Source organism: Leucoraja erinacea, chromosome 1, assembly GCF_028641065.1.
Source record: "Leucoraja erinacea ecotype New England chromosome 1, Leri_hhj_1, whole genome shotgun sequence".
NCBI classification, from domain to species: Eukaryota; Metazoa; Chordata; class Chondrichthyes; order Rajiformes; family Rajidae; genus Leucoraja; species Leucoraja erinaceus.
The window spans coordinates 122,591,912-122,736,090 of NC_073377.1; the positions used below are offsets into that span (position 1 = coordinate 122,591,912).

Genomic DNA, 144,179 nt, shown 5'->3' on the forward strand with positions numbered 1-144,179 from the left:
ATTATGTAGAGAGTCTCAGAACATTAATAGAGATTCCATTCCGTTTACATTGAGCTTTGTGCAGGGATCAAATCTTAGATCAAAGTATACATTAGGCTGCGAGGATTCATTTCAAAACTTCAAATTATTTCAAATAGTGTTTTATCCGATCAGGGCAGATGCCGGCCCCTTTAAACATCACGGACAGCTCAGTGTGAAGTGGTGCTGGAATTATATATGTGAAATAGTCTTGGGAATTTTATTATCGATCCTAAATGCTCTATTTAAATTAGAGTTGTTTAGTTTGTTGTGAAGTGGCGCCGGATTTAACACCTCAGTCTATTAAAATTGAAATATCTCACTGAACGAAAACATGCAATATGTTTCCAGGCAAATATCCAGTGGTTGAGAATTAAAGAGCAGTCATTTTAAACGGGCGATTGTAGTCCATAATACGGTAACCGAATGATATTTATTCATTGCTAGAGAGAACGATGTAAACATTGTGAGGTTAGTGAGCAGCCTCTAACATTAACCGCTCCTTGTACTGTTCTGTTGTGTAGGAAGGAATGCAGATTCTGGTTTACCTCGACGGTAGACAACAAAAGCTGGAGTAACTCAGAGGGTCAGACAACATCTCTGGAGAGAAGGAATGGGTGACGTTTCGCACCGCGACTCTCCCGGTTACTACCTGGACTTACATGATCTCCCAGTTGCCAAACACTTCCCATTCCCACACTGACCTTTCTGTCGGAGGTCTCCTCCCAGGGCCTGTCTTTCGCTCTCTCCCTCCTTCTCTCTCTCTCACACGCTCTCTCTCTCCCGCTCCCCATCTCATTACTCTCTAGCTAACTCGGCATTGCCGGAATCATTGACGTTTTGCGGTAGACAAAAATGTTGGAGAAACTCAGCGGGTGAGGCAGCATCTATGGAGCGAAGGAAATATGCAAACCCTTCTTCAGACCCGACCCGAAACGTTGGCTGTTTCCTTCGCTCCATAGCCCTGTCCCATTGTGCGAGTTCACCCAAGAGCTCTCCCAAGTTTAAAATCTCCGTGTAGCATCTCTGTCCCAATCTTCAAATTCCAACTGTGAAATAAAATACAACTTTCGACTTAAACATTTCGCAGCAAGATCGTGATTAGTCGATTCCCACGCATTTTGAATCATTGTTCGATTTAGTTTAATTTTCACACCTGGTTGATGTCATTTTTTTGGAAAGATACAGTATGTAAAGGGACTTAGTCTGACGCACTGTAACCTATACTAGAGCCTTTATTATAGTACTTGGCACACACGTCCCAGCACTGGCTGCATCCAGCCTTCAGGCGTACCAGGACAAAATGGGAGGAAGGAAGGGGAGGAGATCATAGTTATACTGATATGAGAGGGCGTGTTAATGGTGATGAGGTAGCTACATTATAGGTTGCATGCATAAACCATCTACACAGTACATTACAATAAATAGTTTCAAGCATACCCGGTACTAAACGCACGAACATTAAGGTGGTTACTGATGTTACAAACGGTTATAAATGAATATTATGGTTATAATATGATTTTTAACGCAAAATAGGAGATTTCCGTGGAAAGAATATTTAACCAGAATATAAGGTGAGGTCGCTGTAAAATGCTCACTTAAAACAATACGCCGTCAACTCAGTCTTGTTTCTTAGCCCTCTGACAGGGTGTTTCAATCTAACCTCGTAGCTCGCTGTTAATCGATTCATAGCTACTAATTTTCATTCCTGGTCCGTATCAAAATTCGCCAAATGCAAACGCTTCAAGTTACGCTTCTCGTGTGGTGGTAAAGGGGGGGATGCTAGATGAAATGATAAATGCTAAATGTTAAAATACCATATATTTGCATTTATATAGCGATCCTGCTGCAAAATTTTTAAGTCGACAGTTGTATTTTATTTCAAAGTGGGAATTTGAAGATAGGGACAAAGATGCTACACAGAGACTTTGATAGAAAGGAAACGTTACAGCAGCTGAGTAAAAGATTGGTCAAATGGTAGGTTCAATGAAGATCGGGCGAGGGGAATTGGGGGTGGGGGAAAAGTATCTATAGCTTGGGATTTGCATATATGCGTACTGAGATGGATTATCATTCCACACCAAATTTCTTAGACAATAATACCCTTTATGCAATTATTACAACATTTTGTTGGATATGGTTCAACGGACTATGTATGGTACATGCTTGTAAATGAGTAAAACCAATGTTCTTCTTTAAGTACTGTTGTTTCTGGGATGGGGTGACTGATTACAAATAACCTACATTCTATATTTTGTCACAATGTGGCTGAAACAATGGCATATTTTGTGATATTTACAAGATGCAAGATACAAGATATATTTATTTGGCACATGTGCCAGCTGGCACAGTGAAATGAGATTACCATACAGCCATACAATAAAAATAAAAAACACAACACACGATAGAATTCAACATAAAAACATCCCCACACAGCAGAATCAAAGTTTCCCACTGTGAGGGAAGGCACCAAAGTCAGTCTCTTCCTCCAATGTTCCCCAATGTTCACCCGTGGTCGGGGCCTCCCCGAGCCCTCCGCAGTCGCCGCTACAGGCGGCTCGATGTTCAGGCTCGCTCACCGGGGTAATGTAAGTCCGACGTCGGGGCTGGGGGACGTCCTCAGCAGCCTGGACAACAGAGTCGGCCACCTCCTACCGGAGTCCGCGGCTCAGAAAGTCCGCAGGCCGCGCCGGGCGGAGACTGATGCTGGCGGCCCTCTGCAAGGAGCCCCAGGACTCCGCGATGACGGTCAGCGCCGCCTGAGTTGGGAGCTCTCTCAAACCGCATCTCCACGATGTTGGAGCAACAGCCCAATGCTCCGAAGCTCCAAACGGCGATCCCGGTAGGCATCGCTCAGCAGTGAATTCAGCGCTGCGCCGCCGCTGTTGCAGCTCTGGTCCGGTTCCCGGTCTCCAGCAGGAAAGGCCGCTCTGATCCAGCTGGTAGACCACGAGGAGGGGGGCAAGGACGCGACTCGGAGAAATAGTCGTGTCCCCGCCAGGAAGCGACTGGGAAACAGTTTCCCCCTACCCCCCCCCCCCCCCCCCCCCCCCCCCCCCACCCCCCCCCTGCCCCCCCCCCCCCCCCCCCCCCCCCCCTTCCCCACATAGAAAAGTTAAAATTTCCCCCCAAAACAGACATTAAACTAACTGAAAATTTAAAAAAAGATTGAAAAGACGATTTATTTATTTATTGAGATAGAAAGATACAACTGAGTTTGGGCAAAATATTATCTTGCAACATTCTGTATGTCTGATAGATATCGTGAAAAGGAACTCAGAAATTATGGGAGGATTACATAAAACTACAATTCAAAGGTAATGAATATACTGAGTATTCTTATTTCCATCATGAACATACAATAGTGATATAGGACACCAGGTCCTACTACGGTAAACTCGCGAGGTACTACGGTATGACTACGTTAAAAAGTATCAAATTTTTACATCCCGAGCATATTTTACTCTTCGATATTTTTCAACGTTGAAAAATCTTCACAAGTTACCACATTTCCCGAGTACCTGGCGGGCGATGGTAAGTCCCACAGCCATTTAAGTCCGCGCCGGGCGATGTACGGCCCCGCTCCGGCTCGTTCCAACCCCGCGACACGGGCTGGAGAAATTGCGTTGCGGGAGCTCCGGAAAGCGGTCTCCACCAGGCACCCGCGAGCTCCCGATATCACAGTTCACCAGCCTGCAGCTGTAGCTCCGGGGTCGGGCCGCAGTAGCGAGCCACCACCGCTCCCCACGCTCCGAGGCCGGTCAGCCCACGATGATGAGTAGTCCACAGCTCCGCTCCGCAGGCTCCCCGACTGGAGCCCCCAGGTCGTCCCGGTTGGAGGCCGCTCCACTGTGCTAGGCCCCAACGACAATGGAGACCCGACAGGGAAAAGGTCAGGTCTCTCGTGCAGGGGAGAGATTTTTTTAAGTTTCCCCCTCCCCCGCCCCCACATATACACAGTTAAAAACAGAATGAAAAAAAAAACAAGACAACTACATTTAACTAGACAAAAAATAAAAAAAAGACCGACAGGCTGTAGGGGCCGCTGCAACGTGAGTCGTGCCGCCACCGTCACAATGGTCAATTTTGTAATTAGTTTCAATTAGGTAATTAACTAATTATATGCTTTAATTTCAGGTCATTCAAGTAAGATGTATATTAGTTTCAGAATGCTTCAATCGATAATAACTGAAAATTTCATTCAGTTCTCTTAATTTTTAAGAAAGTTACGGGCTTTTGACTGTCCTCAATCACACCATTTTCATACTCTGAAATTAGCATCTTAACTAATTGCTAATTTCCGAGTATGAAAATGACCATAATGTTTTAGTAATGAAGATATGAAAGTGAATTAGGTGTCAAATTAAACTTATTTTTATGCTTTATCTGATGGGGGAAATTAAAGACTTGATTTTAAAAATCTCAAAATTTTGTAACATTGCTAAAAGAATGGAATGTTTTGCCAGAGGGAATAGTTCAGGCTGGTTGTTTATTTGAATGGGAAATAAAATGTAATAATATTTAAAGAGAAGTAGTTTATAATGCTATCGTGAGAAAGTAGAAGGATTATTGATGGGTTACTCTAGCATTCATGGGTCAGTGATAGTCAAGATGGGCTGAATAATCTCCCTTTGCACTTCAATGTTCATGGTTTTATGAGGTGGAAACACATTTTTGGGGGATTTGTAATTTAAACAGTTACTGCACCTAACATTCTTTCAGTTGAAGGAATAGGACTTACAGTAAATGCGCACAGAGCAATCTAAATAGAACTTAGAACATAGAACAGTGCAGTCCAGGAACAGGCCCTTCGGCCCACAGTGAATTTTGTAGCATTGCTAGAAAATGTACCTGCATCTTGGAGGCCGAAGGTTAGATTGTTAGCCAAGAAAAATAGACTTTGTTATCCCTCAGTACAGCAACATCAAGAATGATGTTGTGTACTGAGGTATAGCCAAGTCTATCCCTCATTGCCAGCAGCTGATGGGAAGCGGCTGTAAAGTGGGAGGTGGCAGTAAAAGAACAGCGCTGGTTGGGGGGGGGGGGGGGTCCCTTGATCCCTTGTTCGCGCTGAAACACGAGTAAGCTCCACCGCCCACTGTGATGTTATCCATCACCCGCTGACTCACTCCGCTCTATGATCTTTGCTCTTGAGCTGGTCCCCTCACTGTTCAGATGGAAAGTACTGCCAGAGGTGAGCGGGCCAGCAGATGGCGCTGAGATGGCAGTCGGGCCCGCTGTTCGGTGATGGCAGCCACTCAAAGCCATGCGAGCTGCTTGCCTCCCCGGCCACAGCGGTGAGTGAGTGTTACTGGCATGAACCCTGACCCTCTCCTTCTCAACGCTCCTGCCCTCCCCGTAACTTTATCCCTGGCTAGACTCCCCACACGCTGTGAAAGGAACTCTCCCACCAATTGGTCCCTTGAACTAATTTTGTCATTCAATAAGATGACAACTGATTCATGTTGTTCCGTCGTGCTCCCATTTTTCCCACCATCTTTCCACCTGCCGTCACCCTCCACCCCCCACCCATTCAGTAATTCAAAAAGAAGGAGATTTGGAAGCCTTGGGCAAATTGAATTGTTACTTTATTTATTTTTACGGAGAGAACAATCTGCGCATGAACGGTTTAAGATTTTTTTTAAAGTCGACTGACTGTCATATTACTCACGACGCGCGACTCATTTATAATTATTTATTTATATTTCTATGAAAATTGTTCCCAATTGGGCCCCGCACATCCTAAGGCCGGCCCTGTCTCCTCCAGTCAGAGTGAGGCTAAATGCAAATTGGAGGAGCAGCATTTCATATTTCGCTTGGGCAGCTTAGTCCAGTGGTATGAATATTGATTTCCCTCATTTCAAGTAACCTCGGCATTCCCTCTCTGTCTATCCCTCCTCCACCCACGTCGCACCAGCTGCTCGTTTTCACCCAACGAACAGCGAACAATGGTCTGTTTCCTTTATCATTGTATTTTTGCATTCATTGTTCTTTATCTCTCTACAATACATCATCATCTATATCTTTCATTTCCCTTACCAGTCTGTCGAAGAGTCTCGACCCGAAACATCACCCATTTCTTCTCTCCAGAGACGCTGCCTGTCCCGCTGAGTTACTCCAGCTTTTTGCGTCTATCGTCGCCCTTCTTGGTGTATTGACTGAAAACGAACGATGTGACAGTACCGGCGACTTAATGAATGAAATGGAGACACGCGGAATTAAATGAACTTGCATTAACTGGGGAGGTGGGGTTTTATCGAAAAGTGACTGCGTGAAATCGGTGGAAGGAAACGGGCAGGCGAGGTTTCGGGTCAGGCACCTTCTTCAGACTCCATGACCTGCTGAGTTCTTCCAGCTGTCAAATGGAGACATGGGGGACCACAGATGCTGGCATGTTGAGCGAAACACAAAGTGTTGGAGCAACTCGATGGGCCGAATGGCCTAATTCTGCTCCTATGACATGAACTCACGAAGTGTCGAAGTAAGCCAGCGGTTCAGGCAGCATCTGTGGAGGGAATGGATAGGCAACGTTTCGGATCGGTTCCCTTCTTTTCGAGCCAAATCAACATCTGTCCATTCCCTCTGCTGATGCTGCCTGTCCCGCTGAGTTACTCCAGCGCTGTGTGAGTTCCTCCAACACTTTGTGTGTGTTTTATGATCATGATTCCAGCATCTGCAGTTTCTTGTCTCTACATAAACTAGGCCTCAGCAACACTGAGTGTACTAACCGGGAGATTATGTTGCTGCTGCCAAAACAACAGTTGGCAATGTATGCACGGTAGATGTCACATTGCGTGGGAAACGAGGTCTCCAGGGAGACAGACGCAAAGTGCTGGAGTAACTCCGCGGGACAGGCAGCATCTCTGGACATTTATAAAGCATTACATTTTGGAACACAAGGAACTACAGAAGCTGGTTTATGAAAAAAAACAAAGTGCTGGAGTAACTCAAACGTGTCAGGCAGTATCTGTGGAGAACATGGACAAGTGACGTTTCGGGTGAAAGAAGGGTCTAAAGTTTGAAGAAGGGTCCCGACCCGAAACGTCACCTATCCAAGTTCTCCGGAGATGACTAATCTTCAACATTTCACTTCTGGCACTCGGGCCAAACCCACGGTGGACTCACGAGTCACTACGGTAAACTTACGGGTCACTACGGTAAACTCACGGGCTACTACGTTCTTACAACGAGTTTAAAAGTTTAAAATTTTCACTTCAAGAGTAAATTTGACTCGTGGAAATCTTTCATCATGTTGAAAGATTTTCACGAGTTAACAAGTTTCCCATGTACCTGCCGTTAGCGTTACGAGTCGCTAAGTTACGTCCACGAGTTCCGACGTTCCCGCTACGTTAATTCTACGTGATTACCACGAGTGATTTGTTTTAAACTCGGGATCACTCGTGGGTGGACTCGCACCGTGAGACAGGGGTTTTACTGCAGCTTTTTGTGTCTACCTCATGGAGACCTGTGAACTATCTTTAATAGGACTTTATTGGACTTTATCTTGCACTAAATTATATACTTTACCTGTATCTGTACTCGGTGGACGCTTGATTGTAATCATTTATATTATTTTCGTTAACTATATAGCATGCTACAAAAAAAACTTTTCACTGTACCTTGGTACATGTGACAATAATAAACTAAACTAAACTAAGGTTCAGTAGACTTATCAGTCAGAGTATTGAGTGTAGAAGTTGGAAGGTCACGTTACAGTTGTATAAGACATTGGAAGGGCTGCATTTAGAGTATTGCGTTCAGTTCTGGGAACCATGTTATAGAAAAGATGTTGTCAAGCTGGAAAGGGTACAACGAGGATGTTGCCAGGGCTAGAGGGTCTGAGCTATAGAGAGAGCTTGAGTAGAGTGTAGACGCTATTCCTTGGAGCGCAGGAGGATGAGGGGTGATTTTATTTAGGTGTATAAAATCATGAGAGGAATAGATCGGATAGATGCTCAATCTCTGTGCCCAGAGTAGGTGAATCAAGGACCAGAGGACATAGGTTTAGAAACATAGAAACATAGAAAACAGGTGCAGGATTAGGCCATTTGGCCCTTCGAGCCAGCACCGCCATTCATTGTTATCATGGCTGATCATCCATGATCAGTAACCTGTGCCTGCCTTCGCCCCAAGATCTCTATCTAACTCTATTTTAAATTCATCCAGTGAATTGGCCTCTACTACCTCCTGTGGCAGAGAATGCCACACATTCACACCTCTCTGGGTGAAAACGTTTTTTCTCATCTCAGTTTTAAATGTCCTCCCATTTATTCTTAGACTGTGGCCCCTGGTTCTGGACTCCCCCAACATTGGGAGCATTTTTCCTGCATCAAGCTTGTCCAGTCTTTTTATAATTTTATATGTTTCTATAAGATATCCTCTCATCCTTCTAAGTTCCAGTGAATACAAGCCCAGTCTTTCCAATCTTTACTCATATGACAGTCTCGCCATCCTGGGGATTAACCTCGCAAACCTACACTGCACTGCCTCAATAATAAGGATTTCCTTCCTCAAGTTAGGAGACCAAAGCTGCACACAATATTCCAGATGTGGTCTCACCAGGGCCCTAGACAACAGCAGATGACCTCTTTACTCCTATACTGAAGTCCTCTCAGTATGAAGGCCAACATGCCATTAGCTTTAGTCTGAAGAAGGGTTTCGGCCCGAAACGTTGCCTATTTCCTTCGCTCCATAGATGCTGCTGCACCCGCTGAGTTTCTCCAGCTTTTTTGTGTACCTGCCATTAGCTTTCTTCACTTAAGGTGAAGGGGAACGGGAAAAGATTTAATAGGAATCTGAGTGGTAACTTTTTCACACAAACGGTCGTGGGTGTATGGAACAAGCTGCTGGAGGAGGTAGTTGAGGCAGGGACTATCTCAACATTTAAGATACAGTTAGACAGGTACATGGATAGGACACGTTTGTTGGGACCAAATCCTGGCAGGTGAGACATGTAGCTGGGACATGTTGGCCTGAGTGAGCAATTTGGATTGAAGGGCCTGTTTCCACACTGTATCATTCTCGGCTCTAAGACAAATACTAGGAAGGGGCAGATTGTATTATTAGGAAAGGCTGGACAGGCTGTGTGTGTATCTACTAGGGTTTAGAAGAATGGGAGGTGATTGAAAGAAACGTATATGATCCTGAAGTCGTGACAGGGTAGATGTGAAGGATTGGTCCTCTTTTGGAACAATCTAGAATTAAGTGTCACTGTTTAAAAATAAGTGTCACCCATTTATAATAGACACAAGATAGAACATAGAACAGTACAGCACAGGAATCCAGCTAGACACAAATAGCTGGAGTAACTCAGTGGGTCAGGCAGCATCTCTGGAGAAAAGGAATTTAGGATGAGAGGATATATTCTAGAAACATATAAAATTCTTAAAGGATTGAACAGGCTAGATGCAGGAAAAATGTTTCCGACGTTGGGGGAGTCCAGAACCAGGGGTCACAGTTTCAGAATAAGGGGTAGGCCATTTAAGATTGAGATGAGGAGAAACTTCTTCACCCAGAGAGTTGTGAATCTGTGGAATTCTCTGCTACAGAAGGCAGTGGGGGCCAATTCACAGACTGTTTACAAGAGTTAGATTTAGTTCTTAGGGGTATGGAATCAAGAGATATGGGGAAAAAGCAGGAACGGGTTATTGATTTTAGATGATCAGCCATCATATTGAATGGCGGTGCTGACTTGAAGGGCCGAATGGTCAACTTCTGCACCGATGTTTCTATGTTTTGGGCCAAAACACTTCTTCAAACTGAAAATTGGGGAGAGGGAAAAGAGAAATAAGAAAAGGAACATAGAACAAATTCATGCAATGCATGTAAAAGGCCAAATCAAAGCCAAATAAAGAAAAGGCAGAGCCCACAATGGTCCATTGTTGGCTGTGGAGCAGGTGATAACGTGTGATACACTCAGTGAAATGCAGCACTAGGCAGTGAAACTAGCAAGACAACTAGGATGGAGGAGGGGCAGAGAGAGAGGGGATGCCAGGATTACTTGAAGTTAGAGAAATCAATATTCATGCAGCAGGGTTGTAAGCTGTTCCTCCAAACACAAATTGGAGCAACAGCAGCTCATATTTTGCCTTTGTTGCCCTATGGCAAAGCTTTGTAAGAAAACCACAGGACTCACTGAAGCTTTTTAGGGCGCTGCTGTGGGTTCAAGAAAATTGAACTGATGTGCGAGGGTTAAAAATATTCCTCCTCCACCATCAAAAAGATGACCCTGCTCTCCCCATTCCAAATCTGATCAATCTAGAGCAATATAAAGGGAGATTCTTGGTTTCCTCGCTAGCTATGTTTTTCCCCTTACAACCAGGGAACTGTCGGCACATCACAGCTAGTGGAGGGAACAACAGCTGTGTCATTGTGTCCAGTTTTGGGCTGATTATTTTAGGAAGGAAGCTAATGCCATAAATAGAAGATTGAAGAGATTTTCTAAATCTATCCCACGGATAAAAGTGTTGTAGGAGAAAGCCCCCCCAGGCCCCCCTTTCAACATATGAGATAAGTGGAATATTAACTCCTCCCTCACCGACACCAGCACCCACCCATGTAAAATATTAACTCCACCCTCACCCCACCCCATAGTCCATGAAGCCTTGTCTGAAGAAGGGTCCCGACCCAAAACATCATCGATCCATGTTCCCCAGAGATGCTGCCTGACCTGCTGAGTTACTCCAGCACTTTGTGTCCTTTTTGTGTAAACAAGCATCTGCAGTTCCTTGCTTCTACATGAATCCTTGGCTGCAGATGCTTAATGATCCCTATTTCGCATGACACATGATAGACACAGCCTCCCCTAGATGTGCACAGTCCTGTGTTTTCTTCAGTTGCGTGCAATGCAAATGCTGGTTATTTGCCAAGCCCAAACTCTTTTGAAGGAATGAGAAGGCTACCAGTGTGCTCTTTGGAAATAAATCACGTTGCTTGAGTGTACTTGCTCTGATTGCCTTTCAGTTAATAATCTTCCTTCCCCCGCTTCACTCTGTGCCAAGAGGTTGGACATTCCATCGCAGTTCAGTCTGCTTGTCTGAACATCGAATAGGCCGTTCAAACATGCAGTCATTATTGCTGGAGCAATGCTTCTGGTCAAACAGAAGAGATTCCAGTATTAGTCGTACCAAAACACTCCCTGTCAGCTTACAGCAATTCTGCTATCCGTTTAGCTAATGTAAGAAACTGCAGATGCTGGTTTCTAGCAAAGATAGACACAAAATGCAAGAGTAACTCAGCGGGTCAGGCAGCATCTGTGGAAGAAAAGGATGAGTGACGTTTTGGGTAGTGACTGTCTGAAGAAGGGCCCTGACCTATAATGTCATCCATCCTTTTTCTTCAGAGATACAGCCTGACCCACTGAGTTACTCCAGTATTTTGTGTCTACCTTATGGAGACCTTTGAACTATCTCTAATCAGGCTTTCTGTCTATCATCACTTTAATTTAGAGATACAGCATGGAAACAGGCCCTTCGGCCCACCGAGTCCAAACCGACCAATATCACCCATACATTAGTTCTATCCTACACTCGATGGGCAATTACAGAAGCCAATTAACCTGCAAACCTACAGGTCTTTCGAATGTGGGAGGAAATCGGAGCACCCAGAGAAAACCCATGCAGTCACAGGAAGAACCTGCTAACTCCATACAGACAGCACCCGTAGTCAGGATTGAATCTGGTGCTGTAAGGCAGCATCTCTACCACTGCATCACTGTGCGGCCCGAAGTTGTCCCCCATTATTCTCTTAATGTTCATCAAATCATGGGTTCATTGGCAATGCGTTAAGTTAGGAATCATAAACTGATGAGTTTAAACAATGTGGAATAAAAATAGATATCATCAGTAAAGATGGCCATTACATCACCAGTTCGTACCACCTGACACACTAAGAAAGGACATTTGTCATCTTTACCTGGTTTGGCATGTAAGCGACTCTGAAACCATGTCATAGTGATGCCCATTTGAAATGATCCAGCAAGAATCTTAGTTAAAGGAGTGGGTGCTAACTGTGAATTTGCCACGACAGTCACATCCCGTGAATGAATTATAAAATTAAAGAGCAAAATAATGCAGGTAGTGCTTCTGAGGGCATAAGGGTAACACTATGTCCTTGTGGGCAGTTTTAGAGATGTGCGTACCATTTCAACAATACCCATGGCAGCAGTCCAACATGACAGTCAATGGGCCTCACCCACTTTCAAATTCAGGCTACATTTTTTGCTGAACTGTAAAGTTAAAAGTTGCATAGACAGTAAACCCTCGCAACAACGGTCCTCGAAACAACGGATTTTAGTTATAGCGGAAATCCTTTGCGGAAATCCTCCCCATTTCTGCTAGTTACTTAATGAGCTGACACGACATGACAAACTTCCGGATGTGGGAGCGGGGAGAGTGAGCAACATGAAAGTGGTGTGGTTACCGGACCCGTCCCTGGAGCACCGCATGTGGGGTCGGGGGCTCTGCGGTACCCCAGCCTGCAAATTCCCACTTATTTAACCCCCCCTCACCCCCAACATGGAGTTTCTTCCCACCTGGCCTTGGGTTAAACTTTACCCCCTCTCACTCAGTTATTGCAGGCAACCAGCCACCCCTCCATGGTCTGTTATTGAGAGGGTTTACTATACATTAGTTCAGGTCTTCTTTTGTAACTTTCACCTAAGTGCCAGCGGGATAGTATTTAGGGAATTGGTATGCTCCTCCTGCTGGCATGTAATGTCAGGAAAACTTCCAGTGACCTGTGGACCACACCTGTGGAAAATGCCCTCATCTGCAGCTCCTGATGGATCGCCTCAGGAGCATTTGGGAAATGGGCGGCTTCACAGATAGTAGTTATAATGAGGTGGTCGCACGTAAGGTGGAGGCAGAAAGTAGATGGGTGATCACCAGGAAAAGGAAAGGGAGTAGGCAGAGAGTGCAGGAATGTTCTATGGCCATTCCCCTCAAGAACGAATGTACTCTTTTGGATACAATTGGGGTGACCATTCAGAGGCCATTAGCAGCAGCAATCAGGTCTATGGCACCAGGCTAACTTTGAGGTACAGCAGAGAAGGGCCCCGGTGATAGGAGACTCAATAGGTAGGGGGGGGGGGGGGGGGGGGGGGGGGTGCAGACAGGAGATTCTGTGGCTGCAAACACTACTCCTGGGTGATGTGTTGACACCTTGGTGACAGGATGGCTCTGAACGGTTGCAGAGGATGAGGGTGAGCAGCCAGATGTCATTGTCCACATTAGCACAAATGACACAGGTAAGAAAAGGGATGAGGTCCTGCAGAGGGAATGTACGGCGTTAGGTAAAAGGTTAAAAAGCAGGACCTCAAGGGTGGTAATCTCAGGATTACTCCCAGAGCCAAGTGGTAGCACTAGGGGGATAGGACAGATGCATTTGTGGCTGACTAGTTGGTACAGGATGCAAAGAGTCAGATTTTTGGACCACTGTTATTTCTTCAGGTGACATGTACAAGATGGAAGGGTTGCACCTGAACTGGAGGGGACCAATGTCCCAACAGGCAGATTTGCAAGTGCTACTCAGCAGGATTTAAACTGAATCCAATGCAGTAGTGAGGCAGGTGAGAGATTGGAAGTTAATACAGCAGGTAATGACAACAAGCTCTGTAGGCCAGGCAGTGCAGGCAGGACTTAGACAGGGTGGAATATGTCAAGTGTATTCAAGAAAGTTGCCTTAGGCAATACGCAGAGGATCCTACAAGGGAGAGGCCAAAGCATGACCTCATCTTAGGGAATTGGATAGAGCAAGTGACTGAAGCATCAGTAGATGAACACTTTAGGACTAGAAACCACAATTATAGAGTCAGTGTGAAAGCAGGCCCAACGGCCCAACTTGCACACGCTGACCAACATGCCCATTATACACCAGTCCTACCTGGCTGCATTTTGTCCAGATCCCTCTAAACCTATCCTATCTATATGTACCTGTCTAAATGTTTCTTAAACATTATTTAGTACCTGACTCATCTACCTCCTCCAGCAACTCATTCCATAACCTACCACCCTTGGTGTAAAAAGGTTGCCCTTCAGGTTCCCATTAAATCGTTCCCCTCTCACCTTAAACCTATGTCCTCTGGTTCTCGATTCCCCTTGTCTGGGTGAAACACTTTGTGCATCTACCCTATCAATTCCTTTCCTGATCTTCTACATCTCTATGACTATTTGCTTTTAAATAGTTATGGATAGGGATGGGGCTGGTCCACAAGTAAAAATTCTAAAAAGGAGCAAGGCCAACTTTGATGGTATGAGACATGAATTTTCAAAAGTTGATTGTTTGTGGCAAAAGGAACATCCGGAAAGTGGAATGCTTTTAAAATTCTGATAGTGAGATTTCAAGGTATGCATTTTTGTGTTGGAGTGAAGGGCGAGGCATGTAAGAGTAAGGAACTCTGAATGACATAGCAAAAGGATTTGAGTATAGGAGCAGGGAGGTTCTACTGCAGTTGTACAGGGTCTTGGTGAGACCACACCTGGAATATTGCGTACAATTTTGGTCTCCTAATCTGAGGAAAGACATTCTTGCCATAAAGGGAGTACAGAGAAGGTTCACCAGACTGATTCCTGGGATGTCAGGACTTTCATATGAAGAAAGACTGGATAGACTCGGCTTGTACTCGCTAGAATTTAGAAGATTGAGGGGGAATCTTATAGAAACTTACAAAATTCTTAAGGGGTTGGACAGGCTAGATGCAGGAAGATTGTTCCCGATGTTGGGGAAGTCCAGAACAAGGAGTCACAGTTTAAGGATAAGGGGGAAATCTTTTAGATGAGACCATTGATGAGAAAAACATTTTTCACACAGAGAGTGGTGAATCTGTGGAATTCTCTGCCACAGAAGATAGTTGAGGCCAGTTCATTGGCCATATTTAAGAGGGAGTTAGATGTGGCCCTTGTGGCTAAAGGGATCAGGGGGTATGGAGAAAAGGCAGGTACAGGATACTGAGTTGGATGATCAGCCATGATCATATTGAATGGCGGTGCAGGCTCGAAGGGCCGAATGGCCTACTCCTGCACCTATTTCCTATGGTTCTATGAGAGAAATTGAAGCTCCAGTCAGAAAAAAAACATGATTTATAGGAACCCGAGGGGCAACATTTGACAGAAAGGGTGGTGGGTATATGGAACAAACTGCCACAGGTAGTTATTGAGACCGCTACAATAACAATATTTAAAATACAATTTGACAGGTGAATGGATAGGAACGACAAGCAAATAGGACTCGTTTTATTAAGGCATATTGGTCGGCAAGACTTAGGATGACTTAGGCCGAAGGGACTGTTTCCATTCTGCATGAGTCTATATTTCTATCCCATTGAACTTGTTTCATCTCCCAAAATCCTATGGTAATTTCATACAGTGACCAGTAACCAGGATCTGTTTGGGGGGGGGGGGGGGGGGGGGGGGGTGGGCAAGGGAAGGGGGGGGGGGTGAGAGGTATAATGGGCAAGGGGGAGGGGGGGGGGGGGGGGGGGGTGAGGTAGAGTGGCAGAAAATTCCAAGTGTGTGTGAGAGCAGACCAGAAAATGGATGAAAACCTTTAGTGGACCCATCCCATTCAGTTCTCTGAAACCTACAAAAAGAACCCTACTTACTGGGAGAAGTTTCCAGCACCTCCGTTAATAACCATACGTTAGGTCTCCAAACTAGCATGTCCCAACAGAAAGCGACAAGTAAAGGGCCTTGAAATGAACACATAAACAAGTTAATAGGGAAGTTAAAAATATGCCTTCCCAGAGGAATAAAGTAGAGGAGTTATACAAAAGTTGTACTGAACTTTGGTTAGACCACATGGACTAATGTTGTTAATAATTCCATTCATCATGTGTTAAAAGGCATAGAGAGTCATGGAGTCAAAAGTATGGAAACAGACCCTTCGGCCCAACTTGCCCATGTCGACCAAGAAGCCCCATCTATACTAGTCCCACCTGCCCACATTTGGCCCATATACCTCTAAGCCTTTCCTATCCATGTACCTGTCCAGATGTCTTTAAAATGTTGTTATAGTATCTGCCTCAACTACCTCCTCTGGCAACTCATTCCATATACCACCACCCTGGTGAAAAAACTGCCCCAAGGGGTACCTATTAAATATTTCTCCTCTCACCTTTGACCTACGTCTTCTGATTCTTGATTCCCCCATTCTGGGTTTTAAAAAATTCAATGTATCTATCCTTTCTATTCCCCTCATGATCTTATACACCTCTATAGGATCGCCCTTCATCCTCCTGCACTCCAAGGAATAAAGTCCCAGCTTGCTCAACCTCTCCTTGTAGATCAGGTCCTCAAGTCCTGGCAGCATCCTCATGAATCTTCTCTGCACTCTTTCCAGCTGAACAACATATTTTCTATATCAGGGTGACCAAAACAACACAATACTACAAATGTGTCCTCAGCAAATGTGCTGGAGTAACGCAGCGGGTCAGGCAGCGTCTCTGGAGAAAAAGGACGTAGGGTCGGAACCGCTTTGGGTTTGAAGAAGGATTCCGACCCGTCCTTTATCCCCAGAGATGCTGCCTGACCCGCTGCGTTACTCCAGTACTTTGTGTCTAAATTGCAATTTAGCATTTGTGAGATGCTCTCAATTGTATTTTGATTTGGTTCATCTTGTATTAAACACAGTTTAGACTGCATGGGAGTTCAGTTATTTATAATTTGGCTTCCAGTGCATGTTCAGTTTTTATGAACAATTTATTTTTTGTGACGTAGTTTATTTTGATATATCTTGTGTTAGCATGAGTTGAGATTTGTGATTTATCTCCTAGTCTCTGCGAATTGTTTTGTTTCTGTTAGTTCTGGTTCAGCTTCATTTAGCTTGTGCTAGCGTGAGAAGGTTAACTTTTTTTTTTAGTGGGGACTTTAGTTTGAGATGGTTATGTTGGGTGGAGCCTGCGTTGCTGTATAAGGGGGCGCGGGTCTCACAGACTCAAGTTATTCGCGATGCTTCGTGCGATGATGGGCGTCCAGTTACTGGGTGGGTTTCTCCTGCTGTGCCTCTCGGCCAGCGCCGAGCAGAAGGCGGGTTCGGCTCAGTGTCCTCCCTGCGTGTTGTCCGAATGCCCGGCTCTGCCGCCCGGGGGCTGCCCGCTGGGTGAAGCGCCCAGTCAGTGCCGCTGCTGCACCGTGTGCGCCGCCGGCCAGGGAGAGCGTTGCGGCGGCCGCGACTTCCAGTACGGCCGCTGCGCCCAGGGCTACGAGTGCGAGCGCTCAGGCGGCAAGCGGAGGGGCCGGGGGCGATGCGTCTGCAAATCCCCCGAGCAGGTGTGCGGCAGCGACGGCATCACCTACAGCAACGGCTGCGAGCTGAAAGCCGCGGCTCGGCGAGCGGAGGAGCAGGGAGGCAGCCCGCTGACCAGGGGCCACAAAGGAGCTTGCCAGAGAGGTGAGGGGGCGCGGTACTAGGGTGGAATGGGACAGGGAGGGAGGGAAGGAATGACAGTGGGAGGGAAGGAGGGGATGGGAGAGGGAAGGAATGGGAGAGGGGATGGGGAGAGGATGTGGGATGGAGGAGGGAATGGATAGGAGAGGGAAATTCTATGCATCTACCATTTCTATTCCCCTCGATCGTATCCACCTCTATAAGATCACCCTTCGTCCTCCTTTCACTCCAAGGAATAAAGTCCCAGCTTGCTCAACCTCTGCTTTTAGATCGGGTCCTCAAGTCCTGGCAGCATCTTCGTAAATCTTCTCTGCACTCTTTCCAGCTGAACATCTTTTCTATATCAGGGTGACCAAAACTGAACCGGGTTGGATGATAAGCCATGATCATATTGAATGACGGTGCAGGCTCGAAGGGCCGAATGGCCTACTCCTGCACCTATTTTCTATGTTTCTAACACAATACTCAAATGTGTCCTCACCAATGTTTTGAACAGCTGTCAACTTGTAGACTCGATATCCTGACTGATGAAGGCCAATGTGCCGAAAGCCTTATTGACCACCCAATCTACATGTGATGACACTCCAAGGAATAATGTACATGCACTCCTAATCCACCTGCTCTGCAACTCTCTATACTTATTCTGATGAACTAAGGATTAGTACTTGTTATTGAAATTTCACTTTACCTCTGGTTACGAGTTCAGTTTTACCATTACCAGAGTGAGTTCAATTTACATGTATTAATTCTAGTTCAAATTGTCAAAATTGCCATATGTGTAGGAAGGAACTGCAGATGTTGGGATAGGATAGAGAGGGAATGGAAGTAGGGGAGGGAAATGGGGGAGAAAGGGAATGAGGGAAAAAGGGAATGGGAGATGGAGAAAAAGAATAGGTGACATTTCGGGTTGGAACCTTCAGAACCGAAACATCACCTATTCCTTTTCAACAGAAACGCTACCTGACCCGTTGAGTTACCCTCGCATTTTGTGTCTGTCTTTGGTCTAAACCAACATCTGCAGTTCTTTCCAACATCCATTGATTCCTTCTTATCTACCCTGCAACCTGAAATGCTGTGGTATGTGAAATTGTGTATTTTAAGTGCCTGTCCCACTTTGCAATTTTTTTGGCGACTGAGGAGTGTCAGTGACTGACGCCCGTAAAACCGTCAAGTTGCACAACATACACGCTGACTTCTGCTGCTCTGCCGGTGACGCCCAGTTGGGGATTTGTTAAGGTTAGGGTTAGGGTTAGGGTTACGGCTGGGGTTAGGGTTACGGCTAGGGTTAGGGTTAGGAACCACAGATGGGCTGTAAAATATTCTTCCTTCAATGCATAGATTTTCAATGTTAATATATTAAAATTAATACAATAAAAAAAATTGTGCAAGTAAAAAGATGTCTGAGATGTTCAGGTTTATTCACAGATGTATTGGTCCGCTTCCAGATCCAATCACCGTCTCTAACTTTTCACAGGGATGGATTCAGTAGGGGTAGACTGAACTCCCCTCTCTCCTCACCTTCTCTCCCCCCCCCCCCCCCCCCCCCCATCCCTCCTTCTCCACCCTCCCTTACCCTTCACCCCTCCCCTTCTTCCCTCCCCCTCTTTCACTTCTCCCCGCTCCACTCTTCTCCTCCTTCTCCACTCTCTCCCCCCCTCACATCCCCCCTCTCCCTTCTCCCATTCTCCAACCCCCCCCCCCCCCCCCCCACTTTCCCCATTTGTGGACCCAGCCTGTGACCTGCGATCCCCCCGCACACTATCCCACACACGCTAGGTGCAGACTCGGTGGGCCAAAGGGCACTGTATCTCTGAACTAAATGTGACACGGGCCCCAGGGCTTGGACTTGAACCCCGATGTTTTGCATGGAAACTAAACTGTTGGCCACGAATTGTCCCAGAGGCAGATCTCTCTTTCCAATGGCCTCTACAAACCCTCAGAGGCAGCGGGCTTTTCAACTGGGTACAGGCAATGTTGTCAATGTACCAGTGCCACCCACCTGCTCCGGCCACTGAGTCTAAATACCCACCACCCATTTTGAAGCAGGGGGGGGCGAAGGGGGGAGGAGGTGGGGGGGTTGTTCCCAAAGTCAGCATTTATCCCATACTAAATGTTGCTAAAACAGATGATGTGACCTTTGGGCACATTATGGGAGAAGGGAGGAAGAAGGGGGAAGGGGCAGGGGGAGAGGGGTAGGGAGAAGGGTAGGGTAGAGAAGGAGGGATGGGGGTGGGAGGGAGGGGGGGGGGATGGATTCACTCACTGAATCCATCCCTGTTAAAAGTTAGAGATGGTGATTGGATCTGGAAGTGGACCAATACATCTGTAAATAAAACTGAACGACTCAGACATCTTTTCATTTGCACAATTGATTTTATTGTATTAATTTCAATATATTAATGTTTGAAAACCATGCATTGAAGGAAGAATATTTTACAGCCATCTGTGGTCCCTAACCCTAACTGGGGGTCAGCGTGTGACAGGGCGCACAACATGATGAGACACCCACATGTTGCCCCAGGATTCTGAACATTCCAAAATCCTGGGGTGGCAGGGAGACACCGTGCGTCACCCATGAGTCACTACATGCGTCGTCACGACCCGACCACGACGCGACAACCTCTTTTCAGGCTGTTGCCTAAAATGTCGCCCAAGTGTGACAGGCCCTTTAGTGCATAGAATAATTACTCCCTAAATTAAAGTATTTCCAGTGAGATGGACTAACAGAGGGACGTAAGAAAGCAAACTCAAGTTCATTGTTATAAGCATAGTGAGCTGTAGAATAAGGCAGTGTCATTTTATTTATTGAAGCATTTAATATAAAATCACCAAATTATTGTTATATTTACAGAAGACAAATAGAATCAGAATTTTTGTAATATTAGGCATACATTTTCAAAAAGATATTTAAACTTAGGAAACAGAACAAATATTTACTGGAATTATATCAGGTTTGACAGACATAGTTGTGCATGAAAATCAGTGATTGTAGTTTCAGCCTTCATTATAGAGATGCCAATAATAAACAGATATCAATGCTCAGTCATGGTAAATGGAAGAGACATCATAAACTGTTGAGGATAAAGTTCCCAAAGTATAATTTGAGGAACTGAAAATCATCTTATTTAACATTCTTTTTTCAGCTAAAATAAATTGTTAGTCCATCATTCATCCCACACATTGCCTACTAGTTGTGTTCATCTACATAATCACGACATCACTTACAAAGTAATCTATTATGGTAGAACAGTGGCACGGAGCTGCTGCCTCACAGTGCCAGGTACCCAGGTTTCCGACGTCCGATTTAGTTGAATTTATTTAGTTTAGAGAGACAGCATGGAAACGGGCCCTTTGGCCCACCGTGTCTGTGCCAACCAAAGATCACCCAAACACTAGTTCTATCCTATACACTAGGGACAATTTACAGAAGCCAATTGACCCACCAACCTGTGTGTCTTTGGAATATGGGAGGAAAGCGATGCACCCAGAGAAAACCCACACGGTCACAGGGAGAATGTACAAACTCCATTCAGACGGCACCCGTTCACCCAGGCCCGCAGCAGGGTCTCTGGTGTTGTAGGGCAGCAACTCTACTTCTGAACCACTATGCTGCCAGGTTGTCTGTGTGTAGTTTGCAAAAGCCTCTCTGTGACCATTTGAGTTTCCTCCTGGCACTCCCGTTTCCTCCTACAGATGTGGCTTAGAACAAGAAGGTTTTCGGCCAGAAACGTTGCCTATTTCCTTCGCTCCATAGATGCTGCTGCACCTGCTGAGTTTCTCCAGCATTTTTGTGTACCATGACTTAGAACACTATTTGGCCACCCTAAACTGCCCCTAGTTTGTGGATGAGAGGTAGAATCTGTATGGCAGTGAAGCGAATAGAGGGAGAAATTGGGATTACTAGCATTAATATAAATGGATGTTTGATGGTTGGCATGGAGTCGATGGGTCAAAGCGCCTGTTTACGTGCCAAATGGCTCCAGATGTAAAGCCTTTCAAAGTTGTGATAATTGGCTTGGTTATGTGCATTTGTTTGTTTTTACAGTTAATTTAAAAAAAATGTTTTTAATGGCTGTAAACCAGTAATTGTAATTTGTGAAAGACTGTTTCCATTGAAAGGATAAATTGTTGACAAAAGGGAAGTTATTCAGTATTATCTCCAAATGATTGAAGCCTGAGATTAGGGCCGTTTGCTCACATAAAGAGAATAGTTTTTTTCCCCCACACAGGTGGCTTTCAAAACAGAGGTTGTTTAAAAGGGATTCAATAGAATATTTTAAAAGGAAGAAGATGAAATTGTATGGTAACAAGATAATGGCAATGGATGGATAACTTTAAAGTGCAAGTACTAACTCGGGACAATGGGCAACATTTCTCTGTTGAATTTTGTGCTATGAATTCTACATCTGCTAGAATAACAGCTGAGGCACATTGTGCACGTAAAGAACTTTTCCACATACTTGACATAATTCAGTTAGTTTGTACATGTTCAGAACAGTATATGCAGGATCTATTTTTGAATGTCATACATTGCATCCAAATGAATTATGGTCAGTGCATCAATCATCTGATTTCCATAAATTGTGGATCTTTTGGAAAGGGATTTATAAATCCAAAAGAAGAAATATATTGGTAATCATTGATTACACAACTCACTTTACCACTGGTATATTGACAGAAAAATGTAACAATCCTGGCCAAAGTAGTACCGATGTTGATGGCACCACAAAGAACATTGCTCATAATGAAACTGAATGAAATCTTTCATTCTTTATTTTCTGCTCCACATCTCTCAGCCCATGTTTAATTTAAATGATACTGTAATGGTTCTTAGCACTAACATGGTATCTTCCAGACTGTGCAAGAGTTTTACAGCTCGATGTAGAACTCTTGGGATGAGATTTTCATCAGCTCAAACTTATATTCCAAACCTTGGAATGTGTTAAATCTCTAGAATTCTACCCCAGAGGCCGTGCAGGCTTGATCGATGGAGGTATTTAATGAGCTTGATACATTTTTGAAAGGAATTTTGTAGCATTGAGTGCAATAGGGAACTAGCACAGAACATTAAAGAATGAAGTGCTGGAGGAACTCTCACAGTGAACGCTCAGTCTATTTCCCCGCGTAGAGGATTCAAAAACTAAATGGCATATGTGAGAGGTAAGATATCAAAGAGGGACCCCGGGGGCAACATTTTCACATGGAGGGTAATTCCTATCTGAATTAGATGCCAGAGGAAACAAAGAAAAAGAAAATTTAGAAGGAGTAAGCCGTTTGGTCCTTAGGCCATTCAATGCATCTAAAAGGAGTAATCCCCGTGAAAACATTGGTCCCTGGCAGATAACCATATAACCATAACAATTACCTTTTAGGTCCGCACGGAAACCAGCACTGCCATAGTCCCATATCCTGCGCTCAGACCATAATCATGGCCTTGATCATAACTATCCAAATCATGTACCTGCCTCCACCATTCTCATTGCTTTTTTGTTCCCATAGTCCCCTTGATGTCCCCTGTTGAAACCCTAAAAAGCTCCAAATCTGTTATCCCTCTCTCATTTAAAAACCTCTACACATCCAGCGAACTTGGCCTGAACCCAGGCACATTCTAGTAAATCCTTCTGTACTCTCTCTATTTTGGCAGAGAATTCCACAGATTCACAACTCTCTGAGTGAAAAAATGTTTCCTCATCCTAAATGGCCTACCCCTTATTGTAAAACTGACCCCTGGTTCTGGACTCCCCCAACAGCGGGAACATTTTTTCTGCATCTAGCCAATCCTCTAAGAATTTTATGTTTCTATCAGATCCCTCTCATCCTTCTAAATTCCAGTGAATACAAGCCCAGTTGACCCATCCTTTCATCACATGTCAGCCTCATCATTCCGGGGTATAGCAATAATGTCCTTCCTCAAATTAAGAGACCAAAATCACCACTCTCATTAAATGTCACATCTCCAAGTTTGTAAATGACACAAAGCTGTGTGGCATTCTGAGCTGCGATGAGGATGCAATGAGGCTGCAGGGTGACTTGGCTAGGTCGGGTGAGTGGGCAGATGCAAGGCAGATGCAGTATAATGTGGATAAATATGAGGTTATCCATTTTGGTGGCAAGAACAGGAAGGCAGATTATTGTCTGAATGGTGTCAGATGAGGAAAAGGTGCGGGGCAAAGAGACCTGGCTGTGCTTGTACGTCAGTCACTGAAAGTAAGCATACAGGTACAGCAGGCAGTGAAGAAAGCAAATGGCATGTTGGCCTTCATTTCAATTGGATTTGAGTTTAGGAGCAAGGAGGTCCTACTGCAGTTGTACAGGGCCCTGGTGAGAGTGCACCTGGAGTATTGTATGCAATTTTGGTTTCCTGATTTGAAGAAGGACATTATTGCTATTGAGGGAGTGCAGTGTAGATTCCCGGGATGGCGGGCTGACATACGATGAAAGAATGGGTCATCTGGGCTTGTACTCACTGGAATTTAGAAGGATGCGAGCGGATCTTATAGAGCGGATCTTATAGAAACGTATAAAATTCTTAACGATTGGACAGGCTAGATGCAGGAAAAATGTTCCTGATGTTGGGGAGTCCAGAACCAGGGGTTACAGTTTAAGAATAAGGGGTAGGCCATTTAGGACTGAGATGAGGAAAAACCTCTTCATCCAGAGAGGTGCGAATCTGTGGAATTCTCTGCCACAGAAGGCAGTGGAGGCAAATTCGCTGGATGTTTTCAAGAGAAAGTTAGATTTATCTCTTGGGGATAAAGGAATCGAGGGATAGGGGGGGAAAAGCAGGAACGGGGTACTGATTTTAGATGATCAGCCATGATCATATTGAATGGCGGTGCCAGCTCAAAGGGCCGAATGGCCTTCTAATCCTGCACCTATTTTTCTATGTTTTTGTGTTTCAGGTTGAGACCCTTCTTTAGACTGGCTCCTATTGACATTGATTGAAGGACAAATATTGATTAGTCCACATCGAGGACTCAATTTTTTCTCTTTGTCAAGTGCGCTACCCTTGAAATGGACGAAAAGGCCTGAGTTTCATAACTTGTGCAATGGACAGTATCCCCTGGGAGTGCAAAGCACCTTCAGCAAAACACAAAATTAGTTTAGTGAACCCAAGAAAGAAAATATTCTGAAGAAGGGTCTCGACCCAAAACGTCATCCATTCCTTCTCTCCAGAGATGCAGCCTGTCCTGAGTTACTCCATCATTTTGTGTCTATTTCTGGTTTAAGCCAGCATCTGCAGTTCCTTCCTACCCAAAATTAGTTTAGTTTATTGTCACATGTACTGAAGTACAATGAAAAGCTTTTTGTTGCGTCAGCGGAAAGACTATACATGGTTACAATCAAGACATCCACAGTGTACAGAAACAGGATAAAGGGAATAACATTTATTGTTCGATAAAGTCCAATTAAAGATAGTCAGAGGATCTCCAATGAGGTAGATAGTAACTAAAGGGCCGCTCTCTGGTTGGTGATAGGATGGCTCAGTTGCCTAATAACAGCTGGGAAGAAACTATCCATGAATCTGGAAATATTAGCTAATCAATGAAAGGGGACATGAAGCAACAACTTTGGTCTTAGAGCCCCAAGCATGACACCTGCAAGTATTTTTATGGACTGGGCTCCAACTGAGCAGGAGAATCAATTTCACAATCTAAAACTTGTGACCTCCCATAGAGATGATGGGTGGATAATATTCCTTACCTAGGGGCTAATGGAGGAGAGATGCTATCTTTTTAATGCCAATAGATCAATTTTGATTGCAGGCAACTGTTCCAAAGTGATTCTTGATTGATTTTCATTCTAAGGGTAGGTCATTTGATCGCCATCAAATGGAAATTTTGCAATTTGCAAACATGTTGTGTCTGTGCCATTATTTTACCTTGTGAATTTTAAAGTTTTGCTGAGATCCCCAAGCAAACCAGGTGACATTTCATTCACAGTCACTATTTCTACACGAGCCCAAGGGATGGAAAATCTGTAGCATTCCATTCTCCTTCAGTCATTAATGTGACAGCAAGACAGCGCTTGTGAATTATGTCGAGGGAGCTTCTGTGGGGCATTGTGAAGTGCAGAGCAGAGATGCCCCACATGATAGGGAGAGTAGCAAGGGTATTAGACCTCTCTATCAAGAGGAACTAAATATGCCAGCATATCTTCACAGCAAAAGAGGAGCCTTGATGACAGTCTGAAAATTTGAGTAAATTAGAAATGATTTTCAATCCCATGATTGAACTGTACAGGGGTAGTTATGGATCTTTGGCATTGAAGGAGGTGACTTGGGTTAACCCCTGATATGTGGTGGGAAGACGACTATATTGCAATGCAAGCAAAGGCAGCTGGTGTTTTTGAATCTTTTGCTTTAACAAAAAATGTACATAAACAGTTAATGGAAGATTTTTGTTGGACTAAACAATTCAGGTCTGTTCTTGTTTGCAATAAGATTAACATTCCAAATTCAAGCACATTTTGTCCCATCATAGATGAAGAAAAGCTTAGATATACGTTGTTTTTCATAGCCAGTGAAGTAAGTTAAAGGGCAGCCACTGTTGCAAGAAGTGCATCAATGAACTTGTGCTCAACAAGTTCTCAGACTGCGAGAAATAATAGTTCAGTGATGTTGAATCGGGAATAAATGTTGGTTTATTCTGCTTTAATGCTTCAAGTTAGTTCTGCTGTTCTTCAAGTTAGTGCAACTCGAGGAGAAAATTTTGGGAGCAGATTAATATCTCAACAAAAGTTGGTACTTCTTAAAATGCAGCATGCTCTTGTACTGTGCTGGAGTGCCAGATTAAACTGTGTTCACGTCTCTGGAGTGGAATTTGAACTCACAATTTTCTGATTTGAGAAAAAAGAATGCTGAGATGTAGCTAATCCAAATTTAAACTCACTCCTGTTACTAATCTGCATGTCCAATTATGCAGTAAAGAAAGGCTTTGTTTATTTTTAAGTATTTTCCTTTACGTAGTCTAACATTCAGAAATTAAGTACCACAGACTTTAGAATTCCTGAAACACGTACCAAATACTGAAAATACTCAGCTGGTGTAGAGAGAGAAAAAATATGGGTACCCTTTCCAATTAAGAACATTTTATGTTTTCAGAATATAGAAAGAAGGGTCTTGACCCGAAATGTCGCCTATTCCTTCGCTCCATGGATGCTGCCTCACCTGCTGTGATTCTCCAGCATTTTTGTCTACCTTAGAATAGGAAAAGGTCCCTTGGCTTCTCATGTCTCTGTCATTAATTGAGATCGTGTTGATCTGTGACTTGCGTACCTGTTATATCTTTGGTAAGCTAAAATCAGTCTCAGATTTAACATTTACACTTGCCTTAGAATCATTTGGCATGCATGGGTAGGAGTGCTTCTGCATGCTCTGCATTTTGAAGCACTGTCCAGCTTCACTCTTGAAAGATCTGGTCTTAACGCATAAGTTACGCACCGTGGTATCAAGAGTTTCCAGCTAATGCATGTTTTTCACTGCCATGAATGTAATTTCATCTGCTCTCACTGGAGTGTTGCTAAGGACAGGACATTGCTTTTTAAGACAATGCCTAAGAAACTAGAGTTGTGTAGTGAAACCTAAGAGATTTAATAAAATTGGAAAAACACTCAGTAGTTTCATAAATTTATGTTATAGGAGTAGAATGAAACCATTCAGCCCATGAAGTTTACTCCACCATTCAATCATTTTGATCGATCTTTTTCTCCCATCCCCATTCTCCTGCCTTCTCCTCATAACCCCCGACACCTGTATTAATAAAGAATCTGTCATTCTCCGCCGTAAAAATATCCATTGACTTGGTTTCCACGGCTGCCTGTGGCAATGAATTCCACAGATTCACCACCCTCTGACTAAAGAAATTCCTCCTCATCTCCTTTCTAACGATACGTCATTTTATTCTGAGGCTATGGCCTCTGGTGTCAGACTCTCCCACTAGTGGAAACATCACTCTGCAGTTCATAATGGTCAGGCAGCATCTGTAGAAATAGACCATTTCAAATGGACCCACTACCACCATCTCGGGACATCCATGAGTAATCATTAAAATCCCTCCATAGCTAAAGAACGAATAAGTTGAGGATAGGGTTGCCAACTGTCCCGTATTAGCCGGGACATCCCGTACATTGGGCTAAATTGGTTTGTCCCATATGGGGCCGTATTTGACCGCTACTACTCGGATTAAGGGGACTGTTGGGTCAGAGCGCCGTGTCAGGCCCCGCCTCACCCGTCCCGACATAGTGCAGCCCATGGAGTGCAGCAGCAGCGCCTCGACAGTTGGTCGACAGCCCAGCCAGCTGTCCGACCTTCGGACCTTCACTTACCGCCAACACCATCACCCCCTCCTTCTCATGGCCAATCATCGGTTCATGAGTTGGATGGGGTGCTGGACTTTGGCAGCCGTCAGGGCCAAAACTCCTCAGCTGGCCCTTTGTGTGCATTGTGTGTAGTCCAACACCCGGGCCAATTCATCATTCACCCAGCCACGGCCGAGTCTGTCAACGAATTGCCGTCGGGAATTTGTCCCTTATTTTGACCTTTTGTCCCTTATTTGAGAGTGAGAAAGTTGGTAACCCGAGCCACAACCAACTCTCTCATGAATACATCCAACAAATTGGCCACCACTGCCTTCATACTTCAGACTGAGAATGTACAAACTCCACACAGACAGCATCCATACTCAGGATCGAACCTGGGTCTCTGGCATTTGAAGGCAGCAGCTCTACTGCTGCGCCACTATGCTGCCCTGCTCTGGTCTCGACTTTGATCTCTGATCACACATGACAAACAGGAGAGCCCAACAGTCGGCACCAGCAGCCATATATGGCTTGTGTAAACAATTATTTTACATTAGATGTTTAAGCCAGAGAACTGTATTAGCTGTTGTAGAAGATCACTACAATAGCAACCTCTTGTTTATGAGTTATTAAATGGTCTGAAGTTACATGCTCCTAATGGCCCAGTTGTATGTTGGAAAAGGTTCTATTTCCCAATGAGTATTAACAGTCTGTGTGGACACGGTTCAGAGTTGTTCATAGCCAATGTTTAGAGACAGGCCAATTGTCCCACCAAGTACATGCTGACTGTTGATCACCCGTTCACATTAGTTCTATGTTAATCTACTTTCTCATCCACTCCTAACATATTAGAGGCAATTTACAGAGGCCAGTTAACATACTAACCTGCACTACTTTGGGATGTGGGGGAAAAACGGGGCACCTAGAGTAATATAGCACGGAAACAGACCCTTATTGCCCACTTGCCCATGCCAACCATACACTAGTCCCACCTACCCCTGTGTGGCTCATATCCATCTAAACTTTTCCTATCCATATGCCTGTTCAAATGTCTTTTAAATGTTATTAGAGTACGTGCCTCTGTCAACTCGTACCTATCCCAACTACATCCTCAGATAACTTGTTCCATATACCCACCCATATATTGTGTGAAAATGTTGCTCCTCGGGTTCCTATTAAATCTTTCCCCTCTCACCTTAAACCCATGTCTTTTGGTTCTTGATTCCCCTACTCTAGGTTAAAATACTCTGTGCATTCACCCTATCTATTCCCCTCATGATTTTATACACTTGGAGGAAGTCCAAACAGTCTTAGTAAGAATTTATAATCTCCACACAGACAGCACCCCAGTTCAGGATTGAATCTGGGTCTCTGGCATTGTGAGGTAGCTGCTCTACCAGCTGCGCCACTGTGCTGCCCAAATGCTGTTCCAAGATGGGGAACCTGGGTCTTGGAATGAACGTTTGTTTGTGGGTTCCAGTTATGGTCAACTTCTCGCAGCTCACTAAAGCCAAGCGAGAAATCATGATGAACAACATCAACTTGGTGACCAGACCAACTTCTAGTCAGCGATCCACTATTTCCCATTCCAGACAACAATGGCATGAACTACCAAGTATTGGCCACTTGTAAGATCGGAGAGAATGGGAGAGATGGTAAAATACCCCCTCTGTGGAAAAGGGCAGGAAATGGCATGAATATGTTTTAAAATACTCCCCAATAGCATTCATATTTCATGTGGTGAATCTGTGGCAAAATTTGTTATTTAATGAAAAGCAGGAAACATTCCTAGTCACAACATCATTGTGCCCCTAGCAAATGTTTGCTTAACCAATGTAGCTTGTTTAGCCGATCGACTTGACAAAATAATTATTTTAATTTAAAATTTCATAAGTACGATCATGCACTTACATGTGCAGAATGTACTATGGCAGGATTCCTGAGTTGAATTCCAGACATGAAGTGACACTAACTGCTGTTCACGTCAAAGCACGGTTCAACTGAGTGGGGAGCTGCGGTAAAATTGGAAATAAATGTAGAATAAGGAGAACATTTTGATTGCATTTTTTCACATGAGCTGCCAGAGGAAGTAGTTGAGGCAAGTACAATAACAATATTTAAAATAGAAGGATATGGGCCAAATACTGGTAAATGGGACTAGCTTAGATAGGGCATCATGGTCAGCATGGATGAGTTGGGCCAAAGGGCCTATTTCCATACTCTCTTGATTCTATGCAAGAATATGGTTGTGATTGGTGAAGTGTAATCCACCTGCAGTCCAGGATGTAGGCGCACAAGTTCTAAAACCAGTATCCCAGCCATAATCAGCTACTCATCAGAAGGTAAGATTCAGAGCTCTTTGCTGGCATTGTTGTTTGCAATTCCTTGGATAAAGCAGCAGTCGGTGCCTGAACACAGAACTTCAGCATCCAGGTTTGGGTTAATGTGGCAGGAAACATCTATGCCACAAAAGTACTTGAAAATTACATTAAAAAGGAGATGAGGAGGAATTTATTTGGTCGGAACGTGGTGAATTTGTGAAATTCATCGCCGCAGAAGGTTGTGGAGGCCATGTCGATTAATATTTTTAAGGCTGAGTGATAGATTCTTGATTGGTACGGGTGTTGGGGATTATGTCGGGGAAGGCAGGAGAATCGATTTGAGACAGAAAGATAGATCAGCCATGATTGAATGGCAGATTAGACTTGATAGGCCAAATGCCCTAATTCTGCTAAATTATAAAACTTATGAACCCTCCATTGTTAATGCCTTGAAGGCCAACAGTGATCATAGAATCAGTCACATTAAATACTGTCGGAATGAGAGCAAATCATAGAACAAAGTAGTTCACCTCCTTACACTCAAATTTCCAGAGTCCACTTGAGTAACAGCCCACCCACGACCCTTGATCAGTCAGAGGATAGCAGGCACAATGTAACATCACCTAATGCAAATACCTCCCTCCCCTCCCCAACTCCCAATGTCACATATTATCTTAATGTCAACGCATATTCCTTCGTTATTGCTGTATTGAAATCAGACAACTCATCATAAACTAGCAATATTGTGGAAGGGTCTAGATGAAGTAAAATTGTTCAGTGAAGTAACATTGTTCAAGAAGAAGTAACATGAAGTTAATATGAAGTAACTGTTCAAGAAGATGGTCTACCGTCTACTTTTGAAGAGAGTCGACTCCTCGAAAAAAAAATTACAATTTTTTTTGCTGGCAATTCTGATATTTGAACTTCCACGGTAAAGATTATTGGTCTTATAATTGCATGGTCACTTTCATTAAATGTTATAAATTCTACCAAAGTGGTTTATAATTAAAACATGAACATAATACTGGTCACTTTTAAATAGAATCCACGTGAGAAATTACTGCTCAAAGAGCAGTGTGTTCATAAGCTAATGTTAACTGTATGTTGGATCACTCAATTTGTTTTTAAATCACCTTAAAACTATGCAGCAGCATGTCTCATCTTATTAAAAGTCCACGTGCAGTGACATGTCAGGCTAGTTTTGTTCAATGGTTGAACTCTATTAATTTTTTGCTGAGCCTGATCTATCAGCAGAAGCAGCCGTTAACCATTGGTTCTTGTATAGTACGGTTAAGCACTGGATTAATTATAGCACAGCCGAGTGAACGGATTACCCTCCTGAAAGGTTTTGCTGCTTTTGTTGAACTGTCCCATAGTCGGCATTCTGCTCCATTATGAATAAGTGTTTTCACAGTGGCTGGGATTTTTCTAACTCTCGTGCATAGTTTTCGCACTGTTGACTCCAGTTGCTGGGTTGCATACATTGAAAGTAATGGACCAACAGATTGAGAAAAAGGCCATGCTTAGCACCATTGCTGCTCTCTGGATAAATCCCAAATTCCAAGGGCCAGAACATTTATAGTATGTCACTTTAAAATGTATACTTAGCGCCTAAAGCTCTCATATTTTACATGCATGTATCCTGTGACAGGAACAGGCTTCTATGAACCTACCTGGTGAGATTAAAGAGTACATGTAGTCTGAGCCTTTGACAGGAACTTTTAGCTATAAATTACTGATGGGTGGCACAGCTGGATCCAGCATCAGCGCCAGACATCTTGGTTCAAAACTGACCTCCTTTGCTGTCTGTGGAGTTTGCAAATTCTCCATTCAATGGCATAAATATCCCGAGTGCTCTATTCCCTCCCACATCCCAAAGATGTAGGTTGACAGGGTAATTATCCATTGTAAATTTCTCCCAGTGTATAGATGAGTAGTTAAAACAATGAGGTTGAAAGGAACATGGGGAAAGCAATTGGAGAACAATTAGTGAAGGAATGGGATCGCTCTGTGAATTGGCATGGTTCCTTTCAAGTCATTAGAAAACATGGCAGTACAAAGATTATCGAGATCCAATTCCTATTATTAATTAAACTTTAACTCCCCCTCCTATTCCCACACTGACCTTTCTGTCCTGGGCCTCCTCCATTGTCAGAGTGAGGCCCAGCGCAAATTGGAGGAACAGCACCTCCTATTTCACTCGGGTAGCTTACACCCCAACGGTATGAACATTGACTTCTCTAAGTTCAAGTAGCCCTTGCTTTCCCTCTTTCTCCATCATCTCCCCTCCCCTGTTCTCCCACCAGTCTTACTGTCTCTGACTAGATTTCATCTCTATACTGCACTCCTGGCATCAATGTGAAGATGGGTCTCGACCCGAAACGTCATCTATTCCTTCTCTCCAGAGATGCTGCCTGTCCTGCTGAGTTACTCCAGCATTTTTTTGTCTATCTTCGAATTAAACTTTGGCTACGGATTCTTTAACAGGCTTTTAATCTCTCAACACATATTTAGTCAAGAGTCTAGTGTTTTATTGTCACGTGTCCTTGATAGAACAATGAAGGACACATGACTACCTCCCCCAGGTCTCTACTTTTGGCATCCTCTTTGAAATGTCATAATGAGGCCAGTTCATTTGCAGATTCCATTTGTTCATCTCCATAACTTCTTCAACCCTTATGACTTTTCCACAATCTGGCTATCTGAAATATTCAAAATTCCAATTATTTAACATCTGACCCGTAAGATGATGTTTTCCATGCTCCCTTGAAACACACTGGGGCCCCATTTTCCACAATTTCCTGCTGAGTTACTCCAGCACTTTGTGTCTATCTTTGGTCTGAAACAACAAGTGTTCTTCTTATGCTCCCACCTGCCTGCATGTTAAAATATTCAAATATACTGGTCAAATTACATGCGGCTCTCTAATTGTAACTTCCACATGAGTGTTTCATCTATAGCGGAGTTAACCTAAGAAAACTACCAGATCTCATGAGGAGAAGCTGGTAATGCACTGTAGACACGCTTTGTTCTAAATGCGACAATTGTGCATCCTACTGCTCTGTTGCATTTCTATCTCGGTCTCCTCTTTTCTACCAGCATCCCAAAACTTTCAGGTTGAGGAATTCCATTTGAGACCTTTTTAGAAGCAAGTGCCAGCCTTCTGAAAGATTGCAACAGTTTCCCTCTTTAATCCACAACCCCAATGTAGAGTTCTCAACTTGGCCATACAGGCTTGGTATCCTGGACGTTGTTGCAGCAAATGTGGTGTCCTCCACCGCCACTCCATCGCCAATGGGAAATGATCTTCATTTAGCAGCATCTTGTTACGCGTTTGTATTTGTGGAGAGTTGTGTTGTATAGCAAGGCAGGTGACCTATGTTGATTGCTCTTTAGGCAAGGCCATGTGCTTTGCATGCCCAACCACAGAATCCTGGAATAGTCTGTCTCCGGGAACAGTCACCGTGTTCTGAACTCTGACATGGGTGTTGTAACTCGACTACTGAGGTTTGGTTGACCTTGGTCCTGGGGTGCAATTGGCGTGGGTCCAAGAGCTTCCATTAGTCCTGAAGGTCTGGGATGTTTGTGAGAAGTGAGTCGCAGCATAATGACGAGAAAGATTGGAAAAAAGTGTCAGACAGAGACACAAGAAACTGCAGATACTGGAATCTTGAGCAAAACACATCTCCAGTAGAGGGAACGGGCTTGTGATGTTTTGAGTCAGGACCCTTATTCAGGGCAAGAATACAGTTTTGCTTGGCGTTGGTTTTCACTATGATAGGTTCTGTTGGGGACTTTACGTTACTTTAGACTTTAGAGACAGTTTGGAAATAGGCCCTTTGACCCACTAAGTCCACGGCAACCAGCCAACCAGTAAACTAGCACTATCCTACACACTGGGGGCAATTTCCAATTTTACCAAAGCCAATTAACCTACAATTCTGTACATCTTTAGTGTGTGGGAGGAAACTTGAGCACCCAGAGAAAACCCACGTGGTCACAGGGAGAACGTGTAAACTCCGTACAGACAGCACCTGTAGCCAGGATCGAACACTGGTCTCTGGTGCTGTCAGGCAGCAACTCTACTGCTGCACCACTGTGCTGATCCTTTGATAAGGATCATGGGCTGGATACCATCATCAGAGCAATGCTACTCCTTTTGAATAGATGACATCAACATAGGATTCAAATAGAAATTATTTTTCTTTAACAGCTCCAGTTATTGTGACACAACCTCAGGAGATTTGGAATGTCAGTGGATCACAAGTTTACCTCAGCTGTGAAGTTATCGGAGTACCCACCCCCGTACTCACCTGGAACAAGGTTAGCAAATATCAAAGTTCACAAAGTTCATTAACTTACATTAAGTTTCTCATTGTTTCAGAATTGCATTGAGCATTTTGATGATATTAATTGAATTTCATAATTTCTTCATGATTGAATGAATCATTTTATAAATTAGAATCTATATATATTAATACTTAACATGTTAAAATAAAATACGACCTTCAGTTGTCTGTGCTTCAATTTAGAGCTGTGGCATGTCAGTAACAACATCAATTCAGTACAGTCATGAGACTATCTACGCATGGATCATACAGTAGGACTATTCATCCCACTATATCTGTGTCATAGAGTCATACAGCATGGAAACAAGCCCTTTGGCCCAACACATCCATGCCAACAAGATGTCTTGTCTAAGCTAGTCCCATTTTGCCTGTGTTTATCCCATGGAACTCTTAAAACTTTCCTATCCATATACATTTCCAAATGTTTTTAAAATCTTTTTATTGAACCTATCGCGACAACTTCCTCTGGCAGCTTGTTCCATATACCCGCCACCATCTGCATGAAAAAGTCGCCCTTCAGGTTCCTATTAAATTTTTCCCCTCTCACCATAGCTCCTAATTCCCCTATCCTGGGTAAAAGACCCATTCAAAATTATTGTAAGTTGAAAGATTTTCCCTCACTTCCTCAACTGAACAAATATTATGTACTGGTTTTACCAAAAAACCTTCAGAATTCAAATCAAAATATTCTGCCAGACATTTCTGCTTCAATAGAAACATGGAAACAGGAAGAGGTTATTCAGTCATTTAAGCCTATTTCATCATTTATTTTTACTGCATGACTAGTCTGTACATGAACTGCAGTTAACCTTTTTCCCCTTTAATACCCTATGCTAACATATATATATATTGTTGGCAGTCACCGTTAATCTAGCATCTACTACGCAGTGAAAGGTTATTTTATGATCTCACCTGGAACTGAGTATAGGAGCAGGGAGGTTCTTGCAGTTGTACAGGGTCTTGGTGAGACCACACCTGAGTATTGCGTACAGTTTTGGTCTCCAAATCTGAGGAAGGACATTCTTGCCATAGAAGGAGTGCAGAGGCGATTCACCAGACTGATTCCTGGGATGTCAGACTGTCTTATGAAAAAAGATGGATAGACTTGGTTTATACCCTTGATTGAGAGGGGATCTTATAGAAACTCACAAAATTCTTAAGGGGTTGGACAGGCTAGATGCAGGAAGATTGTTCCCGATGTTGGGGAAGTCCAGGACAAGGGGTCACAGCTTAAGGCTAAATCCTTTAAAACCGAGATGAGAAGAACTTTTTTCACACAGAGAGTGGTGAATCTCTGGAACTCCCTGCCACTAGTCGAGGCCAGTTCATTGGCTATATTTAAGAGGGAGTTAGATGTGGCCCTTGTGGCTAAGGGGATCAGAGGGTATGGAGAGAAGGCAGGTACGGGATACTGAGTTGGAGATCAGCCATTCATATGAAGCTCTCATCTAATTTCTACATGCCCTAGTCTTACTTTCAGACTATATGCACCCTTGTTGGAGAAAATCAGAAAAAAAGTAGGCTAATCATGCTAATGTCTGCTTCATTATTCAACAGTTATAGCTCATCATTCACTTCAATTCCCTGTTCCCAACATCTCCCCATATCACTGCATACACAAGCCATTGAGAAATAGATTCACCTCTTTCTTCCATTTAATGACTTGGCCTCTACTGCCGTCTGTGGTGGAGAATTGAACAGGTTCCACCAAGCTGTGGGTGAATAACTTTCTCCTCGCCGATGTAAACGAGGTCACTTAGGGAGCACTGAATGCAATGCATGAGGTCGGAAGAAGTGCATGTAAGTCCTGGTTCGGGAGTCTCCAGCTGTTGGGAACATCTTGCCTATATATAGTCTGTCCAGGAACTGCAGATGTTGGTTTACACTAAAGATAGACCCAAAATACTGGAGTAACTCAATGGGACAGGCAGCATCTCTGAAGAGAAGGATTGGGTGATATTTTGGGTCGAGACCCTTTAGCTTAGTTTAGTTTAAAGATACAGCATGGAAACAGATCCTTTGGCCCACCGAGTCCCAACCAACCAGTGATCCCTGCACATTCACACTATCTATGCACACTAGGGACAATTTTCACATAGCAAGTAGCCAATCAACCTCACAAACCTATACGTCTTTGGAATGTGGGAGGAAACCGAAGATAGAAACATAGAAAATTGGTGCAGGAGTAGGCCATTCGGCCCTTCGAGCCTGCACCGCCATTCAATATGATCATGGCTGATCATCCAAATCAGTATCCTGTACCTGCCTTTTCTCCATACCCTCTGATCCCTTTAGCCACAAGGGCCACATCTAACTCCCTCTTAAATATAGCCAATGAACTGGCCTCAACTACCTTCTGTAGCAGAGAATTCCCCAGATTCACCACTCTTTGTGTGAAAAATGTTTTTCTCATCTCGGTCCTAAAAGATTTCCCCCTTATCCTTAAACTGTGACTCCTTGTTCTGGACTTCCCCAACATCGGGAACAATCTTCCTGCATCTAGCCTGTCCAACCCATTAAGAATTTTGTAAGTTTCTATAAGATCCCCCCTCAATCTTCTAAATTCTAGCGAGTACAATCCGAGTCTATCCAGTCTTTCTTCATATGAAAGTCCTGACATCCCAGGAATCAGTCTGGTGAACCTTCTCTGTACTCCCTTTATGGCAAGAATGTCTTTCCTCAGATTAGGAGACCAAAACTGTATGCAATACTCCAGGTGTGGTCTCATCAAGACCCTGTACAACTGCAGTAGAACCTCCCTGCTCTTACACTCAAATCCTTTTGCTATGAATGCTAACATGCCATTTGCTTTCTTCACTGTCTGCTGCACCTGCATTCCTACTTTCAATGACTGGTGTACCATGACACCCAGGTCTCGTTGCATCTCCCCTTTTCCTAATCGGCCACCATTCAGACAAATAAAGATTGTGGAGAAAAATCACGTAATCGCGGGGAGAACGTACAAACTCCATACAGACAGCGCCCGGAGACTGGATCGAACCCACAGCTCTGGCGCTGCAATCGCTGTAAGGCTAACTCTACTGCGCCACCCTTCTTCAGATCTCTCCAAAGATGCTGCCTGTCCTGCTGAATTATTCCAATATTTTGTGTCTATCTATAGTCAGTTTAGTTTTCATAGAATTTTGTGGATTTTTATGAGATTTCCTTTTATTTTTCTTTACAACAGTGAATAACCAACCACACAAACCCAGTTTTTCCTCAAATGCATGCCACGCCATTTCAGGAATCAGTCTAGAAATATTTTTTGCACTCCCTCTATGTCAAGGACATTCCACTCTGATGTAGATATCAAAACTGCTCACATAACTATCACCAAAGCCTTGGACAACTGCAGCAAGATACTTTTGCTCCTATAGTCTAATCCTCTTTCTAACGTACCATTTGCCTTTCTGCTTATTGCTGCAACTACGCTTTATTTGTGTGCAAGGCCACCCAGCTCTTGTTACACATTTACTTTTACTAATATCTTGCCGTTCAGATAATGGCATGTCTTTCTGGGTTCTTATAAACCAAAGCTTTGTATATTTACATTTAGAGGAAGCAACTTCCCTGTACTAACTTTATCAAAGCTTTTTATCAGACCTGGTTCTCAGAGCTACTGTAGCAACCGGAACCAATCTATTTTATTATTGTTTAAATGTTGATTAGATACGCACCTCCCTTCACCCAACAACCTTTTGAACTCAATGGAATGTAAGCCAAGTTTATTTAGTCTAACTTTGTCATTCTCTGAGCCTTGGGAACATTGTGATGACCTTGGGAATAATCTGGTGAAATATTGAAATATCTACTTGAAGGTCAATATCTCTCTTCTGAGCTCTAGTGGCCAAAACTGTACGTGCTACTTCATCGGGATCTGCAAAACCCCCCAAACAAATGAAACTTCATTTCCTTGATTTTGTATTTCCGATTCCTTGAGAGGAAAATCAAGTCCTTTTCAATTACGTTGTATGAATCTTTGACTATATGATCTCAGAATATTCCATATCCACAGAGCCTTCTCCCAAGAATATGCTCTAGGTTGTGCAGTCCATGCATCTAAAATCCTATTTTTCTATCAGGATAAATGATTTGCCTATTTTGCTGGATTTCAAACGATAGGTAATGAAAACCAAGACTGGTGTGGAAAAGGTCGAGTTATTGCCTGGTGACCGTGACAACCTTGCCATCCAGACTCGAGGTGGGCCTGAGAAGCACGAGGTGACAGGATGGGTGTTGGTAAGCTTTCAATCCAGTTGTGAGATTTTTAGTGTAAGTTATATAAATAAGCTTTATAAAAATAAGTGTTAAAACATTTATTTTGCATTTTAGTGGATCTTGTACACTAACCAATCTTCAACCTGTCCGGTCTACCACAGGATATATCCTTTCAAACTATTTATTTGGGCTATCCTAAGGTTGGGATCAGTGTTCAATACAGTATGTTCTTCCTTTATTTACCACCAGGGGCACTGCACGAATGGCAGCCCTGCCAACAGTCTGTCATTTTAAAAATGTTTTAGTGTGTATTAAAAGTTTGTGTAAATGTTCTCCGGTTTGTTTTATGTGGGGGGAGGGGGGAGGGGGAAACTTTTTTTCAGTTTCTTACCTTGCCGGAGATTCGATTGTTTTCTGGGTTGCATCTCCGGTCGCTCTGCGGCTTACTATCGATGGAGCTGGAGGCCTCCTCAGCCTGACTTGAGCCCCACCACGGGGCATGGACGTAAGCTGATCCGTTGCCTAGGATTGCTCCAACGCGGTCTGCGGACTTACCATCAAGAGCTCGCAGTCTTGAGAGAGGCCCAGTCGGGAAGCTCCAATGACGCAGTGGCTCGGCCAGCCCCGACCCGAGGGAGCTGACATCCCCCCGATGCAGGAGCTGATCGCCCTGATGCGGTGCCCAAATGCTGCCGGTTACAGGAGTCAAGATCGTCCTGTCAACTGAGGGCTCGAGTGCACCCGACCGTGGGAGAGCATAGAAAGGAAGATATTCGCGTTTCATCACAGTGAGGAATGTGGAGGGGTCACTGTGGTGGATGTTTTTGTTAAAATGTATTTTAAGTGTTCCATTGCTTTTTGTTTGTATGGCTGACTTGGCAAATGGAATTCATTGTATGTTGCAAAACATACTTAGCTAATAAAGTATTATTGTGATTGTGATTGATTTAATAACATGGATACCAATGAAGTAAAACTTTTTCAGCTCCATTGATCATCCAAGTCCAGAATTTGTGTGTAATGAAAATACAAATTTCTAAAGAACAAATTAACCAAAATGGAATTTAAGTGTATACCGCATCACCACAGTAGCATTTGCTTTCCCCACACTAACTTGTGACAGATTCTCCAATTGTGGCTGCGCATTTTGTGTCTTACCGTGGGGTTAGCTTTGTGCTTAATTCTGTCTTCGAAACGGTGAAAAAGCAGGGTTGAAAAAACCCCATGCAGTCTTCTCTAAAGAGACTTTAATGTTACTACTTCAGTTCGCATTTAGCTTGCAGCAGACAGTGGCTTTTACATATCTGTTTAAAAAAAAAACACAATAGAATCCTCTATTCTAGGAAAAAGCTAAAGTTTCTTCTTCATATCTATTCAGCAAATGTAATTTTCTCTTAACTTTATTTGTTAATTTTATCTAAGAGTGTAAATAAAGTTGAACTGCAACATGTTGCTGCCTTGTTACAAATTTGTAACTTGTATATCATAAAATGCAACTAAAATATTTGAACAAAGGATTAAAAAATGCAAAATATTCTAGATTAAATCACCCAAACCTAAGTACTAAAACCCCTGTCCCACGGTACGAGTTCATTCCAAGAGCTCTCCCGAGTTTGCCCCGATTCAAACTCGGAGATTTACATTAATGTCCACACATCGGTACTCGGGGATCTCGTGGACATTTTTCAACATGTTGAAAAATCTTCACGAGTCTTCCCCTGCTAAACTGCAGTTAGCGAGTCTTCCCGAGTACCTGCAGTTAGCGTTACGAGCCGCTAAGAGACGTCCCTGAGCTCCGACGTACCCGCTACATTCATTCTCCGTGCTTACCACGAGTTTGATTTTTTTTAAACCCGGGAGAGCTCTTGGAATGAACTCGTAACATGGGACAGGGCTTTAACGGTATTAAATTTGCAAACCCTCTGAGGCAGATTTGTATCTTGGTTCAGTGATTTAATTGTTAGGTTCATTAATTTCCAATTTCCATTTTTTAATAAGTCAATAGTTCATAAGTCACAGCAGTATTAGGCTATTCAGCCCATCAAGTCTACTCCACCATTCAATCATGACTGGTTTATCTTTCCCTCTCAACCTGATTCTCCTGCCCTTTCCCCCCATAACCCTTGACTAACCAAGAATCTGTTAATCTCCACCTTAAAAATACCTAATTACTTGGCCTCCACATACATCTGTGACAATGAATTCCACTAATTCACCACCCTCTGACTAAATAAATTCCTCATCTTCTTTCATTCTAAGGCTGTGTCTCTTGTCCTAGACTTGCCCACTATGGAAACGTCTATGGTTTTTACACATATAGACCATACAAATGACACACATCTTTAAGGTATCATGGTCTTCTTCCTCTTTATTTTTTATTTATTTAGATATCTCCACTCACTCAAGGGGATGCAGGAGAGTATGAATGTCATGCATCAAACACCAAGGGAGAAGCTGCAGCTACTGGAAATATACATGTGGTTGATAAACTAAAAAGTAAGTGCAGCGATTTGTATAAGGAACATATATCACATGTTACTAGATGCTTTCAAGATAACAGTATAACAGTACTCTGGTGGTTTTTGATAGTTGTACTTATTCTTTTTTTTAAATTCATTGTTCATAGATATGCTAGACAGTCCTTTTTTCCAGGTCAGAAATCTCAAATACTAGCGGGCGCAGCTTTAAGGTGAGTGGGGCAACGTTTAAAGATGTGCAGGGCATTTTTTTTTATACAGAGGGTGGTGAGTGCCTGGAATGCACTGCTGGGGATGGTGTTGAAGGCAGATACAATTGTGGCATTTAAGAGACTTTGGATAGGCCTAGGGATCTACAGGGAATAGGGGGAGGGATATGGATTATGTGCAGGCAGAGATAGGGTGGTCTTGGCATCATGTTCAGTACATTGTGGACAGGGGAGGCTGTTCCTGTGCTGCACTGTTCCTTGTTCTATGTTTATGCATAAGATCTAGAAAATGAAGAGAATTACATTTTTTCATATTTGATTTTAAATGTATTACACAGGCTTTTATTGCTGAAAACTTGGGAAAACAAATTACATAGTAGGGCTGTCGTTCCCATGCTTTACCCATTACTGAATGAACAAGTTATTTGTCCTCTGGGGGGGTTTGAGTACTGAAGTTGGGGAAGGGAGATGATAAAGGAAATTAGCAGAATGACTCATTAAAGAAAGTATTTGGAGAAAATACACAATCGGACAAAAAAGGTCAAAGAAAATCTTGATCAAATGGCATTTGAAAAGACAGCTGAAGTGGAGGGCAACTATGACAAGTAAAATAATGATTGTATGAAGTTAATCAGAGACCAGATTGTGTTGGATTACACTGTAGGATTAGATGTTAGAGATTGAGTGAGAAGGGGGATTGCCAGGCTGTATTACATGATTTTATCATGAGAATCTTCAATAGGCATCAATAGTTTGAGGACAATGCCGGACAGTTAGATATGATGGGTGCAAGATAGGATGGGAGAGAGGTTTAACATGCAATGAGATTTCCAGAATGGAAGTTAGCCTGAAGGGAGAGATAAAACACCTCATTGAATGGTGCCAAAACAAACTCTTGCTCGTGTCAACAAGACCAAGAAAGTAATGTGCATATGAGAACAAACTCGATTTGAGTTCGATATTTCACCTTTTCAAGACTGTAATGACAGCTTAGCTACGTCTGGAGAACAAGTCCATACTCTTTTGTTGTATTTAAGGCTTGCAACCAAAGTGGCTGATGATTGGTCTCTGTGGCAATGGGGACCTCGGCAGGAAGCTCCAATGAATCACACACTTGGTACTTCTGGCTGAACTTGGTTGCAAATGCTTCACTTTAGTCTTCAGCATTTACATGCTGGGTTCATCCACTGATGATATTTGTATTTTTCTATTGTTTTTATGGGTACATGATAGCCCAGTATATGAATATAGTACATGAATCATGCGAGGGCAGGACAAGCTGGAAAGCAAAACGTATTGGCCAAAACTGAGTTAATGACTGCTGCGATCAAAGAAAACCTACAATGACAGCAGGATTTCAAAATGACCAACATCGCAAGATGGGGATGGGTTTGGGTGGTTGGTAGAGTCAGAGAACTAGTATGGGGTAGGGATGAAGAGAAAGGGAAAGCAAGGGTTATTTGAAGTTAGTGAAGTTAATATTCAAACTGCTGGTTTGTAAGATGCCCAAGCAACATATGAGGTGCTGTTACTCCAATTTGCGTTGGGCCTAACTCTGACAGTGGAGGTGGTCCAGGGCAGAAAGGTGAGTATGGGATTGGGAGGAGGAGTTAAAGTATTTAGCAACCGGGAGATCACATAGGTCTAGGCAGACTGAGCAGAGGTGTTATTATTTTTTTTCACCAGGTTATGCACCAACATGATATCATAGTTTCTTCAACATCGCTAGGTTCAAAGCTTTAAACTCCACTGCCAATAGCATTTTGAACTATTGTGGTTTGCTTTCAAGGGTAATTAAATTCTAGTGATCATTGCAGCTCAAATCCCATCAATACATAACACTAAAGATAGATAACCCAGGATTGCGGTGAGGTGGGTGGCCTTGGAACTGGTGTATAAAGTCTGGTATTATTTGGAAATGTAGATTTTATAGAATAGTTCTTCCAAATGTTTTTTCTTGTAGGCTAGTGATACTCATTCATTGTTGTGCTTGCTCCCTTTCCTGGCTCTTTGTTTCAAATTGAATTTAAAGTTGCATTAAGTCAGCAACAGCCTTGCCATTACATGTCAGATAAGCCAGCACCGTGTGATTCCTGAGGAAGCATTATGCTTATAACAAAGACTGCACATTGTTGCGGGAATTATATTCTGATACAGCAGATGCTAACTAATGGTTATTCGAATGATCCACTGAAAAAAATCTACAATAGAGAATGGACTCAATTATGTGGAAATTATTTTGTCCTTTAACTCTCATGTTTTGTTTTGCAGAGAAACCGTGAGTTAAAATGAAGAATTAACAACAGACTGAACCATGAGCACAACTACCTGCAGGGAATTCTGTGAATGTGCAGAATCTGGTGGTGTTTCTTTTCAATATATTACAAATTAAGTGTTACTGGGATCTTTCTCTTTCTTGTACTGTATTAATTCAGTGATTTGTAGTCTTATGTATCTTTTATATTTACTCTGCTTGCAATTAAATACTATAAATCAATAAGAGGAACAGAGCGTTGTGTAATCAAAATGCAAAGATATGAAATAAAGTTTATAAATAGCTTAAAATACAACATTTTATTTGTTTTCACAACAAAACCAACTTACAACATTGGCAAAAAATAAATTTACCATTGAGAACATACAAATAAAAGGCACAGAGCAAGTATGGTTGAAATTCCAGACCGTAAGTAATACCCTTTCAGTACCGTCTGGTGCACCCTGTCCTGCAGATCATTTTGCCAATCACATTTTACTTCAGCATTTTGTCACAGTTCGACTGTGTGAAGATCATATTTAGTTTATGAAATCATCATTCGTGGTGCAATACTCATTGACATCAACTCCTGGAAGAGAAGTTTGCAGGCATAGGGCATCCGTACCAACGAAATCTGCAAATCAAATACCAAGACAAAACAAAAAATCAAAATCAAGGAACTGCAGATGCTGGTCTACCAAGGAAAGACACAAAATGCTAGAGTAACTCAGTGGGTCAAGCAGAATACCTGGAGAACATGGATGGATAATGTTTCAGGTCAGGATCCTTAACCATTAACATTACTGACATTCCTAACTGTCTATCTGCCTATCATTTAAAATCATATTTGTGAATGAATTCTTTCTCAACGTATTTGGTCACTTTTGAGAAGACGGAGCCACGTTCTTCACCCAAACCTAGTCTATAAACTACAACTATATTGTAATCTTTATGAAGGGATACATAATTAAGGTGGATGAATTCCAATCTAGCAGGCTGTTTTGCCCCAAACAATGTTAAACTTCTGCAGTGATGTTGGAGCTGCACTCATCCATGCAAGTCAAGAGTTTTCATCCACCTTTGTGATGTGCCATGCAGGTGATGGGAAGTTTTTGAATGTCAGGAGATTAATTACTTGCCCGCAGAAATCCAGTTTCTGACTTGTGGTTGTAGTCACAGTATTCATGTGGCCAGTGCAGCTGAATTTCTGATCAATGGTGACCTCTCCCATCCAGAATGTTGATGGGACCATAATAATGCCATAGAGTGCAAAGGATACCCTTTCTTTAATTGAACTTTATCTTTCTTTATCTGATTTAGATGTTATATCTGTGTATTAAATGTTGCACCCTTTGTCCTTTATCTGTGCACGTCTTGATTATATTCATGTAAAGTCTTCTTTGTCTGAATAGTACGCATGCAAAAGCTTTTCACTGTATCCCAGTACAATTGACATTAATAAACTATACTAAAATAGTTAGGTGGTCTTTTATTGGAGATGGATATTACAATTGTAATCAAACAAAAAATCTAGACATGCTGGAAATCAAATAATAACAGGAAATGTAAGAAACATTCCACTGGTCAAGCAGCATCTGTGGAATGTCAACCAGTTAAAAAAGGTCAATTAACTGTAGTTTAGTCAGATCTCTCCAGAAACTAAAGTGGGAGAATTTAAACAGCTTTTGGAATGGAGATTTCCACCAGCTTTCCTCTACTGAATGTAAAAGTTTGAAATGGGAGGTTATTCATGCATTCTGTATTAGATTATTGCTTTTCTTTGTGCATGATCTGTCTTTTATACAGGGGGAAATACTTCAACTAGGATCTGAATGTGCTGTATGTCCACATAGCATACTCACTCATTCCACAAATCAAAAGATATTTCACTTCAACCAACACAACTTAAGAGAGTACAAGTGGTTAAACTGCAACATATTTGTCCGATCTGCAGAAAAATCACTAAGTAGAGTTTGACACACACCTGAGTTTTGTTACGGCATCCTCTGCATTCGTAAGTGTGTGTTCTAGTATTGGCAATTGCCATGAGTCCGCATAGGTTGCATACATGCACCTGATATGGATCAGAAACCTCAAACAGCCTCTCTTTCAAAAACTGGGCTGCACCGTGAGCAATCTGACAATCTCGTTCCATCTCCCCAAAACGTAGACCACCGTCGCTGAAAGGAAAATCAAATCAAACATCAAACTTTACTGCTGGGAGTCAAAGGCTTGAAAAAAGGTTTGTAAATGAAAGTAATTTGTCTTTCTGAAAGTTTTCCCAAATCCTGCTTGAAATCCTCATCCAGATACCTGCCCCATCCCAACACACTTATGTACAATGGTCTTAGGTGATAGAAATGGAGCCATGCCTGGACTTATAACCATATAACATATAACCATATAACAATTACAGCACGGAAACAGGCCATCTCGACCCTTCTAGTCCGTGCCTAACACATAATCTCCCCTAGTCCCATATACCTGCGCTCAGACCATAACCCTCCATTCCCTTCCCATCCATATAACTATCCAATTTATTTTTAAATGATAAAAATGAACCTGCCTCCACCACCTTCACTGGAAGCTCATTCCACACAGCTACCACTCTCTGAGTAAAGAAGTTCCCCCTCATGTTACCCCTAAACTTCAGTCCCTTAATTCTCATGTCATGTCCCCTTGTTTGAATCTTCCCTACTCTCAGTGGGAAAAGCTTTTCCACGTCAACTCTGTCTATCCCTCTCATCATTTAAAAAACCTCTATCGAGTCCCCCCCTTAACCTTCTGCGCTCCAAAGAATAAAGCCCTAACTTGTTCAACCTTTCTCTGTAACTTAGTTGCTGAAACCCAGGCAACATTCTAGTAAATATGATTATGATTCAACATGATTATCACTCTTTCAGGACATTAAGCATTTATTCCATCCACTCTTAATACATGAAAACATTATTTTCATTTTTTTTTAATTCACAATTATGAACATGAAGCATTAACCATCTACAAGATCATTGACCATGGGTATTTTGAAGTTATCTCTCAAACTCTTATTCTTTCTCATCCAGGATAATGTCTGCAAAGCATGGAATAACTATGACCTAAGCCACACCATGCAACAAGTAAATATATTTGTTTATCCATTATTTATGGGAAAAAAATACTGGAATTACCCAACAGAATTTTGTGAATACTTATACCACAGAAACTTGATCGGTTCATGGTATTTAAGCGTTAAAAATGAAAACATATTCAATTGTACTGGACACAAAGTGCTGGAGTAACTTAGTAGGTCAGGTAGCATCTCTGGAAAAAAAGGATAGGTGCCGTTTCGGTTTGGGTCCTTTCTTCCGACCTTCATATCTGAAGCAGGATCCTGACCCAAAATGTCATCTATCCATGTTTTCCAGAGATGCTGTCTAACCCACTGAGTTGCTCCAGCACTTTTACTATTATTATTAGCCAGCATCTGCAATTCCATGTATCTTCAATAATACTCGGCCAGTTACATCTTCACCATTACTGCGGAAATTGTCTCAAGAATTTGCAGATAAATTTAAGAATTTAAAACAATTTAAATTGAAAAAGGTTTTGATATCAAAAAGATCATGTAGCAAGGAATTCATATAAGATCAAAAATAGCAGATGGTCCATGTGATATTACACTGGAGTATTACTCAAAACGGATACAACTTCAAAAACAAGTGAAATACATGCCTAGTTTCAGCTTACCGAGATCTACCCTCCATAGGTTGTCTATTAAGGATCTGAACAGGTCCTCGTGCACGGGAATGAATTTTGTCATCCACCATATGTTTCAGACGTTGGTAGTAAGTGGGACCAATAAAGATCTGTGATGTGAGTTTACGCCCTGTAAATCCATTGTATAAAACCTAAAATGAGAGGGAATACGTTAATAAATGTAAACATTTTGCTTTAGTGCAAACAAAGGCAGCTGGGCACTCTCGTTTCCTCCCAAGTCCCAATGATGTGTGGGTTTGTAGATTAATTGGCCTCTTTAAATTGCCCCAAGTCTGTCAGCAGTGGATGGAGAAAGTGGGATAACATAGAACTATGTGTGAACAGGTAATCGATTGTCGGTGTGGACTCGGTGGGCTGAAGCGCCTGATCCATGCCGTATCTCTAAACTAAACTAAAGATGTTGAACATGCTACCTAGAATATGGAGGATTATCAAATAGCTTTCAAAAGATCTTTCTACTGGGAATATCACCTAATTTGTGTGCCCCATGTGACTAAAATATTGATGAATCCATTCCCAAAGCAAGTCTTTTGCATTAAAAAAATCTAGTATGGCATATTTAAATGTTTTTAATGAAAGTACTCAATCGTAATTTATTTCATATTAAGGACAAGAAAGAGTTGATTAATTTGATTAATCATAGATATCCTAACGGGAAGTTGGCGTTGGAAATTAGCGATTAGATTTAAATGGAATCTTTAATTCAGTCTGAAAGGCTGAATTAAGGATTAACTTCTGTCCATAAATTTGCAGTTGAAACGCAGTCAGTGAGGAAATTAGGTGGGGGTCTTTGACAAATATTAGGATACCAATCTTATTTTTGTGTTATACATATTCAGAAAGTGATGCTGCAGCATGCCTAGAACATCAAGCCACAGAGCTTAGAGCTACATTTGTAGCCGAGTGCATCTTGGACTGATTTATCCAAGAGACCTGTTAAAAAAAGAGCACAGTCAAAAATCTCAGATTTGTGTGGTGCTGCAAGAGCTGCATGTCTTTTGTTCTGTGACCACTTAAGAAAACTTCTACTTGGTACTGTTGATTTGTTTTGGACTGCACTGGACTGATCAAAAATATCTTCATTCAAATTTTGACCAAAACCTGTCATGGAAACTTCATCAACTGCCAACAATAGCCAAAAGAGACGGCGTAAATGTTGATTTAGAGGATGTCAAGTTTCAAATAAAAACACTCTTTTCCTAGAGGCCTCTTGTCGGGCTGTTTTAGTCTGTGCTCAGAAGCTGACAGAAGAAAGGCAAATTCATCTCACAATACTCAAATTGTGTGACCAGAGGGTTCTGACAATGTTTGTATTATTATACAGCTATCATTAAAAACTTGTGCCAGGTTGTACAAATTATTTTCCGTGTGGATATATACACAAAGAGACAATTACCTCATTGCCTCGGAGGTGGTACCCATAGTCTGATAATAGGTTAGAAATCTTCTGCACATTAACAGCATCATTGAAAGGTGTTGCATCACCAATTTCACCCTTATTTGCTGATACCTAAAAGCATATCAAATGAATGAGTGTAAACAATTGTATTTTTATTAAAACAGTTAATTTCTGATCGACTTTAAACATACCTTCCCTTGCAGACACTCAATCAAGTGACCAATTGTCATTCGAGAAGGAATGGCATGTGGATTGATTATAATATCTGGGGTGATACCTTCGCAGGTGAATGGCATATCCTAAAATGAAACAATAACTGAAGCATTAGTAACTTATTGATGGGGAGGAATGAATGAAAGCATTGCAGGCACAAGAGACAGCAGATGCTGGAACCTTGAGCAAAACCAAGTGCAGAAGGAATTCAGCACACAAGGATGCATCTGGGGAGGGAAACGGACAGACAACAGTTCATTTCAGGGACCTTTCTTCAGACGGATTCAAAGGAGCATTGGTCTGAAGAAGGGTCCCAATCCGAAATGCAACTGTCCACTTCTCTCCACAGATGCTGTTTGACCTACTGAGTTCAACACCTATTCTTTAAAATAAATGGTATACAGCAGAGTGTTACAAGATGCTTCATAAGAAAGATATCAACCAAAATCTGACATAATACTACAGGATATATTAAGGCAAAAGTCTTAAACGTAAAAAGGTACAACCTACATTCTAGTTGCAATGGAAGTAAAGTATATGTCAAGCTTCATGATTGCTGCCCACTCTAGCTCCACAGTTCCCATAAGTTTCTATAACTGCTTGGCTCCCAACGCATTGTAAGTAAGCCACTGCTACCCTTCTGTAAGACACTTGGTCAAAGTTGCCAGGAGATTAAGCCCAACCCATAAACCAGCTTAAAGGTCTTTTGACGGTGTTATATTCCGGACGGCAGAATGAATAACAACTTACACGCAGTTGCCTGGATCACGAGAGAGAGAGATTTATTACCCAACATTCCCAGCTTATATTTAACACCAACTCATTAACATATACATGAATATGTATGAATACATTACACTGCTCTCCTTTTTTTAAGTATTAAATCTAAGTACTCAGTTACAATTTAGTTGTTGTGATACTTGATTTAAACCAGTATTTATGAAATCTTAAATGATAAACACAATATATTTATTTTACATATCTACACATTTACGTTTTACTTATACAGTGAGTTACTTAATTTACAAACCTAATCTGACTACTGGTTTATGGATCGTGCCTGATCGTCTAACAGTAACAGTAAGTGTTGACTCAACTGTAGGCTAGTTTGGCTCTACTTTAGTACCCTGACTTTGAACAGAGGAATCTGTTTCTTTGTCTGTACTAACTGAGCTTTGTGTTTCAATCACAGTGGTCTCTTCCAACTCACTTTCAGATAAATACTCAGGGATTAGGACTACATGCTCAGTTTTTGGTTCATCTTTGGCTGGAATCATTTGATCAACATGAACACTTTTGATCCTATCTCCAACTTCACCTATGTATCTTTTTGTTCCACACACTTCCACTATTTTCCCAACATCCCATTTCTCGACTGGGCGTTGGGAGGACTGAGAACACGAACCTGCTCATCTGGCTTGAAGTACCTCTCCTTTTTGTGGGAGTCAAAATGGCATTTTTGACAACTGTTTTTTGCTCAGCTCTCAAGGCCAGATTGGGTTGAACTAGACTTAGGCATATTCTTAGCATTCTCTTCATCAACAGTTCTGCAGGTGAGTAACCTGTTGTTGTGTGTTGTGTGGTTCTGTACTTCAGCAAGAAACTAGCAAAATGATGTTTCATGAGAGCATCTTTGACAATTCTAAGGCCTTTCCGCCGCCCCGTTGGAGGCTGGATGGTATGGGGGAACATGTGTGTGTTTTACACCATTCCGACCTTTCTGAACGAAACTGATGCAAAAATTGATATCAACTCATCTATGGTACACTCAGTGGTAGTGCTTGACCCCATATGTTTAATTTCAATCCATTTGGAATGACTATCTACTAGCACCAGAAAATGATCATTACCCTTTCCACAAAAATCTACATGAACTCTCTGAAAAGGTCTACTTGGCCATGACCAGGGTTGCAGTGGTGTTTTTGGTGGTTTACTCCAGCCATTTTGGCAGACACTACATTTGCTCATCAGTGACTCGATGTCACTGTCAATACCAGGCCAATACACAAAACATCTGGCAATTGACTTCATGTTTACTATGCCAGGATGTTCGGCATGAAGTTCATTCATAATTTTGTTTCTCAAAGACTCTGGTACAACCACAACCACTTAATGCATCCCTGCTCACATGATATTTCTTGGCATTGATTATGGAAAGGCTTCAGCTCAGAGTTCAGACCTGAGTTCAATCCACTATCGATTTCAGTCCAACCACTATCGATTTCAGTCCAATGTTTGTTCATAGACCCTCTTCAGCGGTGTCTTTCTCTGTTTCTGCTGCAATTTCTGTTGCAGTCACTGGTAAATCTTCACCTGCAACTTGCAGTGTGTAGATTGAGTTCTCACTTCCCACCTCAGAGTTCTCATGGGGCAACCGGGACAACGCATCTTCAACTGCGTTGCACTTGGAGCTTCTGTACTCAACCTTGTAGTCATACTGGGACAACAAAATTGCGCAGCGCTGCATCCTTGATGCCCCCATGGAAGGTATAGCTGACTTGGGACCAAGAATCACTAGTAGTGGTTTGTGATCAGGCACTAAGGTGAATGGTCTTTCGAGAAGAAACTGATGGAATTTCTTGATTCCGATCACGATGCTGAGTGCTTCCTATCCTACCTGTGTGTAATTACACTCACTCGGTGATAGGGTGCAGGATGCAAAAGCAATAGGCTTTTGCTGTCCGTCATTCATTACGTGGGAGATCACTGCACCTACACCTTAACTTGAAGCATCACAAGCAAGTTTCACCTCGCGTGTCATATCACAGTGAACAAGGAGTCTGTCACTTGTCAAGTTTTCCTTGCAGATGTCATATGCGCATTGCTGTTCTTTTCCCCCATGTCCATTTCACATCTTTTTGCAGCAGATGATGTAGTGGCTTTAGCACAGTTGCTAAATCTTGAAGGAATCGTGCATAGAACTGCACCATCCCAAGAAATGATCGTAGCTCTGACACATTGTTGGGTTTTGGAGCATTCACTTTTGCTTCCACTTTCGCCTTCACATGGCGAAGTCCGTTGCAATCTACTTTGAGTCCAAGGTAGACCACCTCTGACTGCGCAAATGCACATTTACTTTGTCGCAGTTTGACATTGTGGCAGTTCAGTCGCGTGAACTGCTTGCTCAACAATTTCCAGATGTTCTACCATGCTCTGTGTGAATATCAGTAGATGATCCTGGTTGCACACACAGTGCGGAATGCCTTGTAACATTTTGTCCATGAAGGACTGGAACATTTTCGGGGAGGATTTCACACCATAGGGCAGCTTTGTATATGAATACAAGCACTTACGTGTGTTGATAATCAAGTACTGTTGACTTTCTTTGTCGACATTGAGTTCGGCATAGGCGCGAGATTAATCCAGTTTAGTGAAGACTCGTGCTCCGCTAAGTACTGCGTACAGACCTTGTGAGGTTGGTAACGGATATGGTTCGTCATCAACGGCGTGGTTGATTGTGACTTTGTAGTCACTGTATAGTCGAACAGTTTTGTCGGCCTTGGGTACGGCCATAATTGCCGTTGCCCTGTTACTCTGGTCTGTCTTTACGAGTACGCCATTCCGCTCTAACCTGTCGAGTTCTTCCTCCACTTGTTGCTTTGGTGCATATGGTACAGGTCTTGGTCGACAATACGCAGGTTTCACATCTTGCTTAAGTTGAATGTGTGCAGAGTACCCCGTTATTCAAGTGTAACTGTCAGCAGAAATGTTTGCATGTTTGCTTATGATGTTTTCAAGAAGTGATTTGGACAAATTGACGCTGAAAATGTTCTTCCAGTCAAATTCTATTCTACTCAGCCAATCCTTTCCAAGGAGGGTTGGTTTATTTCTGTAGCTGGCTACTATGATGGGCAGTGTTACTGACTGAGCATTATACTGAACTTTACAGTTAATTTGTCCACATGTCTCCAAAACTTCGCCCGAGTAGGTTCTCAGCTTGACCTTACTCTCAAACCATGGCATCTGTGGGAACTTTGTTTCGTACAGGTCTCTGCTCATGACCGAACAATCTGCTGCCGTGTCAATGCACATATCGATTAACTGTTCATTTATCATTACTTTAGTTCAAAAGTCCTTGCCTTGACTGGTTGTAGGCTTATCGATGTTGGTTGCATAAATGGTGTACAACCTAAGTTCATTTCCATCTGGGTTCATCAAGTTATGAACTCCTTTTTGGTGTTGTCACTTGTTTCCTGCAGATTGTTGATTTCCTGTTTTAAGCTTGGCCCTACATGCTGAGGCGATATGGCCTTTCTTCTGGCAGTTATAGCACTTGGCCATTTTGAACTGGCAAAATTGGGATGAGTGATTACCATTGCAATGATAACAACTGGCTGAACTCAACTCCCCGCCATACTTTTGGTTTTGGTTTAGTGCCTCTTGGTTTGGCCATAGGCGCTGCCTTCTGATTGTAAACGGCCACTGCAGTCCTTGGTGGACAAAACTTTCAAGCATTCTTTGATGCCATCTCCATTGTGGTAGCAATCTTGCATGCTTTCTCGAATGTAAGATCTGGAGTGTTCATGAGTCTGGACTGAATTCGTTCATCCACTAGACCACAAACAAATCTGTTGCGTAGTGACAGGTTCCAAAGTTACAGTGCAAAGTTAAGTGTTTCAAGGCAACAATGTACTCATTGATTGTCTCATTCTGCTTCTGGTTTCTAGTACCAAATTTATAACTTTCTGCAATTTCCAGAGGCTTTGGGTTGAAGTGGTCCTCCAACTTCTTCATGTCATTGAATGGCATCAATTCATGAGTGTGTCGTACACTTCAGGACCGATCTCCGTGAGCACAATCGCTTTCATGCGTTCGCAAACTACTTTATTTGTTTCAGTCACTATCTCTCCTTCACCACTAATCTCCATTATGTTGTTTGCCGTGAAAAACATGTTTGCCCTCTCCATATAGCTGAATGGCTCTCTCCTCGTCAAAAGTGCCAAGGTTTCCGATGTAGCCCGTGGACGCTGCCATCATGTTGTTCTCTTTTTTTTTAAATGTCCGTTCAAAACCCCGATTTCCTGTCTGTTCTGGTGTAACAATTCACCTAAAACATAGCTGTACAAACGCTATTCAGCTTGAAGAACTCGACAAAAACAATCTTATACAATCCCAAGGATGTTGTGACAAACTCTCGACGATTTGTCCAGCTGCCGTTTTAAACTACAGTCCCCTGCATAGAAGGATCTGCGGCCTATTGTGTCCGTCTCGCAAACAACTGCGACACAACTCCGTATTTACTGTTTAAAATGTTAAACAATACTGCATGTTGCCAAACATTCCTGCACTGTATTTAAAGGATGAGTTTACAAACTCTATCCCATCCTTGTCGCCAATTTTGTTACCTTCTGGACGGCAGAATGAATAACAACTTACAGGAGGTTGCCTGGATCACGAGAGATTTATTACCCAACATTCCTTGCTTATATTGAACACACAAACTCTGAATATGTATGAATACATTACAGACGGTTTGTATCATTGGAAGGTACTTTCATTATTTTGCATCTGCAGACAGTTTAATTTTTTCAATAAATTAATTAAAATATTATAACCATAATGAAATCACACAAGAGCTATTGATTAATAATGCACACATTGAAATAAGGAAAATAAATCAAAGGGTGGCATTGTGGCGCAACGGTAGAATTGCTGCCTTTGAGCGCCAGAGACCCGGGTTCAATCCTGACTACGGGTTCCATCTACAGAGTTTGTACTTTACCCATGACCTGCGTTGGGTATCTCAGAGATCTTCGGTTTCCTCCCACACTCCAAAGGCGTACAAGTTTGTAGGTTAATTGGCTTGGTTTAATTGTAAATTGTCCTTTGTGTGTGTAGGATAGTGTTAATGTGCAGGGATTGCTGGTCAGGGTGAACTCTGGGGCCCAAGGGCCTGTTTCCACTCTGTATCTCTTAACTTATATACACCTACCTTTTGATAGTCAGTAACCCATTAAAAATGCATAGCTATGACTGCTGTGGTCGGGTAGCCTGATACAAAGTGCATCAGGCCCCCTCAGTTCAGCAATTTACCAACTTTTCCCAGACCCAGTCATGAGTTTAACTCCAGGGCAAAAGGTTAGTCAGCATATTTAGACTTCCATGTTGCACTGTTCTGAGATGGAAACCTAAATGGAACACGCTGATGAGGATACTGTGGCAAGCCATCAGCACCCTCCTGTTCAAAAATATTGCCAAAGTACAATTAAGCAAATGAACTATAGGTAATAAAATCACGTGCTCACTGGTCAAAGGTAGAAGACAATCTAATTAAACATTTCTATTAATAGTGAAACAAAACACTTGATTCTAAAACAGATGATCAGAGAATATATTTCTTTAATTACTGCCTGGCTTGCAGAACAGTTCCAACAATTCCACTTTTATTTTAATAATCCCAGAGTCTGTTGTTCAAATTTTGGCAGTCAACTATATGCCCAACATTTCTGATCCATTTTCTGAACCCATACCATATGAATACCTCACCTCTTGTCTGTACTGGATACCACATGTACCCTTCTGGCCATGGCGACTGGCAAATTTATCTCCAATTTGTGGAATTCGGACTGACCGCACCTGCACACAAAGAGCATGGGGATTATGCATGACTAATAAAGTGAGAAGTGATATAATTGTCTTTTCAATTTTTTCTGCTTGTACCTTAGTGGAAAGGGCAAAATAGTGTAATATCTGCCAAAATTATATCAATGGTTATACAAACCAAAATTACACTGATTGATCCAATTTCAGTTTTCCAAGTCCTTTCTCAAGTACCCAAATATATATTTTACTCCCCTAAATTTAAAAGCACCTTTTCATATTTTATAACATTAAGAAACTGTTTAATTTAGTGAGAATGTGGCATGTTTTAGACACATTGAGATGGTGAAAACAGCCATTCCATTTGAACCACATCAGTTTACATAAAGAAGGTACTCAAACAATACCTCTAGACTGGATATTCCATCATTTTGACTTATCAGTGAAATAGTGGCACTAAATATCGCAGCCGGAATGGAGTACCACTTGCTGCAGTATATTCTATACCCAATACACATTGCAGCTACTGTATGGCAATGTATATTTAAAATGGTGGAAAGGATGCTGGCTGGCATACATTTTCTTTATTTTTTTGAAGATCTATTAATACAGCAATTGGAGATATTTTATTATCAATTCCTTCCACCATCAGTGGTCAAAGTATGTGACAATTCAAATGCATAGTTATCAAGATGTTGATGCTTGAGAGTTACAATGTAAGCAATTATCAAGAGGGGACTAAACTCAGTCTTGATGGAGATGATCAGTGCCTTGCAGCTGTCTGATGCAATGTAACTTGCAATTTACTAGTGTGAACCTATGTAGGGCATGAAAATAGGGAATTATAAAAATGAGCCAACTGCAAAATGTGCAATCAACTGTGAATAGTTAATACTCTGACCATACGATGGATGGAAGAACACAAATGAAATATCCAAGGACATTTGGGTCTAAGACTTAGGGAACTGAAGGAACTGCAAACATGTCCTCGGTTGAAATAACTGGTCCCCTGTTCCCCTTCACCAGGGGCTTAAATAAAAAACCAAGAATGCTGGAAATAGCATCTTTAGAAAGAGAAACATAACTGACATCACATGTCAAAGACTCTATGATCTGAAACATTAATTGTTTCTCGTTCCACAGATGCTGCCCGACAAGTTGAGTGTTTGAAGCATTTTGTTTTTGTTTCAGATTTCCAATACCTGCAATATATTAATTTTCATTCACTATTGATTTAAGGGCTCCAGGGTGACATTTTTACTGAAATATGATTTGATGTCACAGGTGGTCATCTTCCCCTTTGGAATTTTGTTTCTAACCATGTTTGGTCCAGAGTTGTAATGGATTTAGTGGACCTGTCCGAATCAGGTATCAGCGAACAGCTATGTGCTGACGGGCAACCATTACTTCTCTAATTGGGAATAGATCGATATGGCTGTTTACATAGATTTCATTCCTCTTGCTATTTGTAAGAAAGTCATAGGATGTCAATTTCCTACACAGATAGGAGAATGATCATATTCATGTCAAATTCATTACGCCGTATCATATCTTTTTTTTTAGGTTGAAGTTCAACATATTTAACCAATTTTTAAGCACCGATCAGTACAAATGTTTTCTAAAAATCTCATTAAAACCCAAAACAATTTTGCCTTGAGTAAAAACCCCATTAAAACATGTGCTGACATCGTTCTCTGTATGTCAGAAACAAGTTGCAACAGTGTTACAGGTAGTGCCAAGACACATTCTTATTTCATTTTGTAAGCTGTTGTGAAGAGATGATACTGCTGATTTTGAGAAACCTTCAATTTTCCCTATTACTTCATATTTGATTTATATAAATTTGTGGTGAGAAATTCAAAGTCAGCACAAATCTTTTCAAAGGCAAGTTGCTGACAAAATCAAAACTTTGCCAAGATCTAATAATGTGTAAAGATTCAAATCGTCCTCCATGAGGGTTCATAATTCAATCTCACAATGAACACCCCATCAAAAGTGCTCAACTCAGAAATCCTATTGGATCATAGGCTCCATTACTCAGTCTAATTGTGGGGTTGTCATAACAGCTTGGATATTATTGCTTGGTTCTTTATTGCATATTATCAGGATGAGAACACACTTTGAGTTACATTAAGTGAATGTTCATCCATGTTTAAACTTTGCTGCAATTTGTAGAACTTGTTGGGAATGTTTCACATTCTTTCACATTATGCAATTTTTTCTTGTTTAAATATTATGTCCTCAAATTTCTAGAGTTGATCATGGCCTTCAATTTGAGAACCAAGTATGCTACTACAAAATCAATTACATTATATTTGACATCTTTAAAAATAAAATCTTTGGTAGATCTTTTGCAAGCTTTAGAAGTTGAAAACTTCACTTTTTTTCTCTTTAAAAACAAACTGGGCTTCTTCACCATCCTCAACACAGATCTGAAAAGCCTCTTGAACTGGGCCAAACATATCAAAGAAATTGATGTTCGCTAATTAGAATCTCAGGTGCAACACTGATAGATAACGACACCAGAGAAAGGCAGACCATTAGAAATACAAATTTAGCCTGGGGAACACTTTAGAAGACATCTGTGCACCACCATTATTCCACACTTCACAAAATACTTAAAAAAAAGAAATAAAAGCAGATGTATTATGATTCATTACCCTAATTTTGCAAAATTTGTATCCCTCCTGGTTTAACGTCACCATGACCTGGTCCACAATGCCAGTCTCACTTGTCCGCAAGAAGGTGCTGCAGTCTCGTTTTGTGTACCGCCGGTTTGTGCTGTCAAGCTCATCTTCATTTTCCGGCAATGTTACAGTTTTACCAATGATCACATCGTCGCCCGACACCCTTACACCAGGTGCTATTAATCCATCTTCATCCAGTTTCTCATAAATAGCATGCCTCATACCTATAACGATAAAGGATACATCACAACAAGAGTAATAACTAACTTTTTAGCTAAACTTGACTGGCCAAACACATCAGGAATATATTAAAAACTCACTTGTATAACATCCAACTTCATTTTCCACAGCAGTTTTAGTAATGAAAGTTATAAAGTAAGCCAAACCTATTTCTAAAGATATCAACGGATATATTTGTGATAAAAAATGATCAAAGTTTTGTTCATTCAGAAGCACCATACAATATGCTAGTTTTATCTTACGTAGGATCTGATTGTTAAGTGGAATTAACTTTTGAAAAATCTACCCTTCAAGGAATGGATGCAGAACAATTAAAAACTTTCAATCATCTCAATAATAGTTTTTTTTTTTAATTAAGAACAGTCCAAACAAATACTGCTCATTTGCAGACTAGTTCTTGTTGATCTCTGCAAAATTTTGATCGAAGCAATGACAAGATAAACAGTTGAAAAAGTATGGGTGCATCCTTTGTTCGATTGGTACAGAATGAGATAAATCTAACTGTTACAAATAGGGGGAAAAAATGAAACATACTCAAACAATTTTTCATTTGTTCACTGCATATTTTTTTAAGCAGATTTTCTAATAACTAGCTATCTCTGCTAGCATAGCATGCACGTGTACATTTAGGTTAGGACAGAAACAGACTGAAATGCCGCACTTTTGTGTTTCATTGCTCACACGTGCATGAGAGGCTTAGGGATGTCACCAGTAGTGACAAGATTTGTACTCCAAAAAGACGTGAATGCCATAAGAGTAAGGGCCTGTCCCACTTTCACGACATTTTTTACTCGTGCACATTTTTCAACGCCCCAACCTACTTGATGCCACGAGTGCCTACGACTAGCACCACGACCTACCTACGACCTCCTACGACCATGCTGCGAGTACGAGTCAAGGGAAAACTCGGCAAAGGTTGTAAATTAGGTCATGAAAGTGGGACAGGCCCTTAAAGAAGAGATTTTTAAGTAAACTAGTATAACCCCCAGACTTAGAGAAAAGGGTCTTATAGAAATAAAAATGTCACAATATCTTAATGAAGTTGTTAATCAAATCTGCACAACAATCCCAAACATTAAAATGTGAATAGACAACATTTTACAATTCAGATCTAGATTGACAATTAAAATTAATTCTGGCTCACCCTGGCAAGTTTCTCGTGTAGGCCTCTCAAATACCTCCTCCTGATCAAAACCTTTTTTGGATTCTTGCTCTTTATATGAACGGTAGAATACAGACCTAACAGGACACAAATGTACTTATTCAGAAAACAAAAAACATAGGAAAAAATGGTTTAAATAGTCTAAAAATTAAAGGCTTACACACAAATGTCCAACACACCTGAAATAGCCTCTGTCCACTGCAGACCGATTCATGATGACAGAATCTTCTTGATTATAACCAGTGTACGAAGCAATTGCTACTATAGAGTTTATACCTGAAATACACAGAATATGAAAGTTTCCCCAAGATTCAAAATAACCTCCAGTTATTTTTCAAACCTTAGAATAAATGTTAAAGTTCACTTAAGTGCTTGACTAGGGAACTCATGCAAGTGAAACATATGTAATAGAAAGTCACATGAGATTTTAAACACATTAGGTTTAAAGTGAAATGTTGCCAAATAGTCTTGATAAAGACGATGAATGCTTTCAAGATAATTCTCAGTATGAAAAGATTACACAACATATAACTACTACCATCAGCCAGGAAAGATTGAACATCAAAGGACTTTATATTTCCACAACCCTAATAGTATTCAAATATGTTATCAGGTTCAACACAATGGAGAGATCGGGATTGAATACAAAGATGCCATCTACAGTGATTCCATATACCTGCAACATTTAGGATGTTTATTTTATTTGTCACTCACCAGCTGGCAGCTCCCTGAATCGCAGGTACTCCATGGAACGTGTTGTAACAAGGGGTTTTTGTGGGTAGTACAGTACATGTGCTAGAGTGTCCATTCGCACATGAAAGTTGGTAATATAAACTCCCATAGCTTGTTTACCCATAGCAGATTGATACGTATTTCTGGGAGACTTGAACAATGGAAGGATAAAGTTAAACAGGCTGGAAACTTACATAAATCAATATTCATATGATTAGCTACTTTCACTAGAAACTTGACAGAATCTATATACATATAACAGTCTCATCATATGCTGTCCGTCTGTACGTTTTGTATCTTCCTCTAAACGCTACGCGCTATCGCTTAAATGTTTACATATTCTGACTCACATTTTTACTGTCCACACCGTACTCAGGTTAACTTAAGATTTCATCTTATATTTCACATTATTCGTGATTAAAGTATTTAAAAAAGCCAAAAAACGCATCTCACAGAGAGTCTTTTTCCAGCAGCTTCAAATAATGATGTCAATGCCACACACAATGCACCAATGACAATTAGTTCTCAAGCTGCCGAGTGCCACAATGACATCACAATGGGATGTTGCCAACGGTAACTCAAGTGAAGGTCCCACAATCTTGGAGTTTGGACACAAGGCAGGGAGTGGGGAGGGCCGATCGGGGGGGGGGGGGGGGGGGGGGGGGCCTGGGTAAAGGCCCATTCGCAGGTCCTCCCCTCCCGCTCCTGCCTCCCCCCACAACGGGTCCCACTTGGTCTAGTATATATTAAAAAATTCTATTCAACTTAACAACAATAAATGATAATGCAACTAGAACTGATATAAAGCTATTTATGATAAACAACATTTCTTCTAACTTCCAAAGAAAGTGAAAAACAAAAGATAGACACAAAATGTTGGAGTAACTCAGCGGGACAGGCAGCAACTCTGGAGAGAAGGAATGGGTGACGCTTTCCGTCGAGGCCTGGGTCAGTCAGAAGAAGGGTCTCGACCCAAAACTGAGTTACTCCAGCATTTTGTGTCTATCTTTGGTTTAAACCAGCATCTGCAGTTCCTTCATACACAGTGAAACACAAATCAGTTAAACTATTAATGAAATGGAAAGGTGAGAGGACAGGAGAAAAACAAAAATGTCAACTGGTTTGGTGGAATACAATGTCAATGGAAGGTGGGAAGACTAACCAGCAAGCAAATGGAAGTGGTTATTTTGAAGGATAGAGAACTTGGAAACAATGTTTTGGTGGTGTTGGGAGGGGGGGGATGGGGCACAAATAAAGTGAATGAACTTGCAGCTTAAAAGTTGCTGCGGTAGTAAGGAAGGGAAATCAAATGTTAGCATTCATTTTGAGAGGACTAGAATTTAAAAGCAGGGATGTAATGCTGAAGCTGGAGAAAGCATTAGACAGATGACATTGTGAGCAATATTGGGCCCCATATCTAAGGAGGGACCAGAGAAGGTTAATGAGAATGATCCCAGGAACGATAGTGTTAATATATGATGAATGTTTGACAGCTCTTGGCCATACTCGCTGCAGATTAGAAGGATGTGGGGGGACCACATTAGAAACTTACTGAATAAAGTAAGGCTGGGATAGAGTGGATAATTCCACTAGTGGGAGAATCTGGGACCAGAGGGCATTTTTAAAGCGGAGATTGACAGGTTCTTGATTAGCAGGGGTGTCAAAGGTTATGGGGAGAAGGAAGGAGAATGGGGTTGAGAGGGAAAGATAGATTGAATGGGCTGAGTAGACTCAATGGGCCAAATGGCCTAATTCTGCTCCTGTGTCTTATGAACATTAAAAAAAAGTGTTCCTAAGGAAAAATATTTATTTAATCATGCATTGGAAAGGTGGGAGGTGCTCTAGTGCATGACTAAGTCCTGAAGTCAAAAGACATCTGTACAACTCCTAGAGGGTAGCCTGAGAAACTGTGGCAAGTAGGTCAGACTGCATCATGAACAGGTGCAACCTTTTTAGATTAGGGAACCCAAATTAAAAAGGTGGAAAAATAGCTAATTAATTATACAATGTTTTCCCCCTACAAATCATGTCTTATCCAACTCTACATGAATCACGAGATGTGAATAGACATTCCCTCAATGCCACCCAGTGGTCAAAGTGTGCAAATATCTAAAGGTCACCATGCACATTTTGCACGAGCTAACACAAAATGAAATTAAATTTTGGAAACGTACATCTCATCAATAATAGCAAACTACAACGAGTTTTGTCGGTAAAATTGTTATTGTTAAAATGGAAACATCTCAAATCCTAAAGTTATTGTTGTGTATTAAAATTAGTAGAGAGAATCGCAAGAACATAAACCAAACAGCAACATGTGTATTCTGGAAAAGAAAAACATGAGAAAATAATCAACGTTGCTTAACTGTTAAGTAAGTCTTCCATATATAACCTCATTTATGGAGGTAGGTTAATGCAGCAAACTCACCATCAAATTATGATGAAGTTTTCAAGAGCCAAAATAAATTTTAGAATCAGCCCAGTTAGGAATAAAGAGAATAGACAGAGCTTGTTAGCCCAAATGTAAACTGACATGTGAAATGAATTACCAGTGAAAGCGAGTGAACCAAATTGTAAAGTTGGGTTCCAGAAGTAATAGATGTGATGTGGAAAGAGATCAAGAGCATAGAGCATATTTTACTAACATACAACAACTCTTGTATTATTTGTTACCATTGAAATGCTCTTACATTAATTAAGAAATTATGACAACATGCTCCTGGTTGAAAATCAATTGTCATGGTGTCAGTTATATTTTTCAAACTAAAGCTCATTTTGGATTACTCACCTGGTTATGATCAGGGAATGGAATAATCGATGCACAAACACCAAGTATCATTGATGGATGAATCTCACAATGTGTATATGTTGAACAGTAAGCAACACCTTTTTCCTGCAGATCATCAGGAGTCATAGCCAACATCACAGTCTCCTCTTCCAGCGTATCAATATACTCCACCACACCACTTGCCACAAGGTCCTGCCAACTGAGGTTGGAAATCAACATGATCAATTCTTTCAACCAAATATTGGGTTCTAAATCTGTCAAACAACACTACCGCAAATGAAATAAACTCTCCCAAGTCTAAAAAGAAACATTTATGTAATTATTTTACGACACAATCACATTGCAGCAATTTTAGTAGTTTCTGCACAGGGACATCTGATGAACACTGATGTGGTAATAAACTGCAAGGAGAACTTCTCTGCACCCTCTGTCTAATGGGTGGAATATTTTAATCATTAAAGAATGAATCTGTTCAAATTCTTACCCTAAAGATGACACGTTTAACAGTGCACTGCAGAGTATAGCACTGGTGTGTCAATCTGGAGTTTTGCAATTTCTCTGAAGCAAGCCTTAAAACTATAATGGAAGCAAGCCTTAAAACTATGAATGAAGGAAGAATGGCAGGGACCAACAGTAGATGCAATTTTGAGCAAGACACCTTACCGTTTATTAAACATTAGTATGCTCAAAGAAAATTATTTTCCTTTAAAGGTGGACAAGCTGTTATTCTAGATACTCTTAATATAGTCTTACTCTTAATATATGGCATCAGGTTTGAGGCACTGTAAATCCTGTAGCTCCAGCCCAAAACTAAATTCTGACAAACCTAATTCAATGTAGCTTGAAAATAATTTTTGATGATGCATTTGTTTAACAGTTTAATATATATATTTTTTCAGTTTTCTGCCCTTTTTTTTAGTACTCCTGAACACTGGTCCTGCTGTTTGACCCAACTTAGTTTTTAAAAACGACACACTTTTTGGGTGACCTAGATATAGGAAAGATATGTTCATGTTGCACAATCCAGGGGTCTCAAGCATGATTGTCACTAAATAAATGAATTGCTCTAATCAAATGGGAAATCCTTGCTTAACAAACCGTTGGAATGGTAAGCGGAAAGTCGACGAACAGTGTTATTTGTGTATTCATATGAATGCTGTTTTCCATTACATACCTGTAATTGTTATATTCTCGTTCTTTCAGCTGATCAATGTGCCTTTTCTTCAGCAGCAGTTTCTGTTTCTCCACAATCAAAAGTGGTCGACAAATTCTACCCGCATCTGTATAAATCCGAATTTCACGTTCACGTATATCTCTCACCATGGATACCTTAGGGAAAACACGTCTGTTGTTAAATTAAATGACAACCTCTCACTATGTTCTAAATAGTAACATTATATTAACTGCATAGCATGTTAACAATGTAAAGGGGTAGCAACTTTGGTTTTGGCATGAGAGGCTAAACAGCCTCCATCATACAATTAACATGATGGAATTACATTGAGTTGAGATAGATATTCATTCGCATTACCTCAGATACAATGATGTCCATCTGACGCCTAAGTTTCCTTAGTGTAGTCATTAACTGGTCAGGATCTTTATGTATTCCAACCCAACAACCATTGACAAAAATCTTTGTAGCACTGAGGGAAAGAAGTAAGAAGTTTTAATTTATGGGTCTAACATTAGTCGTGTTTTCCAAAAATATTGACGGCAACTATTGTGTCAATAAAATACATGCACAGATTCCTATACAAATCAGTGTAGGATGTTAAGTCTTTGCACAGCTAAGCATGTCCTCGCTTACAATTCTATGTAACATTTACATTTCAATTTAGGGAAAATAGCTGCTTCTGTAGTTATTTTATTTCTAAGTGACAGTCTGTTACTTTCACTTACTCTGCAATAGCTGCAGGAGAGATTTCTTCAAGATTTTCCATACTCCACTCCTCCAAGAATTCCAAAATAGGCGAGGGCTGAGACCCAACAGAAATGTAAGCCATCAAAGCTAGATTTTTCACAAGCCCAACAGCATGACCCTGGAACAAGATATGAAAAATGTTAATTTCGAACTTCAAACTGTGCACATCCATCATTTGACTCAAACACAAGGGTAACTAGTTCAGGAAAAGATTTACATGCAACTCAAAAACACAAGAACAAACTACCAGGTATCCACATTAAATTTTCAATGTAAAGCTTAATTAACAAACCTATAACTTTATTACCCACCTTCTCCATGAGACACAGGTTAGGACAATGCACATGATAATCAAATATTCCTTTATTGTACATTAGTATGCAATGTGTCACACTGCACTGATTACAACTCAATTCCAGGAATCGCTGGCTGCTGTCAACCCACTTACTCAAGTTAAATGTGGAGCGCCTTTTGCAATGGCTCTCCACATTCTGGAGGCCAGCAGTATAGTCTGCCCTCAGGCAGTGATGTGAGCCCCAGTCTCCAAACACTTCGGACAAACTTGAAACAGAGCTTTGGCTGCAAAGCAATGAACTGGTAGCCAAGAAAACTGCCTGTGATATAATTTCTGAAGGTCAAAGGATAGAACCATTAAGATTGTAAATAATTAGGGCAGCACAGTGGTGTAGTAGTAACGCTGCAGCCTTACAGTGCCAGAGACCCACATTGGATCCTGAATATGGTTGATGTCTGTGCAGTTTGTAACTTCTCCCTGTGACCATGCTCCAGTTTTCTCCCACATTCCAAACACATGCAGGCTTATAGATTAATTGACTTTTGAAAATTGCCCCTAATGTGTAGGATAGAACTAGTATATGGGTGATTGCTGGTCAGCGTGGAGTCGGTGGGCCGAAGGGCCTGTTTCCGCACTATACCACTAAACTAAATTTTTTTTAAAGTTTTATACTCCAAAAATAGATCAACCTAAAAAACTATATTTATCTTCCTGTTTGACTCCAAAGCACAAGGCCACCATCCCCACTTAAATCCATGAGGCCTTGGATCCTGCCCTACAGCAATTCTCTAGCATAACTCAAAGAAAGTCAAGATGACAGCAGATAGAGGAAAGTAATTTAAGTAGATGAAACGCATCGCTCGACAACAAATCCCCAAACTTACTTACTGCCAATGTCTTCACACAATCACTGTGACAAAACATTTCTTGTTTCATCAGCTTTATGTTAAGAAATCTCTTAATCCATCACCGCACTCAGGGGCAATCATAAACAACCTTAATGCAATCAATGTTTAAGAAGGAACTGCAGATGCTGGAAAATCGAAGGTCAAAAATGCTGGAGAAACTCAGTGGGTGAGGCAGCATCTATGGAGCGAAGGAAATAGGCAACGTTTCGAGTCAAGACCCTTCTTCAGACCTTTACATTTATAATCTTGTTTTGTGCGACTTCCTTTCAAATCTAATATCAAATAAAATCATGTCATTATTTGCAATATCCTGCTCTCCACTAATTATTATGTATAGAGTGGCCTGGTCTCATTCCAAAATATTATGCTCCAGAATGTTACACCAATTCTGGAAATATATGGGCTTCATTACGTTTCAGATGTCCTTCAAACACCATGAAAATTAAAACCTCCCGTTATTGTTTTTGCTATGCTCTTCTTGCTACACTGCATCACCACTAATTACACTGCCCTCCATAATGTTTGGGACAGACCCATCATTTATTTATTTGCCTCTGTACTCTACAATTTAAGATTTGTAATAGAAAAGGTATCATGTGGTTAAAGTGCACAATGTCAGATTTTAATTAAGGCAATTTTTTATGCATTTTAGTTTCACCATATAGAAATTACAGCAGTGTTTATACAAAGTCCCTCCATTTCAGGGCACCATAATGTTTGGGACACAGCAATGTCATGCAAATGAAAGTAGTCATGTTTAGTATTTTGTTGCATATCCTTTGCATGCAATGACTGCTTAAAGACTGTGATTCATGGACATCACCAGTTGCTGGGGGTATTTTCTGGTGATGCTCTGCCAGGCCTGTATTGCAGCCATCTTTAGCTTATACTTGTTTTGGGGGCTAGTCCCCTTCAGTTTTCTCCTCAGCATATAAAAGGCATGCTCAATTGGGTTCAGATTGGGTGATTGACATAGCCACTCAAGAATTGACAATGTTTTAGCTTTGAAAGACTCCTTTGTTGCTTTGGGATCATTGCCTTGCTGTAGAATGAACCGCCGGCCAATGAGTTTTGAGGCATTTGTTTGAACTTGAGCAGAGAGGATGTGTCTATACACTTTAGAATTCATTATGCTAGTACCATCAGCATTTGAATATATCAATGAAGATAAGTGAGCCTGTACCTTCAGCAGCCATACATGCCCAGGCCATAACACCCCCACCACTGTGTTTCACAGATGAGTTGGTATTCTTTGAACCTTGGGCAGTTCCTTCTCGCCTCCATACTTTGCTCTTTCCATCACCCTGATATAATCTTCGTCCCATCTGTCCACAAGACCTTTTTCCAGAACTGTGGTTGCTCTTTTAAGTACTTGGCAAACTGTAAACTGGCCATCCTATTTTGCGGCTAACCAGTGGTTTGCAACTTGCAGTGTATCCTCTGTATTTCTGTTCATGAAGTCTTCTGCAGACAATGGCCATTGGCACATCCACACCCGACTCCTTTTCCTTTATTCTAAAGATAATTCTTCTGTCATCAGCTGTGGAGGTCTTCCTTGGCCTGCCAGTCCCTTTGCGATTAGTAAGCTCCTCAGTGCTCTTTTTCTTATTAATGATGTTCCAAACTGTTGATTTTGGTAAGCCTAAAGTCTGGCTGATGTCTCTAACAGTTTTCTTTCTTATTTCTCAGTCTCATAATGGCTTATTTGACTTTCATTGGCATAACTTTGGTCCTCATGTTGATAAACAGCAATAAAAGTTTCCAAAGGTGATGGAGAGACTGGAGGAAAGATTAGGTGCTGAGAGCTCTCTTATACCTGCATTAAGGAGGCATTTGACACACCTGAGCAATTACAAACACCTGTGAAGCTACGAGTCCCAAACATTATGGTGCCCTGCAATGGGGACGATGTATAAACACAGCTGTAATTTCTACATGGTGAAACCAAAATGTATAAAAATACCCTTTAATAAAATCTGACAATGTGCACTTTAACCGTATGTGATTTTTTTTAATTACAAATCTCAAATTGTGGAATACAGTGGAAAATAAATAAATGATGGGTCTTTGTCCCAAACATAATGGAGGTCACTGTAGTCAATACTCCTACCAGTTCTGCATTGTGCTTTCTTTAGTTCCATATAGGGCTTCTACTGGCGGAGCATTTCACTGAAATTAGTTTTATCATTGTTTCTGTGTAATATGCAAATAGTACTTCTTCTCTTTTGGTTAAAAGTGCAATTGTCTGGCAAATTTAGGTCACTGTTCCCCCAACTTGGTCTCTGTAGTGAGCATTGTATCACTCATATAATACCCATTACAGTTAAATTAATAATTCATTTGATATGTCATGCACATTTGTGCACGTCCTCTTTAAGAGATGTCCTTTCTGTGCTCATATGCCCCCTTGTACCTCTCAGACACGTTTTCACTCAACACAAAGGCAATGGATATACAACAATCAGGGGGAAAAAAAAAGAAGCTTTTTTGGGTAATGACAGGAAAACTCAAGCTTACCTCTGGTGTCTCAGCAGGGCAGATCATACCCCACAGAGTATTATGGAGCTGTCTAGGTTTTGCTAATTTTCCATCTCTTCCAATTGGAGAGTTAAGACGACGAAGATGAGACAAGGTTGAAGCGAAGGTCAAACGGTTCAACACCTATCAATCAAATATTCAAATAATTAAATTGAGATTGTATTCTAGCAATCTGCATAACTTGTGAAGTTTTGAGACTTGTACATTTACTATATCTTCAGAAAGTGTTCTGGTTGCGAGAGGAAGATCATTACTGGTTGTCGGTATATCCAAAAACTTGTTATGGGGGACAAAGCTAAAATCCAGGGAAGCCCTATTAATGATAAAATCAATTGTGATTGGTGCCATCCATGGCTGACATTGAAAACTGCCATCTTCAATTGCGGGTACAAGGTAATTCTGTTTTCATAAATCTGGAAAATATACAAATGTGACTAATCTGAGGGGCATGGTTCATTGAGAGATTAGGAAAATCCTCCCATAATCTAGCCAATAAACTTTGGTACTACTAACATCACCATTATCACATAAAGCAGTAATTTCCGGAACTCTGCATTAATTATCAAATTTAACTATCTACCAATTATTTTGGTGCTTTCTTTCATCAGTTGTAGACGCCTACTTTAGTTGCATATTATTCTCAATGACCAAGGAGGAGATAAAGCTTTGGAATCAGTTCCAAGAGATCTGTAAAAGAGGAAGTGAGCTGATATATACAAACTCAGATACTGAAACTCAACATTCTTAAGAAGTACTACAATCTTTCGCAAGTCACATAGGAAGCAGAGATTAGCTTCTCCTGAAACACTCTCTGAAGAATAATTATACCCGCCATACAAAAAAATGTTTGTTTCACTGAAAAGGATTTTACCTGCGAGACACCAGCTCTGGCTTGATGAGCCTTCTTTTGATCTCCCCAATTTCCTGTTGCAAGTGAATATTTCAGTCCATCAGAAATAATCCTTGTTTTGATTGCTAATTCCAGGTTGAAATCTTTCCCTCTGTCGATGAACTTCTGGGAGTATATCCGAACTTCTTTCAGTAGGTTCTTAAACATTCTGAAGAAGACAATACATTTATAACAAAAGATTACCTCACAGCTACACACAAAAAAAAAAAATGTAATCCCCCAAACAGGCGAGTTTGTTTTGGGAGATAGTCAAAAGGCTAGAAATTTAAAACAAGAACTCGACCCTTCTTGTGTGTGCGCATCCACTTCCAATTTTTATGTCAGTGGAACCAGGGATGAGGAATCCGTGATCAATTTGCTTGCAGTAGATCTATTTGTCATTCAAGTATTTACATGACCTTAATTATAACTTTTGTACCACAGAAAACCTGATAGTTCATTTTTCACAAATATTGGTTGGTGTAAAGATAGGAGATGGATGATTTGACAATATAGTCCATAAGCCAGGAGGACATTGCATTGTATTGTATTTTAATGACCACACAGCCAGGCTGGTGGAATTTGTTATCAATACAGCTCGGTACAGGTTCCAACATTTCATCAACATTAAACATATAACATAGATATACATACAGACACATTACATAATACATAAGGGCCATGCTTATTCTTATTCCTCACCGTACAGAGTTTAAAATGTTAATTGCAGTGCGAACGAAACTGTTTTTGAAGCGGTTTGTTTTGGAGGCAATTGTCCTGTAACGCCTCCCAGAGGGCAGTAGCTGAAAGGCATAGTGTGCAGGGCGAGTAGGATCAGAGATGATCTTGCGGGAGAGCAGGCTAATTGCTACCTCGAGCCTGTTCCTTCATTCAATATCGTGGTTGAATCAATCTGCCCTCAGCACACTCACCCATTCTCTCCTCACACCTCTTAACTTTCTGGTAGCTTAAAATGTCAGCTGCCACCTTGAATATAGTCATATTTATTAGAACTACATGTCCAGGTCTCTCGTGTACAGAATTCTAAAGATTTATACATCTCTCACAAAAACACCTCTTAAACGAGTGACCAATTATTCTTAAATGTTGTTGTCTTCTTCCAGATACCCTTTCAGAGCCACATCCTGTCAGTATTCATCCCAATAAATCCCGCTTAAAATTTTACATTTCAATAAGATCTTTCAATCTTCTATATTCCCATGAGTGCACGCATAACCAGCTCAACTTTTCTGTTAATGTCAAGCTCTTCATCCCATGAATTAACCTAATGAACAATTTCACCCAACAAGCAGCCAACCTGCAGTAAAACTAGTCTCTGAATTGATATATTGCTTGTAGCTTTTAAACAAACATGGAAGCAACAAGGACACGTCTGCAGATGCTTTTGGCATGTTTGAAGAATGTTTGAATTTGGCTCTCCTCCACTCTGTTTCCAAACAAAAAATATGGGGATAAAGATAAAAATATAGGACACCGTTTCTGGCTTAATTGTGGGAAACAAAATTAATAGGGCTACACATTACTGCAAATCTTCTCTTACCCTCTGAAGAGGAAAGCAAGCAGTGGTCCTGCCAGATCCAGTCTTTTGTTGCCATAGTGATCTCTGTCATCCAATTCTCTTCGACCTAAAGCAGCTAACAGCAATCGATGCACTATGTAACTGAATCAAAGAAAACTTGTATTAGTTTTGAAACACTGGGCCTCCAAGTTAATAATTACCAAACATTATTAGGACACTTAAAATGCAATGTAAATGGCACATCCCATTTTGCAAAAAGTTAAATTTATATAAAATGTGCAAAAAGAGGCAACCTATTTGCCAGACTTCCTGCATTTACATGAATTGTTTTCTTGAATAAATAATTGCATTGCTGAAAAGAGTACCAAACTAAGCTATTCAACGTAAAAGCACATCTGGCTAGCATCTGTGGTCAGAGGGAAAGAGAATTAATGCTTCAGACAATCCTTTTATCAGAACCAGAAAAGTGAACCGTGGTTTTTTTTCTTTACCAGTTCTGATGACGGGGCACCAACCTGAACATTAATGCTGTTTTTCTCTTAGTGACTGCCCAATCTCCCAAATAACTGTAGCTCTGCTTTTATTTCAGATTGCTAGAATCTGCATATATTTTTCAATTAAAAGTACAACTGCATGTCTTGAGCATCTTTTATAACTTCAGCCCGGGCATTCAATGACCCTCACTATCAATATCGTTACTGACCAGAAACACAAGTAGACCAGCCACATAAATACCCTAACTGGAAGAGGTCAGAGACAAAGCATCCTGCAGTGATCGATTCGACTCTTGACACCTGAAGACCTCTCCATCACACAACTCACAGAAACAGGATGCAATACTTGCCTGGATGAGCGCAACACCAAACCTTCGATGCTAGTACAAAGGATCCTGCCTGACAAACATAACTTAAAAAATCATTCCATCCTCCATACTAGCTGCACCTTATACCATTTACAAAACATACTTCATTGGCACAGGGTTTAAATCCTGGAGCTCTTTCCCTAATAGCACTGTTCGATCCTCACCATACAGGTTGTAGTGATTCAAGGTGGTGGCTCACCAATTACATGAGCAATTAGGGATGGATAATACAGCCTTGCTCATATTGCCCCGATTCCAAAAATGAATATTAAAAAAACGTATCTGAAGTATACTAGAAATGTACCTTCTCTATTGATATTTCAGATATCGGTTGCAACACACCTACAACCTGCAGATCCATGTAAACCATTAATGCTGAGCAATACAACTGAATAATACTTATGAACCACTCACTTATCTAGTAATCATTTTAGCAAAAGACTAAAACATTTTTTTTAAACTCGCACTAATTCTCATATGGATAAGAAACATACCCCAAGAAATAAGCTTTTTTGGTCTCACAAAAATCACTGACTCCAACGTGTGGAAGCACTTCTTTCTGCAGAATTTCTTTTGCATATTTAATTCTCTTCTCTTTTGTTACACCAGGTTTTGCACCTCTTGAACCGATGAAATTTAAAGCAACATTTTGTTCCTGGATAACAAATGCTTCATCCAGAGAAGGTTTCACCTGGAATAAAAACTCTAGAATTATAATTGTCTGCAGGGAAAAAGAACACAAACTATATATGCCTGGTTAATAAATTTATTTAAATAAATAGAGCTAGACCCGCGTTAAAACCAGTTTATTATCTTTCACTCTTGACCATTCATTGACGAAAGGAATATTTCTCCTCTGTTTTTCCCATGGAGAACATGAAGGTAAGGGAACTTGGGACAGTTAATGGAGATGCCTGGACAGTCCATATTGCAGTTGAGATGACAATAGACAATAGGTGCAGGAGTAGGCCACACGGCCCTTCAAGCCAGCACCGCCATTCAATGTGATCATGGCTGACCATCCACAACCAGTTCCTGCCTTCTCCCCATATCACCTGACTTTGCTATCTTCAAAAGCCCTATCTAGCTCCCTCTGGAAAGTTTCCAGAGAACCGGTCTCCGCCCCTCTCTGAGGCAGAGAATTCCACAGACTCACAACTCTTTGTGTGAAAAAGTGTTTGCTCATCTCTGTTCTAAACTGCTTACCCCTTATTCTTAAACTGTGGCCCCTGGTTCTGGACTCCCCCAACATCGGGAACATGTTTCCTGCCTCTAGCGTGTCCAAACCCTTAATAATCTTATATGTTTCTATAAGATCCCCTCTCATCCCCTTCTAAATTCCAGAGTATACAAGCCCAGCCACTCCATTCTCTCAGCATATGACAGTCCCGCCATCAAGGGATTAACATTGTGAACCTATTCTGCACTCCCTCAATAGCAAGAATGTCCTTCCTCAAATTTGGAGACCAAAACTGCACACAATACTTCAGGTGTGGTCTCATTAGAGCCCTGTACAACTGCAAAAGAACCTCTTTGTTCCTATACTCAACTCCTCTTGTTATGTAGGACAACATGCCATTCGCTTTCTTCACTGCCTTCTGTACCTGCATGCTTACTTTAATTGACTGATGAACAAGGACCCCCAGATCCCGTTGTACTTCCCCTTTTCCCAACGTGACGCCATTTAGATAGTAATCTTCCTTCCTATTTTTGCTACCAAAGTGGATAACCTCACAGTTATCCACATTAAACTGCCTGCCATGCATCTGCCCACTCGCGCAACCTGCCCAAGTCACCTTGCATTCTCAAAGCATCCTCCTCACAGTTCACACTGCCACCCAGCTTTGTTTCATCTACAAATTTGCTAATGTTACTTGAAATCCCTTCATCTAAATCATTAATATATATTGTAAATTGCTGCGGTCGCAGCACCGAGCCTTACGGTACCCCACTAGTCACTGCCTGCCATTCTGAAAGGGACCCGTTAATCCCTACTCTTTTCCTGTCTGCCAACCAATTTTCTATCCATGTCAGCACTCCACCCCCTATACCATGTGCCCTAATTTTGCCCACTAATCTCCTATGTGGGACCTTATTAAATGCTTTCTGAGAGTCCAGGTACGCTACATCCACTGGCTCTCTCTTGTCCATTTTCCTAGTTACATCCTCAAAAAACTCCAGAAGATTAGTCAAGCAGGATTTCCCCTTTGTAAATCCATGCTGACTCAGACCAATCCTGTTACTGCTATCCAAATGTGCTGCTATTTCATCTTTTATGATTGACTCCAGCATCTTCCCCATCACCAATGTCAGGCTAACTGGTCTATAATTCCCTGTTTTCTCACTCCCGCCTTTCTTAAAAAGTGGGATAACATTAGATGGTACTGAAAACCCTGGGGCATATGAAGATTGATAAATAGAAGTATATGAATCATCATAAGGTGCCAAGTGCCAAATGACTTGAGGGTTGCTAATGATGCATTTATTAAAGGGCTGCAAGGAAAAGCAGGGAACTATAAACCAGTAAGCCTAACATCTGTGGTAGGTAAGCTATTGAAGAGGACATCCAGTATAGTTTGCTACGTGAGAGATGGTGTTTTACAAATCTGCATGAGTTTCTTGAAGTAGTAGCCAAAACGGTTAATGTGGGTAAAGCGGTGGATGTCATCTATATGGACTTTAGCAAGGCTGCTCTGGAAGGTTAAATTACCCAGGATCCAGGGAGAGCTAGCTAACGGGATACTGAACTGGCTTCATGGAAGACGCAGGTTGTGGTCGTGGAAGGGAAAGGTTGGGCAGGTTAGGACTATTTCTTGCAGCACAGTAGGCTGATGGGTGACCTTACAGGTGTTTAAAAAAAGGAGAATTAATAGGGTCTTTTACCCATGGTGGGGAAATCAAAAACCAGAGGACAGAAGGCAAGATCCTGGTAGGATCCTGCGGGTGTAATTTTCTCACTGAGGATAGTGGGTATATGGAAAGAGCTGCCAGAGGAAGTGGTTGGGGCGATACTATAATAGCATTTAAAAGACATTTGAACAGGCACATGATAGGAGGTCAAGAGGGATATAGGACAAATGCAGATAAATGGGACTAACGTAGATGGGGCATCTTGTCAAACATAGACGATTTGAGCCAACGGGCCTTTTTCCATGCTGCATGACTCTAAACTTTATTTATCATGAAAAAATGTGGTCTGAAGAGACAGCTGACCATTGGTTGATGCAGAATTGGATTGAGACTATTCCATAGTTATTTTCTTTTTTTGTTTTTAATTAAAGGGAAAAGGGAAATATTCTTCAAAATATAGGTCTCATACATTGAAAACAAACCCCAACAGCTGTGGACAAGTAAAATGGAACAAGAACTTAAATTAAATCTTTCACCATTCAAAAATATTAGAATACATTTGTACAGTTCTTCTAAAATCAAAGGTGTCGGAGTCGCTCTACAGAAGTGTTACGAGGAGAAAACAAACAAGCTGGGTAGAGTAAGATATTAATGGGGTGACTAAAGCTTGGTCAGAATTAGATTTCTAAGGAAAATGTTAAAACTCTTGTGCAAGATCGACAGATTCAGTGATGAAATTATAGAGAGTTGGTCCATAATGACTGAGCACATGGAAGCACAAACCTGAGATGGAACATCAAAAGTACTTGGGAGAGCTATATAGTTGCAGTAAGTTTCACATTAAGGGCGACTCCACAATGAAATTTAAATACAAAGACATTTAAATCGATGATGCTGGAGATCAGCAACCAGGTTATGCAGCAGTTGTACAAAGGTTTACACCTCTTTGATTTGAGGAAATGAAAATAGGACTATTCCAAGATGGAGGATATATGACATACAAGAGAATCTAAGGTGGACATATTTCAGTGAATGCTAAAGTACTGCAACAGAATAAAGATCAAAACATTGTGCATTTGCAAATTTGAACCAGGTATTTAATTTCACGGCAAGTAAACGGGAGAGCATCAGACTAAAATTTCAGAAAAGTGAGTGCTTCAGTAAGACATTGATAATAGCCTTTTCAGTAATATAGTCCACAAAATGAAATTAAACATACAAAGGTAAGATCAACGGAGTGCCCGATGCCTTTGAATATGAGTAAGATAGTTTACTTAATGGGGGAAAAAAAAAATAGGAAGGACAGGAAAATATTGAAATCAGAGGCAAACAAAATGTTTATTCAAACACTCAGTGCAGAGGCTGATAAGAGTATCTAATGGTGGGACAAGAAAGAATGATGAAATAAGTAAGACGTCACAGCTCCATTGAGTGGAGTTTGCACATTTTCTCCACGTGCAAGGATGTGCTGGCAGGTTAACTTACTTCTAGTTAGGTAGGTGGCAAAATAATCCAACAGGAACTGATGGGCATGCAAGAGAAAACATATTACAGAACTGCAGCAAAATTAGGGTAATGGGACTGATGTGATTGGGAACTAGCATGAACCCAATAGGCCAAATACCTTCCTTCCACATTTAGGTAGTTCTGCTATAACACAAGGTTACGCTCCAAAGAAACCTCGTGTGATAGAAAAGTGTATGACAGTTAAGTCGGGCGGAGTTAAGGGCCTGTCCCACTATGGGGACCTAATTTGCAAGTTTAGAAGAGTTTGCGCTCGACTCAAACTTGCAGCATGGTAGCAGATAGTGGTTTCTGATTGCTGCAGGGAGGCAGTATTGTCAATTTCCAAAGTAACTTTTTAGTGGCTCTCTCGTTGAAATTGCAAAATAACCAATTTGGTCTGACTAATGCAAATAGTGTCGCCTACTTCATCACTTCACTTGTAGGGCCGAGATGGGCTGTTTCCGTGCTGTAATTGTTATATGGTTATATCCAAAACATGTTATGGAGACACACTTTATAGCAGAACAACTTGCAGTAATAAATAAGGCGACCTACTTGGATGTAATAGTGGCAGAGGAGTATTTATTCTTACAGAGGGAGTTAATTCTTTCAATAACAGATTTATCATGATTCCTCAATGTGGAACCCAGCATAAATATTGGAAAAATATTAAAATTAGTAATAGAAGAAAATATGGCATCACAGCCTACATACAATTTATTATCCACAAGTTCAGATTTTAATGGATAACTAACTACAACACACTGACAGAAAATTAGTTAAATTTTTTTTAAATGAAAACCAATGAAAGGGGGGAAAAAAGCATCCTTAGCAGGGTATTAAAATGAATTACAAGAGAATCTAGTTTTAAAAATTGAATTCTACATTCAAACTCACCATTTCCATCATTTCTGGATCATCAAAGTCATAAATAATGTGTTCCAGAATGTCTCTATCAGACACAAATCCTAAAGCTCGAAACACAATAATTATGGGAATTTCTTGTCGGATGTATGGTAGAGTGGCAACTATTCTTTGGCCTATTGCACTTTTTCTTACACCCTGAAGAGAAAACAAGATTAAATTAAGGGCAGAAGAAAGCAAACTTTATTGCAAACACATTCAAAATTAAATAAAAGCAGAGATGCTGGAATTCAGAAAGTCTCCCAGCATTCTCAAAATCAAGATAAGTGCTCAAAGAAAATTAAAGTTGCATATAGCGAATGCAGGTCCTACTTGTCCTCCTCTTGCTAGCATGCTGACCCAGATGGTACTCGTGGGACGAGATGAATTCTCTAGACAGGACCGACATTCCCCCGTGTATGCATATTTGGAGTCTTTCTTTGCAAACACATACACTGTATTTGTTGCCATCTTTTCTTGTGCGATCAAAACCTAGAAAAATTTCAAAAGAGAACATAGAACAGTATAGAACAACAACATGCCCGTCGGTCCACTACTTCTGCCCAACCATCATGCAATTCTAAACTACCAACTACCTGCACTTGTTTGTGTTTGTCTAATTCTCGCCTGTGAGGCATCTGTCGAAATGCCACTTACACGTTGCTATGGTATCTCCTTCTACCACATCTCCTGGCAGCACGTTTCAGGTACCTACCATTGAGTAAAAAAAAAAATGGCCTGCCCAACTCCTGACATTTTAAACTTATGCCTTCAGTATTTGATATTTCATCCTGGGAAGAAAATGTTTTCCACCCTATCTATACCTCACTTTATCTTATATACCTGTCAGGTTTCTCCACCCCACCCTCCCTGTCTCTAATGCTTCAGTGAAAACTGCAAGCTATTCCAACTTCTTATCGCTAAAGCACTAATGCAGACAACATCCTCTGTCTGCAGCATTTCAAAGCCTCCACATCCCCCCTATAGTGCCACAAGCAGAAATGTGCACAATACCTCAATTGTGGCCAATGTTTAGTACAGTTTGCAAACTTTTATAATCAATGTTCTGCTGTCCTCATTACCAATCAACAAAAAATGCTATGGTACCCTATGAGTCTGTTTATTGCAAGTTACTTTGAAGTGAACCTTATCTTAGTTTAGTTCAGTGATACAGCATGGAAACAGGCCCTTCATCCAACTGAGTCCGCGCTGACCAGCGATCACCCTATCACTAGTTTGATCCTAGGTACAAGTGACAATTTACAGAAGCCAATTAACCTACAAACTGGTACATATTTGGAATGTGGGACAAAATTGGAGCACCCGGAGAAAACCCGTGTGGTCACAGGGAGAAGGTACAAACTCCATACAGCCAACACTCGGCGTCAGGACTGAACTTGGGTATCTGGCACTGTAAGGTAACTATCGCTGCGCCTCTGTGCCGCCCTAACATTCTTTCCATAAATAACATTAATTAAACATCTGTGTGCTTCCTGGTCCTCAACTGCTTTTGCAAGGAATATATGATTATTCAATAATCAAAACATTGTTTCACGTTCTTTCCAAAGAGCCCTGCAATTATTTTTCCAATGAGAACTCATGTAGATCATATTAACCTAACTAACAAAAGCTGAACCATTAAAAGTCTGAATACAATTGAATTAAAAGGCAATTTTGAGATGCTTTCTACTTTAAATATTTAGGCCACATGGCACATTATGTACCTTTTCTGATCCATTGATGATGAAATAACCACCAGGGTCCAGTGGGCATTCATTGAGCTCACAGAGATCACGATCTGTTAAACCACTTAGAAGACAATAAGTGGACCGAAGCATTATAGGAATCTTCCCAATAAAGGTTTTCTGATGTTGTGTTTGCAGTTGCTCCTCTCCCTCCTTAATCACTGTTTTCGTAATATCTACATAGAGAGGAGCTGAATACCTGTAACACAATGAAATGCAACATTGCAAACGCCTACATTTAAATAGAAAGTTTTGGCTAGTTTAGTGTAGGGATACAGCATGGGAACAGGCAAACATGTCAACGCTGCTCAGCAATCACCCATGCATTTCATCTATCCTTCATATTAGATACATTGGGGATCATGACAGAAGCCTCCTCGTGGAGATCCCAGGAAGTAAGCGATGCACTCTGTGACGCGTCGGGTGACAATTCTGTCAACATGTTGGATGACGATAGAAGCCAAAAGCGAGCTACGTCATCTGATACACAAGCGAACAAACTAGAGACATTTTACAGAAGCAAAATATTCCACAAACCTGCAGATATTTGGAATGTGGCAGGAAAACAAATGTGGCGTTATAAGGCAGCAACACTACCGTTGCAAAATAAAGTTAACTTTGGTTCCACCATTCCTACAAGGAAACTTACGTAAGATTTCGTAGTCTTGCTTCATTTGGCATCATTGGAGATGGTGCCCCATCCCTTTCCCAATGAGTTGGTTTGGATAAATAAATTTGTTCAAACTTTAGTAAGAACCTAGGCTGGAACAGAATACAACCATGTAAAACCAACATACAATTCAAAAGGGAACAGAATGTTCTGGAGAGGTAGGTGAGGATTTTTACCGGTTCTTCCACTTCTCCGGTTGTATGTTGAGCTTCAGCTTGGAGATCTATTGGAGGAGCATCTTCCACAATTCTCTGCACTGACATTTGTATAAATTCATCAAACGAGTCCAATTGCTGCCGAACCAAACCTTTTTCATCAAAATAGGAGCTGAGAAACAAATATTCAAATTAATTGAAGGAAATATATCATGTTCAAAAGATTAAGAAGCATAGGGTGAACAGTGACTTGGTAGTTTGGATTCAGGATTAGATTATCCATAGAAGACAGAGGGTTAGAGAGAGATGGCAGTTATTCTGACTAGTGGTTTATGACCAGCAGTGTTCTGCGAGGATCGGTGTTGGGACTTCTGTTGCTTGTGATACAACATGATATATGATATACAAGTTCGAGATATGGGTTGAGAATGGCAGATGGAGTTTAATCCGAGCAAGTCTGAAGTGCTGCACTTTGGGAGATCAAATTCAAAGTATACAGTTAATGGCAGGACACTTAACAACAGTCCAAATTAGCAACACAAGCAGTTATTGGCCAATTGTATATTTGTATACAGTGGTACATTGTATACTTGCCTTCATCAGTGGGGGAAGTGAGTATAAGCATAAGAAAGATAGACACAAAATGCTGGAATAATTCAGCGGGTCAGGCAACAGGTCAGGCAGCGGATAGGCAACATTTCAGGTCGGAAATCTTTCTTCAGACCTTAAGACTCAGACCTTAAGAACCTCCAGACTCAGGAGCAGCTTCATTCCAAGAGCTATAGCGGCTCTGAACCGGCCCTGCTGAGTGCCCCCCGCCCCCCATGGACTGTCTCCCGCGGATGGTCACGTTGCACAGACACATCTGCACTTTAGTCCGTTTGAATTGTTTTGACTATTTTACTGTTGTAATGTTCTTTTTATGTTCTCGGGGTATCTAAATCTAAATTTTATTAGTTATTTAAGTTACCGGATGGAAGCTGCATACCAAATCTCATTGCGCTTATGTGCAATGACAATAAAAGATATTATTATTATTATAAGAGTAACAGTAATATTATGGATTTAAGGGCTAGATGCATTTGGAGTATTGTGTGCAGTTCTGGTCACCCTATTACAGGAAGGATGTGAGGGATTTGGAAAGGGGACATAAGAGGTTCACTAGAATGCTGTATGCATTAGAAGGTATTAGCTAAAAAAGGAGAGGATGGACAAAAATGGATTGTTTTCTCTGAAGCGTTGGAGGTGTATTTATGAAGGGTATTCCTTAGGAAGCCAGTCAAAACCTTTTCCACAAGATGGACGTGTCAAATACTGGAGGGCACCGCTTTGTTTGACGGAACTATACACGACAAGTTAGTGCCCCAATAGTGGTGTTTAAGAGGCTTTTAGATACGGGTAGTAACAATTAACTAGAAAGATTGCTGGATCTAGCAGTTCTCACATCGCTTTAACTGGCAGGCTTTCCTTGGACCAAGAAATTCATCCAGTTGAGGTTAAATTTAATTTGAAGATTAAATGCAAGGCATAGTTTAATTTCAACATTTAAATAACAATCTGTCCTTTGTGAGGTTAGAAAGCCACACCCCATCTTTCCTCCTTTCAATTTGGAAGAATATGCAAGTCCAAACAATTTTTTATTCATTCCCATTTTCTCTTGACTTCAAGATTTTTACTTCCAAGCTCACAAATCAATCTATGTGTGTAGCAATGTTACAACATTTTGAGATTTATAAAATCAAGTCTGCAATTTATCCCATCAGATAAAGCATAAAAAGAAGTTTAATTTGACAGCTAATTCACTTTCATATCTTCAGTATTAAAAAGGTTATGGCCATTTCATACTCGGAAATTGGCATCTTGTTCCCTGTTGCTTTTCCATTGACTTAACTCAAATGCTGTGATCTAGGATAGTCAAAAGCCCATAACTTTCTTAAAAATTAAGAGAACTGAATGACATTTTCAGTTATTATAGATTGAAGCATTCTGAAACAAATATGAAACAATCTTACTTGGATGACCTGACATTAAAGCATATAATTAATTAGTTACCTAATTGTAGCTAATTACAAAATTCAATTTCTAGATCTAAACATCTATCAATTTCTTAAGAAAAGGTTAACATTTTAAAATAGCCTAAGTGTCCAAATAACATTCACACACGAATTCACAATATAACATGATTTTTAAATCTCATTGTCATGAATTTATAGGCCAAATGGAAGGAATTTAGTGTTTAATTCCCGTAAATTACTGGTCATTTAATCATCTTGCAAGTAGGATTTTGTGGAACACGATCATTTGGAAGGCTGCGGGTGCGGTGAATTTAAACCCCATATCGGCAGGAAAAATACTACCGGTTCGTATGGGTCCTAAGTCACCTTTTCACAACGTAAAATTTTGATTAAAGGCATCCTAAGAAGCACGTTTATATATAAAATAAACGGCTTTCCTTTACCTGTCCCGTACGTGAAATCCGTCCCCGTTATCGGTGTTGACGGCTTTAGAATCAATAGTCAATAGTCAATAGTCTATTTAATTGTCATTTGGACCCCTGGAGGTCCAAATGAAATGCCGTTTCTGCAGCCATACATTACACACAAATAGACCCCAGACACAACATAATTTACATTTTACATAAACATCCATCACATAGCTGTGATGGAAGGCCAAAAAAAACTTATCTCTCCACTGCACTTCCCCCCCCCCCCCCCCCCCCCCCCCCCCCCCCGATGTCAGAGTCAAAGTCAAAGCCCCCGGCTGGCGATGGCGATTGTCCCGCGGCCATTAAAGCCACGCCGGGTGGTGCGAGGTCGCACACCGGGTCTTGGTGTTAGAGACCCCGGCGTGCGCTCGCAGAGTCCCGCGGCCATTCCAAGCCGCGCGGGGCAGTGATGTAGGCCCCGCTCCAGGAGCTCTTCGACCCCGCAACTCGGGCGGGAGAAGTCGCCGTTGCAGGAGCCCTGAAAAGCGGTCTCCCTCCAGGGATCCGCGGGCTCCCGGTGCCGCCGTCCGCAGACCCGCAGTAGCAGCCTCCGCACCGAAGTTGATTTTTAAATTACTCCTGCTATTAAAATATCCAGTGCAGTTTAAAAAAAAACGTAATAAAACCGATGTTGGAGTGATTATTCTTCAGCAGCTAAACAGCCTGACAAAAATCGATTTCAACAGGCGGGGAAAAAACGGCACTTTAATCCCGCCCCCCTCTCAAAGGTGCCAAAGTCGTGTACATGGGCAGCGACAGAACTGCAGCGCCGCTGAATGTAAGTTTTGTAACATGCCTAATGTGTTGAAGAAAAATTAATATCCTTCCTTATTTACTTTTGATTGGGATTGAACAAGGTAACAAAAGGGTATTATTGGAGGTGACAATCGGAAATCTCTTGCTTGACCAGGTGCAAAAGAGGTTTGTGGGAATCGGCACAAGTAAGATTAGACATATTACCTCCCGTCTGGGAATGTGTTGAAGGGTGGATGGTAAATGTAAACATGAAATAGTAGAGCAGATATTGAAGCTCTTCTGTGAGGAGTTACAGTAGATCACCCGCACCCCCTACCACTTGTGGTATAGAAATGTTACTGTAAATGGGAGGCTTATGATTGGCTCGGAGAGGGGATGGTGGCGTGGGCCACCTGAAAGGTGAAATAGAAATGTGAAGATGCCCTTGTATTGTGGTTGACTTGTATTCACCATCTGTTGTTGAATAAAATTAACATAAGCGAAAAGTATGTTATGACTAATGAAATAATTGGTACCCAAGTAGTAGATAGTATATTTTCGTATAGTTGCATCTAACGTTGTTTACTGCGCAGTATAACTGTCGGCTAATTCTGCTGTGAAGTCAGAGAACTGATGAGCAATTTTCTGCCGCCATCTCTCCATGATATCATGCAATAAAGTCTCTTGAAGCAAACCTGCAAAGTCTGTAACTTTTTGTTTTTCCTTTTATTTCCCTCTAAATTAATTTCTTCCACACTATGTTAACAGTAAAAATTCTAGATTTACTGTGGACCCTGTTAAATTACAAATATTAAAAACAATCTTCAAATTGTAATATAACAGGAATTTCCAAAGTAACATAAATACAAAGGAAAGTCAGTGAACAACTTTCATTTTCCTATATTTCACATCTTAAAATGCCGAAATGCCGTTGAAAGACACAAAATGCTGGAGTAACTCAGCGGGACAGCCAGCATCTCTGGAGAGAAGGAATGGGTGTCATTTTGGGTTGAGACCCTTCTTCAGACTGGTTAGGAATAAGGGAAACAAGAGATATAGACGGTAATATGGAGAGATAAAGAACAATGAATTAAAGATATGCAAAAAAGTAATGATGATAAAGGAAACAGTAAGCTGTTTGTAGGGTAAAAAATAGAAGCTAGTGTGACTTGGGTGGGGGAGGGATAGAGAGAGGGAATGCTGGGGCTACCTGAAGTGAGAGAAATCAATATTCATACCACTGGGCTATAAGCTGCCCAAGTGAAATATGAGATGCTGTTCCTCCAATTTGCGTTTAGCTTCACTCTGACAATTGACAGAAAGATCAGTGTAGGAATGGGAAGGAGAATTAAAGTGTCCAGCGAGGGGGGCTGAAAGGTGTCACCCAGTCTGCGTTTGGTCTCGCCGATGTAAAAGAGTCCACATCTTGAACAGCAGATATAGTAGATGAGGTTGGAGGAGGTGCAAGTGAACCTCTGCCTAACCTGAAAGGACTGTCGGGTTCCCTGGACAGAGTCGAGGGAGGAGGTATAGCGACAGGTGTTGCATCTTCTGCAGTTGCTGGGGAAGGTACCTGGGGAGGGGGTGGTTTGGGTGGGAAGGGATGAGTTAACCAAAGAATTGCAGAGGGAATGGTCTCTGCGGAAGGTGGAAAGGGGTGGAGATGGGGACAATGTGGCTAGTGGTGGGATCCCGTTGGATGTGGCGGATTTTGGAGGATTATGTGTTGTATGCGACAGCTGATGGGGTGGAAGGTAAGGACTGTTGCGACTAGGGGGATGGGGAAGAAAGGGCACCAAGTAGACACGAGTGAAGGCCTTATCTATGATTGGAGCGAGGAACCCCCGTTCCCTAAAGAATGAGGATATCTCGGATGTTCTAGTATGGAACACCTCATCTTGGGCGCAGATGCGGCGTAGACGGAGAAATTGGGAATGGGGATAGTCTTTGCAGGAAACAGGGTGGGAAGAGGTGTAGTCGAGATAATTGTGGGAGTCAGTGGGTGTGTAATAGACGTCAATCAATAGTCTATTTCCTGTGATGTAGACGATGAGATCAAGAAAGGGGAGGGAGGTTTGGAGATGGGCGAAGTAAATTTGAGTGCAGGTTGATACTTGGTGATGAAGTCCATGCGTTTTGCATGGGTGCAGGAGGTAGCACCGATGCAGTCATCAATGGAACGGAGATAGATCACGAGGATAGGGCCAGTGTACGCCTGGAATAGGGATTGTTCAACGTACCCTACAAAGAGGCAAACATAGCTGGGGCCCATGCGAGTGCTCATAGCTACGCCTTGGATTTGGAGGAAGTGGGAGGAGTCAAAGGAGAAGTTGTTGAGGGCGAGGACCAGCTCCGCTAGGCGGAATAGTGTTAGTAGAGGGAAATTGGATGGTTCTGTGGTTGAGGAAGAAACGGAGGGCTTTAAGGCCTTCCTGGTGGGGAGGGATAGAGGTGTAGAGTGACTGAATGTCCATAGAGTTAGGATGAGGGAGTGGGTGCTTGGAAAGCGGAAGTCATTAAAGAGACGAAGGTCATGTGAGGTATCTTGGACATAGGTCTGGAGAGATTGGCCGGGGGGGGGGGGGGGATAGATGGAGTAGAGGTACATGGAGATCATTTCCGTGGAACAGGAGCAAGCAGAAACAATGGGTCTGGCAGGGCAGTTGTTTGTGGATTTTGGGGAGAAGGTAAAGACGGGCTGTGCGGGGCTGGGAAACGATAAGGTTGGATGCTGTGGAAGGCAGAGAGCCAGAAGTGATGAAATCAGTAATGGTGTTTGAGATTAAGGCCTGGTGCTCATTTGTGGGATCATGGCCAAAGGATAAGTAAGAGGATGTGTCTGGGAGTTGTTACCTGACCTCAGCCCGGTAGAGGTCAGCATGCCAGACTACCATGGCACCTCCCTTGTCGGCGGGTTTGATTATAATGTCAGGGTTGCTGCAGAGTGAGTGGAGGGCTGTATGTTCAGAGGGGATGAGGTTGGAGTAGGTAAAGATAGTGGAAAAGGTGAGACGGTTGATGTCACACCAGCAGTTAGAAATTAAGAGGTCTAAAGAGGGTAGAAGGCCGTTCTGGGGAGTCCAAGAGGATGGAGCCCAAAATACAATTTTGGAGATGGCAGCAGATTTAACATGAGGCAATATTGGTGATAATCATTCTATTGTAGAAGAGCGCGTAAGACTCATCCTCAATAATTCTGTACTGATTTTGGCCACAAGTTAGAGAGCTGAGTATCCAAGCCAAATCACTCCATGTAGCTGCCTAACAGAGCTAACTATGAATTGTATGATTAGTTCCCATAGCAGTAACAGCATCAGTGTAAAGCTGCTCAGGGTAAAGGACAACTTGATAGTTTATAATTTCAGCAAATGTGAGCAGTTTACTACAGTACTAGTCAGGGCCGTGGAGTCAGAGTCGGAGCAATTTTGTGCTGCTGGTGTCGGAGTGGGTAAAATGTTCCGACTCTGACCTCAACATAAATTTCAGAGACTTGTAAATCGGACTGTTAAACATACCGCACACTTTATTTCCACCCGAGAGAATGAAAAATCACATTGGTGCAGCCATCTGGCGGCAGAACAACGAGAAACAAAATGTAAACAAATCTCAACAGCAGCTAATTTCCCTCCACCTGTTACTGAGTGCACGTTTGGATAATTTCTGAATTCAAAAGGTAAATTTAGTCATTCATTTATGGGAAAATATATTATAAACAAAATACAGATTATGAATTTTCATGACTTATTGCAAAGAATTATTATTGCAAAGCAAATTAATCAAAAAATTAATTCCTTCTCAACAGCAGTAAACACTAGTCTTGGCAAAACGTCAAACAATATGGTAATTTTTTGTCATTACAAACCATAATTTCCAGTTTCAGTGGGATGCTTCACAATATTCTAGGTTAAAAGGTTTGTAGGGGGTTGGGTAATGAAGGAAAAGGTTAGGGCTCATTTAGGTAAAAGTATAGTAAACACCAGCTAACCTAAACTAATGGGGGAGGGGGGGGCTGCATTTCCTTGACCTCTCCCCTTTAACCTAATCTAAACTAACAAGGGGGCAGGCTGCGACCCTTGACCCCCCCCCCAACCCCTTAAAACACGTTCCCTCAATTTATTTAATTATTACTATTAAAGTGAGTTAGTCAAGGTAAGTAAAGTATGTCAGTTCTTCTGCCGGTATTTACTATACTTTAACCCCGTATTTTGTGATATATAAAAGATGTTAATAATTCCATTTCAGGCACTATTCATTCACCGATGTCATTAATTCTTTTCTTTTTCAGGAAAAAAATTTGAGTTCATTCAAAATTTCCCAAGTTAACAAGTTTGAAATCTAAAGCCTCTTTCTCACTGACAAAGAAATGTCCAACCAGATCTGCTGTTTTGGAATGTTTTACTATTATTACAGATGAAAAACATTGTGTGTGTCAGCATATGATAGAAGATGATGATGGTGAAAGATTGAGTGAAGCAAAACTCAGTTGTTTTTCTGGCTCTGATACAAATGCTCCAACAAGAGCTTCAAATTTGAAAAGACTTGCAGCGTTTCCACCCTAAAATTTTAGACGTTGTAAATGAGATACAAGAACCAATAAAAATCTTTCAACTACATTAAAGTCTGCAAAAAACAAGACTCCTGAGGGACAACCCAGACAAGCATCACTTACAAAGTTTATTACTGCAGACAAAGTAACCATAACAATGACCACAGAAATTTTTAACACCTTATCGAACTTGTTATAAGAAATGGTGTAACCTTAACTTTATTTTCACAACCAGCCTTTCTAGGCCTAAATGGAGAAATGGCTAAGAAACTAGGATTTTCTCTGGCAAGGGAGAGTATCTGAAAACTTATACTTGAAGAAGCCAAGAATGAAAAGGAAAAGCTTCGAAAAACTCTTAAGGGGAGGTTCATGTTCATTAAAATGGATGTCACCACTCATCACAGTTATTTTGCCATCAATGCTAGATTTATTGATGAAAACAATAAAATAGTAACTCGGACATTAGGCTAAGGCACATCATGAGAGCATTTATTTGCAGAACTTAGTGGAAGAAATTTTGAAAGATTTTGAAATTAAGGAAGACCAGATTCTATGCATCGTCACTGTGATAATGCTTCAAATATGCTAATGGGGCTTTCTCACGGGGCGACTTGACGCAAGAGGTAACCAGAGTTGAACATCGTGGGAACCTCGTACGATAACCGTACTGCATTCGTGGACCACCATGGCGCTAACGGCAGGTACTCGTGTAACTTGTTGACTCGGGAGAAAATTCAAGCAAGCTTGAATTTCTCCAAGAGTGACTTGTACACTTGTGGTTGAACATTGATACATTATATGGACGTAGTGGCCGGTGTGATATCCGTAATAACTCTTGCGTTTACCGTGGGAACTCCTGCGAACGGTGAACCCGGAAGCTGGACAGAGGGGACAGAAGGTGAGTAAAAAAGGTGGTCTCAATATCGCCAATGGAACATGTGTCCATCGAGGACGTCCCACCTCATTGTCATTGTTGGAGAATCTTTTTCACTGGAACACTTGCAGAGATGGCACCCAGAAAAGCTCAAAGAAAGGGGGTAAAGCATGTCAGAAAGGTTTTTGCCATGCAGGAGGATGAGGTGGAGACGCAGCAAGAGAAACAGGTGGAGAGGCAACAGGAGATGCCACAGATAACACTGCCTGTTGGCTTCTTGGAGCAGGGAGAGGTGAGCAAGGTGGATTTCAGATTGCCTCCCCAGTAGCCGTTGTAGGAATAGCCTCAACAGACGCGTATATAAAGGGAAGATGGCAGAAGGTAAGGCCATATAACTTCACCAGGGAACAAGAGGGGAAACTTGTAGAATGGTACCAATTCAACGAAATTCATTACGATAAATCCAGAGAGGATTACAGAAACAGGGAGAAAAAACGGAACCTGCTGGAGACGAAGGCTGCGGAGTATCCCGGGTGCTCATGTGAGTATATATATAACGATACATTAGTACATCAACAGGAAAACCATTTAATGTTATCCATGATTTAAAAACATACATTGCTATTGATGTAAAAGTGCTGTTTTTGCAGTTAACTTAAACTTCTCTTATAAGTGTGTCTGTGCCCTGCAGCTGCATAGTAAAAAAGTCACAGACATTTTACACGCTCAGTGTTTGAAGTTGGAATCATGTCTCCAAGAGCCATAAAATACATTATGCATGAGGGCAGGCAATTTTCACTTGTAATGCTTGTCTTAAAAAAGGCCATCTGTATTTACAAACTTGTGCTCAGGTATCCAAGAAGCACAAGAAATACCACATTAAATGCGGAGGGCAGGCTCTTAAACAGGCCTCTATTTACTGTCCAGAACTTTTAATATAACGGAAGACATCCAATGCTAGAAGTTCTATTTAATTCCACCACTACTTTAATGCAGATGACCAACTCATGCAATGGTTCACGAATCAGAGGACCATCTATGTAAAGGTCACTGCACTTAGGACCTAAACAGGGTCAGCTGGCAGCACACTGACAGAGAGGAATAGGTGGACCGAGGAGGTGGCGGTTCCTATCAGGGCATATTGTGCGTGTAGTGACCAGGACTAGCGCACCCAAGGTACTTTTATTACAACAATTTTTTGAAGTCATGAGGCTCTGGACACTATGTCTAAATGATTTTATGTAATTCCTACAGGAACAACACATCATTGAGCATGCGTTCCATGATCCTCTGGAAGGGACTTCCACGCCGAGCCCATCCACCAGCACCGCAGTAGGCACATTTCCAGTATTGACCTCACCACACCCGGAGGTGCTGAAGAAGGGACAGATGCAAACAGCATGAAAAGTGTGAGAATATAAACTTGATGCTTATTGGACAATGCACCCACCCAGCATTTTGCTGTTTTTTAAATTTGCGCTGTGAATTTTCAGCTCAATAATACTGTTCGAGACGGTATAAAATTGTTGGAGGAAGGACGCCCGAGACCAAACAGCTTTAAGCAGAGGGCTTTCGACTTCTGTCAAGCTATGATGCAAGAAGAAATCAACGAAGGAGATTGGGATTTTGTTTGGAATATGATCAATGGGGCAATCACTACGCGAAATTTAACGGTATAGATCTATTCTTAATCTTCTTCCCTTCATTCAGCGTTTCTGTTAAAAATCTTTATTTCTCACATCATAAAGCAACATAGTTTTAATGTGTGGTGTTGTCTGTGCAGTTAATGGAAGCACGTGCACCTGAGGCGCAGCGTCCACTGGTTCCTCAGCCTCGCCCGCCTCACTTCTATGACCAGGTATTAACAAATATATGAGCGCTTTAATCTGTGTTCTCACAAACTTAATTCATAATCTGTCTTTTTTTAATGCATTGACTAATACATCACTCTGTGATTAGAAAGTATACAGATAGGACACATGGAGTGCCGCGTGCAATGGGAGCACAGCCACAATTCCGTGCTGAACAGGTAAACAATTGTCTTCTGTGGGATTGAATTTAAAAAATAGAGATTTGCATCCGCATATGGACATCAACTTATTCATGAGTTATGTTAATGAGATTCAAGAAAATAGCTATCTTCTATCTATTCTATATCTATCTATCTTCTATATATATATAAAACTCAAATCAGTCCGCCTGCAGTACGGATCCCTTCCTGCCTTTTGATTCGTTGACGGCTGCTCCTTCCTCAGCTTCCAACACACTTCGAAACAATGTTGCAAGACAGGAACACTGAACTTTTCACTGCTGCAGCAGGCAGGGATTTTTTTTAAAGAGGCAGGGCAGTGCTGGAATCTTACTTTTGAGAACGGCTTCAGTTCCATTGGAGGAGACGGGTGCATGGTGGAATATTGGGTTGGGGGATCACACCATTGGGGGAGCAGACCCAACGGGTCTGCACTTGGTCTAGTTAATATATAAAACTCAAATCCATCCGACGTCCGCCTGCAGTACGGATATCCCTTCCTGCCTTTTGATTCGTTGACGGCTGCTCCTTCCTATCAGCTTCCAACACACTTCGAAACAAAGTTGCAAGACAGGAACACTGAACTTTTCACTGCTGCAGCAGGCAGGGGAGGTGCCATTGAGGGAGGCAGGGGAGTGCTGGAAACTTACATTTGGCAACGGCTTCAGTTCCATTGGAGGAGATGGGTGCATGGTGGAATATTGGGTTGGGGGAATCACACCATTGGGGGAGCAGACCCAACGGGTCTGCACTTGGTCTAGTATATATATATATAAAAGTCTGTGGCTGCCGCCTGCCGTCCAGCTGCCAGCTGCCTTTCTTCCTTTTGATTCACTGCTCCTTCCTGTCAGCTTCCAACACACTTCGAAACAAAGTTGCAAGACAGGAACACTGAACTTTTCACTGCTGCAGCAGGCAGGGGAGGTGCCATTGGATTTTTTTTTTAAAGAGGCAGGGCAGTGCTGGAATCTTACTTTTGAGAACGGCTTCAGTTCCATTGGAGGAGACGGGTGCATGGTGGAATATTGGGTTGGGGGATCATACCATTGGGGGAGCAGACCCAACGGGTCTGCACTTGGTCTAGTAATCTTTAAAAGGGACTTTACTGAAAGGTCCCGCATTTTTATGGTCTGTGAGAAATTTTTCACATGTACTTCTTAATTTCCTTCTAGAGACACTCACCATCACCACTGATGTTTACAGAGCAGCAGCCTGCTAGAATTCCATCGTTGCCTTTTCAATTCAATTCAACTTTAATGTTTTGTTTACAGAGAGGGCAGTGCACAAACACCATTTCAAGAAGGGGCAGATGGTTTCGCCGACGTCAATTAGTCCAGTTATCCCTCGGACGTTGAGAATTATTTATGTAGTCTTTAATCGTTTGAGTTTTAGTTTATTTTAGTTGTTGGCCACTCACCATTTTGTGTGACACCTAGAGTCCTTTATAAATGTCTGTATGTTAATGTGTGTTTTTTCCTCTTTGGCATTACTTTGTTTCTGTTGGAGGCTCCACATTTTATTATAGCCTGAAGTGTGATAAAGCTTTTAACTCGGCAGTTTGATTATCAGTGCTTGTTTACCTCATTGTTAAATAAATATATTTTTTACTATCAGATTGATGTCTGCAATTCTTCATTAACACATCACTACGAGATGAATGTCTCTAATGTTATAATCACTCTCATGCTGAAACACAAAACAGTTGAAGGGAGGTGATAATCACATTTTCATTCTTTTTCATTTTTGAGTGTTCAGGTCCCTCAATTGCTGAGCTATTTAAACGTTTGAAAGTTTCACCTCTCAGTAGATAATAAAATAAGACAATCATCACGGTCAATGTGAGACAAAGTCTTTATTCCTATTTGACAATATAAAAAGACGACTTCTTGCACATATTGAGAGAAGGTGCATCACACCAAACAACATTTGTCTAAAAAAGGGCTTCGCAAACATGAAAATCAACAAATGATGCATGCTAGATTTTTTAAAGCAGATTCTATTCATTAACCTCCGCAACAAGCCTAAACTCAGGCAATAAAAGGGACAATGCAATGTGCTAAATGGCAGGTTTTGCGGACGACCATCTTATAGGAAGCACTTTTCAGAGGACAACACTTTAAAGTGAAACAAAGAGAAGTAAGCAGGATTTCAACGGGACATTATTGTCAGCTTATTTTCTATGCATGTCTGCTAACATGCAGTAGTGTTCCTGTGGTCGGCTACCCATCAATAGAGCTGTCATGCCACAGCACACTCCCCAATTGTGAATTGTAGTAAGCGCAGAGATGGCCTCTTTGCTCTTTCCCACTGTATGTGCCCGAGTTACCTTTGAAACGCTGCAGTGGGACCATTTCCGCTTCGGTTGCACCACTTCTCCATGTACCTAGTGTTATTCCCCGTGTCACTGTCCACTAGGTCACCGTCCTGGATGGCTGTTGCTGATCCTGCAGCTGCACCTCTCATTCGGATCAGGTTGTGCAGAACACATGCTGCATATACTATAGTCTCCACATTCTTGGGCTTCTGCTCCATTGTCTTGAGCAAGCATCTAAATCTGCTTGCCAAGATGCCAAAACAATTTTCTACAACCCTCCTAGCTCTTGACAGCCTGTAATTGAAGATCCTCTGTTCCCTAGTTAGATTCCTCTGTAGATATGGCTTCATAATTCAGGGCCGTAGTGCAAAGGCTTCGTCAGCAACCATCGCATATGGGATGTCCGGGCTGTCTTCTCCTGGCAGAGGTTCTGGATCAGGCATGCCTGCTGTTCCACCTTCCATTTTCTTTCCAAGCCAGGTTTCTTTCCAAATCCGGCCATCACCAACACTTCCAGGTGTGCCCACATCCACATACAGGAAGTTGTTGTTATGATCAACCACCGCCAAGAGTACAATTGAGTGGAATTTCTTGTAATTGAAATAATTTGAGCCACCTCTGGGTGGACAACAAATTGCCACATGCTTGCCATCCAAAGCCCCACATGTGTGAGCAAAGTTCCAACTGTTTTCAAACCACAGCGCCACTCTCTTCCACGCATCTGGTGTACTGGGACATTCCATCACTTCAGCTGCATAAAATTTGATGATCGCCTCACAGGTTTCTCGGACAATACCACAGATGGTGTTGGTGGCGACAAGAAAGTTGTAAGATAGACTTTTATGAGAATCGCCTGAGGCCAAGTAGCGGAGGGTGATTGCTATGCGCAACCCTGGTTCCAGTGCCTTTCTCATTACAGTGTCAGTCTTCTTCAGCAGAGGTCCCAAATTATTCTTCAGCTCATTAAAGAGCTCGGGTGAAATTCTGACAAAGTTTGTGAATGCACTTTTATCCTCTTCGCACAGCACATTAAGCAGTTTATCATATTGTCCAAATAGAGGTCTCCGTTGAAAGATGGGCTTCACCCAGTGAGACTTCCTCTTAATTATCTTTTTAATTAATCTCGCCCTTCTGCCTTCACGCAAGCGTCCTCGATTCACATAGAGGGCTGCTGCATACAGCGCGTCAATGAAAAACACCACCATCCTGTACTCGAAACTACTTAGTACAGGCATGTCTCCAAATGAGTCAATTCAACCAAGGGAGGATATTAATAGTGTGTGAAAAAAAAAGTGACATCATTTGTGCCACGTGATGATTTAACAACACTTCACAGTTCACAATGTTCATTCAAGATTTAACAGGAAAGCTCGGGAGACGGACAAGTCACTCGCACAAATAACAGAAATGCCGAGTACCCATGGGAACTCTTTATCTACCCCCCGTTATATCGTGCTAGACCACGACCACTTCACTCTGGTTACATCTTGCGTCAAGTCGCCCCGTGAGAAAGCCCCATAAGCACAATAGAAAAAATTATTAAAGTTGAAGAAGAAAAAGTCACAACTGAATGGGAGATCTCACTGGGGCAGCACAAATATGATGGTTAAGCGTTGGCTTGACCTAAAACCCTTTCTAGAAGACATTGATAATCCCAGTATCTTACTAACTAAAAGTCAATGGAGGTTGGTATCACAATTAGCTTTCCTTGCTCGTCCCTTATTCAGTCACCAAAATGCTGCAAGATACAAGATACATTTATTTGCCACATGTGCCAGTTGGCACAGTGAAATGTGATCACCATACAGCCATACAATAAAATAAAGAACACAACACACGATAGAGTTCAACATAAAACATCCTCACACAGCAGAATCAAAAGTTTCCCACTGTGAGGAAAGGCACCAAAGTCAGTCGTCTTCCTCTGATGTTCACCCGCAGTCGCCGCTACGGGCAGCCCGCTGCTCAGGCCCGCTCGCCGGTATGTTTGCACTCCGATGTCGGAACGGGAGGACAACCTCAGCGGCTTGGACCTCCAAATCGGCCGCTTCCCACAGGAGTCCGGAGCTCCTGACGTCCCCAGGCCGCGCCGGGCGGAAATTCAACGCTGGCGGCCCTCGGCAAAGGGCCCCAGGTACCCCGCGATGGCGGTCAGTGCCGCCCGCGCTGGGAGCTCCGTGAACCACAGCCCCGCGATGTTGGAGCAGCGGGCCCAACACTCCGGAGAATCCAGCGCTGCACCACCGCTGCCGAAGCTCTGGTCTGGTCCCCGGCAGGAAAGGCCAATCCATATGGTAGGCCTCGAGGTGGGGGGGTGAGGATGCGACTCGGAGAAATAGTCGCATGCTCGCCAGGAACCGACTGGGAAGCGGTTTTCCCCTTACCCCTCCCCCATATAGAAAAACTAAAGAATCCCCAAACAAAACTATTTAGACAAACTAAAATAAAAAAAGATATGAAAAAACGGACAGGCTGTAGGCAGAAGCACCTTCAATGCAGTGCCCCAAGCAGAGGATTTAACTCCTGGTACATTCCTATGGGAGTAGAACAAATTAATATTTCACCTATCCAAAGCTGAAGGAATTGTATTGTCAATGAAGAAAAGAGAGGGTCTGCTACTTGAAAATCAGATCTTGTTAGCTGCTGCCTACGTAGATCCAATGAACCAAATATTGTTAAGTGAAGATCAAATTGCTAAAGCAAAAGACTATGATGTTGCAGTTCGGATAAAAGGGCTACTACCTGAAAAGTCAGAACCACAAAATGACGATGGGAGTACCAAATCCGTCTCATTTTCTCCAAATGATGGTCAGATTTTGCACAATATTTAGATAAAATTGAACAGTCGAGAGCAGAGCGCTCCCGTTTAAACATACGAAAGCAGCCTTTTGATGTTAAACTAATGGAAATTAAGCAAGATTTTCTTGGTGGTTTAAAAGAAGTAGAGAAATATCTAAACGTACAGAACAAGAAGCCATCCCTGCTTATCCAGAAATAGTAAAATTTGCAGCTATGATAGTAGCAGCCATACCACCCACTTAGGTCAGCGTGGAGAGACTGTTCTCCGCCCTGATCATAATTAAATCAGATTTAAGGGCTTCAATGTAAGAGGATCTGGCAGAAGCCATTCTGTTGCCAAGGACAAGTTATTAATAAATTTTAGGTATGTACTTTTGTAGCTATGTTACCTATGCATTTAGTTTTAATTTCTATTGCACGATAAAAAAAATTGTCATAACTTAGCTCATACCTGTGGCCTTAATTTAATACATTTTGGAGTAATGCTTTTATAATTTTTATTTAATTCAATGGAATTTTAATATTGTCATAGTCCTTTATGTAATTTTTTTTTCCTTTTAGCATAATGAATTATGGTTTTTTTTTAAGACAACTAAAAAAACATAAACAATTTTTTAAAAAGCCGCAATAGCATAGCTACAACCATTAGACTGGGTTTAGGACATGGGTTTGAAAGGTAGCCTATTGATTCATGTAGTTCTTAAGAAATGCCATCTTGTGTAATGTCATCCGAGCAGATTTAGAATTATTATACCTAGGGGTCACGGTTAGAGTCGCAGTCGGACATACAAGAAACAAAGGAATCAGTGTTGGGTGCTTTGGGTATCGACTCCACAGCCCTGATACTAATGCATTTATTTTATCTCCGTTTCTTTTGATAAAGTTAAAATGCCCATATCTTTACCTGATAACAATCCAGCATGCCTCCTGCCACAAATCAGGCGTAATTTCATCATCATCCTCATCATATTGTGTATCTAGAAATCAGGTAAAAACAATCAGTAAGATTCGAGGAACCATTCTCTATCAATACACAAAGTAATCGGTGAAAGTTGCTGGTGTGGGCAACTTGGGCCTAAGGGCCTGTTTCCACACTGTATCACTCTATGACCATCATTTGGTACAGTAATTTTAAAGTACTCAATCTACTAAAAGTAAAATAAACACGGATAGAAATCATAAATCAATGTCTAGCACAATTCTCATAGGTAGCATATGGATCAGTGGCAAACACAAAATGTTACATTTTGCTACTTTTGTGATATAGGAGAAAAAGCAAGTTACAGGAGTGGGTAAAAGATGAGAAATATATTTAAAATGAAGAAATAAAAGAGATTGATGAGCAGGAGGGGTGGGGTTTAACAAAAGAGGGGAGAAGTAAAAGTAGAGCCTGGGGTGGAAGAGCTAGTGTTCTTCTGGTTCTACAGCAAATTGGTCAGAACATTGCATAAAAAAAGAATGCATTACATTAAATTATCGATATATATTCTTTTCGTGGTATTAACCACCTTCCTTCGAGAATCAGAATTTCATTACTCTCTGCACTCATGCATTCAGGTTATCCCAGGTAAACCAAGCAAATATTATATCCAAAGATAGGCACAAAAAGCTGGAGTAACTCAGCAGGACAAGCAGCATCTCTGGAGAGAAGGAATGGGTGACGTTTCGGTTCAAGACCCTTCCTCAGTCTGAAGATAGGTATCGGCCCGAAACGTCACCCATTCCTTCTCTCCCGAAATGCTGCCTGAGTTACTCCAGCTTTTTGTGTCTATCTTCGGATTATGCATCGACAGTTCTTTCCTACACAAATATCACACCTCTTCTCAATGGCTATACCAATTCCTCTCACAAAGCTACCTGAAACCTGAGAAATGATTTGGATAGAGGATAGTTTGTTTAAGAAAGAACTGCAGATGCTGGAAAAATCGAAGATAGACAAAAATGTTGGAGAAACTCAGCGGGTGAGGCTGGAGGAGGCCCAGGACAGAAAGGTCAGATACGGAATGGGAGGGGGAGTTGAACTGCTGAGCCACCAGAAGGTCAGGTTGGTTAATGCGAACTGTGCGAGGTGTTGGGCGAAGCGATCGCCAAGCTTGCGCTTGGTCTCACCGATGTAGAGCAGTTGACACCTAGAGCAGCGGATGCAATAGATGAGGTTGGAGGAGGTGCAGGTGAACCTCTGCCTCACCTGGAAAGACGGCTTGGGTCCTTGGATGGAGTCAAGGGGGGAGGTAAAGCGACAAATGTAGCATTTCCTGCGGTTGCAAGTGAAAGTACCAGGGGAGGGGGTAGTTTGGGTGGGAAGGGACGAATTGACCAGGGAATTACGGAGGGAGCGGTCTCTGCGGAAAGCCGAAAGGGGAGGAGATGTGAAGATGTGGCAGTGGTGGGATCCCGCTGGAGGTGGAGAAAATGTCGGAGGATTATCTGTTGTATGTGACGGCTGGTAGGGTGGAAGGTGAGGACAAGGGGAACTCTGTTCTTGTTACCAGTGTGGGTATGGGGAGTAAGAGCGGAGCTACGGGATATAGAAGAGACCCTGGTGAGAGCCTCATCTATAGTCAGTGGGGAACCCCCGTTCCCTAAAGAATGAGGACATCTCCGATGCCCTGGTTTGGAACACCTCATCCTGGGTGCAGATGCGGCCTAGACGGGGGAATTAGGAGTAGGGGATAGAGTCCTTACAGGAAGCAGGGTGGGAAGGATAGATTGATTTTCTAAAAAATGAGCATCACAATGGACCTACTTTCAGACAGGTGCAATCACTGGATTAATGATTTTGAGTTCACTGTATCTAATAGAACCTGGCAGCAAGAAAGGATTGTTCAGTTCAGTTACTCAGGAACAAGCAATATCTTCACAGGTGTGCAGAGAAAAATGTTCGCTCAGTAGCATTCACTTTCAAGTTGGTACGAGTAGAGCGCAACACCTTCAATTTTTGGAGTTTATAGCTAGTTCATGCTCATTGGGATATGATTTGGAGAGATAAACTATAGATTGCCTCCCTCGGGAGAGTGGCTCATTTGGCAAGGATGCACACCGTTAGAGATATATAGCAGGAGTTACGAGTAGCCAACTCAGTGGGCCTAAGTATTTTTATCCAGATACTGTTCTGACCAGGACACAAAATGCTGGAATATCTTACTGGGTCAGGCAGCATCTCTAGAGAATATGAATAGATGCTGTTTCGGATCATGACATTGCTTCAGACTGTGGGGCTGAAGAAGGATTCCAACCCGAAACGGCGCCTATCCATGTCTACCAGAGATGCTGACTGACCTGCTAAGTCACTCCAGCACTTTCAGAGTCAGAGTCAGAGTCAATTTAATTGTCATTTGGACCCCTGGAGGTCCAAACGAAATGCCGTTTCTGCAGCCATACATTACATACAAATAGACCCCAGACACAACAATAATTACATTTAACATAAACATCCATCACATAGCTGTGATGGAAGGCCAAATAAACTTATCTCTCCACTGCACTCTCCCCCCCCCCAGATGTCAGAGTCAAAGTCATAGCCCCCGGCTGGCGATGGCGATTGTCCCGCGGCCATTAAAGCCACGCCGGGTGGTGCGAGGTCGCACACCGGGTCTTGGTGTTGGAGCCCCCGGTGTGCGCTCGCAGAGTCCGCGGCCATTCCAGCCGCGCGGGGCAGTGGTGTCAGGCCCCGCTCCAGGAGCTCTTCAACCCCGCAACTCGGGCGGGAGAAGTCGCCGTTGCAGGAGCCCTGAGAAGCGGTCTCCTTCCAAGGAGCCGTGGGCTCCCGGCGCCGCCGTCCACAGACCTGTAGAGAGCCTCCGACTCTCCGGTAGCAGCAGCAGCAGCAGCAACAGCAACAGCAACAGCAGCGCTCCTCCACCGCTCCAGACCCAGCCAGCTCCGCGACGGCAACGGTGAGTCGGCACCTGAGTCCCCGGTCTCTTCCTGTTGGAGGCCGCTCCTCGTTGCGGCCTCAACGACAATGGAAACCCGACGAGAAAAGGTCGGGTCTCCAGTGCAGGGAAAGACTTTGTGTCCTTTTGTATCAACCTGCATCTGCAGTTCCTTGTTTCTACTATTCTGATTAATATTTTCAAATGACGGTGGTAGGGCAAGGGCAGCTGTCCACAGTACCCAAGTTGGACGTGGCTCCAAAGATTACAAAGCAGGCAAGAAAATCAAAGAGAGCCTCTGAGCGACATGAAGGAGAGAAGCCCTATTTTAGTGGTGTCATAACAACATCTTACACAATGTCATCACAACCAAGGAACTAATCATTGACTTCAGCAGTGAAGAGAGTTAGCAGTTTCAAATTCCTGGACTTTGCCATCTCGGTCAACCTGTCCTCGGCAAAGCACATAGATGTAATTGTGAAGAAGGCATGCTCGTGCCTCTACTTCCTCAGATCTTCAAGGAGAATCAGCATGTCACTCAATATTCTAACAAACTTTTACAGGTGCACTGTACTTTGTATCTCAACTGGTTGCATCATAGCCTAGAATGGCAATGCCCATGCATAGGACGCAAGAGGCTGCGGAATGGTGAACACAGCCATAATGGAATCAGCCCACCTCAGCATCTACATGAGACGTTGCCTCAAGAAGGCATCAAGGCTGCATGGCCTACTGAGCATTTCCAGCATTCTCTGCCTTTATTTCATATTTCCAGCCTCTGCACTTATTTTACTTTCAATACAAAAAGGTTATTGAGCATTATTCCACAAATTTCACAATGGATCCTATTAAAGACCCAAGAGACTGCAAATGCTGAAATCTTGAGCAAAACAATAAAATTCTGGACAAACTCAGCTGGTCAGGTAGCATCTATGGAGGAAAATGGCGAGATAGCATTTTGGTGAGCCTCAGAATGAAGAAATGTTTCAACTTGAAATGTCATCTGTGATGATGTTCTCCTTTAGCACTTTGTTGACGTTTTGGTCAAAAATCAAAGTGCTGAAGAAACTCTTTGGGTCAAGCAGCATCTGTAAAGGGGAATCTTTCTTTAACCTAAGAGTACTCTTAACTCTATGTCAGGAGGTCCTGACCCAAGTTTCACCCCAGAGTCTTGAACATGTAAATCTAGACTGATGCTCCAGTAGCAAGGGACTGTTATTACATTTAAGATATACCTTTTCACATTACAAGTTCAAATAAGTTTATGCCTGCTATCTGGGGACTCAAAATAAAACTTAGTGTTGTTTTTGTAAAAAAAAAGTTATTCCCATTGTCTAGGCCAATTCACAAGTTATTGGAATATAATTAGGCCATTTGTCCCATTGCGTCTACTCCACCATGATCTCTGCCTCATAATCCCATTTTCCTGCATCTCCTCATAACCCTTGACACCCATTCTAATCAATGTTGTCTATCTCTGCCTTACAAATATACACTGAATTGGCTTCCACAGCCCTCTGTGGCAATGAGTTCCACAGATCAACTGCCTTCTAACTAAAGGTCCTCCTTACCAAAAGAGTGCCCTTTAAGTCTGAGGCTATGACCTCTGGTCCTAGACTCTTCCAGCAGTGGAAACATCCTTTCCACATCCAATCTATCTATGCCTTTGATTATTCTGTAAGTTTCAATGAGGTCCCCCCTCAAGTAAGTAGCTGTCAAACGCTCATATGCTAATCCACTAATTCCTGGAATCATTCTTGTAAACCTCCTCTGAACCCTCTCCAGAGCCAGCACATCCTTCCTCAGATATGGGACCCACATTTGCTCACAGAACTCCAAATGCAGCCTGCCCAGTGCCTTATAGAGCATCAGCATTACAAACCAGTTTTTGTATTCCAGTCCTCTTGATATAAGTGATAGCATTGAATTTGCCTTCCTTATTACTGATTCAACTTGCAAATTAACTTTTTGGGAATCCTGCACCAGCACTCCCAAGTCTCTTTGTACCTCCGATTTCTGGATTCTCTCTCCATTTAGAAAGTAATCTATGCCTTTATTCTTATTAAGTTCATGTTCATTTATTGTCACATACACCAATTGGTGTAGTGAAATTCACTGGCCAGGTCAGTCATACAATTTGTCATACTATATACACAGTATACAATATACAGTCATACAATATTACCAAAATGCTTGACTGCTACACTGAATTTCATCTGCCACTTCTCTGCCCACTATCCTAACCTGTCTTAAGTCCTTCTGCAGAGTCCTTGGTTCCTCACTGCCTGCCCCTCCACCTATCTTAGCATCATCTGAAATTTGGCCACAAAGCCTTCAATCCCCTTATCCAAATCATTGATACACAACGTGAAGAGAAACGGCCCCAGCACCGACCTTGTAGAACTCCACTAGTCACTGGCAGCCAACCTGAAAAAAACGTCTTATACCGCAACTCGTTGCCTTCTGCCATTCCTTTTAATACCATGGGCTCTCATCTTCCCTAGCAGCCTGACGTGCGCACCTTATCGAAGGCCTTCTGAGAATCTAGGTAAACAACATCTACAGCCTCCCATCTGTCTGTCCTGCTATTAACTTCCTCAAGGAACTCGTCAGGTAAGATCTTCGCTTCACAAAACCATGTTGACTTCTCCAAATGTTCAATCAACATCGCCCAACGAAGGTTACTTTATCATCACAATAATGCTGCGGGACAGCTTGTTGTAACTAACACAAGTTGGTTGCCTCTTCCTCCATTTGACTTTGAATACATTTCAGTGACTGAGAAACGATTTGGAAGCTTCTAAATAGGATGTTAAAATGCAGAGCAAGTGCAATTCTTCCGAAGACAAACATTGTTTATGTGGGTCAGTGAACACTAAACCCGGGGATAGGGACTCCCAGCTTGTGTTTGTATGCTGAGTGCCATTGATAGCGCCAGCTCTTTGGCCTGTGCCCGTCTCTGCTAGAGTGAGGCCTCGGCCTCGGCTGCGCCGCTTCCCCCGTGCTGGTGCCCGGGACGCCGGTCGCTGCGCCATGTTTTATTCTTTATTGCCGCGCATAATGCAGCCGCGGAATAAGATGTTCAAATGCAACACTCACCCTCGGCCTCGTCTGGATCGTACATGTTGATATCGCGGTGTTAGTTTGCCCGAAATCAGCCGTAAACGACCGACGGCGCCCACTCAACTAGACTCGACTCGACTCGACTCTACGCGTGGCGCAGCTTCAATCCGCCAGCAGCGCCTCGGCCGCCGGCTCTGCTCGGCAACGCGCATGTGCAGTGGCCTCCACTGTCCGGCGTAATGAAGCATCAAGTCTGCAGAGGGGGTGTAGGTTTATTATTGTCACGTGTACCGAGGTACAGTGGGGAAAAACGTTGCTTCGCATGCTATCGAATCAGATTTGTTAATACTATACATGAATACAAGCAAGTCAAGTTAATTGCGGGCGGATATAAACACAAAATGATGGAGTAACTCAGCGGGACCGGCAGCTTCTTTGGAGAAGGCGTTTCGTGTCGAGACCCTCCTTCAGTAATAGAGTTGCTGCCTTAAAGTAGCAATGTTACAAAATTTTGAGATTTAAAAAATCAAGTCTGCAATTTATCCCATCAGATAAAGCATAACAATAAGTTTAATTTGACACCTAATTCACTTTCATATCTCAAGTAATAAAAAAGTTATGGCCATTTTCATACTCGGAAATTAGCATCTTGTTCCCTATTGATTTTCTATGGACATAACAAAAAAGCTGTGATCATGGACAGTCAAAAACCCATAACCTTCTTAAAAATTAAGAGAACTGAATGAAATTTTCAGTTATCATAGATTGAAGCATTCTGAAACAAATATAAAATAATCTTACTTGGATGACCTGAACTTAAAGCATATAATTAGTTAGTTACCCAATTGTAGCTAATTTCAAACTTCAATTACTAGATCTAAACATCTATCCATTTCTTAATAAATGATTAACATTTTTAAATAGCCTAAGTGTCCAAATAATATTCACAAATAATTCACAATAAAACATGGTTTTTAAATCTCATTTACATCAATTTATAGGCCAAATGGAAGGAATTTAGTGTTCAATTGCTGCAAATTAAAGTACATTTTAAATCGGCTTTCTAGTGGGACCCTGTGAACGCGCTGGTTTAGAACGTTCACATTGCGCTGGATTTGTGCCCTCAAATGCCCAGAAAAATACTGCGGGATATAAAGAGCCCAAAATGAACTACTCGCTATAGAAAACTTTATATACAGGGTTCTTAAGAAGCCCCTTTTAATGTAAAAATAAGGTACATACCTTTAATTGTTTGCTTTATAAAACCCTGGGGCTGCGAGAGGTCGCGGGTTGAGAGAGTGATTTTTAAACTACTATAACTATTATACAAGGCCATAAAAACTAATAATACCTTTTGCGACGGGGTCTTTCAGCGATTTTCCGTTAATGATTTACTAGGCTGAACATTTTCGATTGCAACAGCCTAGTAAAAATCGCGTTTTAAAACCCGCCCCCTCTAAACAGCGCCAAAATCACACACACGGGGCTGGGACAGATTCTCAACGACGATTCAGGTAGGTTTTGTAACATACCTACTTAAAGAACCAGAGACCCGGGTTTGATCCTGACTACAGATGCTGCCTGTACAGAGTTTGTACGTTCTCCCTGTAACCGCGTGGTTTTCTCCGGGTGGTCCAGTTTCCTCCCACATCCCAAAGACCTAGAGGTTTTATTTTATTTTATTTTTATTTTATTTTATTATTTATTTCGAACAGAATAAAAGATTAAAAAGCACGCGTGAAACAGCATACAAAAAAACAAAACAATAATATTTATAAAGTGTCATAAACAATATCTATAAATAAATTAAATCGTATGTGTCCGAAAAGGAGCAGGAAGAAGCCAAAGCTTATTAATTCCCACCCCTTATTCAACTGCTTGGAATTATCTTATACAAATTTAGCAGCTATATGTACACCATATGCAGGTTAATTGGCTCTGGTAAAAATTGTGTGTAGGATAGTGCTAGTCGGTGCAGACTCGGTGGGCCGAAGAGCCTGTTTCTGTGCAGTATCTCTAAGTACCTCCACCAATTTAAAGCACTTTGGTCAACGAGAGTTGTTTTTTAAATGTACTATAGAAATAAAAATGACTTGACTTGACTAAAGTCAAAAGTAAAGTCCATAGACTTTGTCCATGTATCTGATGCAATACAATGCTGATCACTATATATTTCACTCGGTATCTTCCCCTTTTGCTCTACCTATTGTAGAGTCAGTCATACAGCAAGGAAACAGGCCCTTGGCCCAACTCATCCATGCTGACTGAGATGCCCCATCTAAGATAGTCCCATTTGCCACGTTTGACCCATATCACTTAATCTTTCTTATGCATGTACCTCTCTTCAACAGATGCAGGAATTTTGAGCAAAAGACAAAGAGCTGGAGGAACTCAGCGGGTCCGGCAGCATCTGTGGAAGAACTGGACAGATGATGCTTTGGGTCAGGACCCTTCTTCGGATCCAAAACATCGTCTGTCCCTTCCCTCCACAGATACCGCCTGACCTGCTGAGTTCCTATAGTACTTTATATCAGTGCCTGAGATATATTCTGCACATGGATGATCGGAGTGTTCAGTGTCTAAAATAATGGTTAAATTATACTTAATTGTAACAAGTAGATTTTAGGCAACTGAAGATCACAATCCATGAGGCAACAGTGCAAGAATATGAGGATGAGGTACAAGGTTACCTATAATGGTATTGCTGACTAGATTTTTATTGTAGAAAGAAGAAACTGCAGAAGCTGGCTTACGTAAAAGGACACAAAGTGCTGGAGTAACTCAGGTGGTCAGGCAGTGCCTTATCTCCCCTCCCCTTCCCCTACAATCAGAAAATAATTTTAGGTAACCTCTAACAACTCCACCCCTATTTCTCACCTCCCCATGGCTTCACTCTTCAATCTGTCTGTCTTACACCTTCTGCTTTTGAACTCTGTTCTTTGTTCCAATTATCTGCCTAATCTTTCTTCCAACTTTCTTCCCTCCCCGCCCCGCCCCCCCCATATCAGTCTGAAGAAGGGTCCCGACCAGAAACGTCACCTATACATTTTCTCCAGAGATGCTGCCTGACCCGCTGAGTTACTCCAGCACTTTGTGTCCATCTTTGAGCTAAAATCCTGCTCCCCACATTTAGAAGATAGGACAAAATATAATACATTTTTTAAAGGATGTGCCCCATGGTGCAGAATAATCTTCAATATAAAACATAACCTTCAAAGCATTTTTGATATCATTACAACATCCTAACACAGAAATGATTCTTTTATCAGGATTGATTGAAAAGATTAGAGCCTTTCAGTTCAAGTCACCCAGTCTCCAGAGATGCTTCCAGACCTGCTGTTGTTCTAGTTTTTGTGGTCTACCCAGTCTTGTTACTCTAGGTGTAGCGTTGTTACAATCCCTGCCATCAGTGGCGCTCCAGATCTGCTGACTGTTGTCCGTGGGACTCAAGAGGCTGTTTGGGGGGGGGTGAATAAACTGCAGTTTTTTCATTGTTGTCATGGAGGGATTTCCTCTTACAACAAGCTTATGATGTAGAGAAAATCCCGTTCTGTCATCCATTTGCGGTTTTTTTCCAACATGTTGTTGGTCTATTGAATCGTTGGATTTGAAAGTCGGGGCTCAAATTCAAGGCCTTCAAAATCACAGATAGCAGTTCAGGACAAAGCCAAAGGTATATAGGACGTAGACAAAAGTGCTGGAGAAACTCAGCGGGTGTGGCAGCATCTATGGAGCGAAGGAAATAAGCAACGTTTTGGGCTGAAACCCTTCTTCAGACCCGGAAACTTCTTCGGCCCAAAACGTTGCCCATTTCCTTTGCTCCATAGATGCTGCCACCCGCTGAGTTTCTCCAGCACTTTTGTCTTCCTTCGATTTTCCAGCATCTGCAGTTCCTTCTTAAACAGGTATATAGGACGTTTATTTAACAACTTATCTAGTTTTTGGTGTTATTTAATTTTAATCTGATGATGCAAAATAAGTTAATTAGGCCCCGATATCGGCAACATGATTATCCGTATTGTGTAATTGTCTATCCACGATCACTATTTTCACGCTAAATATATGACTAAAAACTTCCACAGTACACACAGATTAGATTGTGGCCGCCGCCATGTTAAACATCTGTATGTATGTCTGTGTAAAACGGCCCTTGTGACAAGGCTTGTCCTCGATCACAGCTTTTGAGTTAAGTCAATAGAAAACTATAGGGAACAAGATGCTAATTTCCTAATAACTTTTTTAATACTTGTAAATAAGCAAACTGTACAATCTGGAGTTCAAGATCATCTTTAATCAGTATCCATAGTATAGCAGGTTGTTAGTTCATCGTTACCGTTTCCAAGACTGACCAGTATTGGGGGGTTGCACGTAAGGTCACTGGGTCATAGGGCTTGACGCATGGAGCCGCTCAATCTATCTGGAGGACATCCGTAACTTCTGGTATATGTTATTAATGCAAGAAACGCGTACTTTCCTACCTGTTAAAAAACGCCAAAATGTTGAATTTTTGCGCTGTAAAAAATTGTGGAAGTCGGGGTAAGTGTGAGAGACATTTACCCAACTTCAGAATTCCAAAAGTGTAGCGAAATTAAGGTAAAGAGAAGCGAGAGCTGAAGGGGCAACAGCAGCTAAAGTGCTTGGCGAACATTGGCCGTGTAGATATCGGAATTGAAAATATTGTGAATTATCGCGTTTGCTCACTGCTTTTCATCAACAGTAAGGCATTATTTGTGGTTTTTCTTGATTCCTTTGGTATCTAAAAAGTCTCAGAAGTGATAAATCTGGCTGTAATTTTTTCTTCAGAGGCGTTTTCTTTTTGTATGTAAAACCCGACTTGAGAACCCTGGGCGATTTTAAAATTTTACAGCCAGATTTATCACCTCTGAAACTTTTTAGATTTGATTTGATTCAATTTATTGTCATTGCACTTTTCAGTACAACAAAATGGTTTAGCCTGCAGTCATAACATAGAATAAATAACAAACACTCAACACAGTTTAAGTCCCAAAGTCATTGTCTCTTCCCTCCTTGCTCTCCCTCTGCGCTGAGGCAATCCAAGCCTCCGATGTTGTGACCCCGCCGGGTGATGGTAGGTAAGTCCCGCGGCTGAATCCGTGCTCCGCAAACGGGCCAGTTCAAACTCCGCGGCCCGGGGCGGTCGAAGCTGCCGTCCTCCAGTCCAGCGGACGCAGCTGTAGTTGCGGGAGCTCCGGAAAACAGAACTCGAGCTCCCGATGATGTCGTCCACTGGCCCACGGCCGAGCCTCCGAGGCTCCAAAGTCGGGTCGGAAGTTGGGTCGTACCGCAACCACAGCCCCGAAGTCGGCCAGCCTCGCGTTGGTAAGTCCTGGCTGACTCCGCCAAAGGAATCAAGAAAAAAAAACAAATAATGCCTTAGTTGATGAAATGCAGTGAGCCAAGCACTCTGGCTGTTGTTGTCCCTTCAGCTCTCGCTTCTATCTACCGTCATTTGTTCTCACTTTTTGAATTCTGAAGTAGGCTAAATGTCTCTCACGCTTATCCCGATTTCCATAATTATTTACAGCACAAAAATTGACAATTTCGGCGGGTTTTAACGGGCCCGCTACGCTGGAAACAATGGTGAGTGCTTACCTGCAGTTCATCGCGTGTACTCCACTTGGCGTAGCGTAGCAACAGTACTGGTCATGGGTCGTGACCCAACTGCCATGAAACCTCCCTATAGGAAGTGGGTGTTAGTATGAAAGTGGAGTACATGCGATGAACTGCAGGTAAGCACTCACCATTGTTTCCAGCGTAGTGGGCCCGTTAAAACCCGCCGAAATTGTCAATTTTTGTGCTGTAAATAATTATGGAAATCGGGATAAGCGTGAGAGACATTTAGCCTACTTCAGAATTCAAACAGTGAGAAGAAATGACGGTGGATAGAAGCGAGAGCTGAAGGGACAACAACAGCCAGAGTGCTTGGCTCACTGCATTTCATCAACTAAGGCATTATTTGTGGTGGGGTTAGTGATGCTACTTCTACTATGATTGGTTCACATGCAATAACTGAAGATATGAAAGTGAATTAGGTAAATATCAAAGGTTTATTTTATGCTTTATCTGGTGGGTTAAATGACAGGCTTGATCTCAAAATGTAACATTCCTACTACGTGTCATCTTCCTTTGCATCGCATTCCTTTGACTGGTTTGCCTTCAAGACATCACTCTACCTACCAGTTCAACACTGAAGAAGGGTCTCGAAACGTCACCTATTCCTTTTCTCCAGAGATGCTGTCTGACCCGCTGAGTTACTCCAGCATTTTGTGTCCATATCTTCTGCAGCAAAGATGATCTTTGCTCTGCAGCTCCTCAATGCAGGAGGGAGCTCCTCTCCCGGCAGGTGACGTCACGGACAGCGCCCAGCCAATGGGCGACGTGGACGGGGGCAGGTGGTGGCGGTCGTTGGACGGCTGCTCGGTGTCATGGTGTTGTCTTGCTCCGCTTACGGCTGCAAGAACCGGTATGACAAGGATCGCGGCACTTCTTTCCACAGGTAGGCAGGCAGTGGGCCCTGGCTAGTGGGTTCCGTGGAGGGAGCGAGTTTGCTGCGGCTTTGTGCCCGCAGAGCCTCGGCCGGCGATCCAGAAGCCTTGCGCTGGCTGGCGGGCGGGCGGGCTAGGCCGCTCCTTGAGCGCAGGGAGGGAGGGAGCTGAACGAGCCGGGTTGTGGGCGATCGAGAGGTGAGGTGGGAAGAGTTGGTCAGGGGAGGAAACTCGGAAGAAGAGGTGAGGCGGGCAAGGGTTTGCAAGAGAGCGGGATGGGGTGGGTGACGGACTCAGCAATAGTCAGGAAGAGAGTGTGTATGGCTGGATGGGGGTAGACACAAAATGTTGGAGTAACTCAGCGGGGAGAGAAGCATAGGCGAGGGCCTCGGGGCGGTGGAAAGGGACCTACAATGTTGAATGAGGATGAAATTAGAAAAAAAAGACCAGTGGTCTCTAAGTAAAACAAAAACTAGGTGGGGGTGGATTAGAATGTGTTGAACTGCAGAACTTCCATAATGTTAAGTGTAGGAAGGAACTGCAGATGCTGGTTTAAACCGAAGAAAGACAAAAAACACTGAAGTAACTTAGTGGGTCAGACAGCATCCCAAAGAGAAATTGGGATGGCTTCCACTATAAACCCACTGACTCCCATGGCTATCTGGACTACACTTCTTCCCACCCTGCTTCCTGTAAGGACTCCACTCCCAATTCCTCCGCCTACGTCGCATCTGCTCCCAGGATGAGGTGTTCTACACCAGGGCATCTGAAATGTCCTAATTCTTCAGGGAACGGGGGTTCCCCTCCTCCAACATAGATGAGGCTCGCACCAGGGTCTCTCCCATAGCCCGCAACAATGCTCTCTCTCCCCATCCCCGCACTCGCAACAAGGGCAGAGTGTCCCTAGTCCTCGCCTTTCACTCCACCAGCTGTCACATACAACAAATAATCCTCCGGCATTTTCGCCACCTCCAACGTGACCCCACCACTCGCCACATCTTCCCATCTCCCCCCATGTGTGCCTTCCACAAAGACCGCTCCCTCCGGTCAATTCTTCCCTCCCCTCCCGTACCACCCCCTCCCCGGGCACTTTCCGTTGCAACCGCAAGAAATGTAACACCTGTCCCTTTACCTCCCCCCTCGACTCCATTCAAGGACCCAAGCAGTTGTTCCAGGTGCGACAGAGGTTCACCTGTATCTCCTCCAACCTTATCTACTGCATCCGCTGCTCTAGATGTCAGCTGATTTACATCGGTGAGACCAAGCGGAGGTTGGGCGATCGTTTCGCCGAACACCTCCGCTCGGTCCGCAAGAACCTACCTGACCTCCCGGTGGCTCAGCACTTCAACTCCCCCTCCCACTCCGAATCCGACCTCTCTGTCCTGGGTCTCCTCCATGGCCAGAGCGAGCAACACCGGAAATTGGAGGAACAGCACCTTGGGGAGTCTGCAGCCTGCGGGCTTGAACATTGAATTCTCCCAATTTTGTTAACCCTTGCTGTCTCCTCCCCTTAGCCCTCGGGCTGTCTCATCCCATCCCCCAACCCTCGGGCTCCTCCTCCTCCTTTTTCCTTCCCTATCCCCGCCACCCCCTATCCATCTGAAGAAGGGTTTCGGCCCGAAACGGTGCCTATTTCCTTCGGTCCATAGATGCTGCTGCACCCGCTGAGTTTCTCCAGCTTTTTTGTGTACATCTCAAAGAGAAATCCATTTTCTCCAGAGATGATGTCTGACTGCTGTTATTTCAGCTTTTTTCGGTCTATTTTCCAAAATGTTAACATCGCAGATTTCTGTTATGGGCAGTATTTTATGTTTATTCATAATTCTAATGCTTTTAAACAGTTTTCTTCCCTTTCCTGGTCACTGACTAATTTCTTGCTATGCTTTGTGATGAATCTTCACAAGGGTTGTAGATGTTGATAGGCCTGTGTTTATAATCTAATGTACAATGAGGAAATCCCCAAATCCTAGAATTGTAATGAGAGAGACAGCCCTAATATTGATGGCAATTTACATTTTGTCCTGTCTGACAAGATGGTACCTGAGCTAATCCTTCCAACCAGTAAGGTAAATTAACATATTAAAGGCTCTATAAATTCCTGAACTCTGGTGACGTGCCATGTGAAAAATAAATAGAAAACATTCATACTTAGAGTAATGGTAGACTAGTTTAACAAAGCTACAGCCGTGTGGAGTCTTTGGAAAGGGTACAAAGGAGGTTTACCAGAATGATACCTGGAATAGGGGGGATGTCTGAAGAAGGGTCTTGACCCGAAATGTCACCCATTCCTGCTCACCAGTGATGCTCCCTGTCCCGCTGAGTTACTCCAACATTTTGTGTCTATCCTGGATTAAGGGGTATTAGCTACATGGAGAAGTTGGACAGACTCTGGAATGTTGGAGGTTTCGGGGAGACCTGATAGAAGTATATACAATTATGAGAGGCGTAGATAGGCTAGACAGTCAGAATCTCTTCTCAGGATGGAAAAATCAAATGCTAGAGGGCATAGCTTTAAGGTGAAAGGGGCAAAGTTTAAAGGAGATGTGCAGAACAAGTTTTTTTACACACGGTGGTGACTGCCTGGGGTTGTTGGTTGAAGCATTTAAAAGACTTGGATAGGCATATAGATATGCAGGGAATGGAGGGATATGCGTTATGTGCAGGTAGATAGGTGATGGTCTTGGAATCATGTTCAGCGCAGACATTGTGAGCCAAAGTGCTCTTGTGCTGTACTCTTCTATGTTCTACTAATAACTGGAATAGACATAATGTGCTTTGTAAATTTGCATCATTTGGACTCTTGCCTGCATTTTGATGTCATCGGGAAAGCATGAGTGTCTGGAAGAATGGTGTCAATCCAACTGGAAATACCCAATTTTATTGTTAAATGTCCAAGTGCAGCTCTTCTCTCTAATAGTATTTTTAAAACCTGATTTGAAGGTTTCCTCTGAAGCGACCAGAGCTCTGTAAGAAGTGGTTGGCTGCAGTAAGGAGAAGGAATTTTATACCCACCAAAAACAGCAATTTGTGCTCAGAACATTTCACTCTGGACTGTTTTAGAAAGAACTGTAACAATAAAATACTGGAAGAAAATGCCGTGCCATCCATATTCTGTTTTACCCGACCAAATCAACAACCAAAGGTAACTTTTGTGTTACTCATTTACAATGCATAAGTATAACAGTTATACATAAGTATATTAATGTGCCTAATTCAAAATAAAACCCGATCATTTCAATTGAATAATTAAGATACTATTCTGTTATTCAATAGCATCTTTGGAGAGAGTACACCTTGATTGATTGTCAGTCATGTGTGGGTGAGGAAGAGATCATTTTCATTTTGAAGTATGTTAGTTTTTTAGATTTACAGTGAACATCTCTTTAGCATTGCAGTGTTACACTGCACTGGGAAACAAGTAGCCTTGTTCTCCAGGTGTTTAAGAAATAACTGCAGATGCTGGTAAATCGAAGATAGACACAAAATGCTGGAGTAACTCAGATGGTGAGGCAGCATCTATGGAGAGAAGGGAAATTGAGTATTAAGGTTCAAAGGATTCAAAGGTATTTTATTGTCATGTGATATGCAAATTACCATACAGTAATATGTATGTAACATATGTATGGTAATTCGCATATCACTGTACCTTAATTGGTACACGTAACAATAAAAGACCTTTGAAACCTTTGAAACTTAATACTCATACCAACTGCCCAGGGGAGATATCAGGTGCTGTTCCTCCAATTTGCCCCATTCTGACAGTGGAGGAGGGAAGTGTGAAGAAGGGTCTTGACCCGAAACTTCGCCAATTCCTTCTCTCCGTTGATGCTGCTTCACCAGCTGAGTTACTCCAGTATTTTGAGTCTACCTTGTTTCCAGGTAATTGGGTAACTAGCTAGAACTTGTTAATTGATATAAGGTAACACCTGGAAATATAAAACTGATCCCAATTACAGGAACAGTGCTTTTATTAAGCAGTGTTCTAAGTGGCAGCACCAATGTGTGGACTTGGGAAAGCAAGGGGCTCCAGTGAGGTAAGAGCAACAATTGGAGTTTAATATTCTGACATTAAATACAAAAATGAATTTCACTCGACCTCGGTACATGTGACATGAAGTACCATTAAACCATGGGATACTGAGTTGGATGATCAGCCATGATCATATTGAATGGCGGTGCAGCCTAATTCTGCTCCTATCACATGACAATTATGGTATGTTAGCTTTCATAGCAAAAAGATTTGAGTATAGGAGCACTGCAGTTGTACAGGGTCTTGGTGAGACCACACCTGGAGTATTGCGTACAGTTTTGGTCTCCAAATCTGAGGAAGGACATTATTGCCATAGAGGGAGTGCAGAGAAGGTTCATCAGACTGATTCCTGGGATGTCAGGACTTTCATATGAAGAAAGACTGGATAGACTCGGCTTATACTCGCTAGAATTTAGGAGATTGAGGGGGGATCTTATAGAAACTTACAAAATGCTTAAGGGATTGGACAGGCTAGATGCAGGAAGATTGTTCCCGATGTTGGGGAAGTCCAGGACAAGGGGTCACAGCTTAAGGATAAGGGGGAAATCCTTTAAGACCGAGTAGAGAGAAACATTTTTCACACAGAGAGTGGTGAATCTCTGGAACTCTCTGCCACGAAGGGATCCGAGAAGGCCTATTCCTGCACCTATTTTCTAAGTATCTATGACGTTATGAGGCCGAATAAGTTGGGAGAGATTCTTTCTCTAGCCCCAATGAGCTGTTCTTAATGATTAGGGGTGCATATGCAACACAATGCTAAATTGTCCCCTATTACCATTTATACTCCCTACCTTCCCTGCACCTTTACTTTAACCCATTGGTTCAGATCCTATATTCTCCTCTAATAAAAATCAATAGACTAGGCATGTAGTGAGGATTGTTCATAGCACGAGCAAGACCGCAATAATGACCAGATTGAGTCCTAATCTGCAGAATATTTGGAATGGATTTGAATTCTCTTTGACTTGATTATTGCTCAAAGAATCTGTTTACATTTTGGCTCAAGTAGTTTGCTTTTCTGGAGTTATAATGTATCTGTCACGTATTAATCTTTCAGATAATTGGTTGAATATAATATAATTTAAATAACCATCCATTTCTGTGTATTTGGGCAAATCTGCAAAAGAAGCACTTCAAGCTTTTTTTTCCCTAATGTTGACGACCAGGTAACATTTATCGAAGTTCGTTTCGTCATTGCAATATTTGGGGTTTATTATTGTACGTCTAGCAATAAAGAATCAATGTAGATGCATTTTCTATCAATATAGAAGGAAATGTTCTGTAATGCAAGACTGTTTACAAACTAAAGGTGATTTATTTATAACTAACGATATACACATCTGGTAGATGTCTCAATCCGAACAATTAGACACAATTGATGGAAAAACTCTGTATAGTATTTTATAAATCTTATATTTGGGGCACATGCTTTAACCATAGGGAATTCTTACCCCTGTGAGGTGAAATGAAAATTAAAGAACTAGGGGAAAACACAAAGCTGTTTATTTACCTGCTCCATTCAAGCCTGATGTGGTATTTTTGTTTTAAATACATCAACACTTCTTACTATTGGTTTCCTGTAACATGATATAGCCAGGATCTTAAATGTGCTGCCCAAATATCAAGGGAATCCCTTTATAACCTGTGTGATTCCTGCTAATTCTGTATCTGTCACCAATCTGGTTTATGAGAGAAATTGGCATTCTTTTAAATCCTAATTGCTACAATGGATAAAGATTTGTGAATGATGGGTGCTGAATCTTTTCTTAGGATAGCATAAATTTGCAAATTTTTGATGCCTGGGTTTGTGGTTTTCTGCATCGGTTTGGTCATTGTATTGAATAGAAGCACCACATGACCTCATTGGAGTTTTATTAAAGTCAAATTTTGTTTTACTTAACATAATTAAAAGCAGAAAATAATATTTTCTGTTTTAAATCAGCAGCTCAGGCAATATCTGTGGAAAGAGAAACAGTTATTGATTCAAGTCTGAAATCCTTCAATTCTGAATTGATCCCAACATCTTTGGCTTTCTATCAAATTATCTCAAATTTCATTGTTAAATGAAACTTAACAATGAACTTTTCTTTTTGTCAGAGTGCATATTATATGATGTGCAGTATTTGCATTTTAAATCTTACTGAAATTATACTTTGGAAATGTTGGATTAGATGAATGATTGTGGGTTCTAGGAATGACTTTGTTACAGCTTGTTAACTCTATTGAAATTGTATATTCTGAACTATTCATCACTTTTGATAGAAGTTAGAAACGGCATTACCAAGAGCCCAACCTCAGGCAACAGAGGAAATTATGGAGGAATCCAAATTGAATCAAAAGCATGGACTCCTAACTGTTTTTGACCATAGCTATAGTGTTCGAGATGCGTGCTTACAAAAGAAAAAGATTCAGCAGTTGGAGGAACAAAATGAGAAACTAAAGACGAAACTGAGATTCTTACAGCAGAAATCTCGCCGCCAAGAACAACGATTACAAAGAATGAAGAAGCTATTACAGGAACTTAATACACGAGAGATGTTACCACATAAAACCTGTGTGCTGTTAAATAACACTTTGTATGAATTAATTAAACTTTAAATGTAATTTGTTTACCAGTATCACATTTGTTATATAATGTAGAATCATAGCTGAGTATCTTTTACTACCCTTGCTGGTAGGGTTTAAAATAAAAAAATCCTCAAGGTTGGCTCTGGGGCAATTATTGTTTATAATGTGCAAATAAAAATAGCTTATTAAATTTATCGATGCATTATGGAGGTGGTGAATTGCAGATATCAGAACATGTAGACTAATAACAGAAATAGCGTGCTACCAAAATTCTAATATGGCCTAGAAGCAATATGATGAGATAGCTGAAGTATTAGAAAGATCTCATCAATCTTGGGTTACAGAGAATGACTTGTTTTCACATTGAGTGGTAGCAATAAATATAAATTGTGTACAGAGCGAAAATACATATACCATAAGGTTTTTCAGACTCTAAATCAGTTCCACCTGGGGTTAAGGTTCTGATCATACTGTAGCAGAGGAGAACTTGCTCACAGTGCCAAAGACCTGCCTTTGATCCTGACCTCGGGTGTTGTCTGAGTGGAGTATGCACATTCTCCCTGTGGGTTTCCCCAGTTTCCTCCACATCCCCAATATGCTTGAGTTTGTACATTAATTAAGTGGCCTCTGTAAATTGCACCTAGTGTGTAGAGAGTGGGTGTGAAAGTGGGATAACATCGATGGTAGGTGTTGACTTGTTGGGCTGAAGGGCCTGTTTCCATTCTGTATATCAACATTTTAATTGTACTAGTTTTTAACCTTTATATTAAATTTGGAATCTTTATCATAATTTATGCTGTGAAACTGGTTTATAATTAGCCATACTAATTTGACAACTTCACCTAATGTGATCTAGGGGAAGAAAAAAACATCTCAGTTTCAAGTTCTGTAACTAAATCCTCATCTTGCCATTTACGGTAGTTAAATATATGCTACAAGTTTCCATTGTTTCAGTATAATTGGTTGTCCAAAATTATAAATGCTATTTGAATAGTAGGCTAACTTTAAAGTTTTGTGACTTGCTATTGCATCCTATTGGTACTTTTTTCCAAGATACAGAACCAAGAATTGCCTTTGTATGCCTTAATAGCCTTATTATTTACATCCAACTTTAACAGTTAAACTTAAATTAACTGTGGTGGAATTTTGCCCTTCACATTAGGTTTATTCCATTGTTTTAGTCATAGAGTGATACAGTGTGGAAACAGGCCCTTCGGCCCAACTTGCCCACACCGGCCAACACGTCCCAGCTACACCAGTCCCACCTGCCTGCGTTTGGCTCAAATCCCTCCAAACCTGTCCTGTCCTGTCCTGTCTAACTGTTTCTTAAATGCTAGGATAGTCCCTGCCTTAACTACCTCATCTGGCAGCTCGTTCCATACACCCACTACTCTTTGTGTAAAAAAGGTTACCTCTCAGATTCCTATTAAATCTTTTCCCCTTCACATTAAACCTATGTCCTCTGGTCCTCGATTCACCTAATCTGGGCAAGAGACTCTGTGCATCTACCTGCATCTACCTGATCTATTCATGATTTTATCCACCTTTATAAGATCACACCTCATCCTCCTGTGCTCCAAGGAATAGAGTCCCGGCCTACTAAACCTTTTCCTAGTCCTGGCAATATCCTTATGAATCTTCTCTGTACCCTTTCCAGCTTGTGCTGAAGTTCAGTTCACTTCATCTTAGTTTATTGTCACGCGTACCGAGGTACAGTGATAAGCTTTTATTGTGTGCTATCCAATCAGCGGAAAGACAATACATGATTACAATCGAGCCATGGGTGTATAGATACGTACATGTTGAGGGAATAACGTTTAGTGCAAGGTAAATCCAGTAAAGTCCGATCAATGATAGGCTGAGGGACACCAATGAGGTGTTCTCTAGTTGTGGTAGAACTGCTCTCTAGTTGTGGTAGGATGATTCAGTTGCCTGATAACAGCTTGGAAGAAACTGCCTGAATCTGGAGGTGTGAGTCTTCACACTTCTGTACCTTTTGCCTGATGGGAGAGAGGAGAAGAGGAAGTGGCCAGGATGCGACTCATCCTTGATTGTGCTGCTGGCCTTGCTGAAGCAGCGTGAAGTTTAAATGGAGTCCATGGAAGGGAGGTTGGTTTGTGTAATGATCTGGGCTGCGTCCACAATTCGCTACAATTTCTTGGTCTTGGATGGAGCTGTTCCCAAAACAAGCTGCGATGCATCCTGATAAAATACTTTTTATTGCGAATCTGTAGAAGTTAGTGAGAGTTGGGGAATTGCCGAACTTCCGAAGCCTTCTAAGGAAGTGCATATATACAACATCGACAGCTCTGCCCATATCAGCCGTTTGGTCACATCTTCAAAAAACTATCAGATTTGTGAGACACAATTTCACATCTACAAAACCATGCTGACTATCCCTAATCAACCCGTGTCCATCTAAATGCCTCCCCACATCACTTCCTTCCAACACAGCTGCTCCCAACAGGCCGCTCCGCTACATCTAGCCTTACTTTTATTTGCTATTTAATGTAATCAACTAATTTGGATGTCCAGCCAATTCACTCTCTTGTTACTTAGAACTGCCGCTCCTCTCCTGACGTCTGCATTAACGGTTCAAGGCTGTCCCTGGGCGAGTTTTTTAAAGTTTAGAAAAACAATAATGTACTTTGTATTTAAACTATGTAATAGCACTGATTTTTTGTGTCCTTAAATGTTTTAACAACATTTTCTAATATAGTAGGATGTATATCATCCATCTTTGCACAATCAGCTAACTCACTTGAATATTTCAGCCTCGTAGTTTATTTAAATTATAATCCCATGTATGATCCAAGCCTATGGACAGAATTGCAGAATGTGATTTTGTGTATATTGCTAAGCATCTAAAAAGTACCCATGTAATAAAAATAGTCTGGCTTTAAAAAAAAAAAAAAGTTAAATAAATGTTCTTTATGATCTATGTTTGTAGTAAGAAAGAGAAGCTCTTGGGGTTTGCTAATTGTAAGGACAGGATACCGGGGGGGCTGATTTGGAATGTATTGTTATTTTTGACAAATTTTATTCCCTTTCACTATGTCTTTAAATGTAATATCTGGATGAAAAATAGCAAGACTTATGAATCATAAGTGAATCCTTAAATTTTGCATGAGCTGGAATGCGTGATTTGCCATTGTTTTGAAAAAGAGTGTTGGTAAAACATTAAGCCAAATCAGGTTAGCTGGCTTTAAACTACTACACAGTTTTGCAGGGGATACATTATTTAAAACATTGGTCAAATATTTATAGTCAAATGTATGCAACTGCCGATCTTTAAACATTTACTTTATGGTAGGCGCATGTGTTCAGATCCTATGCATGTTACAACAGGGTACTTTCCTGTGACCCGTTTGTAACCCGAACAGTTTGTTGGTTGGAAATGCAGCCACTCAGCAATTGATTTAAATAAAAAGCATGGCAACATGTAATTAAACCAGCATATTTAACTCAGCCATTCGTTTGTTGCCATGAACAGAGTTCTCACGCGGCAGAAGATGGCAGCAGCAGCCGGTAAATATATCCCACTGGTCTTCCAAACGCTTGGTTTTAATGTATGAGCTGTAATTAGATCGAGAGTTCAGAACCTGGGGAGGATCTGTAAATCCTAGAAGTCCTTCAAGGTAGAAAAACTTGCCCTCCTTACTCGGACTGGTCTTTATGACTCTGGACTGACAGCAATGTGGTTCCACTTGCCTGTCCTGTGAAAGGACTTAGTAGAACACTTATTTCAAGACAATTAGGAAATTACATTGAGGAAGGAAATACGTGTCATGCCAGTGATTGCAATATTCATGCATGAATTTAAAAAAATGTAATTGTAGGTAGAGATAATTAAAGTGGGGTCTTATCAAAGGCCTCGCAAGTCCATTGTCTACCTTGAACACACTGCCCTCAATAGTTTTGTTACCTCTTAAAACCATTTGTAATTGACCAGACAGAATCTCTCATAATAAAGCCATTCCAACAGTCTGTCTACCTTTGCAAGTTAGATTTTTTTCAATAATTTCCATTTGACTGTATTCACTTGTTCTATCCCTGCTGCCCTTTTTTGGATAAAGAAACCACTCTTGCATACCTCTATTCCTTTAATACCTCATTTGTGGCCAGTGAAGATTTTAAAATTGTCAGAGCCCCAAAAACATCTTCCCAAAGCACCCTGGAATTTATCCACTTCTAATCCTGCTAGGGCATTTCATACATCTTTTATTAATATGAATTTGTTTCTGAAGTTCACAGTACCTCTCCTTGAATTCTATAGTTACAATGGCCTTAGTTATACTAAGCAATTGTTTCGCTGAATACTTTCGCTCAGTCCGCCTGGACCTACCTGATTTCCCGGTTTCCAAACACTTTAATTCCCCTTCCCATTCCCACGCTGGCCTTTCGGTCTGAGGCCTCCTCCATTGTCAGAGTGAGGCTAAACGCAAATTGTAGGAATACCATCTCAAATTACGCTTGGGCAGCTTACAACCCAGTGGTGTGACTATTGATTTCTCTAACTTCAAGTAACCCATGCATTCCCTCTCCCTCCAATCCTCCCTCATCCAGTCGCACCAGCTTCTTGTTCTCACCTAGCAAATGGCTAATAATAGTTTCCTTTATCACCATAACTATTTTGCACATCTTTCATTCATTTGTTCCATATCTCTCTGCATCACTGTTTATCTCTCTGGTTTCCCTTTTCCAGGATCTTGACCCAAAACGTCATCCACTCCTTCTCTCCTGAAATGCTGCCTCTTCCGCTGAGTTACTCCAGCACCTTTGTGTCTTCCTTGGTTAGATATTTGCTTTGGTCTGTCATTTTCACACCTTACATTCACTTTGTACCCTTCCATGTCTCTAGTTTCCCTTTCCCCTCACTCTGTCTGAAGAAGGGTCTCGACCCAAAACGTCACCCATTCCTTCTCTCCAGAGATGCTGCCTGGCCCGCTGAGTTTCTCCGGCATTTTGTGTTTATCTTTGCTTTAATCCAGCATCTACAGTTCCTTCCTACACATCTAGAATGGTAGAAAGGAAATGTAGAATGGTTCATTATTAGCTGAGGGGGAGGTGACAAGGAGGCCTACAAACTGTAAAATTAATCAGAACAGTAGAACTAGTCAGAGAACTAGGGTGGGGGAGGGATAGAGAGAGTAGCGATGAAGAGGTGGAGCCTCGTGAACAGCGCCTCCTGCGAGTGTGGGGACCCAACACAGACAGTGGAGCACGTAGTCACCAGTTGCCCCAAACACCGGCCACCCAATGGTAAACGAGGTCTGATTGACCTGGACGATGACACATTGGCCTGGCTCGCCTTAACGAGCTGCAGGACTAAAAGACATACGACAGAAGAAAAAGAGAGAGTGAGGAAAGCAAGGGTTACTTGGCGCAGGCTTGGCGATCGTTTCGCTGAACACCTCCGCTCTGTCGAGTGGTGGCGCCATCGAGTGCTGCAGCCTCGCCTGCAGCTGTGCGTTCTTTCATCCTTTTTTTTAGTCTGTCAAACGTATTGTTTTGGAGGCCTTTTAGTCTTTTTATGGTGGGGATGAGGGAAACTTGTTTCCAGTCGCTACCTAGTCGAGGATGTGTCTTTCCTCCGAGCCGCATCTTCGCCCCCCCCCCACCATCTGGATTGGCACAGCCTTTCCTGCCAGAGACCCGGCCAGAGCTTCAGCTTCAGCACTGAAGTACCATCGGGGAGCGGGTGATACCTCACCAGGTCGCTGTTTTGGAAGCTCCGGAGTGCTGGGACTGCTGTGGAGCTGTGGTCTGCGGAGCTTCCAGCCGCGGGCGGCGCTGACTTTAACATCGCGGAGCCTTGGGATCTCCCACCGAGGTCGCCAGTGTTGGAGCTTCGCCCAGCTCGGCCCGTGGACTTCGGGAGTCAGTGGCAGATTCAGAACTCCAAGCCGCTGAGAGTGTTCTTCCGACTGCGGAGTTCCATCATCCGGCGAGGGGGCCTGAAACATTGGTCCGCCGTTGCGGGGACTGCAGAGGCCTCAATAGACCCTGACCACAAGAGGAAGAGGACTGAACTTTGTTGCCTTCCTTCACAGTGGGAAACGTTGAAAATTGGGGGGGGATGTTTTTATGTTTAATGTTAAATTCTATAGTGTGTTTATCTTAGTTGTGTGCTGCATGGTAACTCAAATTTCACTGCACCACTTGGTGTGTGTGACAATAAATGTCCTTTGTCCTTCAGTCTACTACCTGAACTACCGGTTGCTAAACACTTTAAATTTACCCTACACTGACCTTTCTGTCCTTGGCCTCCTCAATTGCCAGAGTGACGCCCAACTCAAATTGGAGGAAAAGCACCTCATATTTCGCTTGGGCACCTCACACCCCAGCGGTATGAACATTGACCTCTTTAACTTCAAGTAACCCTTGCATTCCCTCTCTCTCCATCCCTCCCCTCTCCCAGTTCTCCGACTACATTTTATCTGTTTGCTTTGTTGTTGCCTTCTCCCAACTAACAATGATCTGTTCTACATTTTCCTTGATCTCCATTCCCTTTGTCCTGTTTTCACGACTCTGAAGAAGGGCCTCGACCTGAAACGTTACCCACTCCATCTCTCCAGAGATACTTACTGCCTGTCCCGCTGACAGAGTTATTCCAGGGTACACAAAAATACTGGAGAAACTCAGCGGGTGCAGCAGCATCTATGGAGCGAAGGAAATAGGTGACGTTTCTGGCAGAAACCCTTCTTCAGACTGATGGGGGGGGGGGGGGGGGGGGGGGGGGGAAGGAAAAAGGAAGAGGGGGAGGAGGGGGGCCCGGGGGGGGGGGGATGGGAGGAGACAGCTCGAGGGTTAAGGAAGGGGAGGAGACAGCAAGGGCTAGCAAAATTGGGAGAATTCAATGTTCATGTCATGCGGACGCAAGCAACCCAGGCGGAATATGAGGTGCTGTTCCTCCAATTTCCGGTTTTGCTCACTCTGGGAATGGAGGAGACCCAGGAGTTACTCCAGCCTTGTGTGTCTATTATATCTGGGCTGTAAACCAGCGTCACCAGTTCCTTCCCACACACACAGCGTCAGCCGGGGGAGCGGGGTCCGGTTGCCGTGGAGATGTCGTGACGTTTCCGCGCGTAATGGGCGCGAGGATGTGCGTCAGCGAGCGGCGTTACGTCACGCCACGTTCCAGTGCGGAGCTCAGCGCTGACCGGCGGCGGCGGCGGCGAGTTTGTCGGCTTGTGATGGCGGCGCCTTTCTACCGGGACCACACGACCAGCAGCGGGCACCTGGAAGCGGCGCCGATGGACAAGAAGAGCGCGGCGGCGGCGGCGGATCGGCGCCCCCCGTCTCAGGAGCTGAACGGCGGCTCCGTGCTGACGCTGCCGGAGTCGGGTGCCCAGGCCGACAGGCCCGGAAGCAGGCGGGAAGCCGAGGGCCTCGTCCATCCACTGGCGAAAGGTGAGAGCGGCTTCCAGCTCCCGACCGAGCGGCCGGCCGGCCCGCGCTGTAGACGCTGCTTGGTGGCCGGTGTTCTGCGCTGGGCTCCGAGTATCCGGAGCCACATGCCCGCTGGTGCTTCCTTCCCCTGCTAACAACTCTGCGACCACTCACTCCCCTCCCCTCCCTTCCCTGCTTTCCATCAAAGATCTTATAGCAGAGCTCATTGCTTCCTCCCCGACACATTCGCGTGTGGCTTGAAGAAGAATTTGATGCAACGGTGAGGATGCGCACGGAAACGATCATTGAGGCTTTAAAGAAAACTGGAGCGATGTGGATCGAGGCAGCAGCAGGTCACCACCGCCAACATATGATTATAACAAAAGTCAAAAAGATCGCAGATGCTGGAAGTCTGGAATGAAAGCACATTTTGGAAACACTCAGTAGATAAATGGTGGTAACTTTTCAAGTCGAAGAGCAGTTTTCGAAGCTTTCAGGACGTCCCATTTATATTTGTTTCCACCCGAGTGATCGTTGCACTTGACTATCCCACGCCATCATGAGATAATTTACTGAATTTACTATTTAAAGAGTTGATGGTGAGGAGCGTGATTTCCCCGCCCCCCTCCCCCCAACTTGTACTTTTTATTTCTAACCTCCACTTTTCTCTCAATTCAAGCGTGCTTTTTTATATAATTAAAATTAGTTTGTATTTTTAAAATATATTTATTACAATTTGCAGGTAGAAGATTCTTGCTTGGAGGCAGAGACGAGATTGAAAATCCGCACCCTTATGGTAAGTCTTCACACTAATGATGCGTTTAAGTGCACAGTACTTTAAAGTGGGAGTTCTAAGGATATGCGAGGTGGTATTTAGGTTTGCAGAATAAAAGGCTGGTGGGTGGAATACCTTTTTTTGCGGGTGGGGGTGGGGGTAATTCGGTAGAGATTGGTGATGTCATTGACATGGACATAAAGAGAACATATATAAAGTATGGTAGAGGAACTTTAGAGGTCATTATAGAGATATCATTTAACTGATATACTGTATATCAAGGTTATTGGAATATCTGTCTTTATATCTAAGGCAGGAGTTTAAAGTTAGACATTATGTAGCAATTATGATTCACCAATTCAATATTGTGAAATTTAGAATGTGGACAATGTCTTGATGGTTTTGAATAATAAGTTAATGGATGATATAATTAATAACTTAAAATTATTATTGGATTTGTTTGGGTATGTAGAGATGTATGTTTGAATATGTGCTGTGAATCTTTATAATCTATCACTGGATGCTTAGTCAGTAGTATATTTAAGATTAAAAAATAGAGATTTTTGTAGTTTTGAGACATGCTTATCTCAGGCAATTTGGTCTCTTGATAGTGTGAAGGAAAAAATGCAGCTTTTCTATTAATGATAGATGATTAATGTGTCAAATTGTAAGGATTTTTGTAGTTGTGTAGAATGTGGGCTGAATGACTCATCCATGTATTGCTGCTTAAAGTGAGTAATTTGATAACTTGGATTTTCTGTCTTTAAAGCATTGCAGGATTTGACCAAACAGAACCAACATGTGGTCTTGGCGGGAGCCCCATGCTCAGCTCATACCTCCACCGCAATCTATCACGGCAGTCTGCATTTGGCCCAGTCGAAAGCAGATGTCCCTGTCTATACCAACCTTGGCAATTACAATCCAAGCTTGCCCAACACAGGCTCTGAAAGTTATCCCACTGGCCATGTTCCCTATGCAAGCCCAGCATCATTACAACATCATTTATCAGCTTTGGCACAGCTCATGTGTCCAAAATATCAAGAAGAGCCCCAGACAGTACCAGAAGTAGGCCCACTAAGTGAATCTCCACCACTCTCCCCATTAGAAGATGGAGGGCAGCATATCAAAGCTGAAAAGAAGAGACAGAGAAATCGCATTGCAGCATCAAATTGTCGAAGAAGGAAATTAGAGAGAATTGCAAGACTGGAAGATAAAGTAAAGACCCTAAAATCAGAGAACTTTGAGTTAACCTCAACGGCAAGTGTACTACGTGAGCAAGTGGTGCATCTCAAACATAAAGTGATGAATCATGTCAATAATGGATGTCAGGTAGTGCTTGCATCCTCTAGCCTCCTAAAGCCAGAAGAAAACGGCAGCATTTAAAATATCCTGCTTAATATAGCTTGATCAAAAAATTAGTTCTGCGGAGAAGTGCTGAATTGGATGCTCATCTCGACTTTTGTATTTCCAATAAGCTGCTAAACATAATCTGAAGTTATTCTGCAGAAATGCTTTGAGCAGCTACTTCAAATGCTTCATTTTGAAGAAAGAAAATGGAAAGAATACCTGCAGCCCAGTGTACCTCCTCTTGATGATTGTTCTAGTTATACAGGTGTAGTGAAAGGACTGTAACAGTTCACCTATTTTCTGGAAATTTTTCTTTGTGTAAACTTACTTTCTTCGCAGTTTAAAATAAAATAAGTCACCTTTGAGGAAAGCCTCTTTGCTTACCTTGGAAGGTATCTGCTGAAAATATTTAAATTGAAATAATTAATTTTAATTTCCTTTTCCAAAAAAGTAAAGATAGAAGTAGAAAGCTTAAGTTTGGATTTGGATTTTGTTTTTTTTTAAAGAATAGTTTTGATATACAATTATATTTGTGGAGATCACAAAAGTTTAATCCCATTCAATACACTGGATCAAATGTTTTTAAGTGTGGTAAATAATTGCAATGGTTTATTCCTCGCAAAGATTGTCAACTCATTTGTTATACTTTAAAGAGCTTAAAGGAATTAATTTCACATTATTTGCAATTGTTTTGGCTAAATATATTACATGAGTTTGTATTGCTTTTGTAAGTTACTGTATGTTGAACATGCTGATCATTGGTGTTAAAATGGTACATTGCTGGAGAGGATTGCTTAACAGTCTGTGATGGTCAGAGTCCTACCACATTCCTTATAATGTGCATCTTATTTCTAGGTGTTGGATGTGGTTCAATCTCCCCGAGTTGTGGGTTCAAGCTTCAATCACAGCCTTAGTCTGTAATTTAGAAGTCCTGAAGGAATGCTTCAGAGTTTGAGGTGTCTTTGAATTGGCATAACACTTTCTGCCTTGTGCCTTGACATTTTGTGGACACCTTGCAAATTAGGTGGCATTTTCAGTGTCCCACACAAGCATTTAAAGTTGATAATCTGGTTATTTATTTCATTTATATTTGTTGAAACATGCTGCAGTCAAATTTCCTGCTTGTTTCGTTTAATTGTGGTGGAACTTTAAAAGCACCCGTGGCTGGCTATAAAGCACAAATAGACATGCCAAAATTGTGAAAGGTGCTATAGAAATACAGCTTCCTTATGGTCTTGGACTTGTACATCATTGCATTGCGTCCTTTTCTGAAACTTATTATTTAGTTATTTGTTCAATGGTGGTACTTGCTAATTTAATTTTAATGTTAATTAAATGTTTGAATATTACTGTATGTTTACTTGCATTTCCATTGGGATGGGCTGAAGCTCTAGAGCAATTTCAATCATTTAAAATTGAGATATTCAACCAGTTCTGAAAATAGTGTTCCTTTTACAAGATAAATCTGTATCAGTTACTTACAAAAACACCATGAAGGCAGGCCATCATTGCTTACTCTGCCCAGGCACTGGGTTTGAAAGGCAAAAAAAGAGGCTTATATCTATTTATATTCGAGATAAAACTTTGGTAAATTCAAATAAACAGTTTGTTAACAATTTCGGTTTATCCTTGCATTGTTTTATATTTGCTAATATTCATAATTGTGCCAAAGAATAATTGTAAAAATAATGTACTTCTGCACTGATTGTTTGCAAAGGAATCTTTGCATAAGAAATTTGCACACATACAAGCATTACCGTTGCATTCCAACTGAAAGTGCCAGGATATTCCCTATACAATCTGTAAACTGGCCTGGTCCAGGAACGCTGAGGCACTGTATAAGGGACAGAGCCACTTTCTGAAGCGGCTCAGCTCTTTCAACGTCTGCAGTAAGATGCTGCAGATGTTCGATCAATCGGTGATGGCCAGTGCCATTTTCGTCGCTGTCATGTGCTGAGTAGCAGGGCGTAGGCCGCAGACGCTAACAGAATTAATAAGCTCATCAGGAAAGCTGGCTCCATTCTGGGGTGGATTTGCATTCACTGGAGGTGGTCTTGGAGGGGAGGATGCTCCTCAAACGATAGAGCATCTTGAATAATACAGCTCACCCCCTCCATGACATACTTATCAACCTGTGATGCACCTTCAGCAACAGACTGGTTCCACCAAGATGTAGCACAGAACACCATAGATTATTTTTCCCTGTGGCTATCAAATTGTACAACCCCTCCCCCTTTTGTCATGAGATAGACTGACTCCCCTTCACCCCCCACCACCCCACCCCAATCTTTGCGCATCCCCAATCCTGGACTTTCTACTCATCACTTTAATTTCATGTATCTTCTGTTTTATGATTGTTGGCAGACCAATTTCTCCCCTGCGATAAAGTTCTATCGTATCGTTGTCATGCATTAACTTAGTTAATGTTTGGAAATTGTCAACTATTTCCTTTTGAGATATTTTAAAATTTTCTCCCTGAACTCCATTTGAGGCCTCTGGTGTCTTTATTTATCTCCAAGATCCATTTGCCCTTGTCTGATAGTTCAAAATTACAAGCATTCTGGATTCATGCTGTGCTAACATTAACCTTGACACGTCATCAAGTGTTTCCTTCTTCCTCTGTCTACCTACATAGTTCTGTCCTTGCATGGATCCTGTTATCTGTAACAAAGGTATCAACTTAATTTACAATTACAAGCCGTCAAAGCTTTATTATGGACAAGTTATATACAACTGCTATCAAACAAAAGATGCTAGCCCCATCAATAAGATAAGTGGTCAAATGTTTGATCATAATGCTTGGATTTATCCAAGGTCGTGGAGAAAGAAAGAGGTGTAAATATTTATGAAGAGCTCAAGGCCAGGGCATTTGAAGGCATGGATGGTAATGCCAGATTTATAAAAACTATAAATGCAGGATAGGCAGCCGATGCAGAACTACTGTTTGATCTGCTGTGTTTATAATATTTAGGAGGTAAAAGTCACAACTAAAGTGAACTAGAACTTGAAGTTAAGAGATAGGCATTAGTGTTTTGAATTTGGGGAGGCTGATTTAGAGCTTGGTTTAGTCGATGAGGAAATTGAAATATTTGAATAGTAATGTTCAGCCTTTCCTTCATCATTCTGAATAGCTCATAGCAGTTGATGAAATTGCTTCCTAAAGTCATAGAGTGAGAGTGTGGAAATAGGCCCTTCGACCCAACTTGCTCACACCAGCAAACGTCCCAGCTGCACAAGCGCCACCTGCCTGCATTCGGTCCATATCCCTCCAAACCTGTCCTATCCATGTACCTGCCTAACTTTCATTAATGCTGGGATAGTCCCTGCCTCAACAACCTCCTCTGGCAGCTTTTTCCATACACCCACGACCCTTTGTGTGAAAAGGTTACCCCTCAGATTCCTATTAAATCTTTTCCCCTTCACCTTAAACCGATGTCCTCTGGTCCTCGATTCACCTACTGTGCGTCTACCCGATCTATTCTTATGATTTTATACACTGATGCGACATCAACTTTTCCCAATTGCTATAATGATTGTAATAAATTCCCACCCTCTATTGAAAAGTTATCATTTAATCTAAAAGCCATTATGAATCAAATCGTATCCCAATTCAGCACATTATTGTCCATTTTCTCTCATTTCAACCTCTATAAGCCCTGTCATATTTGTTTTGAGTCAATCATCTCCAATGCTGTTATCTTTATTCTTGAGAATTGTATTATGAAGATAGGAGTGCCTTGAGAGAAATAAGTGATTTAATTACAAACAAATCAATCAAATTTTTAATAAAGATCAATTTGTTCACAGTCTGTTACATGCCTGGAATCCAAAATGATTCCAATAGTATCAAATAAAAATAGAACTTTGTAGAAAATATAGGTACAAAAACCACTGTACTATTTACAATAAAGGCTATTGCTTTAATATTTAAATCTAACTACACATACAATATATATCTTCAATTTGCCTTTTTTAAACGTACAGAGCAGGAATCTGGAGAAATCTAGCTACATGATTTATGACCAATTCAGTTATTATTCATATAAATCTCATGTTGACAAAAAAAATCCCCAAGTTGATGACCTCAATTACACCCCAAATGTTCTCCAGTTCTCAATAATTCAAATGTTCTCTAAATGAATGAAAACCAGTTTTGTGGAACAAAGCAGCTCAGTATTTCCGTAAATTTGACTTGCATTCGTTTGCAAGCTAAATGTTGTAATTGCTACCTTACGCACTTTATTGTTAGTCATCAAATGTTAATGGAGCTCTTGGTTTGCAACAGACCGATTCTGCTCATCAGCAGTAATCTGCTCAGAGGTAACAACAGTCCTTTAGAGGAAAACATGCATTTAAACTTAGTTGCAATTGGGTTTTTTTGTTATTGAAACATTGATTCACCTATTTAATCTTTGAGTAACTGCCTCTCGATACATTATAGAAATATAGATGAGAAGTAGAAAAATAACAAAAAGGTCATCCAGAAATCCTAGAATTCCAAAGAAAGCCTCGGGAATAAAGTCCAGTGGAGATACTAAATAGAACAAGGCACCAGCCAGGCAGAGGAAAATTCGTATTCGAAACATCCAGAAAAGCCCGCTGATGGAAAACAATTCTGTGAAGGCATGACGAAGTAGTGTGGGCAAATCCATTATTCGATCCATAAGCTGCAGGACAAATGTGATTACTTAGTACCATGCAATAATGATTGATTTACAAGAATATGTACAAGTCCACAATTGTTTAAAAAAAATGGCATTATAACAGCTCAAAAACAGCAAAATGAATGACTCACTTGAAAGTAAATGTAAGGAGACAATTTTTCGTTTGTAAATATTACACCATTGAAAGGAATGAAATGACCTGTTTAAAACTGGTTGTGTAAATCAACTCTATTTTTGAATCTATTTGGATGAAATATTTATTTTTAAAATAGGTTTTGAATGACCTAGGAACATTCACAGAGTTGAAGCATGCTTTTGAGTTGTAAGGTTTGTTACAACGTTCAATGGATTTTACCAAAGTAGAATGAGAGGAGAGAACATGGAAAATTATTTTCGGTTAAATCCTTACTATATAGCTCAATTATTTTGGGATAATGGTAAAGGGGCCTCATTATCACTCCCCACATAATTTTGTAACAACACTGATTAATACCCATTTTGAGGCACCAAGAGAATAAAGTGATCACTGGTGACGCAAAATGCTCGGAAAGATCAAGTTTGGTTAAGGTGAGGTGCAAAAACCAGAATGGTGGTTGGTGGAAGTCTTATTTCAATCTTTTCAACAAAAAAATCTTTCACATTTGAGGCAGAAGGTTTTTTTTGTCAGTCTGTTCAGGGACACCACCTTGTAAAGTGAAATAGGGATTCAGCAAATTTCACATCGATTGAAGTAGTAGAAAAAAATCGAAATCTTATAAACATAGAAAATAGGTGCAGGAGTAGGATATTCAGCCCTTCGAGCCAGCACCACCATTCAATATGATCATGGCTGATCATCCAGAATCAGTACTCTGTTCCTGCTTTCTCCCCATATCCCTTGACTTTGTTAACCCTAAGAGCTATAGCTAACTCATTCTTGAATACGTCAACTTCCATGAAGCATATTGTGTTCATTCACATGGATGAAAAACAAAACAGCTGTATATATGGAAATAAAAATAAACTGCGTGAACTGTAAATTTGAAATAACAGAAAATGATGGAAATACTCAGCATGTTGTATGTGGGGGAAAGATAAACAATGTTTTAGGTTACACATCCTTTGTCTGATGAAAGGTCTCTGATCAGAAACAGAGTTAGAGTCATAGAGTACGGAAACAGGAACTTTATCCGAGCAGGAGTTAGAGTGGGATAATTCTTAAAAACAATATCAGCTGTTCATGCCAACCAGTGAATAATCTATATGATAATACAGGCAAAACCGATTGAATTGATTTGTGGAAAAATTGCAATTCCAAGAATGCCCAGGAAAACTCAAAATAGAAGAAATCATTTTAGAACTCAGAATAACTGAAGACCCTTAAATATGAAGAGAAAATATTATAAAAGTTCCAATGTTTGCGCATAGATACATAGAAAATTGGGGCTGGAATAGGCCATTCGGCCCTTCTAGCCAGCACCGCCATGCAATGTGATCATGGCTAATCATCCACAATCAGTACCCCGTTCCAGTCTTCTCTCCATATCCCATTATTCCGCTAGCCCTAAGAGCTCTATCAAACTTCCTTTTGAATGCATCCAGTGAATCGGCCTCCAATGCCTACTGCGGCATTGAATTCCACAAATTCACAACTCTGGGTGAAAAAGTATTTCATCTCAGTTCTAAATGGCCCACCCCTTATTCTTAAACAGTGGCCCCTGGTTCTGGACTCCCTCAACATCGTGAACATGTTTCCTGCATCCAGCTTATCCAATCCCTGAATAATTTAATATGTTTCTATAAGATTCCCTCATCCTTCTAAATTTCAGTGAATACAAGCCCAGTCGTTCCATTCTTTCATCATGACAGTCACGCCATCCTGGGAATTAGCCTCGTGAACCTACGCTGTACTCCCTCAATAGCAAGAATGTCCTTCCTCAAAGTAGGAGACTTTGTCTGATGAAAGGTGCAAAGTACTGCACACAATACTCCAGGTGTGGTCTCACCAGGGCCCTGTACAACTGCAGAAGGACCTGTTTATGGATTTATGAAAGGTAAATCATGTCTGAAAAATCTTATAGAATTTTTCGAGGATGTAACTAGTAGATTGGATAAGGGAGAACCAGTGGATGTGTTATATCTGGACTTTCAGAAGGCTTTCGACAAGGTCCCACATAAGAGATCAGTATACAAACTTAAAGCACACAGTATTTTGGGTTCAGTATTGATGTGGATAAAGAACTGGCTGGCAGACAGGAAGCAAAGAGTAGGAGTAAACGGGTCCTTTTCAGAATGGCAGGCAGTGACAAGTGGGGTACCGCAAGGCTCAGTGCTGGGATCCCAGCTATTTACAATATATATTGATGATTTGGACGAGGGAATTGTATGCAACATCTCAAGGTTTGCGGATGACACGAAGCTGGGGGGCAGTATTAGCTGTGAGGAGGATGCTAGGAGGCTGCAAGGTGACTTGGATAGGCTGGGTGAGTGGGCAAATGCATTGCAGATGCAGTATAATGTGGATAAATGTGACGTTATCCACTTTGGTGGCAAAAACAGAAAAGTTATTATTATCTGAATGGTGGCCGATTAGCAAAAGGGGAGATGCAACGAGACCTGGGTGTCATGGCACACCAGTCATTGAAAGAAGGCATGCAGGCAGTTTAGAAAGGGAATGGTATGTTAGCATTCATAGCAAACAGATTTGAGTATAGGAGCAGGGAGGTTCTACTGAAGTTGTACAGGGTCTTGGTGAGACCACACCTGGAGTATTGCGTACAGTTTTGGTCTCCTAATCTGAGTAAATACATTCTTGCCATAGAGGGAGTACAGAGAAGGTTCACCAGACTGATTCCTGGGATGTCAGGACTTTCATATGAAGAACGACTTGATAGACTCGGCTTGTACTCGCTAGAATTTAGAAGATTGAGGCGGGATCTTTTAGAAGCTTACAAAATTCTTAAGGGGTTGGACAGGCTAAATGCAGGAAGATTGTTCCCGATGTTGGGGAAGTCCAGAACAAGGGGGTCACAGTTTAAGGATAAGGCGGAAATCTTTTAGGACCGAGATGAGAAAAACATTTTTCACACAGAGAGTGGTGAATCTCTGGAATTCTCTGCCACAGAAGGTAGTTGAGGCCAGTTCATTGGCTATATTTAAGAGAGATTTAGATGTGGCTAAAGGGATTAGGGGTTATGGAGAGAAGGCAGGTACAGGATACTGAGTGGATGATCAGCCATGACCATATTGGATGGCGGTGCAGGCTCGAAGGGCCGAATGGCCTACCCCTGCACCTATTTTCTATGTTTACTCCTATACTCAAATCCTCTCGTTATGAGGGCCAACTTTCCATTAGCTTTGGAAGGCAAAGCTAGACTTCAGAATAGGGGAGATTAACAACTATTTGAATTAACTATGTTACTTAAGACATGGAAAAAGTCTTGAGTGTAAAATATTCATCCAAAATTAAAGTGTGAAATATTGCTAACAAACATTTCTTTCCTAGTTATGTTGACATGCATTAGTTTCTCATTATGCTTTACATCACAGGCATACTTACAGATCTGGGCTGGCCAGAAAATCTTCTGTTATAATCATTTACATCTTGAATAACTTGTATAGACTCTGGGTGTTGCTCATTCAGTGTGAACAATGGAAACAACAAGGTAATCTGTTTACAAGATAATTAAAATAAAGAGTGACATTTTCCTTGTATATAATCAAAGCATGCATTGCAATCAATCTATTAATTTGTCATTAACATTTATTTAAAACTCAAATTTTGCCCTTGTGACACAATGTTTTGAAAATCCCAAGTTATAGTGTTGTTCACAATCATATGAATTAACTACATTGATTGTGATGGGACATTTTAAATTATCAATGTTTCAAATAAAACAAAACCCTGGTCATACGTGTACCTAACAGACAAAGTTCAGAACTTCCAAGGGGCCATTTGATTGACTCTGGCTAAACATGGATCTGGGGGTTATAGAGCAAGATTATTGGAGATAGCAAATTATGCATTGCATCCACAGAGGTAATCGAGGGTCAGCTACCAAGGATCTGCTAGTAATAGCAAACATACAGTTTGCAACAAAAAATGACCAAATGTCTCCCTCAATTTAACTTTTATTCTTCAGAACTGCCAGGCAGTCAGTTGGACTGGACCCTCTGATATACTACACATTACTGATTAAAAAAGATGCAAATATAAATATATTTGGCCAATTCCCAAGTCATCCAATTAAAATTTTCGAAGTGGCAGGCAGGAAAATGCAGGCAAACATTCAAGTCATTGGTAGAGTGCATTAATGCAATAGTGCCACATGAAGCAGCTATATTTAGCACTATTAAGATACACCAAGCAATTTGAGACATTTACATAGCCTTACTAATAAGTATGAGCAATTTAAATTCCAAAATCTGATGAATTTTGAAAATTAATATTTTTGATACTAGTCTGGTATTTTATCAGTGTTTTAATATGTATACAAACATTAGGTCTTAGTGATTAACTATACAAAAAATTGTATTGACAAGGATAATAATATTAACCTAAAACCACAAAATTGGCACAAATAACCTGTGAATAACACAGGGTATAGATTTGTATAATGACAAAGACATAATTTGTAGTAATAGCACAAACCAAATGGCATAACCAGTAAATATTAGAGCCAAATAGAATAATGCAGATATGAACTGAGAATATTGGAGACAAATTGTTTAAATACTTTAGATGTTATCTCCAAATAAATATATAAACGTTTTAAATAATTTGTAACCTGTATGAATTAAAGAAAAAATCAACATGGAAATTTGAAACAAAAAAAATGTTGATAATAAATGGTGATTCATTATGAGTGAAGTGCAAGGACATGTTATAATATTTCAGGTGGGTCTCAAGTTCTGCAAATACTGGTAAATACAAATTAACTTTAACAGTATACATTGATTGTTGTTATAAACAGAGAAGCAATTCAAAGGATTATGACAGAAAAGTCAGATTGGGAATGGGAGGAGGACTTAAAGTGCTAAGCAACCGGGAGATGTTAGGACATGGCCAGCAGAGATTTTAAGGAACTTGTTTATGCACATAAAATGAGGAAATCCAGCATGAGAATATTTGAGTCTAGCAATAAAAAGACACGGATAACTGTATCAGCAAAAGAGCCAAATAATTAGGTGACATTGCAGAGTTCCTTAGTCTTGGCATAGATTTGAGGAACTATACATAACTTGGGATCAAATTTGACACTTGACCATCTGGTTTAATTTTAAAGTTCCCTTGAAGGATGGAGTTTATGATGATGGCAAAAGATTAATAATATATCCAATGCCCTAAGATGACAGAATATATCCAATGCCAAATGATAGAAGTATATAAAATATGAGATGCGTTGCTGGGTAAACAGAACAGTTTTCCCCATGGTAGAAATGGCAAAGACTCGAGGGGTAGAGACTTCAAGCTGAGAGGGGCAAAGTTTAAAAGAGATGTGTGGGCCAAGTTTTTATTTTACAGGGTGGTGGGTGCCTGTAATGAGCTGCCTGGGGTGGAGGCAGATACAATAGTGGCGTTTTAGAGGCTTTGAGGGAAATGCATCTTGTGCAAGTACATGAGATTAGTTTATCTTGGCATCATGTTTGGAATAGACAAAAAATGTTTTTTTTTGGTTCCAAGATTCCAGCAATCTTTTGTGTTTCCAGTGTTCCAATGGAAGGGGTACTGAAAACTTAATAGTGGACGACGAGATGGCAGATAAATTAAAGTTATTTTGCACGAATCTTCTCTACAGAGGATATAATCCCAGAAATAGCTGAAAATTGAGAGTTTGGAGGGAGGTATTCAGGAAAATGACAAATAGTAGCAAAGTAATATTGAATAAACCACGGGAACTTGTGCTGCCTATTTTTATGTCCCGATGGACTTCAGCCCGTGGTTTTAAAATGAGAGGTGGTTGAATTTTCCAAAATTCCTAGATTTGAGTAGGTTTGAAAATGCAGTGTAACTCTTTGTTCAAAACGGGGAGATGAAAGCATGAAATGTCATGCTTAACATCTATCATATATCTCTACACCTATAAAAGTCTCTTGTGTGCGTCCCTGTGTGTATGTGTCCGTGTTTGTTTTGTAACTTCCTAAAAACGCTATGCGCTAGTGTTTTAATTTTTACATATTCTAACTCACATTTTTCCTGTCTACGCTGTACTCGGGTTCACTTACGATTTCATCCTATATTTCAGAAGTTATCGATGAATAAAGTTTAAAAAATAAGTAAAAAAACGGTTCTCACAGACGGCCCTTTTTCCAGAAGCTTCAAGTGATGTCACAATGCCTCTCACAGTGCACCAATCACAATGGGCTCTCAAGCTGGCTGCCGACTGCCCCAATAACATCACAATGGGACGTTGCCAACGGTAAAGAGGTTGCTGCGTCTCTTCCAATATCTGAAGGGGCTGCTCATCAAGTTCTGGTTGCATTTTGGTCCCATGATCCTGGTGTTTGGGCACAAGGCCGGTAGTGGGGAAGGCCGATCGGGGGGTGGGATCTCGGCTTGCTTCACATTTCATGCTACATTTCATGCTATATTCCCCCCCCCCCCCCCCCCCCAGGTCCCACTTGGCCTAGTAGAATATAAAAGGCAACCATAAGATTCAATTTGATTTAGTTTAGAGATACAGCATGGAAACAGGTCCTTCAGTCCACCGTCCACACCGAACATCGACCTCCAGTTGACAATAGTTCTATGTCACAATACTTTTCCATCCACTCCCTACACTTTTTACAGATACCAGTTAATCTATATATCTGCACGATTGTGGTACGCGCAAACTCCAAACAGATAGCACCCAAGGTCAGGATCAAACCCGTGTTTCTGGCGCTGTGTGGCAGCAGCTCTATCAGTTGTGCCACTGTGCTGCTTTTTAAAAATTAAAAACAGGTTTTCAAATGAGGAGCAATATTTTCATAGATGTGAGGGAGCAGAGAATGATGATTATACGGTGGCACAGTGGCGCTGTGATAGAGTTGCTGCCTTACATCGCCAGAAACCCAGGTTTGATCCCGACTACAGGAGCTTTTTGTATGTTCTCCCTGTGACCACATGAGTTTCCTCCCACATTCCAGAGATGTGCAAGTTTGCCGGTTAACCGATTTCTGTAAATTGTCCCTTGTATGCAGAATAGAGCTACTGTATTGGTGATTGCTGGTCAGCACGGGCTCAGTGAGCTGAAGGGCCTGTTCCCACACTGTATCTCAGAAAAACTGAAAATAGAACGAGCTGCCACAGGAAGTGACAGAAGCAGGTCCAATTAGGTGGGTTAGTGGTGGCGCCTAACGGCAGCGGCTCGACTACAGTCATCAGTCTTTTTTTATTTTTGTCTTGTTAAATGTATGTCTTGAGTTAGTTTTTATTATTTTTTTTAGCTGTGTATATGTGGGGGGGCTGTGGGGGAAACCGTTTTAAATCTCTTCCCTGTGTGGGGACCAGACTATTCCCTGTCGGGTCTCGGATGTCGTTGGGCCTAACATCGTGGAGCCGGCGGCGACCTCCGGCCAGGACTAACCTGAGGGCTCCAGTTGCAGAGCCTGCGGAACTGACATCGCGGAGCTGGCCAACTTCGGAGCAGGAAGAACTGTGGTGGCGCGCGGCTGTGACCCGACTTTTGGAGTTCGGAGGCACCGGCCGCAGACCCAGTGGACGGGAACATCGGGAGCTCGCAGGTCCCTGGTGGGAGACCGCTTTTCCGAGCTCCGCAACGGCGACTTCTCCCGCTGGAATCGCAGGTTTAAGGACATGGAGCCGGGGCCTAACATCGCCCGGCGTGGCTTAAACGGCCTCAGGACTTACCATCGCCCGCCGGGGGCTTTAACATCGGAGCCCCAGTTCGCCTCGACACTGCAGTTGGACTACTGAACCACGGGAGAAGGAACAAAGGGAAGACTTTGCCTTCCATCTCAGTGAGGAGATGTTGGAGACTCACTGTGATGGATGTTTATGTAAACTGTGTTAAGTGTGGGTCTTGGATTGTTTTGTAATGTAAAAAACTGTAGAAATTATATTTCGTTCAAACCTAGGTTTGAATGACAATAAATTGCATTCTATTCTATTCTATTCTAATTAGTGTTTAAAAAGCATTTAAACAGGTACTTGGATAGGAAAGGCTTAAAATGAAATAAGCCTAATGCAGAAAAGTAGGATTAGTGTTGATAAGCATCAGTCACCAAGGATGAGTTGTACTGTATTCTCCATGATTCCAAGATGGCATATACATGGCACTTAGAAAGGTTCATTGTATTCAAACATAGTTTTGTGAAAGGATGTGACCACTTAATAATAGTATTTGAAGTAGTAAAATGAGCTACTAATAAATGGATGTATTGTAATCTATATTACTAAAAGTCTGATCTTGACCGCTTTTGGCCCACTGTGCTGCAATTTCCGAGAGAACGCTGCCACCTACGGCCGTCATTTTTGGCCACATCGCTCAGAGCCCACGTCTCCCTAACTGGACCAGAGGATTTTTCTCATCGATGACAAATCAGAGAGATATTAATGTTTCTAAAAAAGAAAATCACCATTCTCTCTGCTGCCCCTGCTGGAGGGAGGGGGAGGGACTTTAAAACCAGGAAGTGGTGTACTTCGCTCGGTCTCTGCAATATGGAGGTCACGTCTCTCTGAGCTCTGAATAACACTGAACACATGTCTACTCAACTGTGAGTGCACTTAATGTGGTTTGAAAATGAAAATATGGTTGGTTTGAAGTAAAAAGGCACTGCCTGCAAATGATTGTTTGGGGGGGGTTTGGGTTGATGTAAAAAGGCACTCTCTCTCTCCCCTCCTCTCTCTCCCCTCCTCTCTCTCTCTCTCCCTCCTCTCTCTCTCTATCTCCCCCCTCTCCCCCCTATTCCCCCCCCTCTCTCTCTCTCCCCTCTTTCTCTCCCTCTCTCCCCTCTTCCCCCACCCTTCCCCCCTCCTTCACCACCCCCCTTCTCCCCCCCCCCCCCCCCCCCCCCCTTTTTTCCTCCCCCCTGGTCCCCGCCCCCCTATCTTTCCCTTCCCCCTCCCCTCCCCCCCTCCCCCTCTACCCCCGCCCCCCCCCCCCCTTCTAGATGTGACTGCAAGTTGGGGGCTATGCATCAGTAGATAGGGTGGTTATGGGGTGAAAGGAGCAAATTAATAATATTAATGTTGTTATATCAAGGGGGGTAATTAGCATATGTGTGGGGGGGGGAGGGGGAGATAGTTAGTGTGTGTGATGCTGCATGCCGCCTCCCCCCCCACGACCTCACGTTGGGGGAACAGACCCAACGGGTCTGCACTTGGTCTAGTTAAGTCATAAGGTCCTGCATTAAATGTCACCGTGAAAAATTAAAGTTCATGGTGTAGTCACAACATACTGGATTGGGCTAACAGGAAATGCAGTAGGTGCAAAATGGTCTTTTCTCGGGTTGGTCAGATGTAATGAGTGATGTGACACAGGGATCGGTGCAGGAGCATCAACATTTTGTAGTTTTTGTAGAAGGTACTGAAAGCATGTTTACCAAATTTCCTAATACCATGAAGGTTAGGAATGTAAGTTGTGAAGAGGGAAAAAGGAGGAATCAATAAGATCTGAATAGGTTACGAGTGGCAAAAGATCTGGAAAATAGCGTCTAATGTGGGAATTATGAAAATGTCCATTTTGTCAGGTAAAATAATAATGATCAAAATATTGAGGATTACACACTGACATGCAGTGAGATCTGGTTGTCCTGATGCATGATTTACACAAGGATAGCATGCACATACAACACTATTAGGAAAGTTCAAAGTCTATTATCACATTGCTCTCTGAGTTTTTTCCCCTCTGAGAGTTATGAAAGGGTACTTCAAAGAATAGTGAAAATAGTTTTGAATATTTTTAAGGCAGAAATGGGTAAATTCTTGATATTCAATGGATTGAAAGGTTATTGAAAATGTAGGGAATGTGCAATTGAGGTTACAACCAGTTCATTCATAGAGTGTAAACTGGAGGGGTCAAGAGACTTACTCCCATTTCTAATTTGTACTAATCTAATGTTTGAAATAGAATGAAAAATGCTTTCTTGTTTCTTATCTATGATAATTCTTCATTCCAACCAGATGGATCGGTTTTCTTTGAGGTCGGAAGTAAGTAGCTTTGCCATTGGCTGTACAAAATGGGCCATTGAATAAACACTTTTCAGACACTGATTAACAAAGTTTTGTCTCAAAAAGACAAATGAAGTTTGCCCGTCAGAAAATGGAACATATGCCAATTTAGCCAAATATTTGAGTTCAAGACCAATTCTCACCCACAGTGACTCAGTTGCTTTATTAAGCACTTCACCTCAAAGCTGAATCGGGTGCAATGAAAACTTTAATGAAATAAATTTTAACTTCCCGAGTGCATGTACAATTTATAAATATTCAAATTGTTCAACACAACTTAACATGCATGCAGGCCATTTACTAATTTATTATTTTCCCCAATAACCATCAATATTTTTCAGTATACTTGGCTTAAAATTCCAAGGGAGACTTGGGAAGCTCCTGGCCACTTTGTCAGCACCTTCCATGTAGCGACTCTTTGCAAACTTGTGTATACAAAACAAAGAATCTTACTGTGACATGTCTGTGACATGAGTATCGTTAATTCATTCATTTGTTGGAAAACATCAACGCTATGAAAAGCCTTTGGGTTATTCACCGCAGGGTGAAGGAATATGGTGACGTTGATGGGCTAAAATTGGAGAATACAATATCCTGACCCACTGAGTTACTTCAGCACTTTGTCTTTTCTTGCACATCAGCATTTGCAGTTCCTTCTGTCTCCAATGAAGTTCAGCAAGTCATCTTGCATGGGAGAAAGATCCAAAACTTCTAATTCAATCAAGACGTCACTTTATAACTGATATTTTCAGAGATGCTTTATGTGTTGCTTTTAGTTTTGGAACACATTGGTTGAATAAAATGAAATGACTATCTGAGTTATTTAAAAATAAACAAAATTCAGTTGAATTAACATAACTAGTTCAACACTGGTGTGTGGTGGAAGTATATACAATAGTGGAGTTTAACAGAGATTTTAGCAGGTATATGAATATGCAGTGATTCGAGGATTATATGGATCAAGAGCAGGCAGAAGAGTTAAGCTTAATTTGGCATTGTGTTCAACACAGATATTGTGCGTCAAAGGACCTATTCCTGTGCTGTACTGTTTAATGTAACACAATTTTAATGGGAGCAAGTCCTGTAAATTTCCTTTACAGATTAGTAGACAGTGGAATGTTAACAGTTTGAAAAAGAACAGACAGTTACGAGGAAAATTCAATACCTTAGTAGGCCACGGGTAATGCAAGATTCATCTCTGCATCCAATTCCTTACAACTCCTAATAAAACTTAAGGACTTCATTGACTAGCACAAGGGTGTCTATCCCTATCATCCTTTAGATGACAATAATATTGATTTTAACACTCTGACACTATAAATAAAAGATATCCATAAATAAATTTTGCCATTTCATCAATCACCTTCTCTTCAAAGTTCATCTACATGTACTGATGATCACCGTGTTTTCATCAATCTGCAACTACTCAGATAACAAGAAAGTCTGTGACAACATACAGCAAGATCTGGGCAACATTTAGAGTTGGGATTACAAAAATCTCAGTACTCTCCAGCAAACACAGGCTGTTATGGTTCAATAAGGCTGCTCACCAGCATTTTCTCAAAATCATTTACAGATAGAAATAAATGCTTATCTTGGCAATGACATTTTCGGTACCCGGACGTGGCGCCGACGGACGAGAAGCCGAAGCAAAGAACCCAAATAACCGAATGGAAACAAAGCCGAAATGCCAAATAACCATATGGAAACAAAGCCGAAACACCAACTAACTGAAAGGGTGGGACGCCTAAATGAAAACCAACCGAAAGGGCGGGGCACCTAAAAGCCAACTAATCGAAAGGCTGCGCCACCTAAAAGCAAATTCACCGAATGGCCGCTCTGCTGAAATGCCACCTACCCGAAAGGCGGCGTTGCCTACAAGCCAACGAACCGAATGCCGCTCAACTGAAATGTCAAATAACGGACATGACATTGCCGGTGGGCGGGACTTGTCAGCGATTGGTCCAGACCCCCACGTCCATCACATCACTGTGGAGGGATGAACATTGTCCCACACCTCCACTCCACCCGACCGACAGCCCGCGGAGGGTGGCCGTGGGAAAGAGGGGGCTGCCCCGAGGGATGCGCAGCTTCGGCCGGTTACAACTTGGTGCTTGGGTTCAGGTTGCCCAGTCACCTATGGCTTGTGTGGGGAAAATGACTCCCAACCTCCCACCGGTGGAGACAATGCACCCCCATCGGACCACAACCCCCACACCAGGGCGATTTCCCCCCGACCCCTGACACTCACACCTGGGGATTCACCCCCACCCCGGCCGCGTGGATAGAAGACTCGTGGTATAGTAAATCGCTTTTAAAACACACACACATTCCCCAGCGGGTCGATAACAAGTGTGCATGACAACTAACAATTTATCTCCCCCCCCCCCCCGAGGGTTGCGCTCCTTAGGCCGCTTACAACTTGGTGCTCAGGTTCAGATTGCCCAGTCCCAATATTTTAAAAGCGATTTACAATGCCCCGAGCTGTCTGTCCCTGGGGGGGGGGGGGGGGGGGGGGGGGGGGGGGGGGGGGGGGGGAGGGGGGAATCGCCTTGGGGTTGGGGTTGGGGTCCGATGGTGGTGCATCGCGGTCAGTGATTCTGGGTGGGCGGAGGGACCAGCCTGTCCCACATCTCTGCTCCACCCGGCACAGTGCAGCCGCACGGGGGAGATGAGGCGGAGGGTGGCCGTGGGAGAGTGGGGGCTGTCCCGGGGGTTGCGCTCCTTCGGCCGCTTACAACTTGGTGCTTGGGTTCAGATCGCCCAGTCACCTGTGGCTTGTGTAGGAAAATGACCCACACATCTCCACCAGCGGGAGGGTGGGGATCATTTTCCCACACAAGCCACAGGTGACTGGGCAATCTGAACCCAAGCACCAAGTTGTAAGCGGCCGAAGGTGCGCATCCCTCGGGACAGCCCCCACTCTTTCACGGCCAACTCCGCGGGCCGTGGGTCGGGTGGAGCGGAGCTGTGGGACAATGTTCATCCCTCCACAGTGATGTGATGGACGCGGGGGTCTGGACCAGTCGCTGACAGGCCCCCCCACGGCAACATCATGTCTGTTGTTTGACTTTTCTGTTGAGCGGCATTCGGTTCGTTGGCTTGTAGGCGACGCCGCCTTTCAGGAAGGTGGCGTTTCGGCAGAGCGGCCATTCGGTGAGTTAGCTTTTAGGCGATGCAGCCTTTCGGTTAGTTGGCTTTTTGGCATCTTGCCCTTTCGGTTAGTTGGCTTTTATGCGTCTAGACCCTTTCGGTTAGTTGGCGTTTCGGCTTTGTTTCCATTCGGTTATTTGGTGTTTTGGCTTCATTTCCATTCGGTTATTTGGCTTCCACTTCTTTGCTTCGGCTTCTAGTCCGTCGGCGCCACGTCCGCACACGACATTTTCACCCCATGAATAAATCTTTAAAAAAATCCATGTCTTCTTAATATCTTACCATTTGCCTACAAATGGGGCAACTTACTGCTCCCAACCAAGTTCCATATGTCCAATATGCAACAATGCAGGAACCTAAAAAAAAAAAAAAAAAAAAAACAGGTGAATTGTTTTAGGAGCATTTTACCAATTCTCATGCCTCTGAACATTTTAGCACAAAAATAAAAGCCGCATAAAATTAGTCCTAGAAATGTTTTCCTCTTCCCGTTGTAAAGTTTAATAGCTTGAATTCTGGCCTTGGAGGGCCAACTACCAATGGTTTCATGTTTCAGTATACTCTAGAACTTTTAAATGTTTTAATTATTCTTTTCCAAGACCAGTATAAAGTCATAGAGTCATACAGCGTGGCCCAACACCCATGCCGACCCACATGCCCCATCTGCCTGTGTTTGGCCCATATACCCCCCCCCCCCCCCCCTCCCCCCATCGATTCCCTTACTCTGGGAAGAAGGCTCTGTGTATTTGTCCTATCTAATCCTCTCATGATCTTATACACCTCTACAAGATCACCCCTCATCCCCCTGCAATTAATAACGTCTTAGCCTGCTCAACCTCTCCCAATAGCTCAGGCCCTCAAGTCCAGGCAACATCTCATAAATCTTCTCTGCACCCTTTCGAGCTTAACAACATCTTTCCTATAACAGAGTGATCAATATGGAACACAATACTCTCAATGAACTTATATACTCAATATTCTGACTGATGAAGGCCAATGTGCCGAAAGCCTTCTTAACCACCCTATCTAACTGTAGCGCCAATTTCAA

The 144,179-nt window shown here is 41.9% G+C and overlaps 5 protein-coding genes and 1 long non-coding RNA gene across 8 annotated transcripts in view; 3 read left to right on the top strand and 3 right to left on the bottom strand.

The window, feature by feature from the left end:
• Positions 1–16,899: 16,899 nt before the first annotated feature.
• igfbp7 (insulin-like growth factor binding protein 7) lies at positions 16,900–43,843 on the top strand. The gene is made up of 5 exons (XM_055642687.1): positions 16,900–17,403; positions 34,234–34,343; positions 38,492–38,608; positions 40,975–41,083; positions 43,545–43,843. Exons 1-5 carry the CDS (start codon positions 16,962–16,964, stop codon positions 43,553–43,555), a joined length of 789 nt encoding a protein of 262 aa, XP_055498662.1. The 5' UTR covers positions 16,900–16,961; the 3' UTR covers positions 43,556–43,843.
• Positions 43,829–102,749, bottom strand: polr2b (RNA polymerase II subunit B). The gene is made up of 25 exons (XM_055642636.1): positions 102,583–102,749; positions 96,513–96,585; positions 79,848–79,998; positions 79,651–79,763; positions 78,981–79,200; positions 77,590–77,748; positions 77,251–77,415; positions 72,492–72,688; positions 71,157–71,276; positions 69,578–69,764; positions 68,686–68,829; positions 64,944–65,083; positions 64,576–64,687; positions 64,219–64,373; positions 63,045–63,243; positions 60,239–60,407; positions 59,704–59,800; positions 59,507–59,601; positions 58,096–58,346; positions 55,382–55,471; positions 48,874–48,981; positions 48,680–48,793; positions 47,254–47,414; positions 45,512–45,707; positions 43,829–44,161 (listed from the first exon to the last, which is right to left on the bottom strand). The coding sequence occupies exons 1-25, from the start codon at positions 102,605–102,607 to the stop codon at positions 44,072–44,074; spliced, it is 3,531 nt and encodes a 1,176-aa protein (XP_055498611.1). The 5' UTR covers positions 102,608–102,749; the 3' UTR covers positions 43,829–44,071.
• A 4,068-nt stretch (positions 102,750–106,817) lies between these two features.
• LOC129701506 (uncharacterized) lies at positions 106,818–108,847 on the bottom strand. The gene is made up of 2 exons (XR_008724209.1): positions 108,745–108,847; positions 106,818–107,897 (listed from the first exon to the last, which is right to left on the bottom strand). It is a non-coding gene; the product is annotated as an uncharacterized LOC129701506 (long non-coding RNA).
• Positions 108,848–108,915: 68 nt separating this feature from the next.
• LOC129701494 (THAP domain-containing protein 1-like) lies at positions 108,916–115,844 on the top strand. Of its 2 annotated transcripts, none has more exons than XM_055642721.1 (3): positions 108,916–109,063; positions 111,993–112,194; positions 115,345–115,844. In XM_055642721.1, the coding sequence occupies exons 1-3, from the start codon at positions 108,993–108,995 to the stop codon at positions 115,678–115,680; spliced, it is 609 nt and encodes a 202-aa protein (XP_055498696.1). In that variant the 5' UTR covers positions 108,916–108,992; the 3' UTR covers positions 115,681–115,844. The 2 variants fall into 2 exon arrangements, with proteins under 2 accessions (XP_055498696.1, XP_055498703.1); XM_055642728.1 differs by having other exon boundaries at positions 108,936–109,030.
• Positions 115,845–122,726: 6,882 nt separating this feature from the next.
• On the top strand, positions 122,727–126,780 carry LOC129701474 (transcription factor Jun-like). The gene is made up of 3 exons (XM_055642674.1): positions 122,727–123,063; positions 123,785–123,838; positions 124,587–126,780. The coding sequence occupies exons 1-3, from the start codon at positions 122,742–122,744 to the stop codon at positions 125,198–125,200; spliced, it is 990 nt and encodes a 329-aa protein (XP_055498649.1). The 5' UTR covers positions 122,727–122,741; the 3' UTR covers positions 125,201–126,780.
• Positions 126,781–128,918: 2,138 nt separating this feature from the next.
• Positions 128,919–144,179, bottom strand: part of LOC129701485 (E3 ubiquitin-protein ligase RNF170-like) — a 40,183-nt gene continuing 24,922 nt past the window's right edge. For both annotated transcript variants that reach the window (XM_055642708.1, XM_055642698.1), the window contains 3 exons: positions 143,417–143,490; positions 133,367–133,477; positions 128,919–129,831 (listed from right to left, as the gene is read on the bottom strand). In XM_055642708.1, coding sequence (XP_055498683.1) covers positions 129,562–129,831; positions 133,367–133,477; positions 143,417–143,490 — 455 coding nt within the window. In that variant the 3' untranslated portion in view covers positions 128,919–129,561. The remainder of the gene's footprint in view (positions 129,832–133,366; positions 133,478–143,416; positions 143,491–144,179) is intronic.

Excerpts from the sequence above, each read along its gene's own strand:
- igfbp7 (XM_055642687.1), top strand. The coding sequence starts at position 16,962 with ATGCTTCGTGCGATGATGGGCGTCCAGTTACTGGGTGGGTTTCTCCTG. Across the intron at positions 17,404-34,233 it reads CAAAGGAGCTTGCCAGAGAG|CTCCAGTTATTGTGACACAA; the intron begins GTGAGGGGGCGC and ends TTTCTTTAACAG. Across the intron at positions 38,609-40,974 it reads AGGTGACAGGATGGGTGTTG|ATATCTCCACTCACTCAAGG; the intron begins GTAAGCTTTCAA and ends TTATTTATTTAG.
- LOC129701474 (XM_055642674.1), top strand. The coding sequence starts at position 122,742 with ATGGGCGCGAGGATGTGCGTCAGCGAGCGGCGTTACGTCACGCCACGT. Across the intron at positions 123,064-123,784 it reads CGTCCATCCACTGGCGAAAG|GTAGAAGATTCTTGCTTGGA; the intron begins GTGAGAGCGGCT and ends TACAATTTGCAG. Across the intron at positions 123,839-124,586 it reads TGAAAATCCGCACCCTTATG|CATTGCAGGATTTGACCAAA; the intron begins GTAAGTCTTCAC and ends CTGTCTTTAAAG.
- LOC129701494 (XM_055642721.1), top strand. The coding sequence starts at position 108,993 with ATGGTGTTGTCTTGCTCCGCTTACGGCTGCAAGAACCGGTATGACAAG. Across the intron at positions 109,064-111,992 it reads CGCGGCACTTCTTTCCACAG|GTTTCCTCTGAAGCGACCAG; the intron begins GTAGGCAGGCAG and ends CCTGATTTGAAG. Across the intron at positions 112,195-115,344 it reads GACCAAATCAACAACCAAAG|AAGTTAGAAACGGCATTACC; the intron begins GTAACTTTTGTG and ends CACTTTTGATAG.
- polr2b (XM_055642636.1), bottom strand. The coding sequence starts at position 102,607 with ATGTACGATCCAGACGAGGCCGAGG. Across the intron at positions 65,084-68,685 it reads GCCCTGCTGAGACACCAGAG|GGTCATGCTGTTGGGCTTGT; the intron begins GTAAGCTTGAGT and ends ATCTTGTTCCAG. Across the intron at positions 64,374-64,575 it reads TGGACATCATTGTATCTGAG|GTATCCATGGTGAGAGATAT; the intron begins GTAATGCGAATG and ends GTTTTCCCTAAG.